Source organism: Pistacia vera, unplaced genomic scaffold (assembly GCF_008641045.1).
Source record: "Pistacia vera cultivar Batoury unplaced genomic scaffold, PisVer_v2 Contig1148, whole genome shotgun sequence".
In the NCBI taxonomy this organism is placed as follows: domain Eukaryota; kingdom Viridiplantae; phylum Streptophyta; class Magnoliopsida; order Sapindales; family Anacardiaceae; genus Pistacia; species Pistacia vera.
The window spans coordinates 2,681-145,884 of record NW_022195191.1 but is presented as its reverse complement, the minus strand read 5'-3'; the positions used below and the strand labels follow the sequence as shown (position 1 = coordinate 145,884).

Below are 143,204 nucleotides of genomic sequence, written 5' to 3'. Positions count from 1 at the left end.
TTTCGTCCAGATTGGTGGATGACTGTCCATTTGTAATGCACAACCGTCCATAATTATTGGACGACCGTTCATTCACGGAAGACGTGTTATAGTGTCTAACATGACCACGTCTAACTCAGATGTCACGTAGGTCGATATAATAATTCAGTGAGATTAATCGGTGTCCGTAGCATTATTGAATGTATTTTGTATAAAAAGTCCTTGGATTATTGTATTAATTATATATTCTTATGATAAATATTTACGTGTTCATAAGTTGAGGTTGAGCTTTAAACTATTATACGATGTTTTATATATAAATGTATTAGAAAATTCAATTTATCTTATTTTTCTTTTAACCAATTAAAAGATGTCCAAATAATTAATCACAAGAAGTCTACAATATCACAATGATGCCCATGACTTATGATCAAATTCAAATTTTATGTATGATGCGACAGCTTACGACCTCCAATTTTTTTTTTTTTTTTTAATGATCGGGGTGTCCAAGAATGTGATAGGTGGCCATTTTTGGTGATTGAGGTGTCCACAAATATGATAGATAACCACTTGGTAGAACTCACAAAACTTCTAGGTAACCTAAGGTCTTATCATCCGACTAAGGGTGAAAACTGAGCGAGATCAAATAACTTGAATACTAATTGGAGTCGAGTTCATTCAATGTACGACTCAACTCGATAAGCTCAAAAAGCTCAATTAAACTCAATTATATGAGCTCAAATTATAATTTCAAGTACTAAGTTTGAGTTCGAACTCGATTCTTCAAACTCGATCAAGCTCGAATTCAGTATTATGACAATTGAGTCAAGTTCGAGTAGCCGACTTGACTTGATTTCACCCTACATCTTACCACAGCCAAGTGGTAATACCCACTATCTTCGAATAAGTTGAGGTTGCCCACAGGCCCCACACACAACTTAACTAACATATATGGTTATGTAACATAGGCCGGGTTTGGTTAAGGCCCATTTTATTAGTCCAACTTATAACGAATTTCTAAATCCCTACCCGCCTCTTCTAGCGAATCTAGCCCCTTCTGGAGTCGCTACTCAACTTTTAACTCACACATACTTTCACCAGAACAACAACTAAGAAGAGAGAAGAGAGTCGTTTGAATTCAAAAGAAATGGAAAACAAAGAAGAAATAGTCGACGTTCGGTCAGTAGTAGAAGCTGTTTCTGCCGAAGACGGCGATGCTCCTCTTTACCAAGTCGAAAGTCTCTGTATGCGTTGCGGTGAAAACGTGAGTTTTCTTATTTCAACCTACTCGAAGCCTTCTTTACTCTAATTTTTCGACTTTTTTATGCCAATTTGTATGTTTTTTACTCTTTAACAGGGAGTCACGAAGTTTTTATTGACCTTGATACCGCACTTCAGGAAGGTATGCAATGTGATAATGTCTGTTTATTCGTAAATTTGTTTGTTTCTTTTTCTGGTTTAGCAAGTCAAAGTTTTTTTTCTTTTTTGTTTCTTGTAGGTCTTGTTGTCAGCTTTTGAGTGTCCACATTGTGGTGAGAGGTAATTCTGAGACCAAGTTTCTTTGGCTTTCTTTTGGAATGCATTTTACTTCAAATATTTTGTTTTGTTAATCGTACTTTAATGAAGTATGGATTTTATGTTAGAACTTCAGTTTAGATATAAGTTTTATGTTTATCGTTATTGTTTACATAGCATTACCTTAGTTAAGTTGGATAGTTATTTTATTTTCAGAAAAAAAAATGTATTATTCAATTTAGATGGGACAATTGGAATTTGGAAAATTATACTTTTGTAATCATTCATTGCTGTAAGATGATGGGTTTTTTTTATGACTATCTATATTTGCTAATATTTTTGGATTGACAAGATTCAGAGTAACCTGATTAATGCCAATTGGTTTATCTTAAGGTTTCATAATGAAATTCTACGGTGTCTTTTCCCCCTTCAGGATGTTGGGATTCAAAATAATGCTTGAGTTAAAATGATCTTCTTCTGGTCCCTTCTTTTATTTTTATTTTTTTTCTGTGTAGGAACAACGAGGTTCAGTTTGCTGGTGAGATCCAACCTCGGGGTTGTTGTTACCATTTGGAGGTACCATCAGGTGATCAAAAGGTATGTCCACTCGAATATCAAACATGGTGTAACATACAAAAATTCTGTGTTGGAACATATAGATTTATAGGATTAATAACTGAGCTTTTTTTCTTTTTTTCTTTTTTCTTACTCTCATTACAGAAACTATGTTAACATTTTCTTGATACTTGTAACACTGTATGCTTTGGCCTCTTAAGTGTTGCTCTCTCTTAGTTAACTATATTGGCACTTTGAAAGCTATTTAGTTAAGGAGTACCAGGTTTTCGTATGAGATATGTTTGAAATATCTTAGTTCACTATCCTTTTTATTGTTGGGCATTCTTTCCCACTTTTGTGGTGTCTTTTATTTACATTAGGTAATCGATCTTCATTGGTGAATCATTGTTCCTTTCTGCTGTGTTACCCTTGAAAATGACTCTCTTATCGTTCTGCAGGTTTATTTATGATATTATTGTAATCTAATATGGAATTTCACCTACAACAGATTTTGTTTGTACTTGTTGTACTAATCCTAAAATCTTTAGTTTTTATATAATTGTCATTCTTATTGGTCTAAAGCTTTTCTTTTACTTTCTCTCCTCTTTAATTTTAAGTTTTTTTGGTAATCTCTTAGTGAGTATGGAAAATTGATGACTGCCTTTAATGCAGATGTTCCACCGACAAGTTGTGAAATCCGAGTCTGCAACCATTAAGGTATTTGAATTGATATACCTGTTACAATTTGTATACAAATACACAGTTTATAGCCACAGTTATGTGTGCTTATAATTTTTAACCTTTTTATTGTTTTGTGGATGTATTAATTTTCTTGGAAGTGGGGATTGATAGCTTGTTAGTTTACAACTTTGAGTCTTTTTTTTTTTTTTTTCTCTCGCAAGAATTGTTTGTTAGAAGCAGTAAGAAAGTCTAATTCGGTTAATGCTGAGACAGTGATTTCTTTTATGTTATCTTGATGCAGATTCCTGAACTGGATTTTGAGATTCCACCAGAGGCTCAGCGGGGAAGTCTATCAACTGTATGTCCTTTAAATCTAACACATTGCTGGATTTGTTTATTTATTTTCCTTCTTGTTGGGTTCTAAGTGTCTTTGTGTTGGGCACAAAGAAAGTCGCTTCTGAGTTTCTTTCCTCTGGAAAGAGAATTACTTTATATTTCTACCATTATCCTACTTAATAATGCAAATATGGAGAAATACATACAACGTAAATAAATGAGGTGTCTATCAGTGCAGTGAACATATAGCATATTATTTTGTCTTCTTGACAACCGTAATATTGGAAATTGAAAATCCCTTCTTTGCTGATATGAGGTGGGATGAGGGAAAAAACTTCTTTGCTGATATGAGGAGGGAAGTGATCCCTTTCCTTTCTTTTTTCCTTCATCCCTTTCATACATGTTCCCTGCTTTACTTCTTGCTTTATGCCAAATCTAGAGTTAATAATGGTACTTGATTAGGTATTCCTAGGTTTCTCTTTGTGTTACATTTCTCTATTTGATCTAGTGGAGTTTTTCTAGCTTGAAGGGATATTGGTACGAGCTGCAGATGAATTGCAGGCCCTTCAAGATGAACGCAAGGTGCATCTTCAATTTGGCATTCGTTGTTTTTGATATTACATTATGCCTTTTTCCTGCTTATTAATGCTATCTTCTTGGCTATCCAGAAAGTGGATCCTCAGACTGCCGAAGCTATTGACCAGTTTCTGTTGAAATTGAGAGCTTGTTCTAGGGGTGATTTATCCTTCTCGCTCATCCTTGATGATCCTGCTGGGAACAGCTTCATTGAGAATCCGTAAGGAATGAGTTTAATTGAGAGTTTCTATTTCTCTTGCATGATTTGTGCTTTCCATAGGATGGATAGGTTGTAGTTGTATAAGTTGCCTTTCTTATCTTCCTATTTTTCTTGCATGGACACCTCTCTTATATAAAGAGATAAAGATCTTTGAAAAATCTTTTGTTGTGATTCTTTTGGTGGAAGGTCTCTATTAATATGCTCTAGAGCTTTGATCTGGGATGGATCTTGATGAGTTCTTATGTTTGACAATTTTTTGAACCTTAATTTGGTTTGACTCTGCCCTAATTAAGCATGCAATCATATATAAATTTATATGTTTAAAAAAGTATGACTCTGTATTTTGATATGGATAGGTATGCTCCATCTCCAGACCCATCATTACATATTAAGTTCTACGAACGAACTCCAGAGCAACAAGCATCTTTGGGGTATCTTGTCGACCCAACGCAGTTGGAAGAGTCTCGTACTGTAGTAACTGAGGAATCCAACAGCACTTCTGATCAAATGCAAAGAGTACCCCACGGATCAGTTGGAGCAGTAGCTGGCCACCGGGCCATTGCTCAGAGCAATTGTTCCGAAATGGCCGATGCTTTATTTAGATACTCAGCACCAGAAGAGGTAGGGCAATTTCATATATTGATATTCTGTATTTTCTTGTTTTCCCAATTATTTTTGAATGTTCTGTTACCTGCTGTCTGCATTTGTTATAGGTTATGACTTTCCCATCTACCTGCGGGGCATGTACTGCTAGATGCGAGACTCGAATGTTTGTAACTAGTATCCTTTTTACTTTCTTCATTGTTATTACTATGGGACAATCATCTAAGTTATGTCTACCAGCATTTGTAGTTGGGCTATTTTATGCATAAACTTTGTTGAGCTTAACAATAAACAGGGATTCCATACTTCCAAGAAGTAATTGTCATGGCATCAACGTGTGATTCTTGTGGTTACCGCAATTCCGAGGTTTGTTGTAACTTTCTTGTATATACTTTATCCTTTTCACATGTGATGGTGAATTCTGATTGATGCATTCTTGTGCAGTTAAAGCCTGGTGGTAGAATTCCTGAAAAAGGAAAGAAAATTTCTCTGTGTGTTAAGTACATTAATGACTTAAGCCGTGATGTGATAAAGGTATAGTTATGTGGATTCTTTTACATTTTTTAGCTATCGATGTAGCATTGTTTGGCCTTAACAACTTATTCTATGGAGAATTATGTATTTCATCTTTGGTTGTAATTGTTGTGCCTTCTCTGCCCGTCTTTGTGTTTGTTTATTTTATTTTGTGTTATTAGTTATTTCAAGTATATTTTATGTATAGCTGGTGATGATCAAACTTTTTGGGTATATACACTAGCTTCTGATTCTGATATGGATGCAGCTTCCCTTTTGAAATATCCATGCCTTAAAAGGCAATAGGAAATATTTCATTGCACAGCAAGAAGAGCTACTTTGGTTATCCTATTATGTTATTTTGATCTGGTTTTCATTATCTTCTGATGAAGCAGCTTAAATACATTGCGTTTGGCAATTAATTGATTGTAGTTCTTTTAATTTTTATTTTTGGTGTTTCTGCCATTAGATTAGTTAATATATATAATTTACATGAGATGAGAAAACATTATTGTTGGCTCCTATTTTTTAAACTGTTTAATAACAAAAAAGCTTTTGAGATGTATCAGTCAGATGCTGCTAGTGTTAAAGTTCCTGAGCTTGATTTGGAGCTGGCCAGCGGTACTCTTGGTGGAGTTGTTACAACCGTTGAAGGTTTGATTACAAAAATTAGTGAAAGTGAGTATGACTTCACAACTCTCTTTTGCTTGTTATTCATTTCTCAAGATGGATATCTAAACATAAATTGATATGCATGTGCAGGCCTTGAGAGAGTACATGGATTCACTTTTGGAGACAGCCTTGATGAAAATAGAAAAACCAAGTGGCAAGATTTCAAGGCAAGGTTGAACAAGGTATGACCCAAACGTCCTTAAAGATTCATGCTGTCGGTGAGCATACCAGTTCAGTTGTTTTTGAGTTTTTGTAATAATTATTTATTACCAAGCTGTAAACAATCATCTGAATTGCCTAGGAAGAAGGGATAATGGAATTCCATTCGGTAGATCTGGCAATTATTTGATCATAATTACGGCTTGGGCACTCTAATGTTAGAAAGGCAGGGCAGGTAGAGTTGGTATGGGTGGCACTACTAATATCAACCGTATATGAGGTTGAATGAATCAATTAAAGCTTGAGCCTCGATGTAGGTCAAAAATTAAAAAAAAAATGTCTTGAGCTGACTCAATAATTTAGTTTGAAAATGATATTTTCCTTTATAAATTGGGAAAGAGCATATGAATATAATCCATGTCCTTTATTTATTGGATATAGATAATATATAACATATGCTGTATAGAGTGATTTACAATATTGAGTTTGGAGGAGAATTTAAAGTTTTTGGTAACCTTATTTCATTTAAGCTCCTTCCAATAATGTTACCAATATAAATCTTGTAGCTTTTGAGTTTGGAAGATTCGTGGACATTAATCCTTGATGATGCATTAGCCAATTCTTTTATTTCACCGGCAACTGATGATATGAAAGATGACCACCAGTTAACATGTAAGTTTCTCTTCTTCCTAGTTTTAGCAAGTTAACTTGTAACCAAATTAGCTGTTTTATTTTTTTTTCTATTTATAACTAACTTTTGATTTTTTCCTTCGACGGATTACAACTATTCTTACAGAAGCTGTCAATCATTCAAAATTTATAAGTTTTAAGCTGTCAAGAGTCGTGTTTGATTTTTATGAATCGAAAATAAGAATTTTTTATGTTTAAATGAGGGGTTCATGGTACATCAGTTCAAACAATTCATTTTGTTTTCTTTTTATTTCTTAGTAATCATGCAATTGTACATTGTATCGGCATATAATTTGCATAAGTTAATGTTTGTTCATTGTGTAATTTTATTGCCAGTTGAGGAATATGAGAGGTCATGGGAGCAGAATGAGGAGTTGGGTTTGAATGATATCGACACCTCCTCGGCTGATGCTGCTTACAACTCAACGGATAATGCGTAAGGAACAGTATGCAGATTATTCTTTGAGGATGTGTGTACAAATATAGTAGACGTTTTATGCAAAATATATTTAAGCTAGTAGTTTTGGTTCAACATGTTGAAACAATACCAAATATGCAAATAGTGTGATTTTTGTGTAATGTTTCGGCAAACTGTATATTAAAGGGAAAGCTAATTTCAACGCTACCCTGAGAAAACCAGACGGTCCTCATTTGTTGCTCAGTGCTTCAACAGTGAGCTTTCTATTTCATTTGCCCAGTTCTGTTCTGTATACATTAAAATGGTATCAATTTTTTTTTTTTTTTTTTTGTTAAATTGTTTCGTCGTGAATGATGCTTTATTGAAAATGAGATGGTACATGAAATGGTGTCGTTTGAAGAAATCAAAACATTGTATGAATCTGAAACGATTTTTGTTTGGTGGGCTCTCAAAAAGTCTATGTTACATGTCATTCCACACCATATTCTTTATTGTTATCAATTTTTGAGAACTATAATGTTTCTTCCAATGTTTTAAAACCCAACATGGGGTGAAATCCGACAAAGTGGCCAGGTTGGGTCTTGGGTTGACCAGTTTAACTAGTTTGACTAGTAGATGTCCAATGGTTTAAATTCTAACAAAAATATCCTTAAAAATTAAATGTAAGTCCTTATAAATTTGAAATCTTGTAAAAACACCTCAAACACTACTATTGGCATTGGCAAATAGGGCTTGTTTCTATCGATGATAACACTCCCCATCACCACAAACACACTCCCTTTAGCCTCCTGACCAAAATTTATCTCACCCCTCCCTTGCTTGCCTCCTTAATTGTTGGCTACAGAGGGCTTTTTTCGACAACATTGTTTTGCGATTTTCAGTCGATTCACTTATCAGAAATCGTTGCCGTTGCCACCATTTCACTCATCGACCATTTCTCTTCAAAAGCACTAACATTCTAACATTCAATTGTTCACTAATTAATGTCCTAATTTTTAGGATTTTCAATGAATACAAAAATTTGTAACTCGACTTGCTAAAGGCTTTGGGTCTCGGTTGAACCGGATAGGCCAAGTCGAGTTTTAAAACAATGGTTTCTTCTCCTTAATTGTGTTTATTTTATATACATGCTAACTGATACAATAATAGAGAAATTGTGTGCCCTCTAGAAGTATTTTTTGAAAATATTTTTCTACCAATTAAACTATTGGATAGGAGTTTGCCCAATGAATATGCAGACTTAGCCCAACATAACAAAAAGGCTCTTGGAAGTACAAATGAAGGGAGAGCGCGTCACACCTACCCAGAATTTGCTTTAAAGACAATTGGTACCCAAAAGATTTTGAAATGATAAATATCCACTTTCCCTCCGAATTAGTTAGTAAATCTGTTAACTAAAATGGTATTATCAACATTCTATCATTTTGTGGGGTTAATTTTGACTTTTTGTGTTTTAAGGTTTGTGTATAAAAAAAAAAGTTCAAAAAATTGCATTAATAAAATATTAAAAAAATCTGCCCAAATCTCTTATCCTTCGTCTTCTTCTCCCCTTTCTCTCTCTTATCTTTCTCTGATTATCTCCCTTCTCTTTCTTCCCTTCCTTCTCCCTCTTTTTCCTCCAGTCACTAGGCAAGAACCCGGCACTGGAATATGGCCAGATCGAAAGCCTTTCTCCTCTCTCTCTTCCCGTCTTCATCTTCTTCATCTCTCTCATAAAAGGGCAAAAAAATGGGGTCTTTTCCAAAGCTGTCGCACTTCCCCACCCATTTTCCGGAAGCCCCGTCACCGAAAACCTTTCCTCTTCCTGCCAATCGTCTTTCCGGTGTGCCCTTTCCAAAACCCCCATTTTCCCCGTCGTCGTTTGCTCACATTTCACCGCCCATTGAATTCCTAGGGTTTTTGTTGTTTGTTGAATTGGGATTAATTGGTGTTTTTCGGAGTTTTTGATGAGAAATTGATGGTTGGAGATTAATTGGGAGTGTTTTTGTTTTATTTTTGGGGATTTCTGATCGGTTTTGGCATTGATTATTGATTTTCCAAGTTTTGGCACACCACTTGTTTGAGGTTTTGCCCCAAACCTTCTGTGCCTTGCGTGTTTTGGTTATTTTGAGTGTTTGAGAGTGATTCTTTGGGATTTTTTGCATTGAACCTTTTGGTGATTTGAGTGAGGATTTTTTGGGGCTTTGGTCGTTTTTGCTGCTGGTTGTCCTGTGGTTCTGACGAGAGATGAAGAAGATGAAGACAAGATTTTAATTAAAATTAATTACAAAAATAAAATAATTAAAATCGAGAAGAAATATTTTTATAAAATTAATATTAAAGAGAGAAATTGAGCAGAATGTTATATTTTTTTTTGTTGGATATAAAATTACCATATTATCATTTTTTAAACTAACTTTACTAACAGATTTGGAGGAAAGGTAGCTAATTGATCGTTGTCAAACTTTTTGGGGACCACATTGTCTTTATAACAAACTATGGGTGGGTGTATGTCGTTCAGCCTACAAATAAATTGAGACTTTTGGGTGGATTAGAACATCCAAAAGTCTTGAGTTCCAGTCCTTTATTGGTTGTTTATAGGTGCGGTCACTGACGCTCTTATCCGGTCAGTAGTTTTAAGGTCCTTGAAGATTAGTTGATATGAGTAAGTTAGTCTCGATAACCTCGGACATTAAAAAAAAAAAAAAAAAAGACAAGTCAAAATCTTCTTTATTTGAGGCATAATTGGGCAGTCAAGAATCAAACATTGCTTTATTCATTTGCCTTGACTTTAAGAATTTTGGAAATTATTTGCTTTTCCTTTTTCCTGTGCATGAAATTAACCACGACTAGGCAAAGCATCTTCACTTCTTTACTATGAAAAATATTGAATACAAAAAATCTAAAAGCAAAGAGTTTTCTCCTTCATACACAACAATCTGCTCATTCTCTCTAATTCTTCTCTGAAATCAACGAGTAATCTGGTCAGAGTTGATCTCTTTCACCTATGAAGCCGTTTTCACTTGTCTCAATTGCACTGAGAAATGCGGCTTATATAAGCAAAATCTGGAAACTGAAGTTAGTGACTTGAACAACAAATTGCAGAATTTGATTGAAGCGAGGGATGATGTGATGATGTAGGTTGTCCTAGCTGATCATCAACCAAATGAAATGGCTGAGCAAAGTGCCAGGATGGCTTTCAAAGGTGGAAGCTGCGGAAACTGTAGTTGGTGAAATTGATGATGTATGTCTTGGAGGTTACTGTTCCAGGACTTGCAGGTTAAGTTATAAGTTTGGGAAAAGAGTTGCTAAAAAAGGGCAAATTGTGGCTGCTTTAAAGGAGCTTTTGAAGTTGTAGCTGAGATGGTGCCGGAAGCTTCTGGGGATGAAAGGCCTATTGATCAGCCAACGATTATAGGCCAACAACTGACTTTTCATTTGTACTAATTTTCTTGTTCTTCAACGCTTTGAAAATTTGGAGGCGTTCAATGTTTTATCTTTAGCCAATCTCGAGCATCTTCGTCATCTACAAATCATGAGTTTTGAAAATTTGAAAGAGTTGAAGATTGAGAATGTAGAGAACTTAACAGAAAATACGAAAACCTTATGGTTTCCAAAACCTTTTCACAGTTGCAATAGGTGAATGCTTCCAAATTGAGGGACTTGACATGACTTGTGTTTGTTAAACCTCAGGCGTATTACTATTATGAATTGTGATGAGATGGACGAAATAATCAGTGTTGGGAGATTGGCTGGAGATCCAGAGATGAAAGGAGATCTAAACCCTTTTGAAAAACTCCGATCTCTTATATTAAAAGATCTAAAAAATTTGAAGAGCATCTATTGGGAGGCCTTATCATTCCCACATCTATCGAAAGTTCATGTAGAGAATTGTTCAAAGCTTAAAAAGCTTCCACTCAATTCCAATAGTGCAAAAGAACGTTAAATTGTTATTATTGGCGAGGACTGCAATGGGAAGATGAAGCCACTCGAAATGCTTCAGATCTGGTAATTTGGGTTACGCTATCAGAGCTATACCTATAGGGGGTACACCAGAAGATTGGAGGTGAGTGCTTTCGATTTTGGTCATAATTTCTTGTTCCCATGCAGTGTGACATTTTCAAATAAGCCATTTGCTAGGATTGCTATTTAAAGGTTTCTTATTTCTAATAGAGTAAACGACATATTCCCACCCAAGGTTTGATGAAATCCCAAGTTGGTACCACATGTTCCATTTATTCCAGATTCCCACCCTTAAAGTAACGGGAAATGGTTAGATATAACGGCTCAGGGGTAAATTGGTCATTTCACAGAGGAGGCGCACATTAGCAGATCGTCGCCCTTAACAAAAATCCGGCGCACGTTAGCAACATCGCCGCCATCATTTTTCGCTCTTTTCGGGCGATTCTTCCACCCAAAATCACCCTTGTCACCACCATTCAAACCCTCATCCTCCCCTCTACAAAGCCATACCCTTGACAACCCCTCATCGCCTGCCGATCTCCAGCCACGACAGTCGCCACATGCGACTGGTTTTCATCAGTGTCCACCGGCGAATGGCCACTAAACGGTTGCTGGGACATAGGGGTTTTGTAGATTAGGAGACGTTGGTTGCAGTGGTGATGTCGAATTAGATTTTCGTCGCGGGAAACAACCAGAATCCGGCGAAGAACGACGAAAACCTAAGCTTGATAGCACCGGCGATCGGAGGACCCAATGAGTTGGGAACCAGAGGGGTTTTGAATGGCGGATGATGGGGAAGGTGATGGAGGTGACCAGGGGTTTCGCCGGCATCGGAAATAGCCCAGATTCGGTGAAAACCGAGACGATGCACAGTCACTGAGGGTGTAATTGATGTAATTTCAAAATAAGATGGTTAATTTTATAATTTTAGTAATTTAGGGGTTAAAATATAATTTATTAATTTAGGGTTAAAGGGCATTATGGTAATTGTACCCTCACTATCCTAAAAAATGTTAACAGTGTTATTTTAAGGGTGGGAATCTGGAATAAATGGAACCTGTGGTACCAACTTGGGATTTCGTCAAACCTTGGGTGGGAATATGTTGTTTACTCTTTCTAATATAAATGGAGTTATTTAAGACATCTGACAACTGCATGTTAATTAAATCACATGTGTAACACTGTCTTCTGTTTCCCATAATTTAGTTTAGTTAATTAAATTACTTACAGTCTTAAAGAGTTGAGTCTGTTGCCAAATACCATGAGAAGTTTCTTTACATCCTGTTATGCCCAATTCCCGGATGGTTAGATACGTGTCGCGTGTCCTTGAAGTACATCAAAGTCGGACGATTAGGATTTCCCCACGTGTTGTCCCATTGGCGTTTACCTTCCTTCATAAGGTGATTACTGTCATAAGTATAAGTTAAGCTGCCATTAGAATGGCCTAGTCTGTCACAAGCATGGAAATTACTGACTTAGATCCTAATTAGGGGGATTATGCATGTAAGCAACCCCGTAACACCCACTGTCAACCATTGTAAAACGAGATGGGTATAAAAGGAGTCTACAGCCTCCGTTTCAAGGGGATTCCCGTAGTAGTATAGTTCAAGAGATAAACACATTGATCTTTGTAGAGAGGGTCTAGAGAGAATAAGTCGCGAGAGCCAAATACATTACATTAAACTCGCGATCATTCCTTTGTAACCTCATTCAACCCTGTAACACCCCGCAATAATAACATGACAGTGGATGTAGGTTTGGTAAAATCTGTTTTATTCTTTACTTTATTACGTCGTTTTAGCAACCATGCTAGTTACTCGTAACCACGCGTACATCTTGCCTGGTCCTCTCCAGGGCCTGTTGGACATCTCTAGTTGGTACGAATTATCGCATCAACACATCCTTTCAAAAAACTTGAGTCTTGCAACTCATCTGAAACAGTGGCGGTTCTGAAGAGAACAAAAAATTTATATCTTCCTGGAAAATTCGTTGGTTGGGTAGATTATTGCAAAGAGTATGAAAATGTAACTTATTTTGGATACATAAAATTATAGAGCTTGAGGTCTTTTGTTTTGTTTCCATTAGAAGTTTTCTTTGTAGATATGCATTACATAAAGATGTTTACCTTTTGCATTCTTGTTCTTTTGAGCATGTGAAAACTTGTGTGGAACGCATGATGTAATACGAGATATCACATTTGGGATAGCTCTTGAACATGGGAATAAGGAGCCATGTTTACGTTGCAGGCATCGGGACGTTGGATGGAGGCACTTGAGATAGGAAAGTGGAAGAGTGCAGAAAACTTGATCTGTGAGACTGTAAACCAAGGTGCTTTCAGCACCTGCCCCCTCTGCCCCTCCGGAAGTCTATGTTAGAAAATTTTCAAGTTGTGGACTAACATTAATTATGTTTTGGTTTGATAAAACTAGGTAAATGCAATGAGATATTCTAATGTGCTTATGTGATCATTCCAGAATTTGCTCAATGCGTTTCATTTTGAATAATCTGGGTTGACGACAAGTGTGGACTTGAGCTTATAATAGGCTTTAAAGTTTATTGGACCTGTAGTGGGATGACCCGATAGATTGATATAAATTGGCTAGATCCCTTTCCAAAACGCAATTGTACGCTGAACCTCATTTGGAAGTCGTCATTCTGGAGCGTTTTTGGAAAGGAAGATCAGTTACTACTTGCAGGGAATTCAAGAAATTTATAAGCCATGGAAGAATCAGGTTTTTCTAATCCGTAATTTTTAAATAAAGTATTCTATAATCAGTATGCAAATCTTAGGATTAATTGTTAGAATTGAGTGGCATTCATGTTAGAATTCCTACAGTCCACCCCTCAACCTTTTCTGAGTTTTGTTCTGTCTTGATATATATCTCTACAATGCCTGAAGCAGTGATTTACATGCACTACTTAAAATTTTAAACTGTAATAATTTAAGACAATTAACGGTTGGTTTGATACTTCAACAATCTCAACCAACCTAAATTCATGAATGATTAACTATCATCAAGAGCTACTAATTGAGTGACTTGACATGACTTGTTTTTGTTCCAAACCTCAAGTTTCTTTGCATAAAATATATTATGATGGGATGAACGAAATAGTTAAGTGTTGCAAATTTGGGTGTAGTTCAAGAGACTGTGGGAAATCTAAATCCTTTTGCAAAGCTGCAAGTTGCTCGTTTTCAAGAACTGCGGAATCAGAGTAGCATCTATTGGAGGAAGGCCTTGCCATTTCGACATCTCAAGGTGATGAATCAATCATGTTGCAAACAGCTTAAGAAAGCTTCGACTGGATTGCAGTAGTGCATGCAAAAGAAAAATTTTGATGTTCATGGTTGAATTGAAGTCATAATTTGTTGGTGCGCATAACAATTTGTGTGTTCTATTACTGACAAGTTGTTTCTTTTCCAATTTTAGGGCTCGATTTTTGGAAAGGGTAAAATCATCATATCAATCAATCTTGGGTAGCCTAGTGGTTGGACAATGACTTTTGAGTATATTACTCAAGAGATCATGAGTTTAAATCACTTCGATTGCTAATAGGGATGACAATTAGAGAGTGTACCTGGTCGTCAACTTCAAAGCCCGGGAACACCCCCGATCACCTTCAAGGCTTGGGGACACCCTCTCACTGAAAATAAGAATAAAATAAAATCATCGTATCACTTCACTTATAGAATTAAAGGTTTATGAATAAGATGAGAAGAAGAATGTAAAGTTTGATAGATGGGAATAAGAAAATGAGGGTTTGTTTGGTACATTATTTGGAATATGATATTGTGAATATGATAAGATAAGATTAAATCAAATATGGTAGGATTCTGAGAATGTGTTTGGTATAATATTTGAATATTATATCAGAGTTGGATAAAAATATAGAATAGTTCTTTGGTACATTTTTAGAAAACATTTTTTGAAAATATTTAGATTAATTTTTAACCCCTACATTTGTTAATTTAGCTAAACACCCCCCCTAAATAAAAGTTTATAAATTAACAAAAACACCCCCAACCAAGCCACTGCCGGCCACCACCACTGGATGGCAAGTGACAGCTGCCGGAATGGCGCACGACTGGCTAGATTTTGTTGATCGTGCGTCGATCTGGCCTTTTTGGGCTAGATCCACCATGGATCTAGTCGGAAATAGCCAAATCTATGGTCAAAATTCAACCGTTGTCAATAGCTAGAACCAACCGTCAAATGACCAAATCTCTATCGAAAACGGCCAGATTGACGCATAATCGACTAGATCTAACCGATCGTGTGTCGTTTCGATGCCAGTGGCGACAATTAGCGACCGATGGTAGTTGGAGGCGGTCGATAATGGCTTGGGTGGGTGGGGGTGTTTTTTTTTTTTTTTAATTTATGAACTTTTATTGTGAAAGGTAATTGTTAAATATTTTGAGTTGAATAGAATATGACAGTAGAAAACAAGTCCCACCCACTTTTTCAACTCTAAACAAAAAAAATCCTATTTAAGTTGGATTAATTTTCTGAATGAAATGGTCCAATAACTAAACAAACACGAATTATATTTTTCAATCCAAATAAGATAATAGAAAAGCCACTCAAAAGAGTGAAACAATAGGCCCGTTATTTTCCTTTCATTTAAATAACATATTCATATGCGTGATTACATTACACACACCTAGAAGACGAGTGGGATAAAACACTAACAGATGGAACCAATAAAAATAAAATAAACAAAAATGAGTGACAAAATATTTGTGGTTCTTTCCAGGAATCTAATAAGGATAGTAATAAGTTAATTAATTACTTTAAAATATGTAAATAACTATTGATTTAAAATAACATAATACAAATATTTTAATTTTTAATTTGTTTTTTAATATTCTTAATATTAATAAATGATTCTTTTTCTTTTTCTTTTTTTTCGTAATATTTCTAATGAATTATATAAATATTGATTTAAAAGAACATAATCATGGACTGCACTGTAGATTTCACTGTGAGGATCTAGAGAAACTTGATTGCATTTGACCACAAAGCAGCCATACTCTTCTAAAGCATTGCACACTTCTTTGCACATCGATTCCCAAGTTCTTGTACCAGGCCTCAAGTCTTCCCTCAAAGATACGTCTATAACAGGTAATTTTGGGAGAGTTTGGGAAGCCATGATTATTGAGATAGAAGCATGTACAAAGAAAAGAAATTGATGCCGAAAGTGTAACTTCTGAATGGTTTTTATAGGATGATTCTAATTCAAATCAACAACTTCCTTCTGTTTCTTTTGATTTTTAGTGTTTGTTTTATTCATACTTGTAACTTACGAAACGGTCGCGATCAAACTATAATGTCGATTCTTGTTATGAGATATATTGATGTTTAATTTTGACACGTGTAAAGTGCTATGAAATTACACGCGAAATGATTATGAGAGTTGATTATGGTGCAATGATGATATATTTTGAAGAAATATAAAAAAAGATTGATAAGAGAGATTTTTAGAGTGATTCGGATGCTTTAAGCAAATCCTACATCCACTGTTATTTTATTATTCTTTGACTATTTTTCTGATATTGCCTGTGAGGCGCATATAAATATGGAGTAATATTTTGTTTACAAAGAAAAGTGATAGTTAAAGCTTAAATGTATGCCAAACTCTCACATATCCAGCCCCTTTTTCTATTAAGAAAGTTGTCCATTTATACATTTGAGCTCAAATACATGGAGAGATTTCATTCATTCTGATCCTTTATTTTGATAAAGTTAGGACAAGTGTTATATAATATTTTTTTGAGGTGGCATGAGTTTTGACAGCTAATACCATTTTGTCTTTGGTTGCTTACTAAACTTTGATTGTGAGATTTGTAGTTCATTTTGATTGGTGGGACTGGTAGCTCATTCTAATTGGTGGTGCTAATCTCAGTGTAATTTTATCCATAACAAGACATAAGTGAGAAATTGCTAGAAAATGTGAAGAATGTAGTCGGTCACTTTTGCATACAAGAACTTAAGACTGTAAAATTTACGAATGGGAATATGGGATGCGAATTAGCTTTATTCTTCCTCTAGGGAGGGGATTATTCTTAGAAAAGGGTATCAATAAAGTACAAATTTGATTCCATGTCCATTACACCTTTTGTGATATAAATGATGATATCAATAAGAAACTTGGCAAGTAACAGGGGAAGATAATAATCATATTCCAACAGCACTTATTTTACGAAACGGATATAGTAAATAGGGAAGATGTATAGAAGATCATTGAGGACGAAAAGTAATTTATTAGACACCACAGTAAGCTTCAATAGACTACTCAATTTTCTTCATCCCATATTCTATATGCAATTTTCGAGACTCACGGTGATTAAATGGCCTGTATTGCAAAGGGTGTTCTTCATCAACTAGCTCATTAGGAACACTTAACACTGGCCCTTTGTGAAACGTTGTAAATAATAATGAAAGTCTCGTCTTGTTTCCACCCATAATGACTCGATGGTAACATAAACGTATTCTGCCATTGCTTCATGCCTGAAGGAATCCACCATAAAATCACAATGTTTAGCCACCAAGTATAAATAATCAATATCAACAAACAAACTTTTTTTTTTTTTTAATTTCATGTTGGGCAGTGATGAAAAATAAGCCCACCTTGAATGCATCAGAAGCAAGGTATATATGAATGACGAATGCGAGGGAGGATCATAAAGAATCCACTGGCCATCTTTTGTTTGAATCTCCAATCCATTTACACCATTATGATGAAGCATGGTTGAAAATGAGTGTGGCCAAAAATACCCAAATAGTTCTCATTCGTCTCAGATTCTTTATATTTTGCGGACCCAGCAACACAATCTGTTGATTGAATGTAAGATTCATAGTATTTCTCTGCCCCATAGTTTTGGAGTACCATTCTCACAACCGTTTGATCCAAATTCATCATTATCTTTGACAAGCACTTTTACTGCAAAAACAAGAAAACACAAAGGCGTTTATTTAATTAATTAGCATGTACTTTTTATTTTATATGTTCATTAGGCAAATATGTACCAGAATTGGTCATTTCCGGAGGGCCACATGAGTTTAGTGAAACTCTGAGCTCCTTCTAAGGTGGTTAAATTTTCAGTGTCTATACGCTCATGTTTAGGGCAATACGAATACGCCCTTCCGATAGGCTAGTCGCCGCGATGAGCAGGTTTCTGCTGTTTGATTTCTAATGGCAAATTGAACAAATCCTGGACTGCACTGTAGATTTCACTATGAAGATTTAAAGAAACTTGATTGCATTTGATCACAAAACAGCCAGACTCTTCTAGAGCATTGCATGCTTCTTTGCACATCAATTCCCAAGTTCTTGTACCAGGCCTCAAGTTCTAGAGACATTATACACCACCAGTGAGGAGACTTTGATTTTTTATTTTTTCATTCTTTTTGTTCGGTTAGCAAAATGCTAGATTCTAGTTCAAATGGGGACTCTATTTTCTTAATTAATTCAATCAAATCTTTGTCTTACCAACCACTATTAATTTAAAGAACGTAGAGTTTGTTCACTTGCATTGCATGTAAGAATTAGACTGTAAAAATTTATTCAGGGAATACAGTTAAAGCTCTTTTCTTCCTCAAATTAGAAGACTGTTTGTGGAAAAATCTGCCGAAAAGTTTCATCCATTACGGCTCACATGCAAGCAAAAGTCGAAATTAAGCTGTGCCTTTTGGGTTCTTAAAACGTATTTTTCAAAAGCACTAGACTTTTCTTGCAGTCATACACGAGAGCTCCAATATAGAGTACTGAATTTTCTTCTTGGCATATTTTTTGAATAATCTGTGATACTCTCGGCGACTAAATGCCAAATGGCTTGTTCATACTCATGGTAACTCGATGGCTACAGTGATGAAAACATTTACATGCATCACTCGATGGCTTCTCAGGTTTCTTGTCCTTGGAGTGTGGAGTTATCGACCATTTCAGTATTGATGGATTACGCAGACACATTTAGGGGTCCCGTTGGGTTTGAAATTAGGAATACGAATCATTATAAAACTAGGTTTAATCTTTTAAATCTAGTATTTAAACATATTTCTCTCTTGTAATGAGAGATAACAAACTTCATTATAAAACGAGAGAGGTGAAGCAGTATTGAAATAATATTGACTCTGCTGGACATTGTCTACATTGGGTGAATCAAGGTAAATCGCACGTATTACTTTTTCTTTTTTTTTATTGTGTTTGTTTGTTTACTGTTTATTTTGTTCTCGTATTACTCTCTATTTCGTTCATGAAGCACAAAGAAACATAACTTGTTGATCCAACATGAGAATCATACTACCTGTCAACACCACCATTTTCACCACCGTCTGACCTAAATTTTATCCTTATCTTTTAATTCTCATGAATATTCTACTTGTTCCTGCGCTAAGAGAAATTCTCGATCTAGCTTTCTAGATCATAACTCCTACTGTGAAACTAATCCAATCCACTAAAGAGCAGCAGCAAAAAAATTGAAGAGAGAAAGTGGAGAGATTGAGAGTCAGAACCATTAAGAAACAACTTTGTAGGAGAGGAATTCAGTTTGAGGAATTTAACTTATATTTTAGGAATTAGTTTGTATTATTATATATTGACAATATATTGCAAGTGCAAGTGCAGGTAAGATTCAGAAAAGGATGAAGAAAGGAGAAAAGGATAAAAGCAGGAAAAATAAGAAGAAGAAGATAAAAACTACAAAGAAGAATAGAAGATGTTGGCTGAACGATTGCACTCATGAGTTCACTTAGTAACTGCATACACAGTTAATTTGTTGGTTTTCCCCATTCATGTCACCATCCCTGTGACGAGGGGCTATAAATTATAAGATTGATCGTAAATATATCAATAGCAGCCGGCGGCACCATAATATTAGTGGGTATAAATGGTCCAGTGGTCCAGGAATGTCTGACTTACATATTCAAAAGAAGAGTTGAAGAGTCCATGAAATTATTTTTCTGGAAAAACGAAAAAGAATATTAAACAAATATCAAGGCATGTTATCAGAAACCATTAAAGCGGAGATATTATCGTTGAAGTTTGAGTCTTTGTCAGCCGCAACCCAAATGCTTTTTCTATATTGACTTTTTTAATACATTACGGATGATTTTCTGAGAAGGGTATATACAGTGTTTATACATGTCAAATTATTGAATGAGCTGTATCTTCTTCTTCTGTGGGTATATAAAAATCAAATTTTGACTTTATATATACAACAAAGCTTAGCTGAAAATATTTTTCTGATAAATAATTTTATTTTAAAAGTAATTTTAAGGCCTGAACTATTGCCGTGTTAAATGTTAAGTTGAACAAATATTAATGCTATTAAATAAATAAAATTTTAGTTTTTATGTCTTTATCTTTCTTCTTTTTTATGTCCCAAAATGATAGACTTAAGACCATGGTTTTAAAACCCAGCCCGGCCCAGCCGATTGAACTAATTGAACTAGGACCCGGGCCCAGCCTTTACCAGGACAGGTTATCAATTTTACTATTCATCAAAAACTCTAGAAATTAGGACAACCATCGACATACAATTGAAGGCTAGGATATTAGAGCTTTTCAAGAGGAAAGGCCGATGAGCGGAAAGGTGGTGACGGATGTGATTTCTGATGAGTGAAGCGATTGTTTCTTTTACCTTGGAGCAACTGGGTTCAATTCTTTCTCAGAAGACGCCTGGCTTCATCGTAAAACAGGTGAGCCTAGTTGGGAATGTTGAAGAAGAAGTAGACAAGCTTACCCACAATCTTTGAGCCATTCAAGCTGTGTTATTTGACGCAGAGCAAAGACAAATGAAGGAAGCAGCTGTAAGAGTTTGGTTAGATCGTCTCAAAGACGTATGTTGTGAGGTGGAAAACATGGTGGATGAGTGGAATACTACAATCTTGAAATTACGAATTGAGGGAGGTCATGAATCATGATCAGAATGCTCTTGCTCCTAAGAAGAAGGTGTGTTGCTTCTTTCCCCCTCCTTGCTTTGTTTTCAAAGAAGTTGTTTTATTGTTTTGTAGCATGCATAATGTGAGCAGCTAGATAAGAGAGGCAGCTTCAGAATAACCTTTTTTACTTTGTTCACAATTGGAGTTTTGAATTAGTTTTTCACCTTCAATATTCAGGTACAACGATACCTAGATGTGTGAGCTTTTCGGATGATGTTTTTATTTATAATGATAAATGCATCTGCTCTGTTACCATTTCTTAGCAAAAATACCATGCCTAATTGTACAGACTTGCTTAGAGAGTCCTTGTGTCTAACAAAAGAAAGTAGTCTTGAACTTTAACAGTTTTATGCATGCAGTATCAATTGTAAAGCTAAAATCCCAAATATGTTCTATTAGCTTCCATCCCATTTACACTTGAGCCTTGAGGATATATATTTTCTTATGGCACTAAAATGGTTGAGTTCATTTCTTAGTAGGCAAGGGTTTATTTTATGCGTAGGGTAAAGGAACAATCCCTCCGGTAAAAATACTACCTAGATTATTCAAGGGACAGGAGGCATTCATAAATCTGTTTAAAATTAAATAAATAAGGAGATCAGGTAATTCCTTAATGTGAATGATCTTGTTACTATATCTTGTAGAATATTACGTATGTAATATAATGCGGAATTTAATCACTTACCTCCAGCCATATTGTTCAAGCGTATTGAATGTTTTGTGAGTGAATATTTGAGAGATGTCTTCTAGCCTATGCCTCCAAATCTTTTTTTCTTTCTTTTGTATTTTCGTAATATATCTTTGATGGAGAAGATATATCTTTATATATGGCTAGGCTAGGGACCAAGTAACTCCCATCAACTGCCTTTAAACCTCCCATCAAGGATCAAATGAGGCAGTTAATAACTCTTTTAAACCACCTTGAACTGCATAATTGTGGCATATGGCCACATCAAGTCTTACATATCTTTTATTTCCATTTTCAGATATTCTCAAAAATTTTAACAACTTTCTTATTCAAGAAGCCAAGTGTCAAAGTATGTACTATTTGTAGAATCAGTGTCATCAAATGTGTGCCCGTAAACCAAGGCAAGTGGCTTTTACTTTCGAGCATCATATTTAGTAATCTACCATCATCGATCATAAAAGGTATGTATACATCCTGATTATTATGATTTTTGACAAGTTTTTTTTTTTTTTTTTTTTTTAGTATAAAGTTTCTTTATGCTATTTCAGCTCCATACATCAAATTTCAAGGGAAAAAGCAAACTGTCATGCCTAGATAGTTGCAGTTTAAACATGTGCTCATAGTATAAAGTTTCAACTTGCTTAGGTTATTTGGGTGAAATGACTTAACTCTATCTCCATTTTGCTAGGAAGTAATTTTATCGTTGATAGACATAGACTGACTAATGTTGATCTTCAATTTTGCTCTTTAATTAGTTGGATGCTTTGGGCGCTCAAGTTTGAATTGACTAATTAAAATTAATTAGCGAGACAAACGTTTATTTCATGTTAGGGATTTGTTACACTGTTGTTCCTCTTAGGACTAGTTTTTTTATAGGTTTTTTCTTACCTTAATGTATTTCATGCATTTGCATTTCATATCATGTATTTAGATTCTTTTAAAGGGTAAGGTCCTGCCTTGTCTAGGTGTTATTCTTCTTTTTTATTTCAATAAAATTCTATTTATACCGTCGAGGTTCCCCTAAAAAAGGATGTGTATCAAATTTTAGAGGAATGTAAATTGTTGTCTATTTGGTTGATGTTTTGTTGCTTGAAGATGAAGTAGAACAAAATAATTTGATCATCCAGATCAGGAGAAAATGATTTGCTCTATTTGAAAATTTTCAGAGTAGTTGACCGTTGGAGTCCTGTTCTAAAGCAAAGGGGCTTGATCCATTTTCTCATTACTTCCCAAAATTTTACTGGTAAAGAAAGATAAATATGAGATTGAAACTTCTAAAAATTATTGTAATAAACTACAAATCAAGAATGCTCATAGTTTTAAGGATTTGACTATAGTTTCAAAAATATTAATTTTCTTTGGCATTGTTACGATAATAAACTTGTAACATATTATGACAAATTTAAAGTAACATTAAATGATAGATAAACTAGTATTTTTTTTTTTAGGGATATAACAATTTGTTGTTCTTTTGGTATGAACGGAAGCATTTCATTACAATAGCTAGTGTTTTTAATGAGTTTTTTATTTTTTATTTTATTTTTTATCATGAGGTTTAATTAAACTACAAATTTTCTATTAGGATTTCAAAAATAACATAAATCCCTCTACTATTAATAAATCGTTAATATGTCATTAGAATTAATAAAATGATGATCAGTTAACAAATATTTACTTAATTAACCCTTTCATGTTTATTTTAATATTAAAAACTTAACGATAAAGAGATTTTTATTGCTGTTAATTATACATAAGATTTTTATTATTATTGACATCCCGTTAGTTTTCTTTAAGGTAATATTGCTATTGAGATAGCGCATAGTAAACTTTTGATTTTCCATGGAAAAGCTTTTAGTCTGAATGAATACAAGTCATTGTATATTTGGGCCAATGGGAATTGGGCTGGGCTTCACAAAAGATGGGAGTCTTGGACCATAAATCTTAAGTAAAGCCTCCATAGAAAGCCTTCAAAGCCCACATAAATTGAACCCATGAGCCCATACTTTCACATTAATACAAAGTTCAATTAATATGCATGGACTGTCATAGAATTTTATTCGGAAATTTTGCATGTGGAATTTTTCCTATTATTTGAGTAGTATTCAGATTCTATTTAGAGAAGACAGAGTTGGACTCCATAAGGCATATAAGCTTTGAGACCAACAAAAACAAACAAAGTAGGTGAAAATAATAGCAAAAACTATTAGGGTTGTTTGGATAATTTCTTAGTACAGTCTCATAAAATTCAATCATTTGATATTAGAGTTTCAGAATACTCCATATCTGTCATTTGATTGGTTATGTTATTTTTCTTCATAGGCAAAGAAACTTGCAGCTTTCTCTTTAGTTTTATGTCATTCTGAATCCTTTGTTGAATTGGCTCGAGGGCAGTTCACAACCATAAATTATTTAAGCCATTACCATTAGTTGCCTTGGAGGTATTTTTAAACTTGTTGCTTTTTGAATTATTTTAGCCATTTCAAATATGTCAAGGATTGTATAATTAGGATGTTGTCACATTGGTTGAATGTTATAGCAAATTAACATACTGTTTATCCCTCTTATATGAAGCAAAGAAATCAACAAGAGTTCTTCAAGGATTGGAACTTTTCCAAGCATGGCTACCAAGAGCAATGTGGTATCTCACCTTTGTAATTCTAATGTCTAAGTCAACCATAAGAAACACAGTGCAATGGAGAGTAAACTTAGTCTTACATTTAAGATTAAGAGTTTCAATTTCTATTAGATTATGTTAATAGTTTATATTTAATTTACCAATTATTAAATTAAAACGTATAGTGACATTACATTTTATTTATGTTTGAGAATAAATTAAATTTTATATTTAATTATTTAATTTAATTGTTGGGGATTTTTTGGGGCGGAGCGGGTAATTGGTGGGTATTTTTCAAGTAAATGAGTAATTTTCAAGGGCGGGCAGTATGCGAGCCATTTTCGTGCGGGGTTGGGGCAAGGACCCATGGGAACACACACACCCCCAACCCCGACCCACACCCACTGACAGGGAATAAACCCATGCCCACTTCAATACCTGAAAAAATCGGGGAATCCCCAACCAGTTCAAGGTGAATCCCCGGCAGGATGGGTAAAACATCCATCTCTACTCTTATGATTGCGTATAAAATGAATCAGTAAAAATAATTAATATAATTTACAATTTAAAATTAATTTTTTTTTTCTTGTTATGACTAAATTCTTCGTCTATTCAAAATAAAAGTTTTAATTGGGCCTCAAGTATTTAATTTTATGATCAATTTTATGTACTTTTAAATTTTATTTTATTTTCAATTCTTTGTTTTAATTTGCCCCCACTAAATCAAAATCTTGGCTTCGTCACTAGGTTGGTTAGTGTGTTTTGTTATTTAAAAATTAAATTTTGAGGTTTTAACGGGTTTTCTAAATTTTTTAAATTTGAATTTTTACTATTATTAATAAATTTGAATAAAATACTGAAGTTTTCTATTATTTAAAAATAAATTTGTTAAAAACCTTAACAACCTCAATATTCAATTTTTAAATAACAGAACACACTAACCAAAATCACAATTAACAATTTCAAAAATCAAACTCAAAGAAGAAGCTTATCTAGGTTTAAAAATGTTGATCTCGACTCTCAAATCTCCCAAAAAGTTGACTATTTTGATTTGTGATATGCAATATAGATGGTCAACAAGTAGACTGGAATTTGCAGTAGATATTATTCTGAATGTTGTGTTAGAATACAAGAAGAAGTTTGGTCATGGCGGTTCCGGTGGGATGAGTTGAAAAAAGCCAGAGAAGAAGCCAGGAAGCAAATTGGCGACACTAGTTTGCTGGATCACGTATCGAAATACATGAACAACATAATTGTTGGTGATCATATTGTGTATCCTGCAGTGAATCCAAGTGTTGAGATTGTAGAGCCAAATTCAATCCAAATTGGAGTTGGATTAGGACATGGGTTTTCCTAATTTGTGTTTAAGTGGAATTGTTTTCTTTTAGGAATACAATTGGGAATAGGATTATAATTGTATTAGAAATTAAAATACAATTTCTTTAGGATATGAGATTTGAGTCCTATTAGCAATAGTGCCCCATGTATTATCTATAAAAAAGGGTTAAGTCCTAGAGTTAGATATCACAAATTGAATAAAAGGCAAAACCACAATTAGAGAGTGAGAGCCACCAAATAAGGTTTCGTGAGTGAGCCAATTTGTGAGGCTTGTGAAAGATTCTTGTAATTTTTTTTCTTCTTCTTCATAGTGAAATTCCGTAATGGCAAAGTGGACATAGCTCTCATGCAGAGAGCGAACCACTATAAATCTTGTATTTGTTTGTGTGGTTATTTGTTTGTCCTTTGTTCGCATTATTTTTTGCTTTCAGAGATTTAAGATTTACTAATATTCAATTAAATCCCCCCCAACAACTGGTATCAAAGCAAAGGTTCAAGGAAGAAAGCGATGGTTGGAGAAGAAGGAAGATCTGCACTTGGGATCAACAAGTTTGATGGAATAAATTATGCATTCTAAAAGATGCAGATTGAAGATCTTCTGTATGGTAGAAAATTACATCTACCTCTCTTAGGAGAAAAACCTGAAAATATGTCAGATGAAGATTGAAAACTCCTTGGTAAACAAGTATTAGGAGTCATTTGGTTGACATTGATCAAGAGCGTGGCAAATAATGTGGCGAAGAAGACAACCACAATAGGGTTGATGAAGATCTTGTCTGATATGTATGAGAAGCCTTCTACGAATAACAAGTTACATCTTATAAAAAAATTATTTAATCTTAAGATGAAGAAGGTGCTTCCGTGATAGAGTATATGAATGATTTTAATACAATCATTAATCAATTGTTGTCTGTAAAAATTGATTTTGATGAAGAAGTTCATGCTCTAATTCTTATGGCCTCCCTACCAAATAGTTAGGAGTCTATGAGAGCAGCAATTAATAATTCAACAGGTAGTGCGAAATTAAAACTCACTGATGTCTAGGGATAAAATTCTTGCTAAGGAGGTTCGCAGGAAAGATTCGGGTGAGATAACATCGAATGCTTTGAATGTTGAAATAAGAGGCATGGGCTACGATAGAAATTCAAACCGAGGAAGAGGAAGATCAAAATCAAGGAACGGAAGAAGCAAGTCCAGGTTTGGGAAAAAAATTGTGTTGGAATTGTGGCAATAAAGGCCACATACAAAGGAATTGTATGGCACAAAAGAAAGAGGAGAACAACAATAATGACACTGCCAATGTCGTAACTAAGGGAGTACAAGATGCTTTACTTTTATCTGTTGATAGTCTATTGACTCTTGGGTTTTTTATTCAGGAGCTTCATTCCATACCACTACATACCGTGAAATTTTAGAAAGTTATGTGGTTGGAAATCATGGAAAGGTATACCTAGCAGATGGAGAACCTTTGGATATTATAGGTATGGGTAATGTTAGGTTGAAGATGGCAAAAAGATCTATGCGGAAAATTAAAAAAGTAAGGCATGTACCAAAATTGATGCACAATCTAATATCAGTTGGGCAACTTGATGATGAGAGGCATAATATGTCTTTTTTGGGTGGTGCATGGAAAGTTACTAAAGGAGCCATGCTGGTTGCTCGTGGAAATGAAATTGGAACTCTTTACATGACTATTAGTTGCAGAGATTCAGTTGCAGTCGCAGATGCTAGTGTCACCTCGAGTTTGTGGCATTGTAGACTTGGGCATATAAGTGTGAAAGGAATGAAGGAGCTTCAATTAAAGGGAAAACTACTAGAGTTGAAATCGATTGATCACAGTTTGTGTGACGGTTGCATCTTTGGCAAACAGAGAAGAGTAAGTTTTTTCAAAGTAGTAAGGGAACCAAAGGCAAAGAAGTTGGAGTTATTTCATACAGATGTGTGGGGACCTGCTCCTGTGTCATCCCTTGGAAGCTCAAAGTACTACGTAACGTTCATTGATGATGCAAGCATAAAGGTATGGGTTTATTTTCTAAAAAATAAATCTGATGTTTTTTATACTTTTAAAAAGTAGAGAGCCATGGCTGAAAATAAGACAAACCTAAGGGTGAAGTGCTTGTAGTCCGATAATGGGGGAGAGTACATTGATCAAGGGCAAAGAATATTGTGCCAATAATGGGATCAAGATGGAAACGACCATTTTTGAAACTCCTCAACAAATGGTGTCACCGAAAGGATGAACAGAACCCTAAATGAGCGTGCAAGAAGTTGAGATTGCATGCTGGACTACACAAATGTTTTGGGCTTATGCAATTAATACAACAGCCTACTTGCTCAATAGAGGACCCTCTGCACCGTTAAATTGCCAGATCCTAAAAGAAGTTTGGAGCGACAAAGAGGTAAATTATGCTTTCTTAAGAGTGTTTGGTTGTTTAGCATATATTCAATTGACTATACTCTGAGAAGTAAGCTTGATGCTAAATCTAACAAATTTTTTTTCATTGGTTATGGTGACGTCGAGTTTGGTATACGTTTTTGGGATGATCAAAACCGCAAGATTATAAAGAGCAGAGATGTCATATTCAATGAAGAAGTGATGTATAAGGATAGGCTCAACATAAAGTTAGAAAGTCCAAACATTGAAGTGAAGAACCAAGAGATAGTTCCTTTGAAAGACTTCCCAAGGGATGACCTGTAAGACAATGACCAAGAAGATCAAGATAATATAGCTCCAAAAGTTGAACCACAAATGCCTATGTTTGAACTAGAAGATCTTCCAAGACTATAAGACCATCACAGAGCTACTCCCCTTTGTTGAATTATATTTTACTAACTGATGGTGGTGAACTACAGTGTTATGAGGAAACAATGCAAGTTGATGACTCAATCAAGTGGGAGCTAGCTATGAAGGATGAGATTGACTCATTATTAACCAATCAAACCTGGCAGTTAACAGAGCTATAAAGGAAGAAATCATTATAAAACAAGTGGGTTTATCGGGTGAAAGATGAACATGATGGCAACAAACAATACAAAGTAAGACTAGTCATGAAAGGATTTTAGCAAAAAGAAGGCATTGACTACACTGAAATTTTCTCTCCAGATGTCACAATAAGAATAGTACTTGGGTTAGTGGCAAAAGAAGATCTTTATCTTGAGCAATTAGATGTAAAGATAGTGTTTCTTCATGGAGAACTCTATGAAGAAATTTATATGTAGCAGCCATAAGGGTTTTGATGTACAAGGAAAGGAAAGAATGGTGTGCAAACTTCAAAAGAACGTATATGGGCTAAAACAGATGCCTAGGCAGTGGTACAAAAAGTTTGATGGGTTTATGTGTAGTAACGGTTTCCTTAGATGCCGAGCAGACCATTGTTGTTATTTCAATAAACTTGGTAACTCCTGTATCATCTTATTACTATATGTAGATGACATGTTGATTACAGGGGTATGTAAATAGGAAATAGACAAGCTAAAAAGGAAATTGTCAAAGGAGTTTGCTATGAAGGATTTGGGAGTTGCAAAAAAATCCTTGGTATGAGGATTACTAGAGACAAAGCCAAAGGTTTCTTGAAGTTGTCACAAGAAGAGTATGTGAAGTAAGTACTCAATAGGTTTAACATGGATGGTGCAAAGCCAGTAAATACTCCTTTGGTTGGTCACTTTAAACTATCCAAAGATCAGTCACCTACAACAAAGCATGAGCGAGACTACATGGCGAAGGTACCCTATGCATCAATGATTGGTAGTCTTATGTATGCCATGGTGTGTACAAGGCCAGACAGAGCACGTGCAATGGGAGTTGTGAGTAGGTATATGAGCAATCTAGGAAAGCAACATTGAGAAGTAGTAAAGTGGATTCTCATATATTTGAAAGGTACTAAAGATTCAGCGTTATACCTTAGGAAGTCAGACTTATAGCTACAAGGTTATGTGGATGCTGATATGGCTAGTGCCATTGATAATCGCAAGAGTACCACAAGTTGTGTCTTTATGTTAGGTGGTACAGCGATAAATTGGGTTTCAAAGTTACAGAAGATTGTTTTTCTTTCTACTACAAAGGCAGAGTATGTTGCTATAACAGAAGCTAGTAAGGAGCTAATATAGTTACAATGATTACTAGAAGAATTGGGTCAGAATTATGAGAGAAGCGCTTTGTATTGTGATAGCCAAAGTGCAATTCACCTGGCAAAAATTCCAGTCTACCATGTTAGGACAAAAAACATAGAAGTTCGTTACCATTTCATACGCTCAGTTTTGGAAGGAGTTATAGCTTTCAAGAAGATTGAAAAGAGTAAAAATCCAACTGATATGTTTATGAAGCTAGTTACCATTAAGAAACTGAAGTTGTGTTCAACTTCAGTTGGACTTCTCACTTAAAGAAAGAGAAGTTGATGTCGCCGCTGATGGAAGTGAAGAATTGAAAACATGTGTTGAATTAGTCTCCAAGTAAGAGATTGTGGAGATTGTGGAGCCAAATTCAATACAAATTAGAGTTGGATTAGGACATGGGTTTTCGTAATTTGTGTTTAAGTAGAATTGTTTTCTTTTAGAAATACAATTGGGAATAAGATTATAATTGTATAAGGAATTAAAATATAATTCCTATTAGGATATGAGATTTGAGTCCTATTAGAAATAGTGCTCCATGTATTACCTATAAAAATGGATTAAGTCTTAGAGTTAGATATCACAAATTGAATAGAAGGCAAAACCACAATTAGAGAATGAGGGCTACCAAATAGGGTTTAGTGAATGAGCCAATTTGTGAGGCTTGTGAGAGATTCTTGTAATTTCTTTTCTTTTTCTTCATAGTGAAATTCCACAGTGGCAAAATAGATGTAGCTCTCATATAGAGAGTGAACCACTATAAATCTTGTATTTGTTTGTCCTTTGTTCGCATTATTTCTCGCTTTTATGGATTTAGGATTTACTAGTATTCAATTAAATCCGCCCAACACCAGGCACTGGGGTATTTGAATACACAATTCATAAGCTTGGTAACGATGAAAAACTTGAAGCCTTTGAGTCTGGAGCTGATGTTAGCAGTGAAGTTGTTCTTTTGAAAGACCTGAGATTGAAACTTGTGGGTTGGGCAAGCCAAGTAGTACACTTTGTAAAGGAATGGCTTTTTGAGGATGAACAAGAGGATGAATGTGGGGCTAAAGATGATGATGGAGAAAGAATGGTGGCAAGTGGCATTGGCAAGGTTTGGTAACACACATGCTCCCATGGAATGTGGGGCTGAAGATGATGATGGAGAATGAATGGTGGCAAGTGGCAATGGTGAGGTTTGGCAACACACACACTGCCATGGAATTCAAGATTCAAGGACAATGGAAGGTGTTGAATCTGAATTTGAAAATGGAGATGAACTTTGTACTAAGACTGATGTTAAGATTCTTTTGTGGAACATTTTGTTTTACATTGTAATTTTCATATCCTTTTTGTTCGTCGAATTGTAATTTCATACTCTAAATACATGATTGATCATATTCATAAAGAATTTTTCGTTTATTTCTATTTGTTGTGATTGCTTTTATTTAATTGATCTCACTTTTTCAATGATTTCTTATATTTCCATAATTTGAAACCAATAAAATTGATATTGTAATTTAACTCATTTTTGTTTTATCAATTCTTAAAAGTTTAAATTTAGAATTAAATTTGCACAAAGGTAATTGAATTTAACCAAATATAATATTCTTGTTGGTCTGGGGTGGTTGGAGTTATCTGGTGGGAGGTGAGTATGTATGCTGAGCTTAGTGTGGTTGTTGTGGGAGGGTTTGGGGTGAGGGAATGGGGCTGGGCTACGGGGTATGGGTAGGAAGGTGTGATTTTTGTTTGCTACTTGTCTGGTGAGGCGTTCGGTTACTATTGGTTTCTAGATAGTTTGTTGTGTTGGAGTTGGTGGGGTAGTGGTGAAAGTGGTTGATGCTATAGGAAATCTAGAAGTTGGTTGAGGGATGCTAGTTCGCTGCTGGTTTTTGCTTCTCGCAGGTCCTGCCTATTGGGTTCTGGTTGCTGCAGTCCCCTTTGTTGGGGTTACTTGTTGTTGGGTTGGCCTACTAGGGTGGGTGTTGGTTTTGGTGTTCTAGGTAATGTGAGCTTGGGTGATGGGGCTAGTGTTTTCTTGTGGTCCTGCTGATCTGCTATTGGGGTTGGTGGCTACTGCAGACCCTTCACTTGGAGTTGGTTTGTGTGGCTATGGGGAGTTTGTTTGTGTTGTTGGTGCTAGGGTGGTTGGATGGTTGGTTTGGGTGATGGGCAGGTGGGTTACAAGTTGATGGAGGGTTGAGGGTTACTGTGAAGGCGGGGTGCCCTGCTGTTGAGTATTTTTTTCCCCTTCAAATGCGGTTGCTGTTGGGTTACTTCCATCTGTTGGGTTTTTCTTGTTGCTGGTGCTTGCTAGTGGCTGAATTTTGTTTTTACTCTTAAAAAACATTTAATCCTTTGAATTCATTTATAGAAATTCATTATTTGTAACTGAGTATTTTTAAGTTTTCCAGTCTTTGTTTTGGACTCACTAGACTTATTCAACAGCTTCCTGAGTTTACATCCAAGTTGTTCTTCTTCTGTGAAGTAAGGCCTGGTAGCAGAAGAGAAACTCCTCTAGTCATGAGCCATATTGTCTATGAAAGGATGAAATAGAGGTACCCTGAGTTTGTTGAACATTTAGAGCAACATGGATTGGTTTATACATTGGTGCTAGGAGAGGAGTATGATCTTTCATCACCAATCGGCCATAGTTGGAAATCTGCATTCTCGACTGATGACAAAAACCTAGCTGAAGAAAGGTTTGTGTTTAGATCATCTAACTAAAACATGTGGTGCTTGCTGATTTAACAAGTAGTGATGGTGGAGCCCTTTCCCCTATCAACTTTGTTACAAACTTTTTGAATCATGGGGTGGGTGGGTAAGCCCTTTCCCCCATTAATTCATCATTGATACAATCAACTCTTCCATGCTTTGCAAGACATAAAGACAATTTATAATCTTAATGAGATTCATGTTATTGAGAAACTTGATTATAAGCACATAAAAACTATTTCTTTTATTATACTAACATATTTAACTAATATATGTGGTAGAGTGATGCGTGCAAATGCAACACCTAATATTACCTCACTAAATTCTAATGCAAAGTCGTGTAGTAGCAAAGAGCAAGTAAGGGTCTTTCCCGTAGAGGATTTGTGAACTTAATTAATTATCTAATTCTAATAGGGTTTGTCACAAATTATAAAAACTCAACAAAAACTAGCAAACTAAAATTAAACAAAGTAAAGCAAGCAAACAATCACGAAAGAGATGAATAAGAGAAGCATGATTGAAGGTTTATTCGCCATCACTAGACATGAATTACATATAATAAAAGCACTCTTTAACTTTCTACCCTCTTGATCACATCAGCTTAAAAAATATCAAACGTTGATAAGTCCCATCTCTCCTTACTGAGTCGTTGGACTAGACATAGTCATAACCCAATTCCCTATTTATTAAATAACATAGGATACGATCTCTAGATTCAAAGTAATAAAAGCATTAAGTTGTGAGAGACCTACTAAATCAAGGCTAAATCATATGGTTGGTTTGGTTATCTTGAGTGATTACCCCCCATGTATGCAGGCATACACTTTACACTAGTTATTTAGGTTAATAAAGCGATTCCCTACTAAACAACCTAAATTGGCATTAATATATTAATCCTAACAATTTAATTATGCACTTAAACAATTAAGACAATCTATCTAAACCCTATTCACAGAGAAATAATCATATAACCAGTAGGGATTAAAAGATAAAAAGATGCAGATTTTATTAATTTCAAGACATGTCTAGGGCTTTGAAATCACCCTCAATCACAAAAGAATTAGTTACTCATGGAGAAGAATAAAAACATAATTATATTAATGAATAAAAAAATAACAACAAGAGATAAGAAAAACTTAGGAAATCTTGGGTAGAACAATGGAGTTGATGATGATCTTCCCTAATTCTTCTATCCAAGCCTCTTTCAATCTCTCTTAGTCTCTACATTATTGAGTATTTTTGTTTTCTATATTCTGCTCTAAAGAATCCCCCAAAATAATGCTAAAAGACATCTATTTATATCCCACAAGGATTAAGGTTTTATTTTCCTTAATTCTATTTAGTTTAGGACTCTTAAACCCTGTTTTCCTAGTAAAAAACGGAAGAAAAATTTCCAGTTGTCGTGACTGTGCCTAGCACTGTGCTGTAGCATGGTTGGTTTTGGTCTTGTTGTGCTATAGCACAGTGCTGCAGCATGGTTGGTTCTGGTCTTGTTATGCTGCAGCACAATGCTACGGCATAGTTTAATTCCTCTTCTAACCTTGCATCATTCTTTAGCACTCCAGAGATGGTGATTTTTTATCATGATAACAATGAAATATAGAAAAGTGTTAAACATATGAAATTTGGCCCTTTAAATCAGCTTTCCAACGGTTCAAGAGTCATCTTGATATAATATCTAAAACCCACATTATTGTAAAAAAACCAAGGCATGCTCAAACTAGAGCGTAATCTAGAATCTTTTCTTCACTTCAAAACTCCATAACTTCTTCAATTCAACTCTGATTCTCAATTCGTTTGTTTCGAGTCGTCAAAAATTATCTCGCCAACATCATCTCTCATTCGAATATTATTTTTAAGTAATAATGCCCTAAAAACACAATAAAAAAATATGTGATCCCCAAAAGTGCATTTATGAAACAATTAAGTTAATGCACGCAAGTTAATCCTAATATCCCACAAATACTCCTGAAAAACCAGTAAGTCATGTCTTGCTAGCTTGAGTATTGTACGCTGCCCCAAGTTAAAGGCACCGCCAGACAGCCTTCTGCAGAGGACAACTCTCAAACAGATTGAGCTTTAGAGAAAGTCCTATTCTAAGTGAACGATACAAGAAGGAAACAAGAGAGGACTGGCCCATGTATATGTTTTACTGTTTTTACATCCTCATAAGAAATTTCCATTACGTTTTCAGATGAGGCTAATTTTGTTTTCCCACGTATGTAATGAAACAAGAAACTAGGAGATTGGGAATTGATGTTCAATAAATTAAAGTTCTTTTATGCTTCATTTCAAATGTTGTACTTGATAATGATTAATGTTACAGGGGAGTGGAAGATTGATTTTAAATGCTTACAATGAGACCTGTTTGAGCTCTGCTTGATTTTCATTCTTTCGAAAGTTTAATAGTCATCCCAAACTAGCACCCTTAATTTTGTATTAGGTGGAGAAAGAAAGTTTAAGCTATTATAAATATGATAGGATATGATTAAATCAAATATGATATGATTTTGAGAATGTGTTTGGTATATTTTTTGAAAACATTTAGCTCTTATATTTGTTAAATTACTGCCCCCCCCCCCCCCCCCCCCCCCCCCCCCCCCCCCCACCGACTATCGACAGTCGGTTACCACCATCGACGATGGCTGATAATTATCGGAATGGCACACGATCATCTAGATTTGATCGGTTGTGCGTCGATCTGGCCTTTTTTTACTAAATCTACCGTGTAACTGGCCGGAAACACTAGATATACACCAAAAATCTGGCAATCATTAACGGCCAAGATATGATCGTCGTCAATGGCCAAGATATAGTCGCCTTCAACAGCCAAATCTTTGGCCGTAGATCTAGCAAAAAATGGTCAAATCGACCAAATCCGATCGATTGTGCGTCGTTCTAACGACGATTGACAGCCAGCGATGTTTGTGGTGACCAACAATGGCTTAGGTGGGTAAGGGTTGTTAATTAAACTTTTATTGTGAAATATAATTGTATATTTTTGAGTTAATAGAATATGATTGGATTTTGAATTAAATTCTGTGATATTAAACAAACACGTTTTTTACTCTTTACAATATGATAGATAATATAATGAGATTTAAAAAGTGAATCAAACAGGGGGAAAAAGGATTTGTTAACTGAGTTTTGGGTTATATTTTGACCATTTTATATATTTAATATGAAAAGTACTAAATATATATTTGATGAGAAAGTGTTATAAGAGTAAGCTAAAATTTCTTTGTAAGTGTAGTATTACTCATTTTCAAAACCCTTGGATGCATTTGTCATGTTTCTTAATCCTTGAGGGGGAAAACGATATATTCCCGATAAGCTCGCGTCTATTCTCAGCCGTTGACGGTGGTCCAAGGGTCCATCATGGTCATGTATTATTTTTTTGATATAAACAGAAAATAAAAATAAAAAGTGACATATTTGGGCACCTCTAAAATTGCCAGTTTCGATTTTTCCAAAATTCCCAGATTTTAAAGTGACCATAAAATGATTGCAATGACAATGATAGCCACTCCAGCTCTGACACACATGGCTACTTCAGCCACCGCATCCGGCGGAGCACCGAAGCTCAGGCACACCTCCAACGCCGCAACCCACCGCCGTTTAAACCCAACGAAGAAGCACATGGGTTCCACTAAATTCCTCGTTAACTTCACAAATCACTCTCCAGTGTCAAGCCTACAACGTCCATTCACAGTTCTAGCCTCCAACAATTCCCAACCACAAGACCAAGATTCGTCCTCTCAGGTCCGTTCACTTTCAAGTTCAATTCTTTACTTATTTTGATGAGGGTTTCACTCTATATATTGCCTTTCAAATGAACGGTGATCTTCATCCTTGAATTTATAGCATGCAGTATCATAATTTTATCTACGGTTCAGCTATTTGCATACTACTAAAATTTAAAAAAAAAAAAATGATTTTTTCTTCACAATTCGTGTAATTCTAACCCAAAATCAACACATTCTTCGTTATAAGTTCATGGAAAAATAAAATAAAATCATTGTAAATTAGTAATGGTGTGTAATTAGCAAGATGGGTGCGGCTAATATTTCTCTAACTGCAATTGGTCTCACCATTCTTCTACATGTTGTCATTTGCTTTCCTGATAGCTTTAGCAGTTGCTGAAGGTAATTGTTCATAAGTTAGGTTCTAGGGGTATATGTCGCCATATCAGCTAGAACACCAGAGCTTTTCGGCTGGTTTAGGATTAGGGAGGTAATGTGAAACATCTGAAGAGTTTGGGGAAGGCTTTTCCTGTTATGTTTTAGTTGGTTGAATGGAGATTTTAGATACTTAAACCACCATGGTCAATTATCCTTTCTGAAGTTTCTTTAAACCCTTTGAACCAATGTAAAAATATTAAATGGTTTGACCCAAATGTAACTTTTGGTGCAGTTATAAAATTTATGTTTTATTTACTCATGTTTTGATGTTTGTCATTCATTCTGTTACTGTCTTCAAAATCATGGTGATCATCAGAGACAAGTTGGATTTTGTAGTGTTTTTTATGTAATAATGTTGTTGCCATCCTTTTTTCGCTTGAAGTTGGATAGATTTGCAACACATTTTCTGTATCTTTGTCTATGAAAAACATCTAGGTGTTAAACAGAATGAGGGGGCTAGCAGCATTCGTTGGAATGAATACTTATTTTGTCTCTAAACATATGACTCCGGTCTCTGAAGAAGATGATAGTATGTTTTGCTTGACTTTGTAAAACTGTTTAATCTTTGACATATTTGAAGACCTAGATTCTTAGCAGTTAACTAACTAGCCGAACAAGCAATTTGTGTAGGTTGACTCCATTATCATGAACACCGGATGAGTGACGACAGAGGACTTGATAATGCACTTTTTGTGTGCCGCATACTCAAATAAATTTGCTCAAGTTGCACATATGAATACATCTTCTTACAATAAAGATTGGTTCATAACCTAATCTTACAAATTTTCTCTCACAATCCCGATGTTGCAGCTCGCAATTGGGTAAACAAAACCAATTGCAAGCAGGCGGAACTTATTTGCGAACTGACCAATTGTGAGCTGCCACGTCGAGGTTGTGAGAGAAAGTTTGTAAAATTTGATTATAAGTGTAGTATTGTCCATCTTCTTATAATGGCATTTCTTTCTTTGGTGAAAACAGGAAGATGTCAACTATTTGTGGAAAATAGGAGCTGGTTCTTTTGTGGGTGCAGCTGTTATAAAATATGGAAGCATCCTATTCCCAGACATTACCAGACCCAACATCATCCAGGCTCTCATTATGGTTTCAACTCCATGTATTATAGCTGTCTGGATTTTGATCAAGCAGAGTCGTGTAGAACAATAAAGAAGCTGAAAGCATGGCTTGTACATTGTATCATGTAGCTATTGTTCAAAATCGTGCATATGTTGTTAAAGATTGTTCCCCATCTTGATATAGAAATTGAAAATTGCAGAGAACATTGGTTGTAAACGCATCAAGAGGAATTCATTCAGAAGGGACTTTTATATTGATTGAGAGTGTTTAATAACCCACTCGGGAACGGGTCAAACCGGTGTCCAAAATTTTGAAATCCAACAAAAACACCCCTAAAATTCTACAAGTCCCTACAGGTTTGACATTTTGCAAAAACACCCCAAACACCATTGTTGCAGGGCAAATAGGGTATGTTTCCGGTAATGACAACACTCTCCATCACCACAAAAACACTCCTCTCAACCATTGTTTTAAAACCCGGACCGGAGGGCAAACCGTTTTGCTGTCTGGGTCACGGTTCAATCGGTCCAACCGGTTGGACCGGTGACGTCAGCAATATTTTATTTTTAAAAAATTACATATTAACCCCTTAAATTTTAATATATTACAAAAATTCCTCTAAAAAGTTCAAATTGGTCCCTAAAATTTTTATTTATTTCAAAAATACCCCAATAAAATTACCAATTAATCCCTAAACTTTTGATATATCTTCAAAATACCCCTATAAAATTACAAAGTAACCCTCATAATTTTAAAATATTTCAAAAACCCCCCTAAGACCTAAACCGGACCGGAGAAGCTACCGGTTCACGGTCCAACCGGTCCGACCGGCCGGTCCGGTCCGGTTTTTAAAACAGAGCTCTCAACCTCATGATCAAAACCCATCTCACCCCTCCTCGATTGCCACCATTGCACTCACCTACCCTTCCTCTTCAAAAACCCCAACATCTCAACCTTCGATTGTTCTTCAAAAACCTCAACATCCCAACCTTCAATTGTTCACCGATTATCGTCCTAATTTCTAAGGTTTTCAATAAATAGTAAAATTGGTAACCGGCCCGATGAAGGCCTCGGGTCCCGGTTCAACCGGCCAGGCCGAGCCAGACTTTAAAGCACTGGATTGAGATACGATTTGTGATGCTACCATGTGGAAACATTAGACATACAGCAACTAAAAGATTTCTTGCATTGGATTTCAGGAACGCAAACCAACTCTGTGAACAGAAAAAAAAAAAAAAAGGTTCTCTAATAGTAACTCCAGAAATGTCTCCATGTTACCCTAATAGAGTTGGTATTTTCAAGTTTCCCCATTGTCACCGGCAGTATTATTTTTTTCAATTTGAGAAATGGGGCCATGATAAAAGAAAGAGAATTATCTTGAACTTCAATAAACAATGTAAATGTACACTCTTCAAACGATCGTCATGTGTAACAGCTGTTGCCACACTTGGCCTGCNTAAGAAACAAAATCAATCAGATTTAATCGACATTTTAAAGCAAGTGCATGTTCAAGCTTAATCCTTTAATCTTACCCGAGCTGATTGAATTTCAATCTCTATTTGCTCATAATCCGAATGGGTACACATATAGTCATGCCAAAACAACATCCTAAAAAATGTCTGTTGCACAACCGAAGCCCTAATCCTCCCCACTACCTTAGCCAAGACAGGGATGGCCTCATACATCCAAGCCTACATTTTAAAAAAACAGTCCATATCATAATTCAAACACATATATTAAAAATAATATAACAAAAAGCTATTAATATTTACTTGCATTGCCCATGGGAAGCCAAACAAATTGTACGTCGCCGGTCTTTTCTTCTCGGCCCATTGGGAGTGCTTTAACGCCAGGTCTTTTGCTTGCAGAGACTCTATGGTTCGCTTAAATGATACCCGTCCCCACGGATAAGCATTAAAGAAGTTCAAGTTGCTTACAAACTTCACCCAATTAATATCAATGGCTTTTGTTAAGTCACTAGCCATTAGGATCGAATGTAAGGACAATACCAAGCACAGTTTGAACGTCTCTGAATCGTTAAACTCACCATCTTTTAACCTGTCCTCTAATTCCTGTGCCTTAATAGACTTCTTCCCTGCCAAAACCTTGTTAGCCAAACTTTTGACTCCCGTATTGTCCGTTATTCTTTTTTCCTCAACCTCACCTGGCAATTTCCCACATCTTAAGCCAGTCACCAACGCATATTCCATCATCCCGAAACGTACTGGCTTTCCATCCACCATGAACCACATTTCATGCTTTTTGTTGCTTTTTATTGAGTGCAGCAACATATAATGCACTCCCGACCCCCAGAATGTATTTTTCCATTTTGTGTCCATATCCCAAAAATGACTGAAACAAGTCTCTTTGAATCTCCTTTCACCATTCCTCACTGTCCCTAAAATCCCCGTTATTCTCGTTAAAACATCCCAACTTGACCTCACTGTCACCCTTACAGGGAAGTACGATACCGTATCGCTTACAACCTCCAATCCGTACTCTCTATAGTTTACGCTCCGAAAAATCTGCACAATCGATATAAACAAAATATCAGCAAAAAAATTCAACCAAATCAAATATAAACAAAATACGCTCCGGAAGAATCGCTTAAGCGATGGGCAGATGATTCTGCCTCATACAAGATCTCTTAAGCATCTGAAATCACTTAAGCGATACAAAGGATTGCTTAAGAGATTATAGATCTGGGCAGATTTGGTTCTGCCTCGGAAGAGATTGCTTAAGCGATTACAGATCGCTTAAGAGATCTTGTACGAGACAGAATCAACATCTGCCAGATCTAAGATCGCTTAAGCGATCTTTTATATTGCTTAAGCGATTCATCGATTTTACTCTTAAGCAATCCAAAATAGCTTAAGCGACCAAGAGTAAAAGCTATCAATCGCTTAAGCGATACAAAGGATCGCTTCAGCGATCTTAGGTCTCGGCAAGTACAAATACCTTTTCTTCGGTGCCCTCCTCCTCTTTGGTGGCCTCCTCCTCCGCGGCCTCCTCCTCCTCCTCTGAACTCTCACCGGACTCCTCTTCCTGGCCTGAATTCTGCCTAGCCTCCTTTTCCCCTTCAGAACCGTTTTGCTCCTCTTCTCTCTCTTGTTGTGCCACCGTCGTCTCCGCTACTGGAACACCTTCACTGATCGGAGGATCCACCGGAGCAGCCATTGAACTGCTTGCGCGGCCAGAGTCCATGATTCGAAGAGACGTTGGGTTTTCCTCCTCATTGTTAAAGTCAGCCATAGTTTTAAGAAAGGAAGAAGCTTTAGGATTGAATTTGGGTGTGAAAATTCGCCGGATTGTGGACTGTTATCGCCGAAATGTGGACTGATATCGCCGGAAATTGCTAAGATGCGTTTAGGGATTGAAGATATCGATTTTTGCCTTAATTGGTTTCGATTAAGCGATTTGAATATTTGGGGCTCTTTTGTAAATTTCAAATTTTAAAAACTTTCTTTAATTATTTTTGTCCTTATATGTTTTAATCTTTTCATTTTAACCCATTTTACATGTTTAATGGCTCCTAACTGTGCCACGTCAGCTTCTCTAAATAAATAAAAAATGGTAAATAGTTTCAAGGCCATTTTTTTAAATCCAAACTTGGGATGGCCGGTCAGTTAAATTTTCTCGGAAAAGAGAGAAGGAAAAAGGAGAGAAAGAAGAAGAAGAGAAGGAAAGGAAGAAGAAAAGAAAAAAGGGAGAGAAAGATGAAACCAAGAATAGAGAGAGAGAGAGAGAGAGAGAGAGAGAGAGAGAGAGGAGATAAGAGACTGACGGAGGTGGCTGGAAAAGTGGCCGCCGGCGAGCAAAACTCCGATGATCTGAGAGTGGAGGAAGATCAAGCTTATGGGAGGTGAGTAAAGGTTAAAATTTCCTTTTTTTGATGAGTTTTAGTTCATTAGCTTGTGTTGGTTATTATTGAGTGTAATGACATGAGATTGCAGTATAATAGGGAGATTGATTTTAATAATTTGGTGTGGGTAGAACATAGAGGTTGTTTCTAAACAAAAATGGGTTAAAGATATGATTTTTGATGTAAGGGTTTACTGTACATAAATCTGACCATCTGGAACTCCGAAAATTGTTTGTATGTTTTGGGTTTTTTTTTGAAGCTGAATTTTGGATATGTTGTTATAGACTTCTTGAGGAGTGTTTAGAAATTTATTTCACTTAAAAACTCGAAGGATTGAATTTTATATGGATTTTTTAAGTTGCCTTGTGAATTCTGGAATTTTCATTTTCTGCAGAACATGTATTTTTGGAAATTGATTTGATGCATCTATTCTTATCCAAATTGAGTGATTTTAAATTCCGGTGAATCCTATATGTGTCTAGTTTAATTCTGGAGAATTTCGTGAGGTTTGGATTAAGGGCTGAATTGTTATGAATTTTTCAATTCAGTAACCTCAATTCTGGAAACAGGGGGACAGATTTGAATGAGTTGAAAGAAAATTGTGTTTGACTTGAGAAAATTATGGGAACAACTTATGTGTCTCTAGAACGCCCTGTTAAAATTATGGCTTAAAATGATAAATGGAATTTTTAAGAAAAATCTGAGAGCGACCAATGTTCGATTATGAGACAGTTTTGTTAAAAAAGAAGTTATGTTAACCTTTTGGTGTGTAAAGTGTCTAATGATTTTAATATTGAGGTGTTACCTTATGGGGACTTATGTATGGAGGATTTGTTGGATTTTGTATATAGGGAGGCAAGCGGGGGCATTATTAGAAGATTTCAATCATTTTTCGGCTTAAGGGTCGAGCTTCAAATTGTGAGTGGAAGAATCTAAACCCTTAACTTTCATTTTAACAAAGTTATCTTTAAATGCTTATTTATACTTGTTTATTGTTTTAAATTGCTTAATATGTTTGATTCCTTTATATAAATGAGCTTTATTGCAGTGTTACTGTTGGAAATTATTGATAGACATGAGAAGATGGAATTTTGATACTTTTGGGCAACAGTTTGAAAAGAAATGAAAATGGGTTGAAATTGTTGGATTTGAAAACACTTGGGAACTTGCATTTATATTTTTCATATTACATGAGATGGTATGAAATTTATTATATGCTCATGAGGAAAAGGGTTTTGAGAATAAGTATGAGATGATAGTGGGTTTCAAACCACCCTACGTAGTACCCAACCCCCTGATGATGTTGACTTGATTCTACACGTGTATGATTTGATATTGCCGGCCCAAGTGGGTGGAAGGCCTAAGCGAGGCAGATATCGCTTCGCATGATTGATATTGCTGACCGAAATGGGTCGAAGGCCCGAGCGAGGCAGATATCGCTACATATGATTTGATTTGCTGACCCAAGTGGGTCGAAGGCCCGAGCGAGGCAGATATCACTACATATGATTTGATTTGCCGACCCGAGTGGGTCGAAGGCTCGAGCGAGGCAGATATCGGTACATATGATTTGATTTGCCGACTCGAGTGGGTCGAAGGCCCTGAACGAGGCAGATATCGCTACTCATGATTTGATTTGCCGACCTGAGTGGGTCGAAAGCCCGAGCGAGGCAGATATCGCTACTCATGATTTGATTTGCCGACCCAAGTGGGTCAAAGACCTGAGTGAGACAGATATCGCTACACGGGATATGATGTTGCCGACCCGAGTGATGCTTGGACTCACTGGGTCGAAGACTTGAGCGGTGATTGATTCCACCTGGCAGGATGGATTTATTAGTTCAGCCCACGTGATGTTAGATCTTGCCAGGTTGGACGGATTTACCCCTGGGTACTAGTTGGGTGAGAGTTTTCACATGTGATTGAGAGATGATTTGGATATGTACATATATGTATATCATCTATTTGAAAATGGGAACTTATAAATGTAAATGTTATCTTTATATGAACTGTTTCTTAAAAATGATGTTTTTAGAGAAACATGAGTATTTATTCGTTTATCATAATAGTGTTCAGAAAGAAGTCTTGCCATGAGAGATTTCAACATGTGTTATGAGAGATGGCTTATATTATAAAATGTGTATACGGAAACGAAATTTTATAAGCATGAGTGTTTTTATTGTATATTGAAATGTTTTATTACATACTAACCCATTCCCCACTCACTGAGCATTTCTAGCTCACCCCTCGTTTTCAAATGTTTTTCTTTCCCTCCACCAGGTCTAGAAGGTGATCGTGCAGAGGAGTGAATTCCACTCAAGGTTGGGCCACACGACTTCATTTTACCATAGATTCTATAGTTGTATTTTGTTTTCCACTGTAAGGTTTATGTTTCCTTCATCATGTATTTATTTCTTGTTTTGGATTATTAAAGATATGGAAAAAAAATCTAATACCATACATTTCATTTTGTGAAAATTTTAATTACATTTGTTTATATGTAAATGACGTTACATTTTTATGATGTTTTATTTATAAATGGGTTTTATAGTTTTCTTACATGGCATGTCTCGATCACCCGAGTCTCATGGGTGCGTTCGGAGCCTATGGGATAAGGAGGTTCGGGACGGGTTGTGTCAAGAATGTTTGCCGCCGCCATACCAAGAGATCTCTAAGAGGCATGCATGTGTAAAATCTTTGGCTCCAACCTAATAGGATATGCACTCTAGTGGTACACCAATCTCAATACTCAAGCATACAAATACATATAAAGAAATTCTCTACTCTAATATTGCTCAAATCGAGGGCTAGGGTTGGATTTACTTACCTTGAACTTGGGTAGTTCCACACTAAAACCTATCTCTTTGGTAGACTTCCTCTCTTCTACAACCCGAAACTCATAAAGTATAAGAATTTAACACTTTAAAAATTAATCTCACATCGATTTGCATGAATTCTTATCTTGGGATGCTTAGGAATGAATATCTACCCAAAATCCAACCAAAAGTCCTCCAAATTATCTTGAAAATTTGATGAAGAAAGTGAGAGACTTTGAGAGTGAAAGTGGCGTGTGAGGTGTAAAGAATGATAGGGTTTGTCCTCTTGAACCCTTAATAAATATTAAACCACAAACCTTCATATATTTCCCATTTTCGAGTATGTGGTTGTTTATGTTATGCAAACCTTTCGCCAAAATTAGACAAATTTTCTCCAAGAGCCATTCCATGTATTTTCCTAGGCTATCCTCCATTCCAAAAGGGTTATAAGGTGTTTGATCTGTCTTCTAAAAGGATTTTTGTTAATAGAGATGTTACCTTTCATGAAACTATTTTTCCTTTTGCTAAACCTACATTAATTTCTCATTCTTCGAAATTATTTCCTAATACTGGTTGTTTATATAATGATTCACATGATTTTGGTGGTAACAATCCTATGTAGGCTATGTATCTAATCTCTATTTTAGACAATTCCACTGGTTTCTCAACAACAGGTCCTTCCAATGTTTCTCCTTTATCTTCAGGTACTGATTCTTTGCTTTCTTTTCATTCTATTTCCCAAACTGATCAAACTGAGTTACGTAAGTCCACTAGAATTACTAAACCTCCTTTTTGGCAGAAAGATTATATTATTACTTCCAAAACAAAACGTCCCATCTCTAATTATCTTTCCTATACAAATCTTTCTCCTAGCTATCAATATCTACTTTCTGCTATTTCCACTTTTTCTGAACCCACAACATACAAAGAACCCGTTCAGGATCCAAACTAGAGGCAGCCTATGGCCACAAAAATTCAAGCTTTAGAATCTAATGGCACATGGGAATTAGTTCCTTTACCACCTGGGAAGCAAGCAATTGGATGTAAATGGGTTTATAAAGTCAAATTGAAAGCTGATGGTAGCTTAGAAAGATATAAGACTCGTTTAGTAGCCAATGGATGTGTAAAATGTTTTTTCTTCAAGGTGATTTAAATGAAGAAATCTATATGCAAATTCCTCCAAGCTTAGCTAATCAGTCTACATAGAAACATCAGGTTTGTTGATTGTTAAAGTCTTTATATGGGTTGAAGCAGGCGTCCAGACAATGGCATCATAAATTTACTATTGCCTTATTAGAGCATGGTTTTATCCAATCCAAAAATTGTTGTAATTGCTTTTATTTAATTGATCTCACTTTTTCAATGATTTCTTATATTTATATAATTTGAAACCAGTAAAATTGATATTGTAATTTAACTCATTTTTGTTTTATCAATTCTTAAAAGTTTAAATTTAGAATTAAATTTGCACAAAGGTAATTGAATTTAACCAAATATAATATTCTTGTTGGTCTGGGGTGGTTGGAGTTATCTGGTGGGAGGTGAGTATGTATGCTGAGCTTGGTGTGGTTGTTGTGGGAGGGTGTGGGGTGATGGAGTGGGGTTGGGCTACGGGGTCTGGGTAGGAAGGTGTGATTTTTGTTTGCTACTCGTCTGGTGAGGCGTTCGGTTACTATTGGTTTCTAGATAGTTTGTTGTGTTGGAGCTGGTGGGTTAGTGGTGAAAGTGGTTGCTGCTATAGGAAATCTAGAAGTTGGTTGAGGGATGCCAATCCGCTGCTGGTTTTTGCTTCCCGCAGGTCCTGCCCATTGGGTTCTGGTTGCTGCAGTCCCCTTTGTTGGGGTTACTTGTTGTTAGGCTGGCCTGCTAGGGTGGGTGTTGGTTTTGGTGTTCTAGGTAATGTGGTCTTGGGTGATGGGGCTAGTGTTTTCTTGTGGTTATGCTAATCTTCTATTGGGGTTGGTGGCTGCTACAGACCCCTCACTTGGAGTTGGTTTGTGTGGCTATGGGGAGTTTGTTTGTGTTTTTGGTGCTGGGGTGGCTAGATGGTTGGTTTGGGTGATGGATAGGTGGGTTTGCAGGTTGATGGAGGGTTGAGGGTTACTGTGAAGGCGGGGTGCCCTGCTGTTGAGTATTTTTTTCCCCTTCAAATGCGGTTGCTGTTGGGTTACTTCCATCTGTTGGGTTTTTCTTGTTGCTGGTGCTTGCTAGTGGCTGAATTTTGTTTTTACTCTTAAAAAACATTTAATCCTTTGAATTCATTTATAGAAATTCATTATTTGTAACTGAGTATTTTTAAGTTTTCCAGTCTTTGTTTTGGACTCACTGGACTTATTCAACAGCTTCCTGAGTTTACATCCAAGTTGTTCTTCTTCTGTGAAGTAAAGCCCGGTAGCAGAGGAGAAACTCCTCTAGTCATGAGCCACATTGTCTATGAAAGGATGAAATAGAGGTACCCTGAGTTTGTTGAACATTTAGAGCAACATGGATTGGTTTATACATTGGTGCTAGGAGAGGAGGATGATCTTTCATCACCAATCGGCCACAGTTGGAAATCTGCAATCTTGACTGATGACAAGAACCTAGCTGAAGAAAGGTTTGTGTTTAGATCATCTAACTAAAACATGTGGTGCTTGCTGATTTAACAAGTAGTGAAGGTGAAGCCCTTTCCCCCATCAACTTTGTTACAAACTTTTTGAATCATAGGGTGGGTGGGTAAGCCCTTTCCCCCATTAATTAATCATTGATACAATCAACTCTTCCATGCTTTGCAAGACATAAAGACAATTTATAATCTTAATGAGATTCGTGTTATTGAGAAACTTGTATAAGCAAATAAAAACTATTTCTTTTATTATATTAACATATCTAATATATGTGGTAAGAGTGATGTGTTCAAATGCAACACCTAATATTACCTCACTAAATTCTAAGGCAAAGTCGTGTAATAGCAAAGAACAAGTAAGGGTCTTTGCCGTAGAGGATTTGTGAACTTAATTAATTATCTAATTCTAACAGTTGTCACAAATTATAAAAACTCAACAAAAACTAGCAAACTAAAATTAAGCAAAGTAAGACAAGCAAACAATCACGAAAGAGATGAATAAGAGAAGCGCAATTGAAGGTTTATTCGCTACCATTAGACACGAATTACATATAATAAAAGTACTCTTTAACTTTCTACCCTCTTGATCACATCATCTTAAAAAATATCAAATGTTGATGAGTCTTATCTCCCCTTATTGAGTCATTGGACTAGACATAGTCATAACCCAATTCCCTATTTATTAAATAACCTAGGATATGATCTCTAGATTCAAAGTAATAAAAGCATTAAGTTGCGAGAGACCTATTAAATCAAGGCTAAATCATATGGTTGGTTTAGTTATCTTGAGTGATTACCCCCATGTATGCAGGCATACAATTTACCACTAGTTATTTAGGTTAATAAAGCGATTCCGTACTAAACAACTTATATTGGCATTAATAGATTAATCCTAACAATTTAACTATGCACTTAAACTATTAAGACAATCTATCTAAACCCCTATTCACAGAGAAACAATCACATAACCATTAGGGATCAAAAGATAAAAAGATGTAAATTTTATTAATTTCAAGACATGTCTAGGGCTTTGAAATCACCCTCAATCACAAAAGAATTAGTTACTCATGGAGAAGAATAAAAACATAATTATATTAATGATTAAAAAAATAACAATAAGAGATAAGAAAAACTTAGGAAATCTTGGGTAGAACAATAGAGTTGATGATGATCTTCCCTAATTCTTCTATCCAAGCCTCTTTCAATCTCTCTTAATCTCTACATTATTGAGTATTTTTGTTCTCTATATTCTACTCTAAAGAATCCCTCAAAATAATGCTAAAATATATCTATTTATATCCCACAAAGGTTAAGGTTTTGTTTTCCTTAATTCTGTTTAGTTTAGGACTCTTAAACCATATTTTCCCAGTCAAAAATGGAAGAAAAATTTCCAACTGTCGTGACTATGCCTGGCACTATGCTCATGGTTGGTTATGGTCTTGTTATGCTGCAGCACAATGCTGTGGCATAGTCCAATTTCTCTTCTAACCTTGCATCATTCTTTAGCACTCCAGAGATGATGATTTTTTATCATGATAACAATGAAATATAGAAAAGTGTTAAACATATGAAATTTAGCCCTTTAAATCAGCTTTCCAATGGTTCAAGAATCATCTTGATATATGTAATGACTTTTTTCTACTAATATGCTCATAAAATATACTTAATAAAAATACATATATATTGATTAAAAAGTAGTTGGGCCCAAATTTTTCTTTACTTAATATATACAAAAACTATCAAAATGGTGGATAGTGTAGCCATGTCTCTCCGCTTGCCGACGTCCATCCGACCGCATCCTCACCTATTTCCTGCAAAAACATAGAAAGCAACGGGGTGAGCACAAAAATGCTCAGTAAGTAAATCCTCTACTCCACTATCCCCATACATCACTCTTTAATTCTTTCCTTACTCTACTCTCTCTTCTTTTTCTTTCTCTATTTCTTACTCTTACTGTTCTTTTCTTTCTTTCTACTTCTCTCTATTATTTCTTTCTTATTCTTTATATTCTTCCTAACCATGATGAAATTCATGGCAATATACATGAATAAGATGCATATGCAATAATGCACAAAATGCTTTTTCTTTCTTATTTCTATTTTCTTGTTCTATTTCTTTTCTTTTCTTCTTTGTTTTTCTTTTCTTTTTGTATTCTTTCTTTTCTTATTCTTTGCCGATCGGTCTCGGTTAATCTATAGATTTGGAACCTTGGCCGTGCAAGTGAGTATAGTCCTCATCTACATGCACTCTTGCGGACCGTACGAAAGCTTCTTTCTTCTTAGGCCACTCAATTAAGGTGGCGTGCATGTAGGAAATTCTTCTTGGTACAACCCTCATCCACATACACTCTTACGGGCCATACAATTTTTCTTCTTCTTATGCCACTCAATTACGGTGGCGTGTATGTGAGAATTTCTTCTTAACACTCACGGTTCCCCATCACATCAACCTATTCTTTACTTTTCTTTTAACACTCTTTAATTCTTTAATGCTTATTCTTCCTTTCTCTTTATTCTTAGAGTGTTTTATTCTTTCTTTCTTTATTCTTTATTCTTCATTCTTTATTCTTTATTCTTTCTTAAATTTCTACACATATCCAATTATATGCATATGGATGGCTCATGCTTAAAATTTCTTACTTAATGCACTTATGAAATGCACAAATGCAATGTTGCATCAAAGGTAGTCATTTTGCACAGGTCATATTCAAGGAGGCATATCTCGAGTTATACACATCGGACTTCTATGATCTTAGTCTCGTTTTAAAGCTTAGAGACAAGGTTACAACTTTTATGTTTAGGTCTTAGCTCAGTTAAATCGGTAAGATGTCCAAAAATCACTCAGAAGGTCACAGCTGTGACAGGACAACCATGATAACATGTTTTCACTTAGGCATTTCATCAAACAATAATTGTGCCTAAACAAACCCTAATTTAATTATCATTCAATTTGTTTCCTAAACCATCCAAAATGAGAGAAAAACTCTCTTGTATCGTCACCATAACCCCACAGCACAAACACTCCCACAATACTTCTCCAATTCTTTCAATTTCAACCCATCATCAAACCATCACATACACTCCTCATATTCAAATAAATCCAACAACAAGCATAAATAATCATCCATCTCATCTCAATTTCTCAATAATCATAACACATGCATAATTAAAAGAAATCTCTACTCACTTGATTTTCTTAAACTTTAACTTGAGTTGGATTTTGAGTGGAATTTACTTACCTTATGCTTGAGTAGTCTCTCCTAAGCTCTTTACTCTTGTTGGATTCAAATCTTCTCTTAACCCTAAGCATGAACTTCATAAGAACTCAACTTTTACACAAATAAAACATAGATAAAGAGCATGAATCCTAACCTTTTGATGCCTTGAATCAAAACCCTATGAAAATCTACTCAAAAGCCCTCAAATTCCTTGGAGAAGTGAATGAAAATTCGAGAGAAAAAGGAGGAGGAGTGTGGAGGTGGAATGAACGAAATAAGGTTTCAACCCTTTAACATTTTAGTTTATAAACTCACTTTCCCATTTTGCCTTTACTCTTTCTTAGAAATTCCATCTTTGTCCCTTAGTCAATTACCAAAATGCTCTCACTTTCATTGTATTCTCTATGATTTTCTATCTCTTTTCACTCCCCACAAAATCAACTAGTTTTGAGTGAAAAGACTATTTTACCCTTAATGCAAGTTTAAGGCATTTTCTTCATATTCTCTTAAAATAATTCTAACAAAATTAAACTAAGGGCTATACAGCATAATTTAAATCATGTACCTCCATGTTGGGTGTTACAATATAATATCTACAACTCACGTTATTGTAAAAAAACCAAGGCATGCTCAAACTAGAGCGTAATCTAGAATCTCCTCTTCACTTCAAAACTCCATAACTTCTTCAATTCAACTCCGAATCTCGATTCGTTTGTTTCTAGTAGTCAAAAATTCTCTCGCCAACATCATCTCTCATCCGAATAGTATTTTTAAGCAATAATGCCCTAAAAACACAATAAAAAAAATATGTGATCCCGAAAAGTGCATTTATGAAACAATTAAGTTAATTCATGCAAGTTAATCCTAATTTCCCACAAATACTCTTGAAAAACCACTAAGTATAAGTGAAATTTCAAGTATTTATCACAACCCCCAACTAGCTTCTTGCTAGTCCCTGGCAAGCTAAGCGATGAAAATATGTCTTCTAGCTTGAAAATTAAAATAAAGTAAACCTAAATCTAATCTACCCAAATCACTTCCGTAGATTGTCACAGTTGCATTTAGCATATACAACAAGCCTTTGAACCCCTAGGTGGCCCTAGTTGGATGAGTTGTAGTCTCATGAGGGTTTCCAACAATGATACCCACAAACATCCATACCTAACCTAACCTAGACTCGAAAATTAAAAACAAACAAACAAAACATTAGTCTCCGGAAATACATTCGTCTCAAAAATTGCATATAACACATAACATAAAGAATAGTTAAACATCACCCAAGCCCAAAGGTAACTCAAAAATCAATTTCATTTTTGTTATCCACTCTCACACATCTAGCAAATCACAAACCCGTTAATCTCAAAACCCAGATGATCACATGCACAAACTTCACAAACAAAGAATTGATCTCAAAATTTGAAAAATATAATATAATGTATAGAATCAAATTCCATAGGCTCACTTTTCAAACTACTCTCCACTAATGTAGAATGATCACACTACCTCGAATCAATAGGTATTTATTAATCTCTCTCTCTCTCTCTCTCTCTCTCTCTCTCTCTCTTTTAATTTATATTGCCATAATTTTTTTTTTTTAACAAAATTGGCACTTTTTTTCTTTAATTTGGAAGAAAGTAAAGAAAGCTAAAAATGCTACCCCACAACTTGATTAAAATCACTCCACAACCCCCAACCTATTCTTTCGAACAATTTTGGAATAGGTTGACAATTTCCACAAACTTCCACCCTCACTTCTCTAATTGCTCTCACCAATCTTGTGCTTAGATTAAGTCTCTTAAAATTAAAGGGTAGGAATGTGTTTTTGGCTCAAAATAATGGTGGGTTAATGGAGATTGCATGAAAGAAAATCAAAGCTAAATATGTTTAATAATGGCTCAAAGGGGTAACTAGCGATAATTTAAATAAATGGTTGGTTTGAAAGGCTCAAACAATCTAAAGATAGCATAAATCATATCCTAAGTAATGTGCATTCTAGGATTTCGCCTCAAGTAGTTATCAAGTGAGTTCTAGAATTTGTTGAGATCGCAAAAATGTCTATGAAACTTCACACATAAAAATCATCACTAAGCCTTAAGACTAACCAACCAAATCATACCACATAGCATGAGAGTCTCACACTAGATGAAACTAATTATTCAAAATTACCCTTAAACCTAAGCAACATTTAACATCTTCTAAACATTACATGTTATCACAATTATAATCATATCATTGACATTAATCCGAAAATCTAAACAATTAGTCCTAAAAACATGCCAAAACGGGGAAAAAAAAAAATTCACCCTAAATAAAATTAACAAAAATAAATGGGAACCTTCACTCACCCCCCCCCCCCCCCCCCCCACCCCCCTAATATCTACATTGTCCCCAATGTAGCAAAAGGAAAAAGAGAAGGAAAAGAAAAGTTACTCCCCTTTTTAATATCAAAGTGTGAAGAGACGTGAAAGTTCGATCACCACTCTTGTTTCTTTCCATCAACTATATCAAATTCTGTCAAAACAAAGAATTCTGTCAAAACAAAGAAACTCATGGTGTACCTCATTGGCAACACACATCACTAGTTAGATATATGAATTAGAGTAACAAAACAACAACTAAGCAACATCTAAAAAATTGAAAAGGGAAAAGAAAATTAAAAAAAAAAAAAATCAATGGGTTGCCTCCCATATAGCACTTGGTTTAACGTCCTTAGCCCGACGTCGTCACTTTCTAGAGGTCTAAGCTCCAAAGTAGGTTCCTACACAATGAAAGGTAGAAGCTTTTCATTAGATATGGGAAGAGAAATATAAGAAAGAGCATACCTTGGATTTTTCTTTGTAAGAAAATTAAGCAATGCGACAATCACTTCTCTTTCCTTTCCCATGTCAATGTCTTCTTTAGACTTTCTAGGTTCCTTCACCACCCAACAATCCCATATTGCAACATCCAATGGATCTTCACTGTTGAGCTCAAACATTTGCTTAAGTGATTGTTTAGCTTCTTTGGAGTCAATCGCCCTATCTCCCTCATTATTAGACGGTTTTGTTCCTTCTTGAATCAACTCATCTTTAGTTTTGTTAGTGTTGATTGGTTTCATATGAGCTTCTTCAAGTTGCTTCCCACTTTTAACTGTAGCAGTAACATTCTCCCTAAGGTTTATCACAGGTTCTTGCACCTCTAGTCTTCCAATGGTAGTAGCCAATTGACTAACTTGGCTCTTCAAATTCTTGATTGATATTTTCGTATCTTGGATTGCTACCTTTGTTTCTTGTTGGAACTTGAGATGCCCTTGTTGGAACTTGAGATGCCCTTGTTGGAATTGAAGAGTGTTAGTGGCTAAGGAATTTACCAAGTCCTCCAATTTTGATGCCTTTGTGTCTTGTTGGAGTTGGAAAGTGCTAATAGCTACGGAATTTACTAAGTCTTCCAAAGACATGCATTGAGGTTGGGCAACATTTTGTGGCCTTGCTTGATATGGTTGTGGGACTCTTGGGTATGAGAAACCAAGTGGATAGTAGGGGTAACATCTTGGTGGTTTCCCAAATAGCTAAGGTCGGGGTGATCCCTCCATCTCGGCTAATTGTAGGTGTTGGAGAATGGGTCATACCTCTGCCCTTGAAATCCTTCCACAGCAAAATCTTGAAAAGTAGGGAACATGTTGGTAGGATGACCAACATTAGAGCAAATGTCACATGTTTTAACTTGTTGAAACACCAATTGTTGCACAAGTATAGTCAAGGTGCTCAATTACTGCTCAATATTAGTAGTCATCTCCTCGTGACCAAAATTTAAAAAAAAAAAAAAACAATTAAAATCGAAAAAAATAATTAAAAGTAAATAAATAAATATGTTAATGAAAATCCCCGGCGACATGGCACCAAAAATTTGATGCGTGCAAATGCAACACCTAATTTTACCTCACTAAATTCGAATATAAAGTCATGTAGTAGCAAAGAGCAAGTAAGGGTCTTTCCCGCAGAGAATTTGTGAACTTAATTCATTATCTACTTCTAATGAGATTTGTCACGAATTATAAAAACTCAACAAAAGCTAGCAAACTAAAACTAAACAAAGTAAAACAAGCAAACAATCACGAAAGAGATGAATAAGAGAAGTGCGATTGAAGGTTTATTCGCCACCACTAGACACGAATTACATATAATAAAAGCACTCTTTAACTTTCTACCCTCTTGATCACATCAGCTCAGAAATTATCAAACGTTGATAAGTCTCATCTCTCCTTACTGAGTCGTTGGACTAGACACGATCATAACCCAATTCCCTATTTACCAAATAACCTAGGATATGATCTCTAGATTCAAAGTAATAAAAGCAATAATTTGCGAGAGACCTACTAAATCAAGGCTAAACTCATATGGTCGGTTTAATTATCTTGAGTGATTACCCCCCATGTATGCAGGCATACACTTTACCACTAGTTATTTAGGTTAATAAAGCGATTCTCTACTAAACAACCTAAATTGGCATAATAGATTAATCCTAACAATTTAATTACACACTTAAACAATTAAGACAATCTATATAACCTTATTCATAGAGAAATAATCATATGACCAAGAGGGATCAAAAGATAAAAAGATGCAGATTTTATTAATTTCAAGACATGTCTAGGGTCTTGAAATCACCCTCAATCACAAAAGAATTAGTTACTTATGGAGAAAAATAAAAACAGAATCATATTAATGAATAACAAAATAACAACGAGAGATAAGAAAAACTTAGGAAAAATTGGGTAGAACAATAGAGTTGATGATGATCTTCCCCAATTCTTCTATCCAAGCCTCTTTCAATCTCTCTTAATCTCTACATTATTGAGTATTTTTGTTCTCTATATTTTCCTCTAAAGAATCCCCCAAAATAATGCTAAAAGATTTCTATTTATATCCCACAAGTGTTAGGGTTTGGTTTTCCTTAATTCTATTTAGTTTAGGACTCTTAAACACTATTTTCCTAGTCAAAAACGGAAGAAAAATTTCCAATTTTCATGACTGTGCCCGGCACTGTGCTGTGGCATGGTTGGTTCTGGTCTTGTTGTGCTACGGCATAGTTCAATTCCTCTTCTAACCTTGCATCATTCTTCAGCACTCCAGAGATGGTGATTTTTTAGCACGATAATGATAAAATATGGAAAAGTGTTAAACATATGAAATTAAACCCTTTAAATCAGCTTTTCAACAGTTTAAGAATCATCTTGATACAATATCTACAGCTCAAGCTATTATCAAAAAACCGACGCATCTCAAACTGGAGCATAATCTAGAATCTCCTCTTTACTTCAAAGCTCCATAACTTCTTCGATTATTCTCGATCCGTTTGTTTCCAGTCGTTACAAATTCTCTTGTCAACATCATCTCTCATCTGAATATTATTTTTAAGTAATAATACCCTGAAAACACAACAAAAAAATATGTGATCCCGAAAAATGTATTTACAAAACAATTAATTTAATTCATGCAAATTAATCATAATTTCTCACAAATACTCCTAAAAAACCACTAAGTATAAGTGCACTTTCAAACATTTATCATAGAAATGATAAAATAATAATAATAATAATAATAGTAAGAAGTTGTTATCTAAGAGCAATATGCCTCATGATCATCTATTTATAGAAATGAGAGGAATTGAAAAAAGTGGATAATGATTTTTGGGGAATACACAGTGAGACCTCATCATCATCTTCATTGTCTGTTCACTTTCCCAAGTTGAAAGAATTCAATTTTTGGGAAGAGTGGGATTGCAAGGGAGAGGGATTCATGCCATTTCTTGCTAGCTTGAGTATTGTACGCTGCCCCAAGTTAAAGGCACCGCTAGACAGTCTTCTGCAGAGGACAACACTCAAAGAGATTGAGCTTTAGAGAAAGTCCTATTCTAAGTGAACGATACAACAAGGAAACAGGACAGGACTGGCCCATGTATATGTTTTACTGTTTTTACATCCTCAGAAGAAATTTCCATTACGTTTTCAGATGAGGCTAATTTGGTTTTCCCACGTATGCAATGAAACAAGAAACCAGGTGATTGGTAATTGATGTTCAATAAATTAAAGTTCTTTTATGCTTCATTTCAAATGTTGTACTTGATAATAATTAATGTTACAGGGGAGTGGAAGATTGATTTTAAATGCTTACAATGAGACCTGTTTGAGCTCTGCTTGATTTTCATTCTTTCGAAAGTTTAATAGTCATCCCAAACTAGCACCCTTAATTTTGTATTAGGTGGAGAAAGTTTAAGCTATTATAAATAGGATGGATATGATATGATTAAATCAAATATGATATGATTCTGAGAATGTGTTTGGTACATTTTTTGAAAATATTTTCTAAAAATATTTAGATCAATTTTAACCCCTTATATTTGTTAACTTAACTAACACCCCCCCAAATAAAAGTTTATAAACAAACAAAAATACCTCTACCCACCCAATTCTCGGAATGGCACACGACCGGTTGGATTTGACCAGTTGTCCATCGATTTGGCCTTTTTTGACTAGATACACCTGTAACTAGCCGAAAACGACCAGATATACGGCCAAAATCTAGCAATTGTTAATGGCTAAAATATGGTCGTCATTAATGGCCAAGATATAGTCGCCTTCAACGGCCAAATCTTTGACCATAAATCTAGCAAAAAATGGTCAGATCGGCACACGATTGACCAGATCCGGTATATCGTGCGTCATTCGAATGACGGCTAACAGCCAACGATAGTTGTTGGTGACCAACAATGGCTTGGGTGGGTAAGGGTTGTTAATTAAACTTTTATTGTGAAATGTAATTATATGTTTTGAGTTAAATAGAATAGAATTGGATTTTGAATTAAATTCCATGAATATTAAAACAAACACGTTTTTACTCTTTACAATAGGATAAGATAACAGAATAGAGATTTGAAAAGTGTATCAAACAGGGGAAGGATTAGTTAACTGAGTTTTGGGTTATATTTTGACCATTTTATATATTTAATATGAAAAGTAACTAAATATATATTTGATGAGAGAAGTGTAATAAGAGAAAAGCTAAAATTTCTTTGTATCAATTAGCATCTAGAAAGTATTTGTGTGTGTGTTTGTTACTTTTCAAACAATAATACTATACTTACAAAGAAATTTTATAAAGATTTTCATACAAAGTGAGGTGACAAAAAATGAATGAAAAAGTCAAACTCATTAAATTCACTTTTCCATTCATTTTTTATCACGTTACTTTGTATGGAGATCTTTGTAAAATTTCTTTGTAAGTGTAGTATTACTCATTTTCAAAACCCTTGGATGCATTTGTCATGTTTCTTAATCCTTGAGGGGGAAAACGATATATTCCCGATAAGCTCGCGTCTATTCTCAGCCGTTGACGGTGGTCCAAGGGTCCATCATGGTCATGTATTATTTTTTTGATATAAACAGAAAATAAAAATAAAAAGTGACATATTTGGGCACCTCTAAAATTGCCAGTTTCGATTTTTCCAAAATTCCCAGATTTTAAAGTGACCATAAAATGATTGCAATGACAATGATAGCCACTCCAGCTCTGACACAAATGGCTACTTCAGCCACCGCATCCGGCGGAGCACCGAAGCTCAGGCACACCTCCAACGCCGCAACCCACCGCCGTTTAAACCCAACGAAGAAGCACATGGGTTCCACTAAATTCCTCGTTAACTTCACAAATCACTCTCCAGTGTCAAGCCTACAACGTCCATTCACAGTTCTAGCCTCCAACAATTCCCAACCACAAGACCAAGATTCGTCCTCTCAGGTCCGTTCACTTTCAAGTTCAATTCTCTACTTATTTTGATGAGGGTTTCACTCTATATATTGCCTTTCAAATGAACAGTGATCTTCATCCTTGAATTTATAGCATGCAGTATCATAATTTTATCTACGGTTCAGCTATTTGCATACTACTAAAATTTAAAAAAAAAAAAATGATTTTTTCTTCATAATTCGTGTAATTCTAACCCAAAATCAACACATTCTTCGTTATAAGTTCATGGAAAAATAAAATAAAATCATTGTAAATTAGTAATAGTATGTAATTAGCAAGATGGGTGCGGCTAATATTTCTCTAACTGCAATTGGTCTCACCAGTCTTCTACATGTTGTCATTTGCTTTCCTGATAGCTTTAGCAGTTGCTGAAGGTAATTGTTCATAAGTTAGGTTCTAGGGCTATATGTCGGCATATCAGCTAGAATACAAGAGCTTTTCGGCTGGTTTAGGATTAGGGAGGTAATGTGAAGCATCTGAAGAGTTTGGGGAAGGCTTTTCCTGTTATGTTTTAGTTGGTTGAATGGAGATTTTAGATACTTGGTTGAATGGAGATTTTAGATACTTAAACCACCATGGTCAATTATCCTTTCTGAAGTTTCTTTAAACCCTTTGAACCAATGTAAAAATATCAAATGGTTTGACCCAAATGTAACTTTTGGCGCAGTTATAAAATTTATGTTTTATTTACTCATGTTTTGATGTTTGTCATTCATTCTGTTACTGTCTTCAAAATCATGGTGATCATCACAGACAAGTCGGATTTTGTAGTGTTTTTTTATGTAATAATGTTGTTGTCATCCTTTTTTTGCTTGAAGTTGGATAGATTTGCAACACATTTTCTGTATCTTTGTCTATGAAAAACATCTTGGTGTTAAACAGAATGAGGGGGCTAGCAGCATTCGTTGGAATGAATACTTATTTTGTCTCTAAACATATGACTCCGGTCTCCGAAGAAGATGATAGTATGTTTTGCTTGACTTTGTAAAACTGTTTAATCTTTGACATATTTGAAGACCTAGATTCTTAGCAGTTAACTAACTAGCCGAACAAGCAATTTGTATAGGTTGACTCCATTATCATGAACACCGGATGAGTGACGACAGAGGACTTGATAATGCACTTTTTGTGTGCCGCATACTCAAATAAATTTGCTCAAGTTGCACATATGAATACATCTTCTTACAATAAAGATTGGTTCATAACCTAATCTTACAAATTTTCTCTCACAATCCCGATGTTGCAGCTCGCAATTGGGTAAACAAAACCAATTGCAAGCAGGCGGAACTTATTTGCGAACTGACCAATTGTGAGCTGCCACGTCGAGGTTGTGAGAGAAAGTTTGTAAAATTTGATTATAAGTGTAGTATTGTCCATCTTCTTATAATGGCATTTCTTTCTTTGGTGAAAACAGGAAGATGTCAACTATTTGTGGAAAATAGGAGCTGGTTCTTTTGTGGGTGCAGCTGTTATAAAATATGGAAGCATCCTATTCCCAGACATTACCAGACCCAACATCATCCAGGCTCTCATTATGGTTTCAACTCCATGTATTATAGCTGTCTGGATTTTGATCAAGCAGAGTCGTTTAGAACAATAAAGAAGCTGAAAGCATGGCTTATACATTGTATCATGTAGCTATTGTTCAAAATCGTGCATATGTTGTTAAAGATCGTTCCCCATCTTGATATAGAAATTGAAAATTGCGTAGAACATTGATTGTAAATGCATCAAGAGGAATTCATTCAGAAGGGATTTTTATATTGATTGAGAGTGTTTAATAACCAACCTGGGGTGAAACCCGGCAAAATGGTTGGGTCTCGAGTTGATCGGTTTGACCGACTGGTCAAACCAGTGTCTAAAATTTTGAAATCCAACAAAGACACCCCTAAAATTGTACAAGTCCCTACAGGTTTGACATTTTGCAAAAACACCTCAAACACCGTTGTTGACGTCAACAAACCAAGGCAAATAGGGTATGTTTTCAACGACGACAGCACTCTCCATCACCACAAAAACACTCCTATAAATCTCATGACCAAAACCCATCTCACCCCTCCTCGGTTGCCACCATTGCACTCACCTATCCTACCTCTTCAAAAACCCCAGCATCTCAACCTTCAATTGTTCGTTGATTATCGTCCTAATTTTTAAGATATTCAATTAATAGTAAAATTGGTAACCAGTCCGGTGAAAGCCTCGAGTCCCGATTCAACCGGCCAGGTCGAGCCAAACTTTAAACCACTGGATTGAGATACAATTTGTGATGCTACCATGTGGAAACATTAGACATACGGCAGCTAAAAGATTTCTTGCATTGGATTTTAGGAAGGAAAACCAATTCTGTGAACAGAAAAAAAATTCTCTAATAGTAATTCCAAAAATGTCTCCATGTTAACCTAATAGAGTTGGTATTTTCAAGTTTCTCAATTGTCACTGGCAGTATTATTTTTCTCAATTTGAGAAATGGGGCCATGATAAAAGAAAGAGAATTATCTTGAACTTCAATAAACAATGTAAATGTACACTCTTCAAACGATCGTCATGTGTAACAGCTGTTGCCACACTTGGCCTGCTCATACAATGAAAAATCGATAAACAATAATCTTTATTTCATATTTCAAATACTAAAATTTACAAAGGAGAGGATAAATAAAAGAATATCCAGTACTGTGTAACTTCATTTCTCCACGGCAATGCTGATAAATTTCAGCTAAAGCAGTCTCAGTAGATGATTGTGCGGTCCCTCGAGAAAATTATCCATGTCAAAAATGGCACAAGAAGGCATGTATCAGTGAGTGTAGAATTCACCTAGTGAAAAACAGGCTAGAGGTTGTCTTTGAGCCATTTCATAGCTCCATTTGCAACAGACCTGCAAATCCACATTTTTTTTTTCTGCTTTGGTCAGGTCAATTTAAGAAGATTACAAAGAAAATCAAGGCAATTGATATACAATGATTCATCAATAGACAAGAAACTAGATTGAAAATAAGACCACAAGGGAAATATTATATGAAAGTTGACATTTTTCCAACAACGAAAAACATGACATACTAAATCAAATAGCAAGGTTTTGCAAATGTAGTTCATAATTTCTATAAATGTTTCAAAACATTCAATAAATTATCAGAATAAGGTTCAGTATCTCAAGTACTGTTGTTTGCATGATGAACTCTCATGATAGAGTTTAAGAGCCTTAAGATAGGTCAGAAGATATTAACACCTCAGAGAATTTATTCTTGCCAATAGCTGATATCTCACCACACAATTAAAAAAAAATAGCTAAATGGAGTAAATAATTGTGAGCAAATTTATTTATCCAAGATTACATGAATTCAATAATGATCACAAGCAAAGACAAAACGAAGGGATCTGAATAATCAAACACCATAAGAACCCACATAATAAACAGTCAAGAGAAAAACAAGACCTCATAGAATTTACTGCCACTAAGATTATTGCATGAAACAGAACTTGGTAAATCAAAAGACAAACCACAGACCATGGCATCCAGCTTTGCCATGCTGCAGATGGCAAAGATTCTGTTTCAAAGCATGAGCCATGCTCCAATCCTGTGGCCTAGGTTTGCCGCTTGTTTCCTTCATAAAAATATGAATGTAAAACATTTTTCCTTCATAAATAACTAAAGGAAGCAAATGATTTTTTTTTTTTTCTTTTTTGTAACGTAAAACAACTATAACAGTACAAGTTTCCATGATGAATGTGACAGATTATGGGAATTCATTTTTCTAAAAGTTTCTTCTTACATTTATGCATTCAAGATCCAAAAACAACCATACCAGCATCTTAAAGCAAAATTTAACAATCCATTCATTGACGAATGTGAAACAAAGAAGACCATGTAAAACACATGTACATAAATTCAAGTACTGCAACAGAAAAGTTCCAAAACGTTAGTAACAGGATAAAAGGTTAAAGTAATTGAACACAATGTTTTAAAACCTAGCCTGACTGGGCCGGTTGAAACGGTTCAACCGGAACCAATTCACCAAAAACCCTAGAAACTATGACGGTGATTGACAAACAAATGAAGGCCGGGATGTTGGCGTTTTTGAAGAGGAAGAGCTGGTGAGTGCAATGGCGGCAACGGAAGTGATTTCAAGTGAGTGAATTGACCGAAAATCGCAAAACTAAATCCGCAACAGCCCAATTGGCAAGGCAATCGGGGGAGGGGTGATATGGGTTTTGATCAGGTGGCTAAGGAGAGTGCTTTCGTGGTGACGGGGAGTGTTGTCATCACCGGAAACAGGCCCTATTTGCCCTTCTTTGTCAATGCTCGTGGTGGCGTTTGAGTGTTTTTGCAAGATTTCAAACCTGTAGGGACTTATATAATTTTCAGGGGTATTTTTGTTATATTTCAAACTTTTGGACACCTATTTGACCTGCCAGTCAAACCGGTTAAACCGGTCAACCCGGGACCCAGCCACTTTGCCGGATTTCGCCCCAGGTTGGTTATTAAAACACTGATCCAACATACAATTGCATTAGTATTTAGGAGCTAAAATCTGGAGATGAGATATTACCCTGCCAAATCTTTTAAACTCTTCCATAGGTCATTCTGTCCTGATTCTTCATTTTTCTCTGCAACAGTACTCGGTTGACTTTCTTCTGAACTTTTGGTGGCTGAAACAAAAATCATATTACCATTACTTGTTTTTGGATAAGAGACAGAAATAATATTCCAATAACTTAACCCAGCTAAATACTCAAATCAAATCAACAGACTTTGCATATCAGTGAAGAAAATACTTCACTCAAACCAATAAAAATGGGGATGTTAATTCCGTTTCGACTTCAGTCCATATACAAAGAAATATTACGTTTTGTTTAAAAAACACAAGCATATGGCAACAGTCATTCAAGCTACGAATAATTAAGAAATTATAGTATAATTAATTCATATGATGAGAATCATCTTTAAATGATAAAACAATTGCTTACTGGCTGGCTGAGTTCTGGGCCGAATTTGTGACCGGTTGCTGGTGGTTTTACTTAGATCAGAAAGTTCTTCAAGCAACTCACGCTCTTTGGCACTACAAATATATATAAAATTTATGGAATTAAGAAAATTACAATAATTCATAACTATAAAAGTATGAGCACGTGATGGAATCAAAACTGACAATGACAAAATTACTTCATTATTCTATAGTAATCATGAACTTGGAAACTGACTTCAAATAATGCAATTAGGGCAAAGACCAGGCTAAGGAGTATGGACAACAAAACTAATGCATAAACTACAGAAAAAAATGGGACACTATACCAAATTTAGATGTTTAAGCAAATACTAACACAGTTAAGCCATATTATGGCTATGATTAAAGATGTTATTATTCATACCTTATACGATTTGGTATAGCAACTTTAACTATAAATAAGTGGTCACCACGGATAGAAGGTTTGTTCAGCTTAGGTGCGCCTTTCTTTGCCAGGACTAGCACGTCCCCAGGTTGAGTGCCTGGTGGAATCTGTAGATCTGTAATCCCTTCGACTGTCTTCACCTACATAAATTCAAAACAACCAGCGCAATGATAATGGGAAAATTGCAAGTAATAAAAAATCCAAGTACAAGGGAGAAAATTTCACAGAAGAGCACAGAGTCCCAGGCAAATGAAATCAAGGTTTCATGTTCAATTTTGAATTAAAGGAGTTAAAATGACGAATGACATCAACTATAACTCCTAGCTTTCCAAGCTAACAAGCAGGGTTGATTCCTGCCACCCGCCCCAAATGATAATTACATAAACCATTTATATCAATTTAATGACGCATTAATTCAATTACAATTAAAACTTCCCATGTTTCAGATCCCAATAACCTCTATTTGAACTATTACACCAATATATTGTCCCAAATCCCCTACTGCAGCAATACTTATCAATCTACTTCGATCAAGAACGGCTGATTGAATACGCCGGAAGTCAATTAAGTGCAGCAATAAGTGATTGAGTGGATAGTTTGACCTGCTTTTGAAGTTTAAAAATTTAAAACTAGCAATCACTTATTTGTCTTCTTTAAATATATAAGAATCACTTACAAAGTCAAAAGAGTCAAGGCCTTGAGCCTTAATAAATTTTGTACCGAGTACTGACTTTAAGAAAATAAAATGTTACCTTAACAACAGTTCCCAGTATGGCATCAATGTAACTGACAGATATTGTTGAGCAAAGATCTATACCATCTCTTTGGATTCCCGGAATCTCTTCAACATCAAGATATACATAAAGATCTCCTGGAGGGCCCCTGCAGACCAGAGAATCAATCAGTCCATGACCACTAAACCAGCATGACATCTTCAGTACAGAGTACATAAGTACATACTGCAATGATTAAACTTGCAGATGTCACAAATCCCATATCCACATGCCCGCAGACTTCATACACATATAAATTTCATAATGATGGCACATTATAAGTGGGTGATTATTGAGGGTGAATACATGGTAAAAAGAAATCTAAAGTCCAAAACATAAAAAAATATATGTATATATATATATAATAAAAATGCGGTTTCACTTGTAAGAGAATATATAGTTCATAAAGCAGGTACATCGTATTCACTCAGTAAACATCAACAGTCAAGATCTACCTTGCATCAGTAACAAAACTATACCAATGGACAAGGTAAGCTTAAAGATACTAACAGCAAAACTAAAGCACATACCCCCTGGGTCCAGCATCACCCTCCCCAGCAACCCTGAGAATGCTACCTGTGCTAACTCCAGGGGGGATTTTGACTTTAATATTCTTCTTTATACGTATACGTCCTTCACCAGAGCATTTCCGACAGTATTCAGAAATGACTTCACCTTCCCCACCACAATTTGGACACACGGAAACCTAACATTTGCAAAAACATGGCTATGATAAGAACAAACCATAATAAACATAGCTGAAGGCAGAAAAAGATAAAGCATCTGCAAGTAATGGAAACAGAGGAGAATAATATATAAATGATACCATATACGAACATGTAAAACTTGGTAAAACCTATTCAGAATTTTACAATATTCTAAGACCTGCTATCTGTTAAGCATAAATGCTAATCTTACACTAATTCAACCATGATAAGACCTGGAGAACAGTTTCTTTTCCATAGTACATGCTAATCACAGCACCATAGTGAAACACACCATCAATATCAAGGAAACCATCTCAAATAGCAGTCCTCATATTAGCGGAATGACCCCATGATGACTGCATTTTCCGACACCTTAAGCAAATAGAGGGTATCAATGTTGAAAGGGTAGCATTATCAGAAAAATCACTCAAGTCCAAAATAATTTTCTCAATATGCCCCCTCATAGAATATCCAGCAATCAAGAGTCAAAAAGTGTAAAAGAGAAAAAACTGCCCAAATACCTGAGAAAATAAGCCAAATGGTGTTTGCTCAGTTCTCATAACTTGACCCCTGCCACCACAAGTTGCACATATCCTCATCTTGGAACCAATCTTTGCACCAGTACCAGTACAAACTTCACATGTTTCCAAGTGAGAAAGCTCAAATTCTTTTTCAGCTCCAAATATAGACTCAGAGAATCCCAGTGTAATGTCATATCTGAAAAAAAAATGAATCAAGTCAAATGTAAGTATCCAAAAGATATAAAAATAATACCAGGATCAAATTTCAGCTCTATCCAACATGACAAAAAGTATATTTCCAAACCAATCAGAGGAAAAAGATATAAAGTGTAACTGGCAGTTACCGTTGTTACATAAAAACACATCTTTCTAAGAAGAGTAGGTTGTTGATCCAATTTTCTTTATCAACAAGCAGCTTAAGTTACACCACCACAAAAACCACTCTTTACTGGTATATTTGCATATCTGACATGTTTACATCAATGATCTTATGAAGTAGCAATGAGTGGTTATCTTTCCATCTTTGAGGATAACGAATTTTTACATATTAAATACATAAATAGAGTTAAAACTTTTTGCAGCAATCGGCCAATATAAATTGATAATCAAGCAGCTGACATACATATGAAAACAATGACTTTAATCACCTCATATCTTCACCCTTGGTAACAGTACTACGCCGGCGTGTTCTGAATCCAGTTTGGTCCATCCCAGGAAAACCACCACCCATACTTGACCCAAAGAATGTCTCAAATAGATCAAAAGGGTTAGTCTGCAGGCAGGGGAAAGAAGAAGTCAATTTAACATCTAAGCCATGCAATAAACTGTAAGGGCCACCAAGAAAAGTTGCATCAGTGCTCATAAAGCATAGGTCGATCAAACAATTTTTGTACACTACCAGGAGAAAAAAAATATTTTTCCTTCTTTTCCAATTTCCAAATTTTGAAATTCGGTGAAAAATATCAAATCTCTCAAAATCATGCAAAGGTTGTCATTTCCAGCTGTTAACAATTTTATCATTACAAATACCACTACTTCTCATCTTGATCAAGAACAAGATTTTCAAAAAAAAAAAAAAAATCACTAAGACAACACACACACAAGGAAAAAAAAAAGTAAGCATATTTAGCAACAAGCAAACTCAAGTGTAAAATGATAGCATGACTATACACGCTCACATATATGTATGCAATGTTCAACAGCTAAACAAAAGGCAGAGCTCTATAACTTCAACCAGTGAATCCCTTGAACAGAAAAATAAACATAAAAGACAGCTCCAACATATAAAAGCAGCTGCAGTGTGAGAGAATATAAGACATCAAGTATGCTCTGGAAATACAGTACGCCATGAAAATCATAGAAGTAGCTATACTTCATAAATAAGCTTCATTTTCATGCTACCTGGCCAAATAAACTCCACAAATACATACTCTATGTCACCTGATGATGTAATAGATAGACAAGATACTTTATTTATTATTTGATGATAAGGCATCTTTTCTCCACTTTGCTAGTTAGAAAAATGAATATGCAAGTAGATGCAGTACCGTATAAGCACCTGACGCTCCACCTACAGTACTTTTTACTCCAGCTTCACCATATTGATCGTACATAGCCCTCTTTTTATCATCTGATAGCACCTGACAGTGTTGTACTTCAGAATTCAAAAGACAATATATTAAAAGCAAAAACTTAAAAGAAATTACACGCTCCAAGAAAAATCTAGAAGAAGTTTTATGAGGGCTTCAAACAGTTTACATACTTTGTATCATCAATCCAAAACCTAGTCCATCAAAATTTATCATCTAGCCAAATTTGACCAGGAGACATTTCAGCATGGTTTCATAGAACAAAGGTATAAATTTCAATACTTTTTCCAAATTAATAATAATGGTTGAAAACTATGCTAAATAAACCCCACAAATTTACTAAAGAACCCTTAATTTGTATTAAATGAGGATAAAATTGTAAATGGAAAATGATACAGGTAACAGGGTGGGGTAAATTAAGCATTGTTGTTCATCCATGAATCTTACCGGCAGTGAGGAGAGCCTACAGGTTATTATATGTTTTCCGTGTGTAAAATACGTCAACTAAACAGATTAATTCTTTCGTATTCAAGCATTTATATTAGAATTTTTGAATGCTGCTATTGCAGAAGAATAATGGACAAAGTTCCTTATATATTTTGTCCACGATCAGTTAAGTGGAAGTTTCTTCGTTTTGCAAGAAACTATCAAGAATGAACTTAATTATGGCATATTAGGAAATGGACAACAAAAATCAAATAAATAAAAGAACCTGCGGATTAGAGCATGTCATCACAGACTAGACAAATACTTTTCTCGATAAAAAAATTCACAGAATTTCAATTAAACATTAGTAATAAACTCTACAGTCTTGACAGAGTATGAGTAATAAAAACTGGTGTTGTGCAGCAAGAAGTTATTAAGAATTCCCATTTATTAATTTTAATGATAGTTTTATCCTCAACTTATAGAGAACTACAGGTTGTTTAGGAAATGACAGGGGTTCAATTTCTATCACTTTAGTTAAAACTATACTCCATGTCGTTCATGTCCGCATGAGCAGACACATGAAGTCACACCAATCGATATCTATACTTGAATCCTAATGCCAGCAACAAGAAGAAAAGATCTTGATTTAGCTAAAAAACTGAAGATTGTATAAAAAATAGCATCATATATTTCTACAAAGGACATTAATTTGAATGTTGATTAAACCATCCTAGCGACCCAGGTCAGCAGCTAGGTTTCAACTTCCGGAAACCTGAATTCCAAGCAAGTAACAAACTCATCCCCTAAAGCCCAGGAATCCAGCTTCATGTTCGACTTTCACTACTAAATATTAAATCCAGGTTGATTCAAAGCCAAGTTTCCAACTATTATTTGATCAACATACAGCCACAAGTCTTATATCCTAAATTAAAATTTTCAAGAAAGGAAGAAAAGAAAAGGATTTTAGTGAAGTAGAATGAAGAAGATAAGAAGTATACCCAAATCTAAGCCAAACAACGTTTTAAAAAAAGAAATAGCAGAAACAGTCAATTAGAAGATATACAATGTGAAAGCCATCCTCCCTGACACGAACGATTTTTTTTTTAATGCCATCCTTCCTAACATGAATAATTAGAACCAACCTCCTAAACCATACATCCACTATCGTCAGAAAGATTCCACAATTATGTTGTTTTAGATATCATACATTCATGCAAAAAATTTATAGCAATATATAGGTTTGAAATTCTTATGCATACCTCATAGGCAGCACTAATCTCTTTAAATTTCTCTGTAGCTCCAGGTTCCTTGTTGACATCAGGGTGGTACTTGAAATTAACATAAACAGCAAGAAGTTAGGATAACGGGGAAAAAATAAAAAATGAAATAAATTGTGCGGTCAGTTTGACTGATATCAAAAGATTATTGGCAAACATCAACAGAGAAGCACAAATCTGCTCCTCTACACAAAGTATTTCAAGGAAGGAAATGATTTGAACCAGAATTATGGCAGATAAAATAAGGCAAAAGAACACCAGATAGACCAAACTACCAATCTAGTCTTCAAGGTACATAAAGTAAGGTATACATTCATTTAATTGCAAAATAGTATTCTTGCAGCAAATCCAAACTATTAGAATTTCTTTTTCATTAAATGCCCTGGTATAATTACAAGCACATAAGGTACATGAACACCCATAGTGAATGTACAATGTTTAAGCTAACTATCAGCACAATGAAAAAATTGTGAAAAACAAGATGAACAATTCTAATCAAAAATCAATTTTTTTTTTTTTTTTTTTAGATGAACAATTCTAATCAAAAATCAATTTTTTTTTTTTTTTTTTTCCTGAGAAAAGAGAAAGATTGTACACAGTTTAAGCGCCAAATTTAACCGCAAATAGAAACACTGTTGTTATTCCCTTTCACACTCTTCCTCTAAAATGCCATTAGCCCAAAGAATGCCAAACACTTCAATTTGCAAAATTGCAAAACAAGGTCCTTAGTGATCAAATAATCAAATAAAGTTCCACACAGCACAATTTATGAGATGTGAAATCCCAAAGTACGCCCATAACGACTAAAGCTTTCAAAAAATGAAACAAAAAACACAGACAACCAAACAAAGGATGATCAACTTTTTGTCAAGTTACGTTTGATCCAAGAAGGACGGTAAAAGCAAAATGAACACAGAAAGCATTCAATAGTTTTAGGATAAATTATAAATCCACTTGACTTTATCTTATCTTTTCTTAAAATACTCACTAACAGTTTTCTATGTTCTTTTTCTTTCTGTTTGGTTACCGAGAAACCACTCAAAAAACAATAACGCAATACTTAAAAAATCAAAATTTTTCATTTAAAATTCAATAACCACTTCACGTTTTCTATTATCTACTATAACTTTTCTAAAACTTCATCTCTTTTCATTCCCTTTCCTAATTTTCTCAGCAACCAAACGTATCACCAATGAGGAAGATAGGAAAAAAGACATATACAGCAAACCTATTGCATTCCTTTCGAAGACCCACTTAAAATTTCCCTTTCCTCCATTTTTTCAGCAACCAGACAAGTAGGAAAAGAGAACAAAGCAATTCAATTAAGTACCTGACGAGCTAATTTTCGATAAGCCGCTTTAATTTCTTTGCTACTGGCAGACTTGGCAACCCCAAGAGTGGCATAGTAATCACCAGAAGCAGCCACGACATATAGGCCAAAACGGGGTGCAGAGCCCCTCGCATTATTGAGCTTCAAACCACCAAACGGAAAAGAAGAAGATGCAGTTAAAGTAACAGAAGCAAAGCTCTTGTGGGACCTGAGGTGGGTCATACCATTGAAGAAACACGAAGAAGAAGCGGAATGGTTTGAATGAAAGAAGTTGAGAGGAGAAGAAGAAGAGGGATAAAGAGAAAGAGTAGTGGAAGTTGAAGCCATTGAAATGAAAGAAAGAAATGCAATTAAAGTGTTTGATAAGTTGTCTAAGAGAAGAAAAATAATGTTTGATTTCGTCATAATTTAGTGTTAGACAGGCGAAGAAGAAGAAGAAGAAGAAAAGTGGTAAAGTTAATATTGTTGGGTTTTATGATGGGAGGACAGCCAAGAGATGCGTGGTGCCATTTTAAACCACACTGACACATAATTATACATACTGCAGTTTTTAATTATACTAATAACCTGTACTTTTTCTCTGCTCACAGAAACAAAAAAAAAAAAAAAAAAAAAAAAAAAAAAAAACCCAACGGGGCTAGGGGTGGAGATGAATCAAACCTAAGACCTCTTAGTAACATATCAAGAATTTAGCTGACCACTCTATCACCCAATAGTGTTTTAAAACTCGACCCCCCGATCGGTTCAATCGGGACTTAGGACCTTCATCTAGTTGGGTATCAATTTTCCTATTCACCAAAAAAAACCCTAGAAATTGAGACGGTATCGATGAACAATTGAGGTCGGAATATTCGGGCTTTTGAAAGGAAGGGCCAATGAGTTCAATGGTGGCGACGAACGTATTTCTAATGAGTTAATCGACTGAAAATCGTAAAATTAAACCAATTGTTGCCGTCGATTGGCGAGGCAATCGAGGGAAGGTGATATAGGTTTTTTTCAGAGGATGAGGAGAGTGTTTTTGTGGTGTTGAGAGTGTTATTATTGCCAAAAACTAGCCTTATATTGCCTTGGCTTGCCGACGCCAATGTTAGTATTTGGGGTGTTTTGCAAGATTTTAAACCTATCAGGAGTCATATGTTATTTTTAAGAATGTTTTTGTTATATTTAAACTTTGGGACATCCGTTTAACCCGTCAGTCAAACCGGTTAAACTGGATAACCTGAAACCTGATCACTTCACCTAGTTTTACCCTATGTTGGTTATTAAAACACTGCACCTAGTAGTGGTTATTCTTCTTCTTTTTTCTTTTTTTTTTCAAAATAGTAAGATATGAGTTTTGAGCACGTAAAAAAAAAACAAAAATAATTATAATACATTTGATAATTGTAATATATCTTAAAATATAATTTTTTTTTTTTATAATGATTTTTCAATTTTAATTAATATTACTACTAGTATAAAGCTTATTATTATGAAAAAACGATGTTCTATGATCTTGAAACCAAGAAAAAAATAACATTATGTTCTCATTTATCAAACATAATTTTATTTGTTAATCTTTCAAAACAATTTTATTCACATTATTTTACAAAATTGTCGAATGGGAGACTATCTTACTGTTTTATCTTTTTTTTTTTTTTTTTTTTTGAAAACATTATCCAAATTCTCATAATAATCCTATACATATAGTAGAAATAGTGATTTGACAACACATCAATAACGCAATTTTAAATAGACGCAGCCTTAAAATTATGCTTTTCAATTAATAATTCTTCAAAATAAAAGTATTCCCTTTAGTAAAAGAATTGTACAGATATTCATAAATTTACACGAGCTGTACTGATTGCCATTATGCTAAATAATTTTACTCAACCCATACAAATTTTATTATCCTAAAAGCCTTAATTATTGGTGGAGTAAGAATTCTAGTGACTATTCTTATTAGAAAAAAAAAAAAAAAAACTCAAATTCAAGAGTCTTCAATAATACATCCAAAAATATATATCAAACCACTCGACCACCCAAAAATAGTTTCTATTGTCCTATTTTACAATCTCAATTCTCACGTTCCACATAAAAACAATATGAACCTTATATAACACCTCTCAAATGCATGTAATAAGACATTTTATTCCCAATATTTCTAATCTTCGTTCTTTCTAATATCAATACTCTAGGTAACCAACCAAAGTGACTTCAACACATCATAAACACCCAAACAAAAGGAATGATAAGATAAAAATTGAAGCAACAAGCAGCAGCTTACCATGAACAGTCCCAAAATGGCATTTCATCTTACTGTTATATGCAAGATAAGGCGCAATTGATGGACAACACAAAGTGATAAATCCCAAATTTTAAGAGGGACTCAACAGGAAAGTATACGCAGAAAGTTAAAAGGGCTACATAATCAAATAATTCCGACAAAATTGATTTCAACTTTAGAAGTTTCTTAATAAACTGGAAATTGATTGACAAATTTTCTGTGCGAAAGCTACAAAGTAAGTTGATTCACAGCAGGTACTTTTGAACTACAAGACATTATAAAGACGACAATATCTATGAACAACTTGATTAACCTTTTGGCAACATAATATAAAATCATATGACATTATAGTTCATTCATCGTGACGCTATTGCCTTAGACTAAACGTCCATTTCTCCAGTCTTACTCTTTATTAGAAGACATCGGGGTGGAATCGTCCAGGGATTGAACTGCTCTGCTGAGCCTGTCTCAAGTGCATTGTCAAGGCATAGTTGTTTACCTCTAGGGTTCTCAACTGTTCCTGATACTGAGAGACCAATTGTTTCAAATGTTGCAACTCTTGGTTGTTACCATCATACTCTTTCTGGCGTTCGTGCTGAATAGCGACAGCACGTTTGAGTAAAGAATTTTCTCTGATCAATATTTCAATTTGTTCCTTCAGCATCATATTTTCCTGACAAATGAAAGATCATAACAATATAAGTATATAAAAAATGCATATGCAACTAAAGCACACAATAAACAACAGCCTAGAAGAAAAATCATAACTTCATTACAAGTGCTTTCATCACTACAAAACAGCATCTATGCTAGAGATTCAGGAACAGTATTTTTGTGATTTATTATACAGTTCAGATGTCACAGTATTCATGGAATTTTGTCAATTACAAACATCATGACTAATATAACTATATCAGCACCATTATTAAAGTTGGGTATTCTATCTCCAGGGATCACAGCGAAACTGCACTAACAACCCCTAACAGCACAGAAAAAAGATAGTCATTTAGATTAATTTAGAAACAGATACAAACCTTCTGAAAACTTTGTGCTGCCTCACCAGCAGTACGTGAAACAATGGATTTCTCTAAAATCTCCAGCACTCTTGAGGCACGGGCTTTGGCATCATCCATATTAGTAGCAGTCATCATTTCTGCAACAAACAAGTCCACCCATTCTGCACCATCAACTGGAAGCTTGTTTGGCTCTGATGGACAGTTAGAAGCAGCAACATTTTCAGCCATGGCAATATTACCTGTCAATTTTGGAAGAGGATGTAAGTCCCTTTTTTTTCTCCTTAAGAGATACCAAGAACTTGAAAAATCAGATTAAAGAAGACACACAAAAGAAACATCTGATTAAACAGTTCTAAGTGCAATCATGTTTTCCATTGGGAGGCATTAACTATTGTCGGTTTAAAATAACAAATTATTCAAAGGAACACCTACTCAAACTATGACATCACTGAGATTGAGTAAGATCAATAGCACCTTGAAACCCATGATTTGCGAAGAAAAGACAAATTTCACCTCACATTCAAATGTACCCAAAAAAACTGTTCCAAGTTAGGAACAGAACAAAAAAACAAACCTCACTCTGCACAAACTAACAAAAACATGCACAAGAACATAAGTGAGGCAGCTAAAAGATTAAAGAAGATATACTTAGTTAAATATGCAAACTAAGAACTTGGAACTACCAAAACCTCTGTGAAACCAGTGAATACAATGCATGATCATCAGGCACACAGAGAAGGGGTAACAAACAATAACAAGAATGTGTTTCATTACCAACAGTTTACATCATCACAAGGCTTCCACTGAGGAGGAGAACAAGAGTTAATTTAAAGCATGCACAATAATGAAGATAATGAAAATACAACTGAATATTGGTGAAACACTTAACAGTACTTCTGATTACATAACTCAAGAGAAGTGAATGAAGATATACATAATATATAAACAGAGACAAACTGACCCTCGATTGATAGACTTGAATATGATATAAGTAGCCACATACCTTGATTAGCACTGGCATCTAATTCTTCTGCAGAGTCCAACTTTTCCTCATCTGTTCCTAGACAAAACTCATTCACCTTCTTGATTGCAGAATCTAAATCATTGTCACATTCTTCCAGAGCTCTCTCTAGAAGCTGCAAGGTAATATCAACAAAAATATGAGCACTTAGATGGACATATACAAACTCTACTGAAGCATTAAATATGATGTACTTCACAATTACCCTTCTTTTGAAAAAGCCTGTAAAAGAAAGAGCTCAGAAAGACCATACTTTCACAACCAAACAATCCATAATACTAACAAAAGCAAAAGTGTTAATGATCCATCAACCCAAGCCACAACGATCCATCAACCCAAGCCACATCAACCAAAACCACATCAACCCAAACCACATCAAATCACATACACCACACATAGAGAACCACGAAAACAACAAAACAAGATAAAATTACTTAACATTACAATTTCTTTTCCTTAGTTTCTTCACCATCCAATCAAACCATTAACTTATTGTCAAATCAACAAATTAGTACATATACATACAGATAAAAATACCTATGTGTAAACATGTTAATTGACCACAAACATGTCAACCGCGTACATCAAACCATCATATCAATCCTCCAACAAGCATCCCTGCATACATACTGACATACATACATACAGAACGTTCTGATAATTAATCCTATGTAACAATTTCAATTATATCACAAAAGAACATGATAACCACTCAAAGTCTCAATACTTTTCCTCATTTCTTCACCATCCAATCTAATCATTAACTTAACTACCTATTCCACACATACAAATACCTATCTTTATACATTATAAAGAGACACAATACATATTAAACCATTAATAAATAAATAAAAATCCGGCAATTAGTCGTATCGCAACAATTTCAAATCACACAACTCATTAAAGATTCTGTCATTTCTAAGCCTATCCGTACACATCAAGAAATCCAAAAGATCAATACCTGAGGATCCAGTTGAGGAAAAACAGCTCGGAGCTGATCGAGGAGCGTTGCCGGCGGAGGCGTGAGCTTAGTCGGAGAAGCGGAACCGCAGCGGAGGCGTTTGGAAACCGGAGGCGAAGCGGGAATATCTTCGAAGAAGGATCGTTTACTTCCACAAACAGCGGCTGCCATCGCTCGATTTCGATTATCGAGAAGTTTCGACGGATTTTGATTTATGGATAAATTAATGAGGAAATCTAAACTTGAATCAAAACGATTCGTTTCGTCCGGGAGAGGTTTTGGTTCTTTCTTTTGGGAGAGGTTTTCTTTCCTCTGAGGTTTTATGTTGAGTGTTTTTCTTTTTTTGTGCTTGTAGTTCAATTGACTAGTTAAACATAAAAGCGGTGCCTTTTTTAAAATAAATAAATAAATAAAAATAAAAAATTGTTTTTAGGGTTTTTTATTTAAAAAATAAATAAAGTGAATCAAGTGTCAACGGTCTAAAAGTATTAGTTAATATAACAACCCATTAACGTAAACCCAATTGAAGTTAAGGGTACAAAAGTCATTTTGGTCAAACTTTTTCATGTAACATGATAATTGATTGTAATATTACAATTTAAATGAAAATAAAAAAATAAAATTGTACATTTAATTAATAAATTAATAATAAAAAAATAAAACTCAAAGTTGAATCGGGAATTTTGTTTCCTTTTCTGTGAGAGGTTTTGATTTAGTTATTGTGGAGAGGGTTTCATAGGAAACCCAAAAAAAACTCTACCTGGGCTAGGCCTGGGCCATACAATGGGCTGAAATACTCAGCTCCGGTTCAAGTTTTATCACATAATACTTACACCTAATATTAAAGTATTTACTAATGTTTAAGAGTAAATGACATTTTCCCACCCAAGGTTTGCCTTAATGACACTTTCCCGTCTAAAAGTTTCAAAATACCACTTTTTCACCTAAAGTTAATATTTCGTTATTACCCAAAGCCAATTTCGACGGCGAAAACTCTCTTTGTCACCACCATTTAAACCTCCGATATCCTCTCTAAAAAATCCCTCTTACTCCAGCCCCTAATTTCTCATCGATTATCGGTTATCGTAAGGTTAGGGTTTCCTATTCTAAGCTAATTTCTAGTTGATTCCGATGACGAATATTCAATCAATCACCACTATTAGATCTACCGGCCTCCACTCTGCAAAACACCTTTTACTTTGGCTCCTGGTAACTCGCCAAACATCGGTTGAAAAAGTGAAATGTATTTTAAGTATTAACGAAATATAAACCTTGGGTGTGAAAATGGTATTTTGAAACTTTTTGAGTGAAAAAAGTGTCATTAAGGCAAACCTTGGGTGGACAAAAGTTGTTTACTCAATGTTTAAATAATAATTAATAATTTAATAAGAAATAATAATTATATTTATAATAATAAATTAAAAAAATTACATTTGCAATAATTAATCTAAATTAAAATTAGAGTTTTGTCATATCTATCAAGAGAGTATCTTGATTTTTTTCACACATAATTGAACTAAATGAATCAAACTACCTCTAGGTGGCCGAATTGTTCGATAAAGACATTTGAGTATATTACTCAAAAGATCCTGAGTTCAAATCCCTTTTCAGTTTCTAGTAATCACTAGAGTTCTTACTTAGTTAGTAGTTCTAAGGTTTTAGGAAATTAGTTGAGGTCCACGTATACTGGTCCAAACACCGATTATCAAAACAAAAAAATGAATCAAAGTAATTATTTTAAATATAACTTTGAAAAATCAATATAATGATTATTCATTATTTTAGTGGGCAATTTTGAAAAAATGTCTTACTGGTGAATAACAGCCGTAAGTGTTAGATTCCTAAACGTGTGGGGATCAAATTTTACAAAGTTAGTATCTAAATAAGATTTTCCCTTGGATTTTAAAATACGCCCCTGGTATGAAGCCGTTACATTTCCCGGTTTTAATTCAAAATTCGCTCCAGGTATGAAGCCGTTAAATTTCCCGGTTTTAATTCAAAATTCTCAACGGCTATAGGAATCGAAAGCGGGAAACTTTGCTTCACAAAACCGACTCTTTCTATTTCATTAGGACTACAATTCCTCTATTTGTTCTCTCCTTCTCAAATTCGGATTTCGTTTCTTACCTCTTTTAAAATAAATCGGAAACTTCTACTCTCTCGCTCTCAATTTCATTACCTCAATCTTCCCCTCTTCGTGTTCACCAATTCTCTCTTGCTTTGTGTTTTAAATTTGTTGTTTAGTCTTCGAAATTACTCGAAAAGATTCATTCTCTTGTTCTCTGTTCTAAGACCATGGAAGAAATCAGAGAAGTTTGGGGTTCGAATGTTGATACAGAGCTGGCGTTCTTCGATCAGTGTCTAAACCGATTCAATTTCCTTTCTTTCGACACAGAGTTTCCGGGTTTCCTTCGAAACACTCCCAGAGATGCGTCAGAGTGTCTGCGCTACAATGACTTGAAGTTTAATGTCGATTTGACGAAGATTATCCAACTGGGTATCACACTTTCAGATGGTAACGGTATTATCTGTTCAACTTGGGAGTTCAATTTCAGTGATTTTGATCCGGAGAAAGATGCACATTCTGAAGAATCGATTGATTTCTTGAGGAAAAACGGCCTTGATATTGAGAAAATCAGAAGGGATGGGTTGTCAAGCGAAGTTTTTGTACCAAAATTCATGGACATTCTGTCACGGCACAGAAACATAAAGTGGGTGTCTTTCCATGGCCTCTATGATTTTGCCTATGTTCTGAAACTGTTGACGGACAAACCCATGCCAAGAACTGTGTTTGAGTTTGTTGAGGTGGCATCCATGGTGTTCGGGTGCGTGTTTGATATAAAATTCATGGCAAAACACTGTACTGGGTTATTGGGTGGTGAGATTGGATTGAGTAGAGCGGCGAAGATCTTAGGCGTGGAGAGGAAGGGCGCGGCTCATAACGCTGGTTCTGACAGTCTGCTAACCGCTTCTGTTTTTGCAAGGATGAAGATGATGCCGGGGTTTCAAGAAGGAGTTTTTACTGGATGTTTATACGGTATCAGTACTCGTATTGGAAGACGTATGAAGATGGTTGTTCCTCGCTATTCTCAACCTATGATTCTTCCCCCCTTCAGGCCTCGTCCAGCAATTATCTTCTGTGGAGTACCTGTTATTCGTCCTGTACCCAATATTATCATAAAGAATGTTTGAGTCAGAGAGTTATTCTTTGATCTGATGTAAATTCCACTGTCAAATTTTTTCGTATATACTAGTAATTCTTTTCATGCTTATATGATTTCTTTATATAATGTAGCATGAAATTGCATTTGTCTGGAACACGCCTGCATTCATCAATTTAAGAACTGCAGAAGATTCTCTCTTTTTATGCATTCATGTTACATCTGCAATCTTCTTCCACATTTTGTTCAATCAATTCAACAGGGGATTAACTTACTTTTTTAGTGATTGCTCATCAGCATCAGACCTTTTAATCCAACTATTTCTCCTTTCGAAGCTAATTTTAGAAGAGAACCAAGAATGCGTTGGACCATTTCAAGAATTGTAAGCAATATTATATATGAACTGAGGATATCCAGATATACAACAAAATTTCATATCTACTGATGGCTTACGCAGAAAAAAATCAATAAAGACTTTCTCTAATACATCGATTTTTTACAGCACGAATACAAAAGTCTCGTGTACACTGTTCCTTCGTCTAAGAGTTTTTGTTTACTGGCGTGGCTCAATAAGCATGTACAACGGCGTTCCATTTAGCCTGTTTTGTCCCTGCAAAAGTGCAAGCATTTGAGTAAGCTGCATAGTCAGACACTGTTAATGAAGACCATTAATGAAATCAAAACCAAAAATAAGTCTAGGCAAATAGGACAGCATCAGCATTATAGTGCTTCAATACTTTGATGAACAATGACATTGCAAAATATGTATACAAAAAGAAATATAAAGCATAATATATCATGTAATTAGCCGCACATACCAAGTGAACAAATCCTCAAATATGCACAGATACTTCATGGCTAGGCAAAACTTGATCATGCATCGAGACTGGGAAGTAACATGAAAGAAAATAAACACTCACTAACTTTGACAAAACAACTTCGTTTTTCCATGATGTGAAACTTTGGACAAATGCGCATTCCAAATTTCAATACAATAGTTAATTTAGTTTGTTTATCATGACCAGGGTTCAAGACTCTAGTTGGTCTGTCATGACTGTAAGCAGAAAAGCAGTACTGCAATTGTTAACCATAATGTGAACAATCAAAATAAGATAATGTAAAAATTTTAAATTTCTTCAACTTTCGAGTAAACTTTACACCATCTTAACTTGAAGATTAAACCAAGACCAAATCTACCAGCTTAACTTGGTCCAAGAATACCGGGAATTAACATTATCGATAAACAAATACATGCAAGGAGCTCAGTCTGCTATGCAACAATTAGTCGCCAAGTTATGGACATATGTCCAAGCAACAAAAATAATTTGATAGTATAATGAAAGGTACCAAAACACATGATGTAGAAACAGAAGCAGCCATTTTTTTTTAAAGGGAATTCAACTAAGTTTTGAGATGTAATTGACGAGAAGACATAAATATTAAAAATAACTAATCATTACCTGAATCTCTGGCAACCCAATAACGCATGCACATTCAACTACTTCAGCTCCAACACGTTCTAATTAAGAGCAATTGCAATTTGCGAAAAATTCAGTTATGAGGCCAAAGAAAGCATTATAAAAAAGCATAAAAAGAAAATCTATATGGACCTTTAGACCTCACCTAATAGTCTTATTGCTGCACAGAGTGTACCACCTGTAGCCACCAAATCATCAATGACTATAGCCCGTTCTCCAGTTTGAACAGCCCCAACATGTATCTCTAAACAATCTGTTCCATATTCCAGTGTGTATGCTTCGGAGATGACTTCTCCTGTAGAAATATTTCACTCAATTCATGTAGAAGGTTTGAATCTCACTTCGAAACAAAATAATATTTCATCTCTTATAATCCTTTTCCACAACTAATAATAGCAATGCAATTATAAAGTTTATCCTCATCAGTAATGTAAAGCGAATAATGCCATTAAGTAACAGTTGCTAAATTAAGGTAACCAATAAATCAACACAGACTAGAAAAATGTTACACTCAACTAGTACCACAGCCATATAGAACAACATACCTGGTAACTTTCTAGGTTTACGTAGAGGAACAAACTTGGCACCGATAGCCAAGGCAATTGGAGGGCCAAACACAAATCCTCTCGCCTCGCATCCTGGAATGTAACTTAGAATTTTGTGAGCAGCCACAACAAATAATGCCAAATAGATCAAAGAAAGCAAATTAATTTTCTCCATGTTGAGAGGCAACAACAACAAATTGAAATTTTTGTCAGCAATATGCATAACTCAAACTGGTAACTCAAGCAAATCAAACTCAAAGACAGTTCCACAAAAGAACCACAATTCATGAATTAGCAATTTATGAAGCCACATTTTCAGCAAAGCCAACTTTCTACTTTGTTGATAGTTCAACATGACTTTTGTAAGTTTCACCAAATTTTGAACATTACTACTAAGGAAATTTTTTTTGAATTCAATGAAGATGAATCGATTAGAGGACACAAATTATTGATTGAAAATACAGCCCCTGACGGAGCCAAAGCTCTAAGATCAACCCAATTAGGTTCTAATGCCACTTCAATTGAACCCAAATCACTTTTAACTTCTGCATTTTAACCCAGTTAACAGTTCAATGAAATTTTAAAAAAAAAAAAAAAAAAAACAATCAGACAATGTACTAGATAAAAAGACTAAAAAATATCACTTTCTAAGGAAGAATCCATTCAAATACAATAAAATAAGATAGTTCAATAGATGTTATTCCTTCAAACCCAACTGCAACAGGAAAAAATAAATCTTTCTTAAAAGAAAAATCCTATCACATCCACTAAGTTACAAAAATTTCCACTTTACAATGATAAAAACAGGAAACAACCACAAACATGACATATATTAATTTCTCCACCTTAAATTAGATCCGCAGAAAGTGCCAACCAAAAGCAAACACTAATCACCAATCACCACAATAAATAAAACTGTGCCTGTGTACTTGAAACTCTGAGTCTTATACACACAAAAACGAGAGAGACACAAAGAAAGAGAGAGTACCAGCTACCACATCGATCCTCATATTTCTATAACGATCAACAAAAATATCCACAGTGTGCTTAAACGCCTTGTGATCAAGTAACAGTGTAGTTATATCTTGAAACATAATTCCTACCAAAAACAAACCCACCAAAAAAAAAAAAAAAAAAACTTTAGCTTCCAAAAACACAAAAACAAAAACTTTCAACTCATATTAACAGAAACATGCAAGTTTCAAAACGAACAAAGAAAGAAAATGGTATTCATGGACCTGGTTTTGGGAAGTGAGGAACGACTCTAATGGCTTCTTTAATGGCCTTCAATCGTGGGTCTCCTTCCAACCCATTTTCACCTGCAAACATCTCTTTACTTTCAGGGGTTTTTGAGCTTTTTCTCCCTGGAAAACGAAGCTGTTTTGAGGGCTTCTTCTTCACACAAGGAAAGAGGAAGACACATAAACTCAAATTGAACATCATCGTTAACATTGACTGAAGAAAACATTCACTATGCACTGTGTTTTCTTTGTTGGCTTAAAGCTCCACTACAGAGAGTTATTTATTTATAGACTTTTTAATATTAAAATAAGGGAATTTGTTTTAAAAATAAGTAAAAAAAAAAAAAAAAGGCAAAAAATAGTTATTTTTATATATAGTTTATTTTATTATTTAATTATATAAACAATTGAGAAAAGGTATTGAAAAGAAAAAGAAAAGCCATAGTTTCAGTTGATTAAATAGTTGATGATATGTAAATTAATAGTTTCTTTTTATTTGATTAATGGGTTTTTTAAATAAGATTTAAAGTTATTAAAATTTTTTATTTGTACAAAAGATTATGTTAATGATTGACACCATGTACCAAGTTATCCTCTTTATATTATTTAATTAATACTTTTTATATGTTTTTTTATAATTATTTTTGAATAAATGTGTTTCAAAATTAATTATAATATATTACAAGAAATTATATCATTTTAGGATGATGCAAAACCATTGATCAAATAAATTATTTTTAGCCTTGTAATTTTGTTTTGGAATGTATTGGTAATATATATACTAAAAAACCAACAATGGATTGACCGAATGGTAAAAACTTAAGCCAAGGGGTTTGCTCCCCTTTGATCTCAAGTTCGAATCACAAGAACGGTTGTTAATATTGTTGGTTATGGACCGCAGGGATTGTCTTGTTTCGAATCCCTTTTTCGGGGTCAGGAGATTGTCGAGATGTATGTAAGCTGGCCCTAACACTATCGATAACCAAAGAAAAAAAAAATATATATATACACTAAAAAGAAATTAGGTTGTAAATGTAATATTGTCCTTTATTAAATTACCTCTGGGTGATCGAATGGTTCGACAGAAACTCTTAAATGTATTATTCAGAGATCTAAGTTCGAGTTCGAGTCTTTCCTTAGTTGATAATAGGGGTAACTACTGGAGTTCTCACCAAATCAGTAGTTTTAGGATCCTGAAAGATTAATTGAATTATACGTAAGCTAGCTGACCCCCCGTCGTTAAAAAAAAAAAAAAAAATACTGTTTATTTTGACAAAAGTAATTTAAAATGTGATTGATATTATAATGATTTAGAATATTGACGGACGAGCATTGGATGTTACTGTCATATTTTCCAGTATTAAGAAAGTGACACTTTAATGATATATAAGAACTGACATTTTCCGTTTTAAGAAAGTTTTAGTTTCATCCTCTTGTGTTACTTTAATCCCTATCAAAATAAATAATAATGTAGTTGACATCTTCCATTTTGGAGGAAAACCTTTTTTTTTTAATTTTTTTCTTTTTTTTTTATGATCAAGGTGTCAGACTAATTGATGCACAGCCCAACTGCTCTCCAGTGACCTTGTAACCAATCTTGAGACCCTGAAACTATTGATCGGAATCAAGTAAGAGCTCCAATAACTATCTTTACTCTAGGTCAAGATGAATCGAATTCAAGATCTCTTGAGTAATACACTCAAAAGTCCTAGTTACCCACTTGACCACCCAACGGTGGTTGGAAAATTATGTTCAATTCAATTGCAATTTTATTATTAATTGCAATTTTTACAAAAATAATATAGTTTTTTTATTTAAATTATTATTTTTTCAGAACGACAAAAATTATTTTTACAAAAATTCGCACCAACGAGAGAGATCCGATTGACCTTGGTGGAATCGGAACCAATATGTGCGTGATTTAATGAAAATTAGAAATTGAATTAACAATAATGCAAAAGGGTTTTTAAAGTGGTTCGGTCAGTTAAAACTTGAGCTTACGTCCACTGTAATTTTATTGCTGTGAGAGCTTACAATATATGTAAACTAAAAAGTAAAAATTGCTAACCCCTTTCTCATAATTAGAAGAGGTATTTATACAAGTTTGAGATGAAGGAAAAAGAAAGAATATCGAGATTGCAATCAAATTCAAATTGTAACTCTGATATTTTCCCAATTGGGTGCTAAGATCACACTGCCACCGATGTTAATCTTATCATTTTCAAAATATCTGAAACTTGAGCTTACCTCTGGTTTGTCGAACAACTGCCAAGGCTGGTCGCGACTAACTTGTACTACGTCAAGCTATTCCTCTTGACGAGTTTATACTAGGTTAGACCAATGCTGAGTCAAACTATATCCTTGCGGGCTTCTGACTTCTCCAAGCTTAATGGCAAAATCACACACATCGTTGCGAATGACAAAAAAAAAAAATCTATATTCATATGATATTTTGACTTAATTTTTGTAATTTTCATACTAAGTCGGGTTATTTTTTTCTTATATTGGAATTGATTAATATCAAATAGAGAATTAATAAAAAATTATTAAAATATGAAAATTATAGGAAGAAAATAAATGAAAAAGAAAAAGAAAAAGTGGCAGTATTATATTTACAATGAAAGGAAGAAAACCGGTTGTACGTTTATAAAAATGTGCAAAGCAGAGGAACAAATCGCGGAGGCTCGTGCGGCCGATATTTGGGAGGGCCCATGAAAGGTAAGTAACGTGATGACTGTTCATGTGCACGCTTGAGTAGTATAAGTTGATGAGAATAGGCCCCCCACCCACCCCCAACATCTCCAGCCTTTCAATTATTATTTTGATGGAGGGTGAAGATTTTTTGATGTATTTAACCCCAAAATCATGACCGTTGATTTCATTTTGATAAAGATCATGAAAGATTTCGGGGCCCTTTAGGTCAATGGGAAATTTGTTACGCTTTTAGTACTTTACAACCTTTTGGCTAATCCTCTTCTACTTGTTTAACTTTTATGTTTGAGGGTTCCACAATGATTGGATGACACCAAAGCTTATATTTATAAAAGAAAATACTATACTTACCAATTATGCAAATCTGACTACCCTTCCTAACTAGGGGTAAAAATTAAGCTGACCCGCTCGCTAGCGGCTCGAGCTTGGCTCAATTTTGACTTAGGCTCAGCTCGACAATAGTCGAGTCGAGCTCGAGTTTTAGTAGCTAAAATACTTATTTGAGTCGAGTTTAATTACGGTACAACTCGATTTGAAAAGCTCAATTAAGTTCGATTATACGAGCTCAAATTCTAATTTTAGGTATCGAGTTTGAGTTCAAACTCGATTCCTCAGGCTTGAATTCGAATTCGGTATTATAGCAATCGAGTAAAGTTCGAGTAGCCAGATGCTCAGTTCGATTTCACCCCTAATCTTGACTGACATGGAATGCGACGTGGGGAGTCCCCATGTCAACCACGTGACACTCCATGTCAGTCAGGATGAGAAGTCGATTTACAGAATCAAGAAGTGTAGTCTTGCTCATTTACAGATGCCATTACATTCTCCTGTTACCCTACTAGTTCAATAATAAGAACATGTTATAAATCATAATTACCATTATTTCAACTAATTAAATCATTAATTTCTTAATTATTCCTCATTTGTCTCTTCTCACTTTTATTAGTGGAAAAATTACCTTATCGTCCCAAGGTTTTAAAGAAGTACGACACACCCCCTATGGTTTTAAAAATATCATCAAAGTTTTATTGTATTTTGTAATTAAATCATTAAATAAGTAAAATGAAGGTCTCACCCTGCTAATTCAATTACTTTTTTTGTTATTTAAAGGAAATTAATGTTATTTTAAAATTATAATTACTTTTTGATGTATAGCTAAAGTATAATGAACCAATGATATTTTATTTTTCTTCGTATTTTACCCATAAATAAATATGAACAATTCCCGGATTTATTTGTATTTTACCAATAAATAAATTATTGTTCTAAATATAATAATGAACTTATCAAATCCCTCTAAAGTTTCTAAATGACAAAAATTCCCTTATTATTAATGAATCGATAGTAATATATTAGAATTTATAATATTACAAGTTAATCATTATTTTCCAAGTTACCTTCATACATTTTATCTTTAACACCTAAAATTTAAACAATATAAGAATATTTATTATTTCAAAAACCTTAGAGGAATTTTTTGGTATTTAATCAAACCTTAGCGGTTAACATATTAACTATTTTATCATCATATTATCATGTAACAACATTTCAGAGTGAGGCTAATCAACAACTATAATCCAAACTACATACCTCTGGGTGGCCAAGTGGTTTGATAGAGACTCTTGGGTGTATTACTCAAGAGATCCTGAGTTTGAGTCCCTTCTCTATTGCTAATAGGGGTAGCCATTAGGGGTGTTCGGTTTCGGGTACCCTGCATTTTTTGAAAGAATTGGAACCGGAACCGACTGTTCCGGTTCCTAGGTACCCAGAACCGGAACCTGTAATGACGATTCTGGTTCTGGGTACCCTGTAAAATTTATTACCCCCCAAAAGTTTTTAAAATGGCAAAAAACCCTTAAAACTTACAAATGCCCCCCACCTGACGCTTGTTAACAAAAATAAAATTACAAATTATAAATTCAAAATTACAAACTCCATTACTTTGTAAAGGTAGATTCTCAAAAGTCAAACCAACTTACTTTAAATGTTATGAAATATAAATTTAAATGTATTCACATTACTTTTTCTACAAAAGTTTTTATTAACCCCCTTACTCTTTAATTTTATTTTATATAAGTCTCGGTTCCTGGTTCTGGTTCCTAACTATAGGAACCAGAACCAGAACCGCACAGTAACGGTTCCAAAAATTTGGAACCGGAACTTACTCGTTGACGGCCAGTTCCGATTCCAATCGGTTCTTTTGAACACCCTTAGTAGCCACTAGAACTTTTACCTGATCGATAATTTCAGAGCCCCAGGGGAATAATTGAGGTGCGCATAAGTTAACTCGGACACATCTTGTTATTAAAAAAAAAAAAAAAAAAAAAAACTATAATCCAATGATCATATTTATGACACATATATCTATATAAGAAAAACAAATAAATAGATTTATAAACGAATTTAAAAAAAAAAAAAATGGTCTAAGAAAGCATGGTTCATGCTACTATAATTCATAATTAAATAGAACCCTTTTGTCACAAGACAAAGGAGACATGAAAAATAAGTAGTACAAGATTGAATAAGATTTTGTTCCATGAAATTTTAAGGCAATTTTTAACACTGTTAGGCAAATATGGGATATAATTTGCACGTGAATTTGTTAGCAGCAAAAGAAGAAAAAATTGCCATCATGTCAATGTGAATGTTGCATTTGGTCCATGGCAACATCAAATCTCGCTCACCATGTGGGAAATTTTGATCAAATCATGATACAATCCAAAAAATTTGTTATTCTTCAAAAGTGATTGCATTTAGTCGTTTTCAATGTCTTTTTTTTTTTTTTTGTAATCACTAGGGTATCCAGGTTAGTTTGTGCGTATCTCAATTAATCTCCCGAGATCTTAGAACTATCAGGCTGAGTAAGAGTCCTAATGACCATCTCTATTAATTTCTGGAGGGACTTGAATTCAGAAGCTTATGAAACATTTTTCCGCTCTTTTACCATCAAATCAACCGGCTGTGATTCCATTTGGCTATTTTCAATGTTTTCTTCTTTGCTATCCTGCAAATTTAATGTCATCAAATAACAAAATTATGTAATTTGATCGTGTCTATATTCTCGAGATCTTTTGATTATCATAGGGGTTTGATTTCAGAAATTAGAGAATAATTTTTTTGAAGATGTTTAAAAGCAAAATTATTATTGTTAAGTATGATTAAGAAGGAAAAAAAGAAATCTTCTGAATGATGTTTTGGTCCCATAGAAGATTCAGTGGTTCATGTTTTTCGGTTTTTCCACAATCGTGGCATGAAAATCATTATGAGATTTTGAGTTTTAAACCACCTGTTATAATTGAGATTTCATTTGATTAATGCTTCTTCTCCAAGCAAATCTTATTACCTTTTGTAACCAAATTTCAAACTATTTTGACCTTTGTTACACTTTTGTCACCTCCTCAACTTTTAATCCAATCTTTCATATTCTTTTTTGTTATTTAAAGTGTTTTTCAATTTAAAAATTAGAAACCGAGGAGAGACTCGAACTCATACCTCTTGAGTAATACACCTAAGAGTTCCTATTGAACCACTCGGTCGGTCAAAGGTAGTTAAATGATTTTATGTTTTAACAACCTGAAATATTTTCAAAATTTAGTTTTGGTTGGTTCCCAAATTTGTAGCAGAGAGACAGGAGTACTTCAGAACAGTCTTAAAGCATGCAAATTTGACTGGTTTTTTTTCATGGAATTTTTGCTGTTTCTGAAGATTCTGACATTTTATACATCGTGAACTGCGTGTTACAGGCTCTTTACAAGATCTATAAATACTGGTTATGGCTTGAAGGGTTTCTCAACAAGAATGTAAAATTTACTAAACTCTTAAAAGGATATATGGGGATGAGAAAAAACAGACAGATTGTCGAAGCTGTATGTGAGGATTAGAGGGAACTAAACAGATTAGCTTGATTCTGTTGTTACTGTTTAGCTTCCTCTAGTATCTCATGTCCAGCCTCCACTTTCACAATTACATAATTTCTGAAACTTCAGAAATGGGTGTGAATGATTGAAGGTGAGAATTGCAGGAAACTAAATAGATTGACATTGTTTGATGCTTTCTGTTTGGTTTCCTCCAATATCTCATCTTCAGTATTCACTTAAGACGATCTACGATGCCACAAGGAATATATATATATATATAGTGATTGTCGTAGGCGAGAATTGGAGGAAATTAAACAGAAGGATGAAAGTATGAAACTGAAAATATCAGCTTCAAGCATTTCTGTTTGGTTTTCTCCAATATCTAATCTCCGGCACTAAACTTTAAAGGCCAAATTTGATTTCATCAGTAAAGGTTATTACTTTTCCCAGTCTTTGGAATCTTTACTATTTTATTTAATTTCATCTGTTGTAGTGCTTTCATCTTAATCAGATTGTGAACCATAAAAATTACAAGAAAATTTCAAACATTATCAGGCCAAACCAGTTCTTTATCTAAAATTTGACTAAATGCTTCGTAAAAACTACAAATGAAAATGCGTAAAAACATTCTTCAAAAACAAGGTAATCGTATAATCGACTTTCTTTCACATATTGGTCAACGTGGTATTTCCCAGAATCCTATGCGTAAACATATTTGTACAATTCCACAACCCATGACACAGAGATGAAATTACACAATAGTATATGACTACCGTAACAACAGAGTAAAATGTCAATGAGCGTATGATGAACACTTACAAGTCTGGACAACTACTCAACAGAGTAAAATCCTGTGTGTATTTTCTATTGACTGATTCTGGTTTGTTAAGATTGATCCTGAGATTTGCCGCTGTTAGCTTAGGTCTCGAGGCTTTGGTGGGCAGAGTTACCAGAACCTTTCGCAATTTCAGCTGCTCAGCAACTTGGTGGATAACATCTTGAATTTCAGCAAAAGCTACTAAGAACTGCGCTGCATCAGTTTGGCTCAAGACCTTCTTCACGGCCAACTCCAATGTCTTGTACCTGTCATACAATTTTTCACATAGCAGTCAATAAAATGAACTTTTCAGTCATTATTACAGTTAATATTTCTGTTAATGAGTGTATTTATGTATATAAATCGGGGGCTTGGACTGTCAAGAAACGAAGTATATGATGTGACCAGTACACAATTCAATTATGCTAAAATATATTTAGAGGTCAATAAATGTCACATTTTAGGTGGTAAGAACAACTGTTAAAGGTTATCATACTTAATTACTATGAAAACTGAACCTGAGTTGTTGTGCCTTAGTGATAACCCGCTCAATCTTCTTGAATTCTTCCTGAATGAAACCCAAGGTGGAGCCACCTGATTGCCTTTTGTTCAATGAAGCAAAAGGAAGGTGGAGGATACACGTGGCTTGAATCTCAGACATTTCCTCGTCAATTATTGACTCCTCAATACGTATCTCATGTATGACCTGTGATAAGAGCCGTTCAATCCCACCTGAGTTTGATAGGGAAGAAGATGATGACGATAATGAGGTTGAGGGACAGACTAAGCCGCAGATAAGGTCAAGAATGGCAGATGGCCTCCAATCGCCTAGCCAGGACAGCGCAGCCAACTCATGAGGTGGAGTCCATCTAGGCATGAGCAGCTCAGCTACATCCTTGAGTTGGATTGGGACCATGGCATGGTTGTAGTGGGAACGGAACCTGTTCAATTGTTCTTCAATTAGCTCCTGAAGTTCCCACCTTGATTTCAGCTGTTTCCCTAGCCTAGCTGCCCTTCTCTTCTGCTCTTGCCTCCACAGATCATATTTTTCACTGGAAATCTCTTCACCTGAAAGGACATTAACTACCAGATTGAAATACGGCTCAAAGAATATGCACCCAACGTATAACAAAAAAAGTAAAAAACAACTCCGGCAATGCAACATATACATTTATAATGAAGTAATTCTAACATAAAATATTAAAGCAGTTTTAGATTCATTCTTATTTGATGAAAGGCACATTGGTACAGACCTCAAAAACACAGTCTGGTGTAATTTACAAAGAGGTTGCCATGGAACAGACCTCAAAAGCGCAGTCTGATTCTTTGCAAGAAAGAAAATTCTTCAAGATCTACCAATGCACAACTATCAATTATGGAATACATAAATTTAAAAATAACTAATCATTACCTGAATCTCTGGCAACCCAATAACGCATGCACATTCAACTACTTCAGCTCCAAACACGTTCTAATTAACAGCAATTGTGATTTGCGAAAAATTCAGTTATGAGGCCAAGAAAGTATTATAAAAAGCATAAAAGAAAATCTATATGGACCTTTAACCTCACCTAATAGTCTTATTGCTGCACAGAGTGTACCACCTGTGCCACCAAATCATCAATGACTATAGCCCGTTCTCCATTTGAACAGCCCCAACATGTATCTCTAAACAATCTGTTCCATATTCCAGTGTGTATGCTTCGGAGTGACTTCTCCTGTAGAAATATTTCACTCAATTCATGTAGAAGGTTTGAATCTCACTCGAAACAAAATAATATTTCATCTCTTATAATCCTTTCCACAACTAATAATAGCAATGCAATTATAAAGTTTATCCTCATCAGTAATGTAAAGCGAATAATGCCATTAAGTAACAGTTGCTAAATTAAGGTAACCAATAATCAACACGGACTAGAAAAAGTTACACTCAACTAGTACCACAGCCATATAGAACAGCATACCTGGTAACTTTCTAGGTTTACGTAGAGGAACAAACTTGCACCGATAGCCAAGGCAATTGGAGGGCCAACACAAATCCTCTCGCCTCGCATCCTGGAATGTAACTTAGAATTTTGTGAGCAGCCACAACAAATAATGCCAAATAGATCAAAGAAAGCAAATTATTTTCTCCATGTTGAGAGGCAATAACAACAACTAAAATTTTTGCCAGAACATATTCATAACTCAAACTGGTAACTCAAGCAAATCAACTCAAAGACAGTTCCAAAAAAGAACCACAATTCATGAATTAGCAATTTATGAAGCCACATTTTCAGCAAAGCCACTTTCTACTTTGTTATAGTTCAACATGACTTTTGTAAGTTTCACCAAATTTTGAACATTACTACTAAGGAAATTTTGTTTGAATTCAATGAAGATGAATCGATCGATAGAGGACACAAATTATTGATTGAAAATACAGCCCTGACGGAGCCAAAGCTCTAAGATCAACCCAATTAGGTTCTAATGCCACTTCAATTGAACCCAAATCACTTTAACTTCTGCATTTTAACCCAGTTAACAGTTCAATGAAATTTAAAAAAAAAAAAAAAAAAACAATCAGACAATGTACTAGATAAAAAGACTAAAAAAATATCACTTTCTAAGGAAGAATCCATTCAAATCAATAAAATAGATAGTTCAATAGATTTTATTCCTTCAAACCCAACTGCCACAGGAAAAAATAAATCTTTCTTAAAGAAAAATCCTATCACATCCACTAAGTTACAAAAATTTCCACTTACAATGATAAAAACAGAGAACAACCACAACATGACATATATTAATTTCTCCCCCTTAATTAGATCCGCAGAAAGTGCCAACCAAAAGCAAACACTAATCACCAATCACCACAATAAATAAACTGTGCCTGTGTACTTGAAACTCTGAGTCTTATACACCAAACGAGAGAGACACAAAGAAAGAGGAGTACCAGCTACCACATCGATCCTCATATTTCTATAACGATCAACAAAAATATCCACAGTGGTGCTTAAACGCCTTGTGATCAAGTAACATGTAGTTATATCTGAAACAATATTCCTACCAAAAACAAACCCACCAAAAAAAAAAAAAAAACTTTAGCTTCCAAAAACACAAAACAAAAACTTTCAACTCTATTAACAGAAACATGCAAGTTTCAAAACGAACAAAGAAAGAAAATGGTATTATGGACTGGTTTTGGGAAGTGAGGAACGACTCTAATGGCTTCTTTAATGGCCTTCAATCGTGTCTCCCTGCAACCCATTTTCACCTGCAACATCTCTTTACTTTCAGGGGTTTTTGAGCTTTTTCTCCCTGGAAACGAAGCTGTTTTGAGGGCTTTCTCTCACACAAGGAAAGAGAAGACACATAAACTCAAATTGAACATCATCGTTACACTGAATGAAGAAAACATTCACTATGCACTGTGTTTTCTTTGTTGGCTTGAACTCCACTAGAACCTACATTTATTTATACTTTTTAATATTAAATAAGAATTTGTTTTAAAAATGAGTAAAAAAAGGCAAGTTTTTAGTTATTTATTATTTAACTATATAAACATTGAGAAAGGTGGTAAAGAAAAAGAAAAGCCATAGTTTCAGTTGATTAAATAGTTGATGATATGTAATTAATAGTTTCTTTTTATTTGATTAATGGGTTTTTTAAATAAGATTTAAAGTTATTAAAATTTTTTTTGTACAAAGATTAGGTTATGATTGACACCATGTACCAAGTTATCCTCTTTATATTATTTAATTAATACTTTTTATATGTTTTTTTTATATTTTTTTGAATAAATGTGTTTCAAAATTAATTATATATATTACAGAAATTATATCATTTTAGGATGATGCAAAACCATTGATCAAATAATTATTTTACCTTGTAATTTTGTTTTGGAATGTATTGGTAATATATATACTAAAAACCAACAATGATTGACCGAATGGTAAAAACTTAACAAGGGGTTTGCTCCCCTTTGATCTCAAGTTCGAATCACAAGAACGGTTGTTAATATTGTTGGTTATGGACCGCAGGGATTGTCTTGTTTCGATCCCTTTTTCGGGGTCAGGAGATTGTGAGATGTATTAAGCTGGCCCTAACACTATCGATAACCAAAGAAAAAAAAAAATATATATATACAAAAAGAAATTAGGTTGTAAATGTATATTGTCCTTTATTAAATTACCTCTGGGTGATCGAATGGTTCGACGAAACTCTTAATTATTATTCGAGATCTAAGTTCGAGTTCGAGTCTTTCCTTAGTTGATAATAGGGGTACTACTGGAGTTCTCACAAATCAGTAGTTTTAGGATCCTGAAAGATTAATTGAATTATACGTAACTAGCTGACCCCCTCGTTAAAAAAAAAAAAATACTGTTTATTTTGACAAAAGTATTTAAAATGTGATTGATATTATAATGATTTAGAATATTGACGGACGAGCATTGGATGTTACTGTCATATTTTCCAGTATTAAGAAAGTGACACTTTAATGATATATAAGAACTGACATTTTCCGTTTTAAGAAAGTTTTAGTTTCCTCTCTTGTTTTACTTTAATCCTATCAAAATAAATAAATGTAGTTGACATCTTCCATTTTGGAGGAAACCTTTTTTTTTTTATTTTTTTTTTTTTTATGATCAAGTGTCAGACTAATTGATGCACACCCAACTGCTCTCCATTGACCTTGTAACCAATCTTGAGACCCTGAAACTATTGATCGGAATCAAGTAAGAGCTCCAAAACTATCTTTACTCTAGGTCAGATGTCGAATTCAGATCTCTTGAGTAATACACTCAAAGTCCTAGTTACCACTTGACCACCAACGTGGTTGGAAATTATGTTCAATTCAATTGCAATTTTATTATTAATTGCAATTTTACAAAATAATATGTTTTTTTATTTAATTATTATTTTTTTCAGAACGACAAAATATTTATTACAAAAATTCGCACCAACGAGAGAGATCCGATTGCCCTTGTGAATCGGAACCAATATGTGCGTGATTTAATGAAATTAGAAATTGAATTAACAATAATGCAAAAGGGTTTTTAAAGTGGTCTGTCAGTTAAAACTTGAGCTTACGTCCACTGTAATTTTATTGCTGTGAGAGCTTACAATATATGTAAACTAAAAAGTAAAAATTGCTAACCCCCTTTCATAATTAGAAAGGTATTTATACAAGTTTGAGATGAAGAAAAAGAAAGAATACGAGATTGCAATCAAATTCAAATTGTAACTCTGATATTTTCCCATGGGTGCTAAGATCACACATGCCACCGATGTTAATCTTATCATTTCAAAATATCTGAAACTTGAGCTTACCTCTGGTTTGTCGAACAACTGCCAAGCTGGTCGCGACTAACTTGTATCTACGTCAGCTATTCCTCTTGACGAGTTTATACTAGGTTAGACCAATTGCTGATCAAACTATATCCTTGCGGGCTTCTGACTTCTCCAACTTAATGGCAAATCACACAACATCGTTGCGATGCAAAAAAAAAATCTATATTCATATGATATTTTGACTTAATTTTTGTAATTTTCATACTAATCGGGTTATTTTTTCTTATATTGGAATTGATTAATATCAAATAGGATTAATTAATAAAAAATTATTAATATGTAAATATAGGAAGAAAATAAATGAAAAAGAAAAAGAAAAAGTGGCGTATTATATTTACAATGAAAGGAAGAAAACCGGTTGTACGTTTATAAAAATGTGCAAAGCAGAGGAACAAATCGCGGAGGCTCGTGCGCCGATATTTGGGAGGGCCCATGAAAGGTAGTAACGTGATGACTGTTCATGTGCACGCTTGAGTAGTATAAGTTGATGAGAATAGGCCCCCCACCCACCCCCACATCTCCAGCCTTTCAATTATTATTTTGATGGAGGGTGAAGATTTTTTGATGTATTTACCCCCAAATCATGACCGTTGATTTCATTTGATAAAGATCATAAAGATTTCGGGGCCCTTTAGGTCAATGGGAAATTTGTACTCGTTTAGTACTTTACACCTTTTGGCTACACTCTTCTACTTGTTTAACTTTTATGTTTGAGGGTTCCACAATGATTGGATGACCCAAAGCTTATATTTATAAAAGAAAATACTATACTACCAATTATGCAAATCTGACTACCCTTCCTAACTAGGGGTAAAAATTAGCTGACCGCTCGCTAGCGGCTCGAGCTTGGCTCAATTTTGACTTAGGCTCAGCTCGACAATAGTCGAGTCGAGCTCGAGTTTTAGTAGCTAAAATACTTTTTGAGTCGAGTTTAATTACGTACACTCGATTTGAAAAGCTCAATTAAGTTCGATTATACGAGCTCAAATTCTAATTTTAGGTATCGAGTTTGAGTTCAAACTCGATTCCTCAGGCTTGAATTCGAATTCGGTATTTCAATCGAGTAAAGTTCGAGTAGCCAGATGCTCAGTTCGATTTCACCCCTAATCTTGACTGACATGGATGCGACGTGGGGAGTCCCCATGTCACCACGTGACACTCCATGTCAGTCAGATAGAAGTCGATTTCAGAATCAAGAAGTGTAGTCTGCTCATTTACAGATGCCATTACATTCTCCTGTTACCCTACTAGTTCAATAATAAGAACATGTTATAAATCATATTACCATTATTTCAACTAATAAATCATTAATTTCTTAATTATTCCTCATTTGTCCTCCCACTTTTATTAGTGGAAAAATTCCTTATCGTCCCAAGGTTTTAAAGAGTAGACGACACACCCCCTATGGTTTAAAAATTCATCAAAGTTTTTTGTATTTGGTTGATTAATCATTAAATACGTAAAATGAAGGTCTCACCCTGCTAATTCAATTACTTTTTTTGTTATTTAAAGGAAATTAATGTTATTTTAAAATTATAATTACTTTTTTATGTATAGCTAAAGTATAATGAACCAATGATATTTTATTTTTCTTCGTATTTTACCCATAAATAATATACAATTCCCGGATTTATTTGTATTTTTTTAATTGTTTTTCTAAATATATAATGAACTACCAATCCCTCTAAGGTTTCTAATGACAAAAATTCCCTTATTATTAATGAATCGATAGTAAATATTAGAATTTATAATATTACAAGTTAATCATTATTTTTCCAAGTTACCTATATAAAATTTTTATTATTTCAAAAACCTAGAGGAATTTTTGGTATTTAATCAAACCTTAGCGGTTAACATATTACCTATTTTATCATCATATTATCATGTAACAACTTTCAGAGTGAGGCTAATCCACACATAATCCAAACTACATACCTCTGGGTGGCCAAGTTTTGATAGAGACTCTTGGTGTATTACTCAAGAGATCCTGAGTTTAGTCCCTTCTCTATGCTAATGGGGTAGCCATAGGGGGTTTTCGGTTTCGGGTACCCTGCATTTTTTGAAAAGAACTGGAAACCGAACCGACTGTTCCGGTTCCTAGGTACCCGAACCGGACCTGTAATGACGATTCTGGTTCTGGGTACCCTGTAAAATTATTTACCCCCAAAAGTTTTTAAAATGGCAAAAAACCCTTAAAACTTACAAATGCCCCCCACCTGACGCTTGTTAACAAAAATAAATTACAAATTTAAATTCAAAATTACAAACTCCATTACTTTGTAAAGGTAGATTCTCAAAAGTAAACCAACTTACTTTAAATGTTATGAAATATAAATTTAAATGTATTCACATTACTTTTTCTACAAAAGTTTTTATTAACCCCCTTACTTTAATTTTATTTATATAGTCTCGTTCCTGGTTCTGTTTCCTAACATGGAACCAGAACCAGAACCGCACAGTAACGTTCCAAAAATTTGGAACCGAACTACCTCGTTGACGGCCAGTTCCGATTCCAATCGTTTCTTGAACACCCTTAGTACCCCTAGAACTTTACCGATCGATAATTTCAGAGCCCAGGGAATAATTGAGGTGCGCATATTAACTCGGACACATCTTGTTATTAAAAAAAAAAAAAAAAAAAAAAAACTATAATCCAATGATCATTTTATGACACATTATCTATATAAGAAAAACAAATAAATAGATTTATAACGAATTTAAAAAAAAAAAAATGGTCTAAAAAGCATGGTTCATGCTACTAAATTCATAATTAAATAGAACCCTTTTGTCACAAGACAGGAGACATGAAAATAAGTATCAAGATTGAATAAGATTTGTTCCATGAAATTTTAAGGCAATTTTTAACACTGTTAGGCAAATATGGGATATAATTTGCACGTGAATTTGTTAGCACAAAAGAAGAAAAATTGCCATCATGTCATGTGATGTGGCATTTGGTCCATGGCAACATCAATCTCGCTCACCATGTGGGAAATTTTGATCAAATCATGATACAATCCAAAAAATTTGTTTTCTTCAAAAGTGATTGCATTTAGTCGTTTTCAATGTTTTTTTTTTTTAATCACTGGGAGTGTCCGAGCTAGTTTGTGCGTATCTTAACTATCTTCGAGACCTTAGAACTATCGACTAGTAAGAGCCCTAATTGCCACCCTTATTAATGCCGGAGGAACTTGAATTTAGAAGCTTAGAAACCTTTTTTTACTCTTTTACTTTCAAACCACCCTGTTGTGATTCCATTTGGCTATTTTCAATGTTTTCTTCTTTGCTATCCTGCAAATTTAATGTCATCAAATAACTAAATTATGTAATTTGATAGTGTCTATATTCTAAGATCTTTTGAATATCATAGGGGTTTGATTTCAGAAATTAGAGATAATTTTCTTGAAGATGTTTAAACAAAATTATTATTGATAAGTATGATTAAGAAGGAAAAAAAAGAAATCCTCTGAATGATGTTTTGGTCCCATAGAAATTCAGTGGTTCATGTTTTTTCCACATCGTGGCATGAAAATCATTATGAGATTTTGAGTTTTAAACCACCTTTTAATTGAGATTCATTTGATTAATGCTTCTTCTCCAAGCAAATCTTATTACCTTTTGTAACCAAATTTCAAACTATTTTGACCTTTGTTACGCTTTTGTCACCTCTCAACTTTTAATCCAATCTTTCTATCTTTTTGGTTATTTAAAGTGCTTTTCAATTTAAAAATTAGAAACCGAGAACTCATACATCTTAAGTAATACACCTAAGAGTCCTCATCGAACCACTCGGTCCTCAAAGGTATTAATATGATTTTATGTTTAACCAACCTGACTTCTCAAATTCGGATTTCGTTTCTTACCTCTTTTAAAATAAATCGGAAACTTCTACTCTCTCGCTCTCAATTTCATTACCTCAATCTTCCCCTCTTCGTGTTCACCAATTCTCTCTCGCTCTGTGTTTTCAATTTGTTGTTTAGTCTTCGAAATTACTCGAAAAGATTCATTCTCTTGTTCTCTGTTCTAAGACGATGGAAGAAATCAGAGAAGTTTGGGGTTCGAATGTTGATACAGAGCTGGCGTTCTTCGATCAGTGTCTAAACCGATTCAATTTCCTTTCTTTCGACACAGAGTTTCCGGGTTTCCTTCGAAACACTCCCAGAGATGCGTCAGAGTGTCTGCGCTACAATGACTTGAAGTTTAATGTCGATTTGACGAAGATTATCCAACTGGGTATCACACTTTCAGATGGTAACGGTATTATCTGTTCAACTTGGGAGTTCAATTTCAGTGATTTTGATCCGGAGAAAGATGCACATTCTGAAGAATCGATTGATTTCTTGAGGAAAAACGGCCTTGATATTGAGAAAATCAGAAGGGATGGGTTGTCAAGCGAAGTTTTTGTACCAAAATTCATGGACATTCTGTCACGGCACAGAAACATAAAGTGGGTGTCTTTCCATGGCCTCTATGATTTTGCCTATGTTCTGAAACTGTTGACGGACAAACCCATGCCAAGAACTGTGTTTGAGTTTGTTGAGGTGGCATCCATGGTGTTCGGGTGCGTGTTTGATATAAAATTCATGGCAAAACACTGTACTGGGTTATTGGGTGGTGAGATTGGATTGAGTAGAGCGGCGAAGATCTTAGGCGTGGAGAGGAAGGGCGCGGCTCATAACGCTGGTTCTGACAGTCTGCTAACCGCTTCTGTTTTTGCAAGGATGAAGATGATGCCGGGGTTTCAAGAAGGAGTTTTTACTGGATGTTTATACGGTATCAGTACTCGTATTGGAAGACGTATGAAGATGGTTGTTCCTCGCTATTCTCAACCTATGATTCTTCCCCCCTTCAGGCCTCGTCCAGCAATTATCTTCTGTGGAGTACCTGTTATTCGTCCTGTACCCAATATTATCATAAAGAATGTTTGAGTCAGAGAGTTATTCTTTGATCTGATGTAAATTCCACTGTCAAATTTTTTCGTATATACTAGTAATTCTTTTCATGCTTATATGATTTCTTTATATAATGTAGCATGAAATTGCATTTGTCTGGAACACGCCTGCATTCATCAATTTAAGAACTGCAGAAGATTCTCTCTTTTTATGCATTCATGTTACATCTGCAATCTTCTTCCACATTTTGTTCAATCAATTCAACAGGGGATTAACTTACTTTTTTAGTGATTGCTCATCAGCATCAGACCTTTTAATCCAACTATTTCTCCTTTCGAAGCTAATTTTAGAAGAGAACCAAGAATGCGTTGGACCATTTCAAGAATTGTAAGCAATATTATATATGAACTGAGGATATCCAGATATACAACAAAATTTCATATCTACTGATGGCTTACGCAGAAAAAAATCAATAAAGACTTTCTCTAATACATCGATTTTTTACAGCACGAATACAAAAGTCTCGTGTACACTGTTCCTTCGTCTAAGAGTTTTTGTTTACTGGCGTGGCTCAATAAGCATGTACAACGGCGTTCCATTTAGCCTGTTTTGTCCCTGCAAAAGTGCAAGCATTTGAGTAAGCTACATAGTCAGACACTGTTAAGGAAGACCATTAATGAAATCAAAACCAAAAATAAGTCTAGGCAAATAGTACAGCACAGCCTTATAGTGCTTCAATACTTTGATGAACAACGACATTGCAAAATATGTATACAAAAAGAAATATAAAGCATAATATATCATATAATTAGCCGCACATACTAAGTGAACAAATCCTCAAATATGCACAGATACTTCATGGCTAGGCAAAACCTGATCATGCATCGAGTCTGGGAAGTAACATGAAAGAAAATAAACACTCACTAACTTTGACAAAACAACTTCGTTTTTCCATGATGTGAAACTTTGGACAAATGCGCATTCCAAATTTCAATACAATAGTTAATTTAGTTTGTTTATCATGACCAGGGTTCAAGACTCTAGTTGGTCTGTCATGACTGTAAGCAGAAAAGCAGTACTGCAATTGTTAACCATAATGTGAACAATCAAAATAAGATAATGTAAAAATTTTAAATTTCTTCAACTTTCGAGTAAACTTTACACCATCTTAACTTGAAGATTAAACCAAGACCAAATCTACCAGCTTAACTTGGTCCAAGAATACCGGGAATTAACATTATCGATAAACAAATACATGCAAGGAGCTCAGTCTGCTATGCAACAATTAGTCGCCAAGTTATGGACATATGTCCAAGCAACAAAAATAATTTGATAGTATAATGAAAGGTACCAAAACACATGATGTAGAAACAGAAGCAGCCATTTTTTTTTAAAGGGAATTCAACTAAGTTTTGAGATGTAATTGACGAGAAGACATAAATATTAAAAATAACTAATCATTACCTGAATCTCTGGCAACCCAATAACGCATGCACATTCAACTACTTCAGCTCCAACACGTTCTAATTAAGAGCAATTGCAATTTGCGAAAAATTCAGTTATGAGGCCAAAGAAAGCATTATAAAAAAGCATAAAAAGAAAATCTATATGGACCTTTAGACCTCACCTAATAGTCTTATTGCTGCACAGAGTGTACCACCTGTAGCCACCAAATCATCAATGACTATAGCCCGTTCTCCAGTTTGAACAGCCCCAACATGTATCTCTAAACAATCTGTTCCATATTCCAGTGTGTATGCTTCGGAGATGACTTCTCCTGTAGAAATATTTCACTCAATTCATGTAGAAGGTTTGAATCTCACTTCGAAACAAAATAATATTTCATCTCTTATAATCCTTTTCCACAACTAATAATAGCAATGCAATTATAAAGTTTATCCTCATCAGTAATGTAAAGCGAATAATGCCATTAAGTAACAGTTGCTAAATTAAGGTAACCAATAAATCAACACAGACTAGAAAAATGTTACACTCAACTAGTACCACAGCCATATAGAACAACATACCTGGTAACTTTCTAGGTTTACGTAGAGGAACAAACTTGGCACCGATAGCCAAGGCAATTGGAGGGCCAAACACAAATCCTCTCGCCTCGCATCCTGGAATGTAACTTAGAATTTTGTGAGCAGCCACAACAAATAATGCCAAATAGATCAAAGAAAGCAAATTAATTTTCTCCATGTTGAGAGGCAACAACAACAAATTGAAATTTTTGTCAGCAATATGCATAACTCAAACTGGTAACTCAAGCAAATCAAACTCAAAGACAGTTCCACAAAAGAACCACAATTCATGAATTAGCAATTTATGAAGCCACATTTTCAGCAAAGCCAACTTTCTACTTTGTTGATAGTTCAACATGACTTTTGTAAGTTTCACCAAATTTTGAACATTACTACTAAGGAAATTTTTTTTGAATTCAATGAAGATGAATCGATTAGAGGACACAAATTATTGATTGAAAATACAGCCCCTGACGGAGCCAAAGCTCTAAGATCAACCCAATTAGGTTCTAATGCCACTTCAATTGAACCCAAATCACTTTTAACTTCTGCATTTTAACCCAGTTAACAGTTCAATGAAATTTTAAAAAAAAAAAAAAAAAAAACAATCAGACAATGTACTAGATAAAAAGACTAAAAAATATCACTTTCTAAGGAAGAATCCATTCAAATACAATAAAATAAGATAGTTCAATAGATGTTATTCCTTCAAACCCAACTGCAACAGGAAAAAATAAATCTTTCTTAAAAGAAAAATCCTATCACATCCACTAAGTTACAAAAATTTCCACTTTACAATGATAAAAACAGGAAACAACCACAAACATGACATATATTAATTTCTCCACCTTAAATTAGATCCGCAGAAAGTGCCAACCAAAAGCAAACACTAATCACCAATCACCACAATAAATAAAACTGTGCCTGTGTACTTGAAACTCTGAGTCTTATACACACAAAAACGAGAGAGACACAAAGAAAGAGAGAGTACCAGCTACCACATCGATCCTCATATTTCTATAACGATCAACAAAAATATCCACAGTGTGCTTAAACGCCTTGTGATCAAGTAACAGTGTAGTTATATCTTGAAACATAATTCCTACCAAAAACAAACCCACCAAAAAAAAAAACTTTAGCTTCCAAAAACACAAAAACAAAAACTTTCAACTCATATTAACAGAAACATGCAAGTTTCAAAACGAACAAAGAAAGAAAATGGTATTCATGGACCTGGTTTTGGGAAGTGAGGAACGACTCTAATGGCTTCTTTAATGGCCTTCAATCGTGGGTCTCCTTCCAACCCATTTTCACCTGCAAACATCTCTTTACTTTCAGGGGTTTTTGAGCTTTTTCTCCCTGGAAAACGAAGCTGTTTTGAGGGCTTCTTCTTCACACAAGGAAAGAGGAAGACACATAAACTCAAATTGAACATCATCGTTAACACTGAATGAAGAAAACATTCACTATGCACTGTGTTTTCTTTGTTGGCTTGAAGCTCCACTAGAACCACTACATTTATTTATAGACTTTTTAATATTAAAATAAGGGAATTTGTTTTAAAAATAAGTAAAAAAAAAAAAAAAAGGCAAAAAATAGTTATTTTTATATATAGTTTATTTTATTATTTAATTATATAAACAATTGAGAAAAGGTATTGAAAAGAAAAAGAAAAGCCATAGTTTCAGTTGATTAAATAGTTGATGATATGTAAATTAATAGTTTCTTTTTATTTGATTAATGGGTTTTTTAAATAAGATTTAAAGTTATTATAATTTTTTATTTGTACAAAAGATTATGTTAATGATTGAGATCATGTACCAAGTTATCCTCTTTATATTATTTAATTAATACTTTTTATATGTTTTTTTATAATTATTTTTGAATAAATGTGTTTCAAAATTAATTATAATATATTACAAGAAATTATATCATTTTAGGATGATGCAAAACCATTGATCAAATAAAATATTTTTAGCATTGTAATTTTGTTGTGGAATGTTTTGGTAATATATATACTAAAAAAACCAACAATGGGTTAGATGAATGATAAAAGCTTGGGCTAAGAGGTTTGCTCCCTTGTGGTCTCAAGTTCGAATCACAAGAACGATTGTCAATATTGTTGGACACGGATCGCAAGGCTTGTCTTGTTTTAGACCCTTTATTCAGGGTCAAGGGATTGTTGAGGTGTATGTAAGTTGGCCTTGACACACCGGTACCCATTGTGAACTGACCAATTGTGAGCTACCACGTCAAAGTTGTAAGAGAAAGTTTGTAAGATTAGGTTGTAAGTGTAATATTGTCCTTTATTAAATTACCTCTAGGTGACCGAATGGTTCGACAGAGACTCTTAGATGTATTATTCAAAAAGTTCTAAGTTCGAGTCTTTCCTTGGTTGATAATAAGGATAACCATTTGAGTTCTCACCCAATTAGTAATTTCAGGATCTTAAGAGATTAATTGAATTATATATAACCTAACCGACCCGGTCATTAAAAAAAAAAAAAAATACTGTTTATTTTGACAAAAGTAATTTAAAGTGTGATTGATATTATGATGATTTAGAATATTGACTGATGAGCATTGGATGTTACTGTCATATTTTCTGGTATTAAGAAAGTGATACTTTAATGATATATAAGAACTGACATTTTCCATTAATGATATATAAGAACTGACATTTTCCCTTTTAAGAAAGTTTCATCCTCTTGCGTTACTTTAATCCTTATCAAAATAAATAACAATGTAGTTGACATCTTCCATTTTGGAGGGAAAACATTTTTTTTTTTTTTTTTTTTTATATGATCAAGTGTCCAGACTAATTTATGCGCAGCTCAACTGCTCTTCTGTGACCTTGGAACCAATCTTGGGACCTTAGAACTACTGATCAGGATCGAGTAAAAGCTCCAATGGCTATCTCTATTCTGGATTAAGATGAATCGAACTCAAGATCTCTTAAGTAATACACCTAAGAGTCCTAGTTGACCACTTGGCCACTCAATGGTGATTGGAAAACTATGTTCAATTCAACTGGAATTTTATTATTAATTGTAATTTTTACAAAATAATATAGTTTTTTTTTTTAAATTAAGATTTTTTCAGAACGACAAAAATTATTTTGGTAAAGTATACATGTTGATGCAAAAATTCACACCAACGAAAGAGATTCGATTGACCTTAGTGGAATCAGAACCAATATATGCGTGATTTAATGAGAATTAGAAATTGAATTAAAAATAATGTAAAAAGGTTTTTAAGTGGTTCGGTCAGTTGAAACTTGGGTTTACGTCCACTGTTATTTTATTGCTGTGAGAGCTTACAATGTATGTAAACTGAAAAGTAAAAATTGCTAACCGCTTTCTCATAATTGGAAGGGGTATTTATACAAGTTTGAGATGAAGGAAAGAGAGAGAATATCGAGATTGCAATCAAATTCAAATTGTAACTCCAATATTTTCGTGATTGGCCGCTAAGATCGCACTGCCACCAATGTTAATCTTATCCCTTCCAAAATATCTGGAATTTGAGCTTACCCCTGGTTTGTCGAACAACTGTTAGGGCTAGTCGTAACTAACTTGTGTTGAGTCGAGCTATCCCTCTTGACGAGCTTATACTAGGTTAGACCAATGTTGAGTTGAACTAATTCTGGGTCAAACTATATCCTTGCAGGCTTCTGACTTCTTCGAGCTTAATGGCAAAATCACATGCAATAATACACATCGTTGCGAATGACAAAAAAAAACTCTATATTCATATGATATTTTCACTTATTTTTTGTAATTTTCATACCAAATCGAGTTATTTTTTTCTTATATTAGAATTGATTAATACCAAATAGAGAATTAATATGAAAATTAATAAAAAAAAATTTATTAAAATATGAAAATTATAGGAAGAAATTAAATGAAAAAGAAAAAGAAAAAGTGGCAGTATTAAATTTACAATGAAAGGATAAAAACCGGTTGTACGTTTAAAAAAATGTGCAAAGCAGAGGAACAAATCGCGGAGGCTCGTGCGGCCTATATTTGGGAGGGCCCATGAAAGGTAAGTAACGTGAGGACTGTTCATGTGCACGCTTGAGTAGTATTAGTTAATGAGAACAGGCCCCCACCCACCCCTAACATCTCCAGCCTTTCAATTATTATTTTGATGGAGGGTGAAGATTTGTTGAAGTATTTAACCCCAAAATCATGACCGTTGATTTCATTTTGATAAAGATCATGAAAGATTTAGGGGCCCTTTAGGTCAATGAGAAATTTGTTACGCTTTTAGTACTTTACAACCTTTTGGCTAATCCTCTTCTACTTGTTTAACTTTTATGTTTTGAGGGTTCCACAATGATTGGATGACAACAAAGCTTATATTTAATTATTTATAAAGGAAAATACTACACTTACCAATTATGCAAATCTAACTACCCATCCTAACTAGGGGTAAAAATTAAGCTGACCCACTCCCGAGCGGCTCGAGCTTAGCTCGATTTTGGCTTAGGCTCAGCTCGACAATAGTCGAGTCGAGCTCGAGTTTGAATAGCTAGGGATGCGTTTGGTTCAATATTTTTACCCATATTTTCAATCTTATTTCTCAAATATTATTTGGCACATTATTTGAGAAATATTAGTGTATTTTTTAATTATTTTTAGACCCTCTTAAGTTTATTAATTTCACTAAATACCCCCCAAAAAAAGTTTAAAAATTAGCAAAAACACCCTCACCCACCCATACTTGCCAGATTTCGGCAACCACAATCGATGATAGTTGGAATCTGTCCCTAAGACTTACACCACGACCGAAACTGGCCGGTTATTCACCGATCTGGCCAAATCTTGGCCATCGTTGACCGAAAACGACGGCCATATCTTTGGTCGTCTCTGACGGCCAAAGATGGACCTTTGCGGCCATCAATGGCCACATTTGGCCATAGATCTGGTCTTTTCTGACCAGAGTCGTGGTGGATGTGGCCGAAAAAGGCCAGATCGACGCGTTACAACACAAATCCGACCAGTCTATGTCGTAACGCAATTTTTCAACCAGATTCCGGCGGTGGTAGTCGGAATCTAGCACTGCGGGTGGTGGGGGTGCTTTTATCATTTTATATATTGGGGTATTTAATTAAATTAGCAAACCTAGGGGCTTTTTACAAAATTTACCTCGTAATACTCCCCTATTCAACTACCCAGTATTATTCCTAAAATCCTATCCAAAATAATGAACCAAACGCACCCTAGAATACTTAATTTGAGTCGAGTTCGATCACGATACAACTCGATTCGAAAAGCTCAATTAAGTTCGATTAAGCTCGATTATACGAGCTCGAATTTTAACTCAAATTCTAATTTTAGGTATCGAGTTCAAGTTCAAACTCAATTGCTCAGGCTTGAATTCGAATTCGGTGTTGTAGAAATCGAGTCAAGTTTGAGTAGCCAGATACTCAATTCGATTTCACCCCTAACCTTGACTGACATAGAATGCGACATGGGGAATCCCCATGTCGACCACGTCACACTCCACATCAGTCAGGATGGGAAGTCGATCTACAAAATCAATAAGTGTAGTCCTGCTCATTTATAGATGCCATTACATTCTCCTGTTACTCTACTAGTTCAATAATCACAACATGTTATAAATCATAATTACCATTATTTCTACTAATTAAATCATTAATTTCTTAATTATTCCTCATTTGTCTCTTCTCACTTTTATTAGTGGAAAAATTACCTTATCGTCCTAAGGTTTTAAAGAAGTATGATACACCCCCTATGGTTTTAAAAATATCATCAAAGTTTTATTGTATTTTGTAATTAAATCATTAAATAAGTAAAATGAAGGTCTCACCCTGCTAATTCAATTACTTTTTTTGTTATTTAAAGGAAATTAATGTCATTTTAAAATTATATTTACTTTTTGATGTATAGCTAAAGTATAATGAACCAATGATATTTTCTTTTTCTTCGTATTTTACCAATAAATAAAAATGAACAATTCCCGGATTTATTTGTATTTTACCAATAAATAAATTATTGTTCTAAATATAATAATGAACTTATCAAATCCCTCTAAAGTTTCTAAATGACAAAAATTCCCTTATTATTAATGAATCGATAGTAATATATTAGAATTTATAATATTACAAGTTAATCATTATTTTCCAAGTTACCTTCATACATTTTATCTTTAACACCTAAAATTTAAACAATATAAGAATATTTATTATTTCAAAAACCTTAGAGGAATTTTTTGGTATTTAATCAAACCTTACCGGTTAATATATTAACTATTTTATCAGCATATTATCATGTAACAACATTTTAGAGTGAGGCTAATCAACAACTATAATCCAAACTACATACCTCTGGGTGATCGAGTAGTTTGATAAAGACTCTTGGGTATATTACTTAAGAGATCCTGGGTTAGTGTCTCTCCTCGGTTGTTAATAGCGATAGCCACTAGGGGTGTTCGGTTCCGGGTACCTTGCGCTTTTTGAAAGAACTAGAACCAAAACTGAAACCGACTGTTCCGGTTCCTAGGTACCCAGAACCAGAACCTGTAATAAGGGTTCCAGTTTTGGGTACCCTGTAAAATTTATTACCCCCCAATAGTTTTTAAAATGGCAAAAAAAACCCTTAAAACTTACAAATGCCCCCCCACCTGACACTTGTTAACAAAAATAAAATTCAAAATTACAAACTCCATTACTTTGTAAAGGTAGATTCTCAAAAATCAAACCAACTTACTTTAAATGTTATGAAATATAAATATAAATTTATTTACATAACTTTTTCTACAAAAGTTTTTATTAACCCCCCTACTTTTTAATTTTATTTTATATTAGTCTGGGTTCCCGGTTCCGGTTCCTAACTATAGGAACCAGAACCACATAGTAACGATTCCAAAAATTTGGAACTGGAACCTACCCGTTGACGGCCAGTTCCAAGTAGAAACCGGAACCAAATCCTAAGTACCTGTCGATTCCGGTTCCAATCGGTTCTTTTGAACACCTTTAGTAGCCACTAGAGCTCTTATCCGATCGATAATTTCAGAGTCCTAAGAGAATAATTGAGGTGCGCATAAGTTAACTCGGACACATCCTGTCATTAAGAAAAAACAAAATAACTATAATCCAATGATCATATTTATGACACATATATCTATATAAGAAAAACAAATAAATAGATTTATAAAGGAATTAAAAAAAAAAAAAAAAAAAAGTCTTAACAAAGCATGGTTCATGCTACTAGAATTCATAATTAAATAGAACCCTTTTGTCACAAGACAAAGGAGACATGAAAAATAAGTAGTACAAGATTGAATAAGATTTTGTTCCATGAAATTTTAAGGCAATTTTTAACACTGTTAGGCAAATATGGGATATAATTTGCACGTGAATTTGTTAGCAGCAAAAGAAGAAAAAATTGCCATCATGTCAATGTGAATGTTGCATTTGGTCCATGGCAACATCAAATCTCGCTCACCATGTGGGAAATTTTGATCAAATCATGATACAATCCAAAAAATTTGTTATTCTTCAAAAGTGATTGCATTTAGTCGTTTTCAATGTTTTTTTTTTTTAATCACTGGGAGTGTCCGAGCTAGTTTGTGCGTATCTTAACTAATCTTTCGAGACCTTAGAACTATCGACTGAGTAAGAGCCCTAATTGCCACCCTTATTAATGCCGGAGGGGAACTTGAATTTAGAAGCTTATGAAACCTTTTTTTACTCTTTTACTTTCAAACCACCCTGTTGTGATTCCATTTGGCTATTTTCAATGTTTTCTTCTTTGCTATCCTGCAAATTTAATGTCATCAAATAACTAAATTATGTAATTTGATAGTGTCTATATTCTAGAGATCTTTTGAATATCATAGGGGTTTGATTTCAGAAATTAGAGAATAATTTTCTTGAAGATGTTTAAAAGCAAAATTATTATTGATAAGTATGATTAAGAAGGAAAAAAAAGAAATCCTCTGAATGATGTTTTGGTCCCATAGAAGATTCAGTGGTTCATGTTTTTCCACAATCGTGGCATGAAAATCATTATGAGATTTTGAGTTTTAAACCACCTGTTATAATTGAGATTTCATTTGATTAATGCTTCTTCTCCAAGCAAATCTTATTACCTTTTGTAACCAAATTTCAAACTATTTTGACCTTTGTTACGCTTTTGTCACCTCTTCAACTTTTAATCCAATCTTTCATATTCTTTTTTGTTATTTAAAGTGTTTTTCAATTTAAAAATTAGAAACCGAGGAGAGACTCGAACTCATACCTCTTGAGTAATACACCTAAGAGTTCCTATTGAACCACTCGGTCGGTCAAAGGTAGTTAAATGATTTTATGTTTTAACAACCTGAAATATTTTCAAAATTTAGTTTTGGTTGGTTCCCAAATTTGTAGCAGAGAGACAGGAGTACTTCAGAACAGTCTTAAAGCATGCAAATTTGACTGGTTTTTTTTCATGGAATTTTTGCTGTTTCTGAAGATTCTGACATTTTATACATCGTGAACTGCGTGTTACAGGCTCTTTACAAGATCTATAAATACTGGTTATGGCTTGAAGGGTTTCTCAACAAGAATGTAAAATTTACTAAACTCTTAAAAGGATATATGGGGATGAGAAAAAACAGACAGATTGTCGAAGCTGTATGTGAGGATTAGAGGGAACTAAACAGATTAGCTTGATTCTGTTGTTACTGTTTAGCTTCCTCTAGTATCTCATGTCCAGCCTCCACTTTCACAATTACATAATTTCTGAAACTTCAGAAATGGGTGTGAATGATTGAAGGTGAGAATTGCAGGAAACTAAATAGATTGACATTGTTTGATGCTTTCTGTTTGGTTTCCTCCAATATCTCATCTTCAGTATTCACTTAAGACGATCTACGATGCCACAAGGAATATATATATATATATAGTGATTGTCGTAGGCGAGAATTGGAGGAAATTAAACAGAAGGATGAAAGTATGAAACTGAAAATATCAGCTTCAAGCATTTCTGTTTGGTTTTCTCCAATATCTAATCTCCGGCACTAAACTTTAAAGGCCAAATTTGATTTCATCAGTAAAGGTTATTACTTTTCCCAGTCTTTGGAATCTTTACTATTTTATTTAATTTCATCTGTTGTAGTGCTTTCATCTTAATCAGATTGTGAACCATAAAAATTACAAGAAAATTTCAAACATTATCAGGCCAAACCAGTTCTTTATCTAAAATTTGACTAAATGCTTCGTAAAAACTACAAATGAAAATGCGTAAAAACATTCTTCAAAAACAAGGTAATCGTATAATCGACTTTCTTTCACATATTGGTCAACGTGGTATTTCCCAGAATCCTATGCGTAAACATATTTGTACAATTCCACAACCCATGACACAGAGATGAAATTACACAATAGTATATGACTACCGTAACAACAGAGTAAAATGTCAATGAGCGTATGATGAACACTTACAAGTCTGGACAACTACTCAACAGAGTAAAATCCTGTGTGTATTTTCTATTGACTGATTCTGGTTTGTTAAGATTGATCCTGAGATTTGCCGCTGTTAGCTTAGGTCTCGAGGCTTTGGTGGGCAGAGTTACCAGAACCTTTCGCAATTTCAGCTGCTCAGCAACTTGGTGGATAACATCTTGAATTTCAGCAAAAGCTACTAAGAACTGCGCTGCATCAGTTTGGCTCAAGACCTTCTTCACGGCCAACTCCAATGTCTTGTACCTGTCATACAATTTTTCACATAGCAGTCAATAAAATGAACTTTTCAGTCATTATTACAGTTAATATTTCTGTTAATGAGTGTATTTATGTATATAAATCGGGGGCTTGGACTGTCAAGAAACGAAGTATATGATGTGACCAGTACACAATTCAATTATGCTAAAATATATTTAGAGGTCAATAAATGTCACATTTTAGGTGGTAAGAACAACTGTTAAAGGTTATCATACTTAATTACTATGAAAACTGAACCTGAGTTGTTGTGCCTTAGTGATAACCCGCTCAATCTTCTTGAATTCTTCCTGAATGAAACCCAAGGTGGAGCCACCTGATTGCCTTTTGTTCAATGAAGCAAAAGGAAGGTGGAGGATACACGTGGCTTGAATCTCAGACATTTCCTCGTCAATTATTGACTCCTCAATACGTATCTCATGTATGACCTGTGATAAGAGCCGTTCAATCCCACCTGAGTTTGATAGGGAAGAAGATGATGACGATAATGAGGTTGAGGGACAGACTAAGCCGCAGATAAGGTCAAGAATGGCAGATGGCCTCCAATCGCCTAGCCAGGACAGCGCAGCCAACTCATGAGGTGGAGTCCATCTAGGCATGAGCAGCTCAGCTACATCCTTGAGTTGGATTGGGACCATGGCATGGTTGTAGTGGGAACGGAACCTGTTCAATTGTTCTTCAATTAGCTCCTGAAGTTCCCACCTTGATTTCAGCTGTTTCTCTAGCCTAGCTGCTCTTGTCTTCTGCTCTTGCCTCCACAGATCATATTTTTCACTGGAAATCTCTTCACCTGAAAGGACGTTAACTACCAGATTGAAATACGGCTCAAAGAATATGCACCCAACATATAACAAAAAAAGTAAAAAACAACTCCAGCAATGCAACATATACATTTATAATGAAGTAATTCTACCATAAAATATTAAAGCAGTTTTAGATTCATTCTTATTTGATGAAAGGCACATTGGTACAGACCTCAAAAAACAGTCTGGTGTAATTTACAAAGAGGTTGCCATGGAACAGACCTCAAAAACGCAGTCTGATTCTTTGCAAGAAAGAAAATTCTTCAAGATCTACCAATGCACAACTATCAAGCAACTTGCAAGAGGATTTTGATGAACTTTGTACAACCTAGCTTGATTATTGAAAGCAATATACTGATATCAACTTCACTACAAAGACAGACCTTATTTTACTTCATACAAAAACTTTAAAAAGATTATAATCAACATCAGAATATGTCAGATAACCCATTCCATAATAATTCAAAGATACTACTTTCAGGGTTTTCTACAAACTACTATTTTACTCAAAGAGAATAATAATGCCTACCAATAAAATAGCGAGTTTTTTCCAATGTTGTTGAAGACTTGCTCCATATAACTTTTACTCTCTTTTAACTTGAATTTTTAATTTTTCAAGGCAAATACTTGAGTTTTTAACTCAGTAATATAAACATTTTACTCTCTTGTATAAAGAGAAGAAAATTCTGGTCTTTTACCTCTTTTGATTGTTGCACCCTTTCGAAGCGTCATACACTGAACTCTCTCAAGCACCTCGTTGATCTCACCACCACCTTCTCCTTTTATGCCTTTCCTCACCATTCCTTCTTCTTTTTCGCGCTCCTCCGAGTCACTCTCTCCAACATAATTCCTGGAAAAAGTTTTCTTTTATTTAGGAAAAGAATATAGAAAGTTGTAGTTTTAAACCATTTACCACAAGTAAAACTATAAGTCTAAAACTACACATTGCAACATTCCATTTCACTTATATCTCATTAAACAATGAAGAAAGCAACCAAACAAAAACCAAGGTTAAAATTGTGGTTATCAATTTCCATTCTTTCCTTTCTTTACCTTAAAGCAAAGTTCATAAATATCAGGTCAATAGTAAAAGAAAAGAAAACTCAGGCATTTCAGGTATTTTAGAATGTTAGTACATACTGTATTCTTAAAGTCATTCTTGAGATTCCCAATAAACTAAAACCTCTGATATTAATGTTCATTTAACATAATATAATTGATTCAATTTAGACATTATCTTTCTTATTTTCCCAGAAATCAGACAGAGTTAAATATAGTATTGCACGTCAGGACCTTACCACTGTTTCACAAAGTTAAGCACTTAAAGTTGCGTTTCTATAAATTCCCAAGGACTCTTTTTCTCTTCTTTCTCACTGTAATTTTCTTGACCACCAAATATAGTACAACCTATCATTTTCACATTCATGGTCGTCAAACAAGAAAAAAGATTAAAACTTTCACATATTGAAAACCAAACAAAGCAAAATTCAGAGCTTACGCAAAAGAAAAGAACTTAGGTTCTTCAGAAAAAAAAAATGGGTTCAGTTGTAATTTTCTTGTTTTTTCTCGAGAAACAAACACATCAGATGAACATTTTGCATGCATACATGTTAATTATTATAACAAAGAAAGAAAGAAAGAAAGAAAAAAACACTTACAAGAGAGATTGATGCACGGTTGCGTTCATTGATTTCGTTCTTCTCTCTTTCTTGGAATTTTGTCTCCGTTTCTCAGTTTTATTGAAACTGAAGTGTAGAAGGAAGTTAACTTTTTTAAAGAAATTTATTCATTAAATATCTCGCTCAGTTCGGTCATCTATTAAGGGGGAAAATAATTGCCACATTTACGGGTCACTTTTTTTTTTTTTTTTTTTTTTTTCTATTATATTTTTCCTTTAGAAAAAAGAAGAGTAAACGACTTGTTCCCACGCAAGGTTTGCCTTAATGACATTTTTCTACTCAAATTTATATTTCATAATATCTAATATATTTTAACTTTCTCAATCAGCATTCGACGATTACTAGAAACTAGATAAGAGACGTTTAATAAAGTAAGACCGATGAATCAAACGGTGATAATTGATTAAATATTTTCCATCGAAATCAATTGAAAATCAACTAAATAAGAAACTCTAACTTTGTGGTACTGGAAATCGATGAAAAATTAAGTATCAGAATAAAGAGGTTTTTAGAGAAAAGATTGAAGATTCAAATGGTTGGTCAAAGGAATTTTACTGTTAAAATCGGTTTGGATATTAATAGAATATAAACTTTGAGTGAAAAAGTGATATTTTGAAATATAAACTTTGAGTGAAAAAGTGATATTTGAAAGGTGAAAAAGTTGATTAAGGCAATCTTGAGTGGGAAAAATTATTACCAAAATAGAATTGTAAAATTATAGGCTTACTATCATCCGGCCCCTTAAGAGATTGGAAAAGTAACACTGAAAATTGAAAACTATTACATACGTCTCTGTCATTAGCAAAAATTCCGTTAATCAAAAATAAGTTTTTCATCCCTCCTCACTTTCTCTCCTTTTCATTTACCTCCTTCCTCTCGAGCGCCATCCACCATGGCTAACCTACGCAAGAGCTTCAATCGCCGGCCATAAGTGCCGCCGTCAGAGCCTCGCGGTTAGACAGATCAGCCCGACAGCTTAAGCCTCTTGCGTCTGGTCTTTGGCTGCTGCAACATCTGGTTCATTAGTAGGACGACAAACGCAAAAAACAATATCCAACAAACTCATGTAATCTGACAGGGACTCTTTTTACGATTAGTGATAGATGTCCAATATCACAAGGATAACTTCCTCTGAGTTCCTCTAAATCAACCATTTCTTCTGCATACTTCTGACGGAGAAAGCTTATCCTTTGACAATCTATATGCAGCTCACAATTTTGGATCAAACTGAGTAAAATCCACAATGATAACAGTTGACAATGCAATAGCATGTTTTATTCTTCAATGTTTTCTCGCTACAAAACAAAGATTTCAAACATCTTCCAAATTTTTTGACAAGAAGAGTCATAAATGCCCTCGGCATTAGTAAAGCTCAAGAGGAAAATGCACTTGACTTTTAGAGAGAGCTAAGAGTAGATAGGTCGCGAGGACTGAACCTCGTTGGTTCATACTCACAGGCTTCCCATTTGTAATTTCATTCAACCTTGAAACACTCCCCAATAATAATATGACAATAGATGTAGGTTTAGTTCTCGTAACCGCCGAATTACTATAAAATCTCTTATATTCTTTATTTTATTACATTGTTTTAGTGACCTTACATGTTACGCATACATCTTGTCCAGTCCCTTCTGAGATCGGCCAAGTATCTCATAACATACCATAACTAGTCTCATCCAACTCTAGAGCTGGGCAAGGGATCGGTCCCTTGCGGGTCCAGGCCTGGGCCCGTTTGGGACTGGTCCCAAATGGGACCAGTCACTCATGGGCTTAGGACCGGTCCCAGGCCCATGAGACTGGTCCCATGGGCCTTGGACAATTTCATTTTCCCCCCTCAATTTATTTATATTTTGGGGCAAAACGAAATTTTATAGGGGGTTTTTAGTATTTTTAGGGGTAAAATTTATAAATTTTTTAAACCTGGAAGATTTTTTTTTTATAAATTTTGTAAAATTTTTTTTAGCCCTCGTAATTTATATCTATTTATATTAATAGGGGGTTTTATGTAATTTGACAAGGGACTAAATTGAAAAAATACAAATTTTTTTGGGCCCGGGCCTGGGACCGGAGGAGGGCCCAGTGGAGGGCCCGAGCCCTCCTCCTTAGGCCTGGTCCCGTTTTGGGACCAGGCCTCCTAGGTCTGGTCCTCTCAAAGACCGGTCCTAGGACCGGGTTTTAGAGCTGGGCATTTGGGCCCAGCTCTGTCCAACTCCAACTTCAACCTTTTCCACACATAAACAACCCTCACATTTTTAAACCCACCCACCCAAACAAACAAACTCACTATCTTCACCAACCCCAAAATTCATTTTTAACCAAAGCCTTGATCTTTGAATCAATTTTGGATAAAAGACTTGGTTTTGATACACATTCAGTGGCTGCAACCCACAGGCAGGGGCTCTTCAAGCTCCTAGATGCGGCTAATGCCATTCGAAAGGATGGGTTTGGCTTTGAGGGAGACTGTAGAGGGCACAGTGGGAAATTAAGTTGTAGAAATGGAGACGAAGAACAGCTAAGTTTGAAGAGAGTTTTGAGCGTTTTTCATCGAAGAAAACGTCTTCTTGGAGAAGGGTTTTTTTTTGTGACAAGGTGAGGGAAGGTTTGAGAGCTTTTGGTGGGCTGTGGAGTTCTTCAATCGGAGCGACTTCCACTTCCATGGCACAAAATTTGAGTTTATCAAGAAAAGGAATATGGGAAAAAAAGCCTCATAAAATTAAGAATGGGTAAGGAAAATATTTTCCCTACTTCTAAATAGATTTTGTACATAGCTTTGAGAATCTTAACCTTTTACTAGTTTGTACAATGAGAAATTATATTATAGAAAAGTAATTGTATAAATCTATAAATCAACTTTTTAAAAATTTTGCTCATTCAAATTCTTTATTTGTTTCTTCGATAGATTACATATCTGATGTTAATTTGATTGTTTTGCTATTTTTGTCGTGTATGAACACCATTACAAATTACAAATTTACAGAGATATATCAGAAGAATACTATATTAAGATGAAAAGGTGGCAGAGCTCACTTCGAAAGCCATGGCAAAGTCATTAAACATAGAAGAAAAATTGCTTCCTGAAACAGTTATAGTGAACGTGCACAGTACCAAGCAAGGTTTAAATACTACTCACGTTGCCAAAGACCTGATCTTGTTCTTGGCGTAAAAACCCCATTCAGATGGATCCAGGATACATACACCATTATATTGATGGATGAAGAAGGTCTTCAAGTCCTCAAACATGAGCAGTGGTTTACAGTACTACCTAAAATCAATGAAGCTTATAAAATGACTGCTCTGCAGAACATTTCTTACAGTATCTGCTTCATCAAATTTCTCAAATATCTATCCTCTACCTTAGTATTAACAAACAACTGCTTTGCATAAACCTGAAGCAACCGCCCGAACAAGTTCTTCTAAGACTCGAGGCCATACCCACTGAAATCTTGGACCCAACTCTTCCGACAGATATACTTCAAGAAAAGATTCACATGGAACTCTTTAACAGAAAGAACTTCAACGAAAAGTGTACTTTTCAACCACTGAAATGGGATAGATTTAGGCACACTTTCGGTGGAAAGAAAAGAATGGAGGTTGAAATGAGAACCACATCAGGGTGAAGTTCACAAAGGTCATGAATGTGGGAGTATAACAAAGGTCATGAATGTGGGAGTAGAATCAAGCGTTAAATTGTTGAGCACCACAGGGGACTACAGTCTCAGCGAGAGTGAACAAAGAGACCTAGATTTTGGCAGGAAAAGGTTTTGGAGAGAAACTGTTCGCAGTTGCCAGAGCCACTAATGACAATTTTGAGAGAAGTGGATTTAAGGTGTTTGTAGCAGAGTTTGGATTCATAGTTGAAAGGTTGTGTGGCACAACGAAGGGGCGGAAGCGGAGGGGTTTGGTGATTGTGAAAGAGGGAATGGGAGGGAAAGAGCAGCAAATTTAGAGAGAAAAGGAGGGAAGAAAGGGTGGATTTAACAGGTTATTTCTTTTTTCTTTTGTGGGGTAAAGAAAGAGACTTTTGAGTGTTAAGAGAGACAAAACCAACAACTCTTTCAATTAATTTAATAAAAATTATCACCACTGTATATTGCATATCCCAAATGACGTGTCATCCTATTTGGCATTGCCACGTCATCCACTAAATCATCTATTTATTTACATCTCATCATCACATAAGATGACACATCACTTAAGATAAGAAATTCTAGATAACTTTTAGGATATCTAATATTATTGATATTTAAAATCTTTTATATACATATGTACATCGTTGTCTCATGATCAATGGCAAAATATGTTTTTTCTGCTTTAACAGCAGCGAATAACTTCATCCATGTGACCTTATGATATCATCCCAATTATGAATGTGAAAACACCCAGAGATCATAGTGTACTTCACATCAAATTTATCAAACTTACCCAAATTGAATTTACCTAGCAGCAGCAGTGGGAGGGTTTCCTTCTCTGAAAATGATGTTTGCAACCGGTGATGGAAGCCAAGCTGCATTGCTGCCGGCAGGGCCATCCTGGCTGTCGCCTCTGGTGGAACTCCTACGCTTTTTCAGTTTTGAACTGACACTTCGTCCAACAAACAAGCCAAACTTCATGGCTGTGAATAAACTCAGCGCAATCGCAAGTGGCCTCACAGACCAGTGGTAATCTTCAATATGTTGATACTTCTCCACCATGCCCGGACAAGTTTCAAAAGACACCAGTTCCACTTCTGCAGGATCTGCCAGGGAGTTGTTCGATTCCTGTCCAAACACAAACCTTCCTGGGAATCCTACAATGAGACAACCATTTGGAAGTACTTGCGAGATCCTCCCAGTGGCCCATTCTCCTTCACTCTTAAGAGGCCATTCAAACCTGGGAGTGAACACATTTGCTTTGAGCCTCACAAATTGCCCCACATAATAAGCCTTGGCCATTTGAATCTCAGAAGCATTTCCCGTCCAAAGAGTCTCCAACCCTATGAATCCAGCTGCGACTCTTCCATCACGTTGCACAGAGTGCAGAATTCCAACAGTAGAATGCTTGTTGTTTTCATCCTTTAACTGCACCCAATCCCCCACAGCAAAGCCAGATGAAACCCTCTCGAGAGTCGACTCCTGCACTTTTAGAGGATTGTGCATTGAAGGGATTTTAACCAGAACAAAACCACTCCTCTCTGTATCAGTATCCAGACCAACCACAGTTCCCTCAGGAACATCCATTCTCTGAGGCCTACGTCCATTGAGCGGCTTTCTTGAACGGACTGAGTCACCCACTTGGAGATGATCCTTCAAAAGATACCAAGAAGTATAGCCTTTAACACCCGGTTTTTCCATAAGTACTCTGCTTCCTATACCACTCCATTCTCCATCACTGTAAACAGCATTCTGCGAGCTGCAAGTTCAGAAGAAATTTATCACAATACAAACAAGAAAAAGTAGAATATCAAAATAAAATATTTGCAAAAGACTAATGTTCTTAGGATCTTAATGGATATTGCAATAACAGAAACTATACAAATCAGAAAATACCTTTCAAAGACATGCAAGATATCTGCCATTAGAGGACGATTACGGAGATCATACTCAAAGCAACCCTTAAGAACATTCTCCACGGCAGGGGGCAGGCCACTTGGAATATATGGTTTTTCTTGCTTAATAACTACCGAATGATATATTTCGTCAATTGATTTCCCAAACCAGGGCTGGACACCAGTCAACATCTCCACTATGCTACATCCAAAACCCCAAGAATCCGTCTCCAAAGTTATAGGACCCCTCACTTCTGGTTCCCACTGTTCTGGGGCCATGTAGTTTGGGGTTCCAAGTCTGAGAGCCACATCAGAATCAGACAATGGAAATCCAAGAAGTAGATATGGCAACCCAAGATCTCCCAGGATGAGTTGGTCATTTTCATTAAGCAAGAAATTTGAAGGCTTCAAATTCAAAACCAGCAGTCCAATAGAGTGCAACCCCAAGATTCCTTTTGACAACTGGATCCCATACCTGTAAACATTTGCATCTTCAGAGGATATGCATTGTTTTATCGACAACAATGACTGCGCCAAACAGGCAAAGCAGTCATACAGCCTTATATCTATCAGGACACAGCCTTATAACTATCAAGGAACCTAGAATGGGGGCTGCTTGGTTAAGGGTGTTACCGACCTTTTCCAATACCCATTTTCAGCTAAGAAAAATAATAAGGTGAAAAGAAAGAAAGTAGATTATAAACTTCCAGAAGATAAATATAACACCTTAAGATGTCAGGCAATGGAAGCTTGCCTCCTTTCAGTTGAGCTATTCGATCACCAACAGATCCCTCATAAAATTTCATGGCAATGCAAACCTGCCAAGACATCAAACAGTAAATAGATAGATAATATCATAAAACAATAAGGAAACTATTGTAACCAAAAGACAGATAAAGGAGAGCTAAAATGGTCCACTAAAAACCTTAAAACCATAAACACCCAAAGCATGTGAAAAAAATATAAACATTTTCAAGATTTCACCTTTCCATTTATGACTGAAATACCATGCAACCAACAAACACCTGGAAGTTCTCTAAACTTCAGAAACAACTCCCCGAATTTATCAATAAAAGTTTTTGTACAGTCTTCCTTCAGTGGATGCAACATCTTTACAGCTACTTCATGATACTCATCAAAATCATCAGCTGACTGATGATGAGTTGCCAGCCAAACATCACCAAAGGGACCTCTTCCAATCCTATGCTTAAGTTTCAACGAATCAGGCTCAAACCAAGGCTTAGCCTGAGAAGGAGTAGCTACAACAGTTCTAACCTGATCTGGATCCCCTTCTAAAAGTTCATACTCAAATGAAGCTGCTGGCTTGGTTACTCCAATCTGTTCAGCCATCTTCTACTGCTAAAGCAGTATAGTACAGAGAACAAGCAAGAAGTTAAGAATTCATTAAACACCCTAATAGAACAGTGGCAACCAATAAAATACATTTAAAAAACTAACATTCCGAGAATGTAACACAACAGAATACCCATTCCATCCTCACCAATTAAAGTAAAGCCTTAATTACACCTCACGAGACCCTGACCACTAAGGTCATGAATGTGGGAGTAGAATCAAGCGTTAAATTGTTGAGCACCACAGGGGACTACAGTCTCAGCGAGAGTGAACAAAGAGACCTAGATTTTGGCAGGAAAAGGTTTTGGAGAGAAACTGTTCGCAGTTGCCAGAGCCACTAATGACAATTTTGAGAGAAGTGGATTTAAGGTGTTTGTAGCAGAGTTTGGATTCATAGTTGAAAGGTTGTGTGGCACAACGAAGGGGCGGAAGCGGAGGGGTTTGGTGATTGTGAAAGAGGGAATGGGAGGGAAAGAGCAGCAAATTTAGAGAGAAAAGGAGGGAAGAAAGGGTGGATTTAACAGGTTATTTCTTTTTTCTTTTGTGGGGTAAAGAAAGAGACTTTTGAGTGTTAAGAGAGACAAAACCAACAACTCTTTCAATTAATTTAATAAAAATTATCACCACTGTATATTGCATATCCCAAATGACGTGTCATCCTATTTGGCATTGCCACGTCATCCACTAAATCATCTATTTATTTACATCTCATCATCACATAAGATGACACATCACTTAAGATAAGAAATTCTAGATAACTTTTAGGATATCTAATATTATTGATATTTAAAATCTTTTATATACATATGTACATCGTTGTCTCATGATCAATGGCAAAATATGTTTTTTCTGCTTTAACAGCAGCGAATAACTTCATCCATGTGACCTTATGATATCATCCCAATTATGAATGTGAAAACACCCAGAGATCATAGTGTACTTCACATCAAATTTATCAAACTTACCCAAATTGAATTTACCTAGCAGCAGCAGTGGGAGGGTTTCCTTCTCTGAAAATGATGTTTGCAACCGGTGATGGAAGCCAAGCTGCATTGCTGCCGGCAGGGCCATCCTGGCTGTCGCCTCTGGTGGAACTCCTACGCTTTTTCAGTTTTGAACTGACACTTCGTCCAACAAACAAGCCAAACTTCATGGCTGTGAATAAACTCAGCGCAATCGCAAGTGGCCTCACAGACCAGTGGTAATCTTCAATATGTTGATACTTCTCCACCATGCCCGGACAAGTTTCAAAAGACACCAGTTCCACTTCTGCAGGATCTGCCAGGGAGTTGTTCGATTCCTGTCCAAACACAAACCTTCCTGGGAATCCTACAATGAGACAACCATTTGGAAGTACTTGCGAGATCCTCCCAGTGGCCCATTCTCCTTCACTCTTAAGAGGCCATTCAAACCTGGGAGTGAACACATTTGCTTTGAGCCTCACAAATTGCCCCACATAATAAGCCTTGGCCATTTGAATCTCAGAAGCATTTCCCGTCCAAAGAGTCTCCAACCCTATGAATCCAGCTGCGACTCTTCCATCACGTTGCACAGAGTGCAGAATTCCAACAGTAGAATGCTTGTTGTTTTCATCCTTTAACTGCACCCAATCCCCCACAGCAAAGCCAGATGAAACCCTCTCGAGAGTCGACTCCTGCACTTTTAGAGGATTGTGCATTGAAGGGATTTTAACCAGAACAAAACCACTCCTCTCTGTATCAGTATCCAGACCAACCACAGTTCCCTCAGGAACATCCATTCTCTGAGGCCTACGTCCATTGAGCGGCTTTCTTGAACGGACTGAGTCACCCACTTGGAGATGATCCTTCAAAAGATACCAAGAAGTATAGCCTTTAACACCCGGTTTTTCCATAAGTACTCTGCTTCCTATACCACTCCATTCTCCATCACTGTAAACAGCATTCTGCGAGCTGCAAGTTCAGAAGAAATTTATCACAATACAAACAAGAAAAAGTAGAATATCAAAATAAAATATTTGCAAAAGACTAATGTTCTTAGGATCTTAATGGATATTGCAATAACAGAAACTATACAAATCAGAAAATACCTTTCAAAGACATGCAAGATATCTGCCATTAGAGGACGATTACGGAGATCATACTCAAAGCAACCCTTAAGAACATTCTCCACGGCAGGGGGCAGGCCACTTGGAATATATGGTTTTTCTTGCTTAATAACTACCGAATGATATATTTCGTCAATTGATTTCCCAAACCAGGGCTGGACACCAGTCAACATCTCCACTATGCTACATCCAAAACCCCAAGAATCCGTCTCCAAAGTTATAGGACCCCTCACTTCTGGTTCCCACTGTTCTGGGGCCATGTAGTTTGGGGTTCCAAGTCTGAGAGCCACATCAGAATCAGACAATGGAAATCCAAGAAGTAGATATGGCAACCCAAGATCTCCCAGGATGAGTTGGTCATTTTCATTAAGCAAGAAATTTGAAGGCTTCAAATTCAAAACCAGCAGTCCAATAGAGTGCAACCCCAAGATTCCTTTTGACAACTGGATCCCATACCTGTAAACATTTGCATCTTCAGAGGATATGCATTGTTTTATCGACAACAATGACTGCGCCAAACAGGCAAAGCAGTCATACAGCCTTATATCTATCAGGACACAGCCTTATAACTATCAAGGAACCTAGAATGGGGGCTGCTTGGTTAAGGGTGTTACCGACCTTTTCCAATACCCATTTTCAGCTAAGAAAAATAATAAGGTGAAAAGAAAGAAAGTAGATTATAAACTTCCAGAAGATAAATATAACACCTTAAGATGTCAGGCAATGGAAGCTTGCCTCCTTTCAGTTGAGCTATTCGATCACCAACAGATCCCTCATAAAATTTCATGGCAATGCAAACCTGCCAAGACATCAAACAGTAAATAGATAGATAATATCATAAAACAATAAGGAAACTATTGTAACCAAAAGACAGATAAAGGAGAGCTAAAATGGTCCACTAAAAACCTTAAAACCATAAACACCCAAAGCATGTGAAAAAAATATAAACATTTTCAAGATTTCACCTTTCCATTTATGACTGAAATACCATGCAACCAACAAACACCTGGAAGTTCTCTAAACTTCAGAAACAACTCCCCGAATTTATCAATAAAAGTTTTTGTACAGTCTTCCTTCAGTGGATGCAACATCTTTACAGCCACTTCATGATACTCATCAAAATCATCAGCTGACTGATGATGAGTCGCCAACCAAACATCACCAAAGGGACCTCTTCCAATCCTATGCTTAAGTTTCACCGAATCAGGCTCAAACCAAGGCTTAGCCTGAGAAGGAGTAGCTACAACAGTTCTAACGTGATCAGGATCCCCTTCTAAAAGTTCATACTCAAATGAAGCTGCTGGCTTGGTTATTCCAATCTGTTCAGCCATCTTCCACTGCTAAAACAGTATAGTACAAAGAACAAGCAAGAAGTTAAGAATTCATTAAACACCCTAATAGAACAGTGGCAACCAATAAAATACATTTAAAAAACTAACATTCCGAGAATGTAACACAACAGAATACCCATTCCATCCTCACCAATTAAAGTAAAGCCTTAATTACACCTCACGAGACCCTTGTGCATACAAAGATCGAATCATTATTATAATTTCCAGTTTTGTGGAAGTTGACAGAACCAACTAGAACTGTTACCAAGTCATTAAAACTTCCACTTCGCACAAATAATCACTAACAAAATAATAATAATAATATCCAATTAATTCAGTCTAAAACATATCATTCCTTGAACTTCACCCTCCCAATCCCTCTAGAACACAAAAAAAGTTTTTGATATAAAGACCAAAGATACAAATTTAAGCCATTTAACTTAACCTTCAAAATTAACACCACCCTGCTTCCAGGGCTCCACCGTAAAGAAAAACACCCATCTATTAACAAAAACTGAAAGAAACCGATTTATCGATCAGCAACTGATTATGATACAACTTTGTTTATCAAAAAGGTTATTTTAAAATAAACTTATAGAAAAAAAAAAAAAAAAAAAGTCACTCTAGGTTTTCAAAAATTGTTCTCTGAAAATAAATTTTTGAATACCGTATCACACAAATTCGAATATTAAAAAATTTAGAGGTAACATATATTTTTTAAGTTGTATATTAAGTTTTGAAAATTAAGTTTAGATAATTAACTAAATGACCCCATAATTTTCATCTAATTCTCCCGAAGTCTGTTCTTATCAGAAACAGATATCCTTGGTTCGAAAAAGAAACAGAAAAACATCCTGCAGTCCTGTAGAACCAAAAAAAAAAAAAAAATCATCCGAGAAAGCACGTTGTTCAATCAATACTCATTCACCAGACTGATATCTATATAAAAACGATCACACAGTCATGTTAAAGTACCAGCACATTTTTAAGCACAGAAATTAAAAAAAATAAAATAAAATAAAATCAGTTTGAAGAACAAAATAAAAGCTTTTAATTAATTATTTTCTCGGGAAACAAACGCAGCAAGAGAAAGCAAGTATCATTAACTCACCGATTGAGAGAAGAATTTCCAAGTGAAGTTTCCAAATTCGAAGTGAACCCTAGAACGAAGTCTGTTATTATTATTGATTTTGTTTCGGAGAAAACGACAAATAATCACCGAGACGAGGAATGAGATAAAGAAGAGAACCGTTACGTGAGGGAATATGCAATATTTGGTGCTGTCTGTGTCGAGTGTTCGCCACGTCAGTTAATAATATCCTACTCTTCACGTGTCATAGATAGTTGCGGTTATTTAACACATACATATAGCCTAGAATAATGCACAATACGGCCGAATTCAACAAACTTTTTTCCATTTTCAGTATGAATAATGCTATATGTAGTAATCCAAGTTCTAACATTAAAAATTTAAATTTTTTTAGATAAAATTTCAAATTTTCAATATTAGTACTTAGATTAGTACACATTGGTTATTATATATAGTTTTATTCTTTCAGGTATATAAACATAGACCTGACAAAATGGGTCGGGACCCGCAGGTTGACCCTAAACTCGGATAAAAAATATAGGGTGTGAGTCTTCAATATTAGACCCGTTTTTCTTCTACCCGTACTTGGCCCAACTAGTTTTCCAACAGGTTAAGCGGGTACACCCATGGGTGCCCGCAGGCACCCGTTTGTTTTTCCCCTTTTCATTTTGCAGGGATACCCTAAATTCTAAATTGGGGTTTAGCCATGTTTTTGCCCCAAATCACGAAATCCCTAACTCTCTCAAACTCATCGTCGCCACTTCTCCTCTCAAACTCATCGTCGCCGTTTCTCCTGTCTTCGTTTCGCTTCTCCTCTGTCACAGTCATCCCTTCTCCATTAACTTCTCGCGCCTTTTTTTGTGACCCGGATTCGCCGTCGTCGTTTTGCCCTAGTTTCCTCTTCTCTGGCTCCGTTCTTTTACCTTCAGACATCATCGATAGTTGTGTATAATCTGAGCTGTATTTTTGTATGTCTCTTGTATTATATCTGTGAAGAGAAAGGCGGAACTCAAAAGTTGATATTCGTGGCAGTGATCAGTGATGAGGTATGGGCAGCAGGTGGCATGTGGGACGTGGAGAGTGGAAGTGGGTGGAAGTGGAGGTGATTAAAGTCAGAGTTAGGTTTTGATTGGGATGAAGACTGAAGAGTGGAGAATCTACGGCAGAAGTTTCAAAAACTAAACAGTAAAAGAGGATACTCAAATCTGTTCAATCTTTGCTTGTTTGTAGAGTCAATTCATTCTCAAACTGTTGCTTTTCTTCTGTAAATTTTTTCTTTTTTCAGATTTTTTTATGTGGGTTTATTTGGTTGATGAGGAGGAATGAAAGGACAATCAATAAAGTTTTTTAATCTTTTTCTTTGTTAGGTTCTGGGTTTCTGTTTGGCTGGTGAGAAAACTTGGGAGAAAACGTGGGTTTCTTTTTTCTGTTTGGTTGGTGACAAATTTTGCTCAAAAATGAAGATTTGGGGGTGTAACTGCAAAAAACTAAAACTAGAGTGAACAGTATGAGCACCCGCGGGTCCGCCCATACTTGTATAGGGTAGGGTGCGGGTCCGTTTAAATCGACCTGTTTTAGGCCTATACCCGTGAGACCCGACCCGTACCCGACCCACCTACTCGTTTTGCCAGGTCTATATAAACAGAAGGGCTAATTTTCAAGGGAAATTTATTTAATTGACCTTTTCAAAATATCATATTAAAAAATAACTAGCTTTTAAATAAATTTTTAAGTAAGATTTCTTATGAGAATTTTGGGTACTTTTATTTTATCCTTCACACAATCACACTTAATCACAAAAATATCGGTTGCGTTTGTTTCCTGTTTTTTAAAAATACTCTATTTCTATCCTAAAAAAATTGCAGTTTGTTTTCCTATTCTTAAAATCATATCCTATAATATTTAACTACCTTAAACCCCCATAGGTTTGTTAATTTAACTAAACACCTCCAACAAAAAGTTTTATAAATTGACAAAAACACTCCCACCCAACCACATTTGTCAGATTTTCGGAATCTGGCGTAGATCCAGCTGGTAGTGCGCCGATCTAGAAAAGTGGATCTGACCAAAAAATGTCAGATCTTTAACCACATCTGGCCGTCAATGATGGCTAATATATGGCCGTCATTGACCATCAATGACAACCATATATTTGTCCGTCGTTGACAACCAGGCCTGATTCGACTGTAGATTTGGCATCTTCTAACTAGATTCGTGGTGAATTTGGCCGGAAAAGACCATAGCAGCGCATGACTAGCCAGATCTGGCCGATTGTGTGGAATGATACTAGATTCCTACCTGATTCCGATGGTGGTGACCGAAATCTAGCAACTATGGGTGGATAAGGGGTATTTTTGTTAATTTATAAACTTTTTATTATTAGGGGTGTTTAGCTAAATTAACAAACCTATAGGTTTTTTTTTTGTTAATTTTCAATCTTACCTCGTAATAATAACTCAACTCAACTTAACAACAATATTTCAAAAATACTACTCAAAATAATAAAACAAACACACTTATATATTTTCATTAAAATGAAAAAAAAAAAAAGTTTTCGATTTAAGATTGAAATGTAAATATTATGGATTTTTGGTTTGTTTTTTGAGAGAATTTAGCATTAAAAGGTACATAAAATGTAGAAACATGTTTAAAACAAAAAAAAAAAAAATCGTGTTAATTCAAATTAGGTTGAAAATTCAGTTTTTTCCTGAAAAATGATTATCAAACCCGAACAAATTTGAATAAACTTAAATTGTTTGCACCTAGTCACTCAAGTTGCTCGAGTTCAATCGCTCAAGTGGGGGTATAATGATATTAACCTTGTTCAAGTGTACACATATTAATATAACCCATATAAAATATTAAGAAGACTTACTCGAGCAAGGTTAATACCATTATAACCCACTCGAGCAACTAGAAGAGAGCGACTTAAGATTTTGCAATTTTTCTAGAAATCAGATTTATGATTCAAATATGAGAAAGTGGGTTTTTTCCCCCCTAAATATGCAATGTCTCACTTATATTAAACACATATGAACATAATATTATCCTAAATATATAAAAATGATAAAAAAAAAAAACATAAATTTAAAGAAAAAAGAGGAGAAAGAAAGAAGTGAATTAATTAAATTGAAGGAGAAGGGCAAAATCGTCCTAACTCTGTGTCAAAGGTCTTACTTACAAAGATAATTAGAGATGGACTGTCTTTAATTTGACTCTTAAAATAAGGCCACATAAATAATTATTTCAATTTTAAAAAACACCTTATAATTTGTAAAATTTATTAAATATGTATTAGGTTTAGGTTTACTCCTCAAATCAATTTTGGTTTAGATCCATTCTGTATGTAGTATTACAAATATTAATTAGATATAAAAACCAATCTAACATTAGTGTGTGGGAAATGATTTCAACTAAACGCATTGAAGTTGTCAGTTGTATTGTTTTAAAAACCGACTCGTTGCAAAACCCGATTAGTTGATCAAGTCACGGGTTGACCAATCCAACAATTGGATTGGTGACGTCAGTAACAAAAATATTTTTAAAAATTATAAATTAAGCCCTTAAATTTAAGTATATTTAAAAACCCCCAAATAAATTTTAAATTAGTCCCCAAAATTTTAATTTACTTTGAAGATACCCAAAAATTCAATTAGTCCCTAAAGTTTTGAAATGTTGAACACCCCCCAATTCCCTATAAATTTGAAATATAACAAAACCCCCTAAAATCTGAACCGGACCGAAGAGACTACAAGGTCCTGATCGGTCCAGTCCAGTCCAAGTTTTAAAACAGAGATGAGTTGTGTAAGAAAGGGAAAGATTTTGTAACAGAAGAAAAAGAAAAAGTTTAGTTAATGCGAGCAGATAGTGTAAGCTTTTGGTCAAGAGAGGGTGAGGCGTGTGGACAAATTTTTCATTATAAGAATGGAGAGTTTTAATACATCTATATTCGCACAAAACCATTAGCACGTAGAAGACAAGATGAGCATTCAGCCATCCACAGCACAGGAAAGGGAGATGAAAACATCTATTAATAAAAAGAACTTGGTGCACGTTTCATAGAATGAAAGATTAGTCATAAATTCAGGAATGCTAAACCAGCCAAGAACACTGAATATAAGAATATGAATATCCTCAGCACTCCCAAATCCCAAAATTTCGCCCGGCAAAAAGGAAAGATGGATCGAACAAAATAAACGACTACTTTCAGTGAACATCTAACATCAGATAAACAGAGCCGAAAAACATGTAAAGTGAACTAGTTCTGAGTTTCCCAACTCCTGCGCCAAGTGAACAAACTTTTTGCATTGGATAAACTTGAATAGCCTACTTGAGAGAACTTGATGTATAATATGTTCTAAAACAAAATGTGGCCCAAGGGCACACCTTACATTGGAAAGCTCGACATGTATTAGATGTATCATCTGACTCTGGCCTACTAAGTTCTACAACCATGCCTAATTAGAGTCAAAGCTGTACCATATTGCTGTGTGCACCTGCTAAGCGATGTCGAGCGAATCTGGAAGGACGGCTCTTGCCTTCTGATGTCCTTCTTGAAACACCCCACAATCTGGTGTATGACAACCACCCTCTTAGGAAGTGAGCCAACTTGAACTCTGGCGCAGGCATTTCCTCCACATGTTCATAATTATAGTAGTTGTAGCTGTCCTCTTGATTTCGTAAACTATCTTCATAAGCGAGACCAGGATGTCTCTTCTCTCCACAACCATGTGATCCTGATGATGAGCTTACTTCTTGATTTTCTAAATAATTTTCTTTATCAGCAAGATAAGTATGTCTCATCTCTTCAAGAGCATCTGATCCTGATGATGACCTTATATAAAAAGCTTTCAGTTCCACTTCTCAATAAGCAGAATGTAGAAAATGAATGGATATTTCAAATAATTGTTAACAAGATAATCAAGAGAGGGATGTTGGCCTCACAGCTAACCAGAATCAACCAGTTTGAATTGTCTTCATTATCCACAACAAACTTTTGTCTCATACTTTTACTTCTCTAACATTTAAATAATTAAGAGCATTATCTACTTTGGGTACGTTTATATCCTGCAATACTCAACCATGCTAATCTCAAACTAGAGGAACGAGCTATAAGAGTTTAAGAGGGAAAAAGGTTAGAGCTATTTGTTTCAGATCTGTTTACTAAGTTTGTTATCTTGTTTTTTCTTATAAGCTCTTTTAACCTTCATCTAAGAAAATATTCCTAAACAAGCTGTGACTTATACACAATGGTGAAAACACAAAGCTTCTTCTAATGATGAACATGCATGGTTAAGTTAACCATTGTAAAAACCAAACAGAGATTCTTACATTGAATGCTGGGTGGAAACAACACTCTGGGTTCTAGACGGTCTTTTTGAATGTAAGTAGTCGATAGACATATGCCTAACAAATTGAAGCTGCAGATGCCAAAACAGAAAAAAAATAGAGAGATTTGTAAGCAGCTACTGAAATACTGGAAAAAAATAAAATAAAAAAGATAATACAGGAATCCCCCACAAAGAATGCATGAAAACCAAAAAAACATAGCAAGGATGCAGATGTACGAACTTCCATTCACATTTGAAATCTTTCTAATGGGTAAAAGAATATTGTTTTCCAGGTTCTTGGAATGCAGAGGGGAGGTCAAAGAAGTAGAAGTTGAAGGCTTACAAAGAAAAGCCACTTGGCAATCAGAAACAGGGAGATCTAGCTCAGTAGTTTATGATGTATCAGAAGATTATCTTACAAAGTATGGAATGGAGAACCAGAGTTTATCAAGTTAATGTCAAATGATTGCTTAATTACCAAAAACCACAGAAAAAAACTTCATGTGAGTAGCATAGAAAAAAGATTATGGCCTTAGCAATTGCTCCTAATGCAAATGATGAACTGTTACTCATATTAATATACATGTGAACGTAGTACGTAGATTTACTTAAATTTGCAATAACCAACTTTACAGGCCAGAAAGGATTAAGAACCTGATGTCGCACTCACACATGCATTTGGAAGCTCAAATTTTATAAAACAACGTTTAGCACATGCCAAATTACTTCTCTATCAAGGACCTTTGTGTCTCAAGTCTCTGCCAATTAACTTTGAGCTACTACTAATGCTACAAATAATCCAGAACTGTAGTCTGTGATCATATTTTCAGAGTCAATCTGTCATAACAAAAGAATATAACAGGAACAAGTTAACATGTTCATTTAACAAATGGAGCTTATAGTCAACAATTGTTTCCCAACACAATAGTCAGATTTTGAACTTCCAACATACATATATCCCTATTCCTAGTGAAGATAACCCACATTATTATCATCCAAGGGTATCTTCGAATATGTAAATGTGTTATCATCTTAAAGTTATGCTAACTCCTAATATCAAGCTCCAAACGAACCATGATATGGTAGAAAGGTAAAAATCAACAATTCCTTAAAGCATCAAAGAGTGAGACAAACCTGATCGCCATCCTTGATCCGAAAATCCTGAATTCGAGCTTTGTCATTAACCAACTTTTGACCTTCATAGGATAAGCAAAAGTGTCCCCAAACATGCATCCTGAGCTCATCAAATTAAAAAATAAATAAATCAACACAATTCATCAAAGCTACATATATGTAATCAGAAAATAGTCAATTAATCAACTTTTACCATGAAATTTTTCCTTGACTGTCCCTTGGGGACAAAGCAAAAACTTCCTCTACGGCTTCTTTAAGCTCCGCCACTGTAACATTCCTCGCAACATGCACATCTGCAAACAAAATTCTCTGTCAAATTCAAACAACTCAACGCCAAACACTCAAAAATTCTTCTCTCTTTGACAAAAATCTCACAATTTGTATTTGAAATAACTTCAATAATAACAATTATATAACAAATTTCCTTCTCCACTCAAACATATGCCATTTTCAGCTTCTAATTTTCAAAAAAGTTTCCCTAAGGATGCGTTGTCGGAAGCGCATTAATATAGCCAAATAATCAAAACAGATGAAAAGACTTAAATAAAAATTAAAATTAAAAATCATCCAAGTGTTTTTTGGAGAAGCATCCAATTTTGGTGCCTTTTCCAAAAAGAACTTTCAAATGCATTCATTTAAAGTGATTTCCATGAAATACACAACTTTTCCAAACAAGCCTTTCAGAAAATAAAAACACGCACGAAACAACAACATTAGAGAAATATTAAAACGAAAAGTTACGAACCGAAGAAAGAACCGTCGAGCTTCAAAACAGAGAGACTGAGCTGAGTCTGAGGAAGCCTAATATACGTTAGCTTCCGTCCAACACAACCTTCATAATCATAATCATCATCAGACTCATAAAAATCGCGATCATGATCATCACCGTCGTTAATCGTCACCGAATCCACGCATCGTCGCTCTACCAAAGCGCGCACCATTAGCACTACGCACTCTGTATCAGTTACGACTTTCTTTATTTGTTTTTGTCTTTGTTTCTTAAAACAATTAGAAATGAAGTTCGGGCTGTTTGTTTTGGAATTGAACAAAGAGAACTGTTATGGGAATGTAAGTTTCTAGGGTTTTTTTTCTCCCTCAACAAACAGCAAAGATTTGCTGACAGACCACCTGAGCTTTGTTTGTTTCTTTACTTGTTTCGGGAAGAGACCGTTGTGAGCGCGATTTTATTTTTGTTATTTTTGGAGATATGGGCGGGATTAACTGTACGCGTTTATTTCCCTACTCGCTCTTTCTACACCCACACGTGGGTTCCTTTTTTGTTTATTATCCCGTGCTTTATACGCTGGTTTAATAAGTGGTTTTCTTTTTTTTTCTTTTCTATTTGGGTATGGTTTTATTTTACCGATAAATATTGTTGCAAAAAAAAATTAAAAAAAAATTATGAAGATAAAAATAACAAATTGATGATTTAATTCAAAATTATCTATCTAAAATTTGAGGAATTCTTGAAAAGTATTACAGACTAACTTTTTTAATTAATTTTTATTTATTTAAAATAGTTTTAATGGATGAATAAAATCACAAAAAAATATTGGGTGCGTTTGGTTTATTATTTTGGATAGGATTTTGAGGATAGTATTGGATAGTTGGATAGGGTTATGATTACGAGAATATGATTTGTAGAATATGTGTTTGGTAGAGTTTTTTGACCTTGATATTTGTGTTGAATATTTGATTAATATTTTTTTTCTATAAATGATTTATTAATATAATATTTTGTTGCATTTTGTTAAAATAATGTATTATTATATATATAACTTATCAATTTACATTTTAATAATACTAAATATTTTATTGGTAATTTTGTCACCCGTAAATATTAAAAAACAAAAACCCATATTAATTTCAAGTACTAATCCAACTGTTTAAAAATATCACATTAATACATATATGATAAAAGTACTAATTATCAACCCTTACAATCATTATTACACGTATACTCCATTAACAACTATGACATGATCCACTGTGCTGCCCACAGTGCATTCGTTATGTTATCCTATACAGTCCTCATGTTGTCTATAATACTTTGTTGTGGTTGACTCGATCCTTCTCCAGTTCGGCCATATTCTGCCTCGTTTTGACGATCACAATATCCTTGCTCATTATTCGTACTATTATTGGTTTGTTCGAAGATACAGTCGTCCATATTGTACATTCTGATAAAATTATGAAGTACACAACATGACATAACAATCTTCCCTTGTTTGTCCAACGGGTAATTGTTCATTCCATTTAGAATACGGAACCGTCTTTTCAAAACACCAAAGGTTCTCTCGATAACATTGCGGAGTGAAGCATGTTTGTAGTTAAACAACTCTTGTGGCCCCCTTCGATTACGGCGGTGATCAGAAATATGGTAAGCCATTCGCTTATGAGGGGCGAGGAATCTATCTCTATTTGGATAACCCGCATCAACCAAATAGTATTTCCCTGTAATAATATCAGACATTTTATTTGAATTACAGGGCCTTAACAGTGGAGGTAATACGCTATAATACGTCAAGAAAATACTTATACATGGTGGAGAATGTGGGAATCCAGAATTAGGATCATCAATAATTGAATTTAAAACTCTTGAATCATGCGCAGATCCTTCTCATCCAGTAACGACATAAGTGAACATCATGTTAAAGTCGCATACAACCATTACATTCTATGACATCGATCCTTTGCGATTTCGGTACCTATCGGCAAATTCACGTGGAACCGAAGCTTATACACGTGTGCCATCCATGGCTCCAATACAGTCCTATCATGAAAATTGAATTTTACTAATATTAACCTACTAAAAAAATTAATAACGCAATGAACTTAACTACCTACTAATAGCAAACATAATGAATCAGTACCTTAAAGAAATGGTAATATTTTCTGTTGGCTGATATTTCTCATGGAACATCATTGAAGTCAGGTGGTCTGATAAACTCTGTCTTCAACTCACATATAGCGTCGCAAACTGCAGTAACATGTCTAGAGATCGTCTCATCCGAATGTTGGAAATCCTCCATCATCGTTTTGATTGTCTCGTTTTTTCCAACGATTGTTAGAAATATCATAACTTGTTTTTCCAAACTTATCTTCCTGGTTGGTTGCAATTTGCCTTGATCGGACAAAATTTCACATAACAATGTAAAACAGTCTTTGTCCATGCGGCACTTGTCATAGATCCTGTCAGGATGACTGTTGAGTACTTCCAACATGTACTGATGACCAGTTAATACGGATGTATGTCGTGGTTCATGCCCACTTGCTTCTAACGTGGCAACACCGCAGAGTGCAACGGCTATATCTGTCAGTATTTCTTCTTCGTCCCTCTCATCTTTAGCACGTCGTCTTCTTCCTATACGGCTAGACGATGCCATTTAAACCTACACATTTGCAAAACATTTATCAACAATTAACAGTTGTTATACTACTTAGCAAAATATTACAGTCAATATTTAATTGTAATGACAATCGAAAACGGTGTTTACAAATGTAATATCACATAAATAAGTTCATACAGTAGTGTTATAAATTGTAATTGTAATGACAATTGCCCATTGACGCATACAAAATTGTTGCCAAACACTTATGAAATATAGTGTCTTCTACTTATTATTGGAAAAGTTGTTATAAATCTAGTTAGCCTTTTCCTCCAATGGGAGTTTCACGAATATCTCCCGCCACCCTGGATTTTCATATAAGTACGTGACAACCGGCAGGTAAAACTGTGTAGGTACTTGCATGACCGTCATGATGTCAATACAATTGCTCATGGAAAAATGATCACATGGAGCATTGGTGTTCTTTTCTTCCCTCTCATCTATACTGCGATTGCTAGCCTTCAATCTCATAGTCTGCTTCTCTGCAAGCTCGTCCGTCAAGCTAAAAATGGCATCAACAAGTGATTGTGCTCGGCCGCTTCTGTGCCTCCTATTTCTCGCTCTTCCATGGCCAGATGTGTTTGGCCGTTTTTCCCCTGTTGTCCGATCATGATTAGGTTCAAAGTCGCTATCATCCATGGGAACCGCGCCGAGATTGGAATAACTGGAGGTCTCCACCTGTTGGGATGTAGATGTGTACGCATATCTTCTAGTGGCAGTTTGCTTCTCAAATATTATTTCATAAAGCTCCTTGTGAGGAAGTCCCTTGTCGTAAAATTGTTGCACCAGTGGGTTTTGCTGGTAAGTTAAAATAATAATATATTAATATTTAGCAATCCGAAAAAAATGCGTACATTTACGGTGTCGTAAAATAATATTAGTTAAAAAATATGAAAATTTACCTTGACATATTCTTGCCAAACCTCAACGGGACACGTTGGACTTTGTGACTCGTGATCCCACCCGAACCCCGTGTGTTGCAGTAATTTCCGCCATGCTTGATAAGTTATTCGTAGGCGAAAGAACTTAGAGGTTAATTGTGTGACGTTGAGTCTCCTGCCAGCCACTGATGATATGTCATCCAACATTGCCTGGTAATCTGCTGTTTTCATTATAGTACCGTGCGAAGTTTTGGCCCACTCAGATAACAGGATCAGAAATTTGTGGGTCATCTCAGCGGACTAGGGGACACGTTGGACTTTGTGACTCGTGATCCCACCCAAACCCTGTGTGTTGCAGTAATTTCTGCCATGCTTGATAAGTTATTCGTAGGCGAAAGAACTTAGAGGTTAATTGTGTGACGTTGAGTCTCCTGCCAGCCACTGATGATATGTCATCCAACATTGCCTGGTAATCTGCTATTTTCATTATAGTACCGTGCGAAGTTTTGGCCCACTCAGATAACAGGATCAGAAATTTGTGGGTCATCTCAGCGGACTAGGCCACATAATAACTCATCTAAGGACAGTACGATGAGGGACAACCAACATTGGGACACCATACGAATCACCAATCACTTTACAAAATATAATCCTCACATGTTAACGTAATCAACTAAACACATAAACTTATAAACTTATACCTCGTTCGATCTGACACTGCTTGAAGACGTCAGTGCAGGGGAAGATACAGACAATGTCGACCAACAGGGTGTATGGTGAACTCCAAGTCTGGAAAAACGTCAAAACTTTTGCCTCTGCTGCAAGTAGTAATCAATCCTACAACGTCGAGACAAATTATACTGACATTTGTGCATATAAGCATAATTTCTTGTTACGATTAAAGAATAACGTCGAATCTACAGAACAAATATATCAATTAGTGAAATCCGAATAAAATATTAAAAACTGTAAAACAAAACAAAAGCTTATTAAAACAAATCATTCGTGTGCCAAACAAAACAAAAACCTCCCATTTAAAAGATTAATGCGTGTCAAAATAAAACAAAAACATTTATCAACCATTTGCCAAACAAAACAAAAACGCATTTAAAATAAAACAAAAACATTTATCAACCATTTGCCAAACAAAACCAAAACGCATTTAAAAGGATTAATGTGTGTCAAAAATAAAACAAAAACTCAATTCCAACAATGTGCCAACCAAATAAAAAAAGCAAAACACCTTTCCAACAATTTGCCAAACAAAACAAGATCTGAGATGGGTGTGTGACAGAGCTGGGTTCACGGTGGTGGCTAAACGGTGAAGGGTGTGTGACAGATCTGGCTTCACGGTGGTTGGGGATTGTGGGTTCACAGTGGTTGGGTATTTGAGGTGGGTTCACGGTGGTTGGGGATTTGAGGTGGGTTCACGGTGGTTGGGTATCTGAGGTGGGTTCACGGTGCTTGGGGATCTGAGGTGGGTTCACGGTGGGTGTGTGACAAATCTGGGTTCACGGTGGTTGGGGAGATGAGGTGGGTTCACGGTGAGTGTGTGACAGATCTGGGTTCACGATGGTTGAGGATTGCAAGTTCACGGCTGGGGATCTAAGGTGGGTTCACGGTGGGTTTGTGACTGCAGATTTCCAGGTTGGTGGTTGGGGATCTGAGGTGGGTTCACAGTGGGTTTGTGACTGCGGGATTGCGGGCTCACGGTGGGTTTGTTTTGAAAGCGATTTACGGGTTCTGAATCTGGTAATGAAAACTAAATCTGGTAATTTTCGCTTGAGAAAGTGAAGCACTGAATTTGGGTTTGCAAACTGAGAAGTGAAGGAGTGAAGCTGGTAATGGAAATGGTGAAGTAGTGAAGAAAAGTGAAAGCTGTAACGGTAAAAAAATGGATACTAAGAAAGTAGTGAAGAAAAGTGAAAAGCTATAACAGTAAAAAATGTGTCAGGATAGTTGTCAGGAAAACATTTTTGGGACAGTATTCTGTAAAAAATGAACCAAACGTTATCTGAAGAATCCAGTCCAGAATATGGAAAAAAAATATTGAACCAAACGCTGCCATTATTGTAGCATCGGTTTAATAACATTATTAGATTAGAACTACTTGGGTTGTGGTTGGATGGCAATACCTTACGTTACTTAGAGGTCTTGTGTTCGAGTCACACCAAAACCTATTGGGCACCCCCTTTACCAAAAGTATAAAAAAGAGTAGCTACCAAGGGTGCGTTTGGTTCAATATTTATACCCATATTCCCAATCTTATTCTCCAAATATTGTTTGGCACAATATTCCAGAAATATTACTATATTTTTTAATTACTTTTGGACCCCTTAAGTTTATTAATTTCATAAATACCCCCAAAAAAGTTTAAAAACTAACAAAAACACCCCCATTAATCCATACTTGCCAGATTCCAGCAACCACCGTTGGTGGTAGCTGGAATCTGTACAACGGCCTACACCACGACCATAACTTTTCGATAGTTCACCGATCTGGCCGTTAGCGATGGGCAAAGAAATTGCCATTGTTGACTGAAAACGACGGCCAAAGATGGACTTCTTTGGCCTTTTCCGGCCGTCGACGACAACATTTGGCGGTAGATCTGGCCTTTTCCGGCCAAATCAATGGTGGATCTGGCTGAAAAAGGCCATAGCGACGTGTTATGACGTAAATCCGACCGTTATGTGTCGTAACAAAATTTTTCAGCCAGATTCCAGCGGTAGTGGCCGAAATCTGGCACTGCGGGTAGTGGGGGTATTTTTGTCATTTTATATATTAGGGTATTTAATTAAATTAGCAAACCTAGGGGTTTTTTCATAAATTTTTAAATTTTACCTTGTAATACTCCCCTATCCAACTACCCAATATTATTCTCAAAATCCTATCCAAAATCATGAACCAAATGCACCCCAAGCTTTTATATGGAGCTTCTACTTTTTTTAGCTTGGACCTCGGGATTCACTTGGCTTGTGGTCGTATGGCAAGACTCTGGGTTAGCCAAAGTTCTTGTGTTCTCATTGGGCTTGCTGTAGATTATTTAACAGACCTTAAAGATTAGTTGAGATATGTACCAGCTAGTCTGAATACCCCAGTTTCCAAAATTATGAAAAGAACAGCTTCCCACCCATCTTTTTACTTGGCCTATTGAGCTTATAGGGTGTTCAATGGACCATAGAAATTAGTCGAGGTGCGCGTAAGCTGGTCTGGATACCCCGATCACCATAAAAAAAATATCGGATTAGTTTTTCCTCTTGTGATGGTTGTTCATAATCTAACAAAACAAACTAAAATTTTGATAAATATATGTCAAGGTTACAAAAATGAACCTAATAGCACAATTGATAGTACTTAAATTGTTATATTAATATACATGGATGGGACATATAGCTAATATCACATGTAATTTATCAATGGGGTAGGGGTATCTAGTTAATATCAAATGTAATTTATTGATGAGATATATAGCTAACAATAATATTACACGTACAAATAAATCTTATAAAAATTTATATATAAAGTAATGTGACATAAAAGGAATAGAAGAGTAAATACAAAAAGTCAAACTTATTATATTTACTTTTGCTTTTATTTTCTATCACATCATTTTGTATAGAAATATTTGTAAAATTTCTTTATACATATAATATTACTCGATAGCTAATATCAGATGTAATTTGTTGTTCAACTATTATGATAACATGCATTAAGTTTAATTGACATAGCCATTAGTTTGTGTGTTATATTCAAGTTTTATATTATATTGCTTTGTGTTAAGTTTAAACTCAACTTCACTAAACCAATTAGGCTTTGTGTGATTTTGCGACTTATGATGATCATGTTGGTCATAGTGATAATAGGGGTGATTGGTTTCATGTACCCTGTATTTTTTTAAGGAACCGGAACTGAAACCCGAATCAAAGTTGTACAGTTCCTAAGATTTGGAACCGGAACCGACTGGTTTTGATTCTTAGAAACCTAGAACCAAAATCGGAAACATAGGTTCTGGTTCCGGGTACCCAAGTAAATCGTAATTACCCCTTACTTTTTAGAAAATGACAAATACAATCTGAAAAAATTAATTCACCTCCAATAGTTTATAAAATTTTGCAATTTAGTCCCGGTTCCAACACTATAGGAATTGGAACCACAACCGAAAATTTTCGATTCCAATTTTCCAGAACTAGAACCTGACCCTAATGGGGCTGGTTTTGGTTCCTACTCAGAATCGGTAGGTGGGTACCCGCCGATTCAGATTCTATTATACCCTTTATCCATGCTCACCCACTTTGTATTACAGTGATGATACAAACAACATAGAGGCAGCGATGGAGACGATCCATGTGGCAACAATTTTGGAAGCATGAACTGGCTTTTTTTGGTTGGATGGCTAAGACATGGGATTTGATAACTTTAACCCTTTGCCAATTTGACCATTGATAAATAGTACCAGGGAGGTATTGGATAATTTTTAAATGTGAGAAGAGGTCAGGATGTCTTTGATACATTTGGGATATCTTGGTAAAACCCAAACCTCAACAGAGCTGAGGATAACTAGCCAACCAATTATTAGAACTTTATAATATAGTTTTGTCGTCAAATAAAATGATATATACCCTTTTAAAAATCTTGCAGTTACAAATTCTTTATAATACATTTTATCACATGGGTGCAATCAAAAGTGATACATATGCATAATAAGAGCAACTTTTTAATTAAATAAGGTTAAAATATAAAGTGAAAAGTTTTGGTAATGTAATTTAAAATTAAGTAAGCTATGAAGAAAACAATCAAAAGATGAATTTGAAAAAGAAAAAAATAAGTTTTAAATTTGAAAATGGGAAAAGGGGGTATAAATAAATAAAAAAATCTAATTAAGATTTCAGGGAAAGGCAGCCTAAACAAAAACCCTAATTAAGTTTAAAATTGGGAAAAAAATGGTGTAAATAAAAACTTTAACTAAACCTAATTAATAAGGGTTATTTTTAATATTAAAAGAGAATTTCTTAAAGACTAATGTTACAGTTACCGAAAGGAGTACGTCAAATGACGTGATGAAATCCTGACCGTCGATTAATATTAACTCATAATTAATCGACAGTCATGATTGTGCCACATTATTCGATGCATGAATTTGGTTCACCCCTTTCGATAATTATATTATTTTCCTTTTTAAAATACAATAGTAGTGTATTTAATAACGGAGAATAGTGATAAATTGGATGAGGCCTAAAACAACAACACTACACAAACATCACTCCCTTACAAATGACATGGCAGCTGATGTGGCAGATGCCACCTCATCTGCCACGTTAGCCATATGCCAAGTCACTCCCCCAAAAAATTAAAAAAAAAATAAAAAAAATTCTCTAACTCTAAATTTCAAAATTTAGCGTTACCCCATGAATCAAATCTTAATCCCCAAATTCATTTGCAAACCCTCAAGTTCAAATCTCCTTTCCTCTCTCTCTCGCGGCCTCTCTTGCCACCACTTGAGGCCAAACCACAAAAGGAACACGAACCACAACATCTTCTTCTATTATAAATTCCATACAGGAATCAGTCTCTTTGAAAGAAGATAAATCACAATAGATCTTAGCCGCTAGCTCTTGTTGAAACTCTTTGAATTTCACAATGGTATATGTATCTTGAAATTGTTTCTCAATAGCATAAGTCGTTATGCAAGGGATCCATGATCTAAAAGATTTAAAATCAACCTCCCTTTCTTTTTCTACTTTATCCCGCAATTCATTCTCATATTGCTCCACAAATTGTTTTAAAGTGGTTTTTTAATTAACATATCCATCAAAGAATGCATGCATACTTTCACTGTGTTGAGTAGTAGACATACCTGCCCAGAAAATGTCTTTTACAAAAGCCGGCACCCAACGTTGTCTTTCATTATACAATCCGAGTAACCAACCATTATCATGAAGGTTGTATTTATCAATGAACATATTCCACCGTTCTTCAAACTCCTCACATGTCAATGAATCATACACAACATTTTGCAAAGAAAATTTAATACCTTCATATTGACTATAACCTCTTAACTTTTCGAGTAATTTTTTTATTATATGCCACAAACACCATCCATGTCGTGTGCCAGGGAATACAATCTTGATTGCATTTTGCATGGCCTTATCTTGATCAGTGATTATTGCCTTAGGAGCACAATTCAACATACATACAAGCCAAGATTGAAATAGCCAAACAAACGTCTCTGTGTCCTCATTGGAGATTAACCCATAACCTAACAGTATCGAATGGCCATGATGATCAACACCCACAAAAGCACCAAACAGCATATTATACTTGTTAGTCAAATATGTAGTGCCGAATGTCACAACGTCACCGAATTCTTTAAATGTGGCCCTACTTCTTGCGTCCACCCATAAAACATTCTTTAATTGACCATCTTCATCTAAATCCATTATGTAGAAGAAATTTAAATTCTCATTTTGCATTTTCATAAAATATTTTTGGATTGCAGAAGCATCTCCAACACCAAGTCATAGCCTTCTAACTTTTTCAATGTAGTTTCTACAATCTTTTTGTTGGAAAGGCAAATTCTCACCACTGCCAGCTTCAACTAACAAGGAATTGAAGTTCTTGTTTGGTCTAATCCCAGCCTTGTCATTCAATTCAATCTTTCTTTTCACATATGGTTGTATAATTCGATTGCTCTTAAAATATCTTGTTTTTCCAGGACTACTAAGTTCATTGTTATGATCAATGACAATTGACAATATTTGCCATTTTCCATTAGAATGTAGAGATGCAGTAATGTGAGCCTTACAATCAGTTTTTATCACCGGATGCATTTTAAAGGCATTTCTAGAGTTACTATTCCATTCCCGCTACAAGAACAAGCCAAGGTTGCATATCTCAACTCTCCATCATCTCCTTTCCTTGAAGATCTTATAATAGCTTCAAAACCTCTTTTGTTCCCATAGCTTTTGTAGTATTGTAAAAGTTCATCAAATGAATCAAAAACCATTCCAAACTCAGGCTTCCAACCCTCTTCTGCGTTTCTTGTATCTTCTGTTTCTTGAAAGTGATTATCCTAATTTATTGATATTATAATAACCAAAATTAGAATATAATCATACTTAAAAAAGACTATAAATAATATTAAATTAAATTAAATTCATATTAACGAATAAAAAGAGATTGCAAAGACTAAATTACCTCTACGACATTGAATTGAGAAGAATAGTTCTCTAATTTTTTTTTTACTGCACTCTTCCATCTTTGAGAGTGGTGGTGGAAGAGGAAGAGCAAATGACGACAGTTTACGATGGTGCTGTGTTTGGGAGTGGTCGTGGTGCAGTTGAGGTTGGTGGTGGTGGCAGAGTTAATAAAAAATTCTGTTAGTACTAAAAATCTGCTTCAAAAAATAAAACCTATAATTAGCTAAATAAACAAAAATAGTTCACTCAATATGTTCGTGCTTTCCTGTTTTCATATATGTCACAAACATGCATGCATGCTATCTATCGTACCCATCATCAACTTACTCCAATTAGCTCCCATTCATTCATTGCAAGAGTAATTCAAATCACAAGAAAAAATAGCATAAAATTGCATATTAATATCAATGGTCCAAATGCATTACCATATCATAAATTTCATTAAACTCTCAAGGGAATGAAGTTCAATTTGAAAAAAGGAGTAATGAAAACAGGAAAGCACGAACATGTTGCCATCCATTCCAAACGCCAAACGAATCAATAAGCATATTATTCCTGT

At 35.1% G+C, this 143,204-nt stretch overlaps 12 protein-coding genes and 2 pseudogenes across 15 annotated transcripts; 3 read left to right on the top strand and 11 right to left on the bottom strand.

Annotated features, from left to right (window-relative positions):
- Positions 1-1,055: 1,055 nt before the first annotated feature.
- LOC116146136 (zinc finger protein zpr1-like) lies at positions 1,056-6,958 on the top strand. The gene is made up of 16 exons (XM_031431544.1): positions 1,056-1,243; positions 1,337-1,381; positions 1,478-1,518; positions 2,010-2,091; positions 2,722-2,766; positions 3,032-3,088; positions 3,589-3,648; positions 3,735-3,862; positions 4,219-4,483; positions 4,576-4,642; positions 4,761-4,831; positions 4,910-4,999; positions 5,548-5,656; positions 5,741-5,832; positions 6,376-6,481; positions 6,836-6,958. The coding sequence occupies exons 1-16, from the start codon at positions 1,127-1,129 to the stop codon at positions 6,937-6,939; spliced, it is 1,479 nt and encodes a 492-aa protein (XP_031287404.1). The 5' UTR covers positions 1,056-1,126; the 3' UTR covers positions 6,940-6,958.
- A 28,832-nt stretch (positions 6,959-35,790) lies between these two features.
- LOC116146125 lies at positions 35,791-37,592 on the top strand. The gene is made up of 2 exons (XM_031431538.1): positions 35,791-36,009; positions 37,407-37,592. Exons 1-2 carry the CDS (start codon positions 35,791-35,793, stop codon positions 37,590-37,592), a joined length of 405 nt encoding a protein of 134 aa, XP_031287398.1.
- Positions 37,593-60,370: 22,778 nt separating this feature from the next.
- On the bottom strand, positions 60,371-70,259 carry LOC116146219 (chaperone protein DnaJ). The gene is made up of 11 exons (XM_031431624.1): positions 69,798-70,259; positions 68,450-68,518; positions 66,720-66,812; positions 65,820-65,944; positions 65,173-65,368; positions 64,475-64,650; positions 63,924-64,053; positions 63,151-63,311; positions 62,749-62,840; positions 62,331-62,430; positions 60,371-60,658 (listed from the first exon to the last, which is right to left on the bottom strand). Exons 1-11 carry the CDS (start codon positions 70,200-70,202, stop codon positions 60,613-60,615), a joined length of 1,593 nt encoding a protein of 530 aa, XP_031287484.1. The 5' UTR covers positions 70,203-70,259; the 3' UTR covers positions 60,371-60,612.
- Positions 70,260-72,226: 1,967 nt separating this feature from the next.
- Positions 72,227-75,232, bottom strand: LOC116146144. Its single transcript, XM_031431553.1, has 4 exons — positions 75,062-75,232; positions 74,083-74,215; positions 73,098-73,318; positions 72,227-72,736 (listed from the first exon to the last, which is right to left on the bottom strand). The coding sequence occupies exons 1-4, from the start codon at positions 75,230-75,232 to the stop codon at positions 72,476-72,478; spliced, it is 786 nt and encodes a 261-aa protein (XP_031287413.1). The 3' UTR covers positions 72,227-72,475.
- Positions 75,233-77,356: 2,124 nt separating this feature from the next.
- LOC116146106 (putative CCR4-associated factor 1 homolog 8) lies at positions 77,357-78,253 on the top strand. Its single transcript, XM_031431520.1, has one exon. The coding sequence runs from the start codon at positions 77,357-77,359 to the stop codon at positions 78,251-78,253; it is 897 nt and encodes a 298-aa protein (XP_031287380.1).
- Positions 78,254-78,614: 361 nt separating this feature from the next.
- On the bottom strand, positions 78,615-81,684 carry LOC116146184 (adenine phosphoribosyltransferase 5-like). Its single transcript, XM_031431596.1, has 6 exons — positions 81,484-81,684; positions 81,234-81,344; positions 80,246-80,338; positions 79,846-79,995; positions 79,683-79,741; positions 78,615-78,832 (listed from the first exon to the last, which is right to left on the bottom strand). Exons 1-6 carry the CDS (start codon positions 81,572-81,574, stop codon positions 78,776-78,778), a joined length of 561 nt encoding a protein of 186 aa, XP_031287456.1. The 5' UTR covers positions 81,575-81,684; the 3' UTR covers positions 78,615-78,775.
- A 6,968-nt stretch (positions 81,685-88,652) lies between these two features.
- Positions 88,653-113,487, bottom strand: LOC116146156. Of its 2 annotated transcripts, none has more exons than XM_031431569.1 (4): positions 113,311-113,487; positions 112,351-112,502; positions 89,391-89,940; positions 88,653-89,138 (listed from the first exon to the last, which is right to left on the bottom strand). In XM_031431569.1, exons 1-4 carry the CDS (start codon positions 113,337-113,339, stop codon positions 88,871-88,873), a joined length of 999 nt encoding a protein of 332 aa, XP_031287429.1. In that variant the 5' UTR covers positions 113,340-113,487; the 3' UTR covers positions 88,653-88,870. The 2 variants fall into 2 exon arrangements, with proteins under 2 accessions (XP_031287429.1, XP_031287423.1); XM_031431563.1 differs by lacking the exons at positions 88,653-89,138; positions 89,391-89,940 and adding exons at positions 110,352-110,837; positions 111,090-111,639.
- LOC116146064 lies at positions 90,150-95,433 on the bottom strand (annotated as a pseudogene).
- Positions 99,496-102,607, bottom strand: LOC116146170 (adenine phosphoribosyltransferase 5-like). Of its 2 annotated transcripts, XM_031431580.1 has the most exons (6): positions 102,356-102,607; positions 102,114-102,224; positions 101,126-101,218; positions 100,726-100,875; positions 100,563-100,621; positions 99,496-99,713 (listed from the first exon to the last, which is right to left on the bottom strand). In XM_031431580.1, the coding sequence occupies exons 1-6, from the start codon at positions 102,558-102,560 to the stop codon at positions 99,657-99,659; spliced, it is 675 nt and encodes a 224-aa protein (XP_031287440.1). In that variant the 5' UTR covers positions 102,561-102,607; the 3' UTR covers positions 99,496-99,656. The 2 variants fall into 2 exon arrangements, with proteins under 2 accessions (XP_031287440.1, XP_031287446.1); XM_031431586.1 differs by lacking the exon at positions 102,114-102,224.
- Positions 113,488-116,517: 3,030 nt separating the features above from the next.
- On the bottom strand, positions 116,518-117,302 carry LOC116146097 (annotated as a pseudogene).
- A 223-nt stretch (positions 117,303-117,525) lies between these two features.
- LOC116146210 lies at positions 117,526-120,205 on the bottom strand. Its single transcript, XM_031431615.1, has 4 exons — positions 119,840-120,205; positions 119,582-119,673; positions 118,857-119,330; positions 117,526-118,719 (listed from the first exon to the last, which is right to left on the bottom strand). Exons 1-4 carry the CDS (start codon positions 120,203-120,205, stop codon positions 117,765-117,767), a joined length of 1,887 nt encoding a protein of 628 aa, XP_031287475.1. The 3' UTR covers positions 117,526-117,764.
- Positions 120,206-120,945: 740 nt separating this feature from the next.
- LOC116146193 lies at positions 120,946-124,869 on the bottom strand. 2 transcript variants are annotated; one of them, XM_031431606.1, is made up of 5 exons: positions 124,737-124,869; positions 123,260-123,631; positions 123,002-123,093; positions 122,277-122,750; positions 120,946-122,139 (listed from the first exon to the last, which is right to left on the bottom strand). In XM_031431606.1, the coding sequence occupies exons 2-5, from the start codon at positions 123,623-123,625 to the stop codon at positions 121,185-121,187; spliced, it is 1,887 nt and encodes a 628-aa protein (XP_031287466.1). In that variant the 5' UTR covers positions 123,626-123,631; positions 124,737-124,869; the 3' UTR covers positions 120,946-121,184. The 2 variants fall into 2 exon arrangements, with proteins under 2 accessions (XP_031287466.1, XP_031287472.1); XM_031431612.1 differs by having other exon boundaries at positions 123,260-123,634; positions 124,737-124,860.
- Positions 124,870-129,182: 4,313 nt separating this feature from the next.
- On the bottom strand, positions 129,183-132,319 carry LOC116146086. Its single transcript, XM_031431502.1, has 5 exons — positions 131,925-132,319; positions 131,373-131,472; positions 131,180-131,279; positions 130,816-130,882; positions 129,183-129,574 (listed from the first exon to the last, which is right to left on the bottom strand). Exons 1-5 carry the CDS (start codon positions 132,118-132,120, stop codon positions 129,183-129,185), a joined length of 855 nt encoding a protein of 284 aa, XP_031287362.1. The 5' UTR covers positions 132,121-132,319.
- Positions 132,320-140,899: 8,580 nt separating this feature from the next.
- Positions 140,900-141,886, bottom strand: LOC116146075 (protein FAR1-RELATED SEQUENCE 8-like). The gene is made up of 2 exons (XM_031431491.1): positions 141,304-141,886; positions 140,900-141,183 (listed from the first exon to the last, which is right to left on the bottom strand). The coding sequence occupies exons 1-2, from the start codon at positions 141,884-141,886 to the stop codon at positions 140,900-140,902; spliced, it is 867 nt and encodes a 288-aa protein (XP_031287351.1).
- Between the last annotated feature and the right edge of the window lie 1,318 nt (positions 141,887-143,204).

What these genes read in the sequence shown, in the direction of transcription:
- LOC116146193 (XM_031431606.1), bottom strand. Translation starts at nt 123,625, where the DNA reads ATGGCTGAACAGATTGGAATAACCAAGCCAGCAGCTTCATTTGAGTAT. An exon ending in TTTCAGTCATAAATGGAAAG is followed by an intron (nt 123,094 to 123,259) that starts GTGAAATCTTGA and finishes ATGTCTTGGCAG; the next exon opens with GTTTGCATTGCCATGAAATT. An exon ending in ATCTTGCATGTCTTTGAAAG is followed by an intron (nt 122,140 to 122,276) that starts GTATTTTCTGAT and finishes CTGAACTTGCAG; the next exon opens with CTCGCAGAATGCTGTTTACA.
- LOC116146125 (XM_031431538.1), top strand. Translation starts at nt 35,791, where the DNA reads ATGGCTACTTCAGCCACCGCATCCGGCGGAGCACCGAAGCTCAGGCAC. An exon ending in ACCAAGATTCGTCCTCTCAG is followed by an intron (nt 36,010 to 37,406) that starts GTCCGTTCACTT and finishes TGGTGAAAACAG; the next exon opens with GAAGATGTCAACTATTTGTG.
- LOC116146219 (XM_031431624.1), bottom strand. Translation starts at nt 70,202, where the DNA reads ATGACGAAATCAAACATTATTTTTCTTCTCTTAGACAACTTATCAAAC. An exon ending in ATCGAAAATTAGCTCGTCAG is followed by an intron (nt 68,519 to 69,797) that starts GTACTTAATTGA and finishes GTTAATTTCAAG; the next exon opens with TACCACCCTGATGTCAACAA. An exon ending in AGATTAGTGCTGCCTATGAG is followed by an intron (nt 66,813 to 68,449) that starts GTATGCATAAGA and finishes CAACACTGTCAG; the next exon opens with GTGCTATCAGATGATAAAAA.
- LOC116146184 (XM_031431596.1), bottom strand. Translation starts at nt 81,574, where the DNA reads ATGTTTGCAGGTGAAAATGGGTTGGAAGGAGACCCACGATTGAAGGCC. An exon ending in TCCTCACTTCCCAAAACCAG is followed by an intron (nt 81,345 to 81,483) that starts GTCCATGAATAC and finishes TGTTTTTGGTAG; the next exon opens with GAATTATGTTTCAAGATATA. An exon ending in TTGGGTTGCCAGAGATTCAG is followed by an intron (nt 78,833 to 79,682) that starts GTAATGATTAGT and finishes GCACTTTTGCAG; the next exon opens with GGACAAAACAGGCTAAATGG.
- LOC116146106 (XM_031431520.1), top strand. Translation starts at nt 77,357, where the DNA reads ATGGAAGAAATCAGAGAAGTTTGGGGTTCGAATGTTGATACAGAGCTG.
- LOC116146210 (XM_031431615.1), bottom strand. Translation starts at nt 120,205, where the DNA reads ATGGCTGAACAGATTGGAGTAACCAAGCCAGCAGCTTCATTTGAGTAT. An exon ending in TTTCAGTCATAAATGGAAAG is followed by an intron (nt 119,674 to 119,839) that starts GTGAAATCTTGA and finishes ATGTCTTGGCAG; the next exon opens with GTTTGCATTGCCATGAAATT. An exon ending in ATCTTGCATGTCTTTGAAAG is followed by an intron (nt 118,720 to 118,856) that starts GTATTTTCTGAT and finishes CTGAACTTGCAG; the next exon opens with CTCGCAGAATGCTGTTTACA.
- LOC116146144 (XM_031431553.1), bottom strand. Translation starts at nt 75,232, where the DNA reads ATGGCAGCCGCTGTTTGTGGAAGTAAACGATCCTTCTTCGAAGATATT. An exon ending in TTCCTCAACTGGATCCTCAG is followed by an intron (nt 74,216 to 75,061) that starts GTATTGATCTTT and finishes ATTACCTTGCAG; the next exon opens with CTTCTAGAGAGAGCTCTGGA. An exon ending in AGATGCCAGTGCTAATCAAG is followed by an intron (nt 73,319 to 74,082) that starts GTATGTGGCTAC and finishes CAAAATTGACAG; the next exon opens with GTAATATTGCCATGGCTGAA.
- LOC116146075 (XM_031431491.1), bottom strand. Translation starts at nt 141,886, where the DNA reads ATGGATTTAGATGAAGATGGTCAATTAAAGAATGTTTTATGGGTGGAC. An exon ending in AAAAGACATTTTCTGGGCAG is followed by an intron (nt 141,184 to 141,303) that starts GTATGTCTACTA and finishes GGGATAAAGTAG; the next exon opens with AAAAAGAAAGGGAGGTTGAT.
- LOC116146136 (XM_031431544.1), top strand. Translation starts at nt 1,127, where the DNA reads ATGGAAAACAAAGAAGAAATAGTCGACGTTCGGTCAGTAGTAGAAGCT. An exon ending in GATACTCAGCACCAGAAGAG is followed by an intron (nt 4,484 to 4,575) that starts GTAGGGCAATTT and finishes CATTTGTTATAG; the next exon opens with GTTATGACTTTCCCATCTAC. An exon ending in TCAAGGCAAGGTTGAACAAG is followed by an intron (nt 5,833 to 6,375) that starts GTATGACCCAAA and finishes TAAATCTTGTAG; the next exon opens with CTTTTGAGTTTGGAAGATTC.
- LOC116146156 (XM_031431569.1), bottom strand. Translation starts at nt 113,339, where the DNA reads ATGAACGCAACCGTGCATCAATCTCTCTT. An exon ending in ACCGTGCATCAATCTCTCTT is followed by an intron (nt 112,503 to 113,310) that starts GTAAGTGTTTTT and finishes AACTTTTTCCAG; the next exon opens with GAATTATGTTGGAGAGAGTG. An exon ending in GGGTGCAACAATCAAAAGAG is followed by an intron (nt 89,941 to 112,350) that starts GTAAAAGACCAG and finishes ATGTCCTTTCAG; the next exon opens with GTGAAGAGATTTCCAGTGAA.
- LOC116146086 (XM_031431502.1), bottom strand. Translation starts at nt 132,120, where the DNA reads ATGGTGCGCGCTTTGGTAGAGCGACGATGCGTGGATTCGGTGACGATT. An exon ending in AGTCAAGGAAAAATTTCATG is followed by an intron (nt 131,280 to 131,372) that starts GTAAAAGTTGAT and finishes TGATGAGCTCAG; the next exon opens with GATGCATGTTTGGGGACACT. An exon ending in GGATCAAGGATGGCGATCAG is followed by an intron (nt 130,883 to 131,179) that starts GTTTGTCTCACT and finishes TTGTTATGACAG; the next exon opens with ATTGACTCTGAAAATATGAT.
- LOC116146170 (XM_031431580.1), bottom strand. Translation starts at nt 102,560, where the DNA reads ATGATGTTCAATTTGAGTTTATGTGTCTTCCTCTTTCCTTGTGTGAAG. An exon ending in GAGGATCGATGTGGTAGCTG is followed by an intron (nt 101,219 to 102,113) that starts GTACTCTCTCTT and finishes GTTACATTCCAG; the next exon opens with GATGCGAGGCGAGAGGATTT. An exon ending in TTGGGTTGCCAGAGATTCAG is followed by an intron (nt 99,714 to 100,562) that starts GTAATGATTAGT and finishes GCACTTTTGCAG; the next exon opens with GGACAAAACAGGCTAAATGG.